Source organism: Gobio gobio (assembly GCF_949357685.1).
Source record: "Gobio gobio genome assembly, chromosome: 13".
Lineage (NCBI taxonomy): Eukaryota > Metazoa > Chordata > Actinopteri > Cypriniformes > Gobionidae > Gobio > Gobio gobio.
This window is the reverse complement of record NC_137106.1, coordinates 49426002-49552047: the sequence shown is the minus strand read 5'-3', so window position 1 is coordinate 49552047 and position 126046 is coordinate 49426002. Positions and strand designations below refer to the sequence as shown.

The window sequence follows — 126046 nt, the reverse complement described above, 5'->3', positions numbered from 1 at the left end:
ACTAGTGTTTGCAGTGAAACAATATTGCAACAGCTTAAAATATGTGACTCATGCTGGCAAAAGAAGTCTGAATGCGCATTCATGCATTATACAAATTTATAACATGTGAAAGTGAACCTTAAAGTAAAGAGAACTCTTAAAAGAACCGACCGAAAAAAATCCGTTCCCCTTCAGTCGATCACGTTTGACGATTTGGGTCTTGCGGAACAGCAGCAGTGACTCTCCTTGCGTAAGTTTCCGCCCCAACAGACAGGGGTCTGAAGGACTTACTAGATGTTATTAGGACTTTTCCATAGATTTGATATTTATTTAGTAAAAGCACATATACATTTAAGTTAGAAAATGTAATCCTTAATTTTTACACATGAACTAATATGTTAACAGTTAAATAACTAACATGATCTAGCGTGTTTATACTCACATAGGATCAGTGGTCACTAGAGGTGGGCAGATCGATACTAATATCGATAATATCGATACCAACGTTGGTATCGGTATTGATTGATACCAACGTGAAAATATCGATACTTAAGTTTCAGTTTCTCTCGTTTTGCGACCTGGCCGTGTTTGTCAAAATGCAGCTGGTGTCGTTGAGCAGAGCAAGCTCTCAAGAGTGCTGCTCGTGCTCGACGCTGCTCTCCTCCCCCTCTCCTGTGTTGTACCGTCACGTGACTCACCACTAGCGCTACCACCAGCAGTCAGCCGCGCATTTCTAACAGCAGTCAGTCAGAGGCGGAGAATGGCAGCAGAGAGAAAGAGGAGCGTTGTATGTAAAACTTTGTGACTTTGTTTATTTAAGAAACATTTTTTGTTAACATGCTACTTGAAAAGAGAATTAGTTTTTACATTTTTTATATTTGTGAAGTAATCATTTTGTAACTTTGTTTATTTAAATAAAACAGAAGTAACCAAAAGTTGTTTCTGAACAAAAGTTTTTGTAGTACTGATTAATAACCCAAAATGCAAATCACAAAAACAAATTAAAAGTCATGAAAATTCATTTAGATTTAGGTTGAAGACGCATCCACCTTAATTATTAAAAAGTATCGATATTGGTATCGGTATCGGCGATACTGGCCCTGTATTTACTTGGTATCGGATCGATACCAAATCTAGCGGTATCGCACACCTCTAGTGGTCACTGGTTTATCACTGAAGTTAACAGGAAAATTCATGGATATGTCACTCCTCATAGACACACAGCTGGATTCTGGAGATCTCTGGGACTGAGAACATCTCTCGTCTGTCTTCTTATTGAGACTCATTTTAGCAGCAACGTCACTCTTCTTTCTATCCAGAAAGCTACTAGTCCTGCCAATACATATAGTTTATAAATTAGAATAATTTACATCCTTCATCCATTCAAAGAAATATTGTTTTACTCCCTAAAAAAGTAATTAATTGCATTACTTAGTTACTTTTTATGGAAAGTAATGTTATGTTACTTTTGCATTGCTTGTCCTAATCTAAGCTGGGCTTGCTTGTTTGTTTTTTATTGACAAAAAAAGTTATCTTTTTGGCAAATGTAAAGGCCCTTTCAGCATTTTGCTAGCCTATCAGCCTGCCATCCATGTTGCCGTCTCGCAGTTCTATCGGGTTGAGGTCAGGCCAGTCAAGTTCTTACATACCAAACTTGCTCATCCATGTCTTTATGGGCCGACGCTTTGTGCACTGGTGCGCAGTCATTTTGCAACAGGAAGGGGCCGTCCCCAAACTGTTCCCACAAAGTTGGGAGCATGAAATTGTCCAAAATGTCTTGGTATGCTGAAGCATTAAGAGTTCCTTTCACTGGAACTAAGGGGCCAAGCCCAAGCCCTGAAAAACAACCCCACCCCAAAACAATCCCCCCTCCACCAAATTTTACACTTGGCACAATGCAGTCAGGCAAGTCCCGTTCTCCTGGCAACCGCCAAACCCAGACTCGTCCATAGGACTACCAGAGAGAGAAGCGTGATTGGTCACTCAAGAGAACACGTCTCCACTGCTCTAGAGTCCAGTGGCGGCTCGCTTTACCCCACTGCATCCCACACATTGCATTGCACTTGGTGATGTAAGGCTTGGATGAGCTGCTCGGCCATGGAAACCCATTCCATGTAGCTCTACACACTGTTCTTGAGCTCATCTGAAGGCCACAGAAGTTTGGAGGTCTGTAGCTCTTAACTCTGCAGAAAGTTGGCGACTTCTGTGCACTGTGACCCTCAGCATGTGCTGACCCCGCTCTGTGATTTTACGCGGCCTACCACTTTGTGGCTGAGTTGCATCCACTTAGTTTTAATCCCACTAACAATTGAGCGGGGAATATTTAGTAGTGAGGAAATTTCCAGAATGGACTTATTGCACAGGTGGCAGCCGATCACGGTACCACGCTTGAGTTCTCTGAGCTCCTGAGAGCGGCCCATTCTCTCACTAATGTGTGTAGAAGCGTCTGCATGCCTTGTGCTTGATTTTATACACCTGTGGCCATGAAGTGATTGAACACCTGAATTCAGTGATTTGGAGGGGTGTCCTATTACTTTTGGCAATAGTGTATAATTCATTTTAAGCTTTGGTGCGTTACGTAACGTTATCTACAGACTTTAGATCTAATTGTCACACACAACACCACCAAGGACACTGTTTGTTTTCGTTTCTCCTTGCCTTGTTTGTCATCATGGTCACAGATTTGATTTTGTCATTGTGTTCATGTGTGCTAGTGTCATTATCTCCCCTATTTAAGTTCAGCTCGGTTTGTGTGTCTTGGTCGGATCTCATCTATGTGTAGTATGTGTTATTGCTTCCTGTTTGCCTGTCCTGTGGAGAAATATTAGTGTTATTAAACTTGTTGGAACTTTATTCATCATCATCATCTGTTTGCCTGCAACCACCCATGACACTAATACTGTCACATGGAATAAATGTTGATGCCGTTGAAAATTTAGCAGCAGAGCGATGACATCTCAGATCATTATCTAGTTTTGTGTATACTTAATTTAGTCAAGGCTGCAAATCCGTCTCCTTGTTACAAATATAGTAGAACTATCACTCCTACCACTAAAGATTGCTTTTTAATATTCCTGATCAGTTTAATCTCCTCAGCATCCCAGATAGCTTACAAGAACTCAATGTTGCAACAAAAAACTACTGACTTTCTCTTCCCCAGCACATTAAACACAGTTAAAGAGAATACAAATCTAAAAGAAGATGAAAGTAAATAGCCCAACGCTGTGGTACAACAAGCACACTCGGACCCTTAAAAGAGTGGCCAGAAAAATGGAGCACAGCTGGAACAAAACCAGAGGCGCGGGAAGTGGTTCACAGGATTGCAAATGCAATGCACATTTTTGTTAATTTACATTTATTCTTTTTTATCATTTAGTAATTTATTTGTAATAAACACTTTAAGTGGCCCATTAAAATGTATTATTTATATGTTGAATTATGTTTTTAAAACATACATGAGGTCATATTGTGACCGTTGCAGTGTGTGTAGAAAGAGCGGTAATATTTCCTCCAGAGTGAGAGCGCCTTTCTGAAGATTTCGTTCATTTCTAAAGCTCATTTCGCTCAGCGCCGCGTGCTCAACCCAGAATACCATTTGTGACATGCTGGTTCGAATATAGGCCTATCTCAAATAAGAAGCTAGGGCTGTCCTTAACTAAAGTTTTTTTTCTAGTAGTTGTTCACTGAAGCCATTGTTCACGCAGCGCCGGCGGCTCCATGTCATTGTCTGCTATATTTGCTTATTATTTATTACATCAAGGCAATTGGTTGATAAAACATTTATTAAAATTAAGATACAATTTATATGAAATTAAATTCACTTTTAAGAAAGGCTTTCAACAAATGAAGTGGTCAAAATCATTTCTGACCCCCATGTCTTCTGACATATTTTGCATCGTATGTGTCCTGTTCACTTTTCATAATCATCAACGTAAATGAAATAAAAAAAAAAAAAACATTATAATATTTAAATGTATAAAACTAAATACGTGTTTTAATGGACAACGAGTATAGTAGGCTACGCTACAGTACAGATACATTTTGTGTCGGAGTGGGATTTGAGCGCACGTTGTTTTACCGCTTCGCTCACATGCTCTGGTATGGTAGGCAGGTTTGTTGCGTTCATTTTATTTTATACAATTTGCTCCTTTATTGTCTATGACAGTGTAAACAGCTCAATACGTCTTTTGTTTAAAGGTTTAATGTAGGCCATAGTCCATTGCATTACGATTGCAAGAGTTATCAACAATGTCAAAACTGTGATGTGCAGTCAAATGTCCCTGTGTGTATGCTGTTTAAACGAGTGTTCTCACCGATATGCTTGTTGTGCTTCGTGTTTTATAGACTCTATATTGTTTCTTATTCAAATGTGGTGACCAAAAAAACCCCCAAAAAACAGCACCCCCAACCTAAAACATCTTCCCGCGCCCCTGAACAAGGTTTTTCGCATTTCCTGGAAAGAGAGCATGACAATCCTAGGTATTTATTTGATACAGTGCCTAAATTAACACAAAATAAAGCTTCAACTTCTGACGTTTCCAAACAGCACAGCAGTAATGACTTTATGAACTTCTTAACTTACAAGATTGATAATATTAGGGAGAAAATTATAACTAAGCACTGCGACAATACAATGCACTGTCTGATACGATACTGCAGTACATGGTGTACTACAGTATCATATCAGACAGTGCATTGTAGTGTCACTGAGGAAAAATGACACTCATTCACTGCTATAGGAGAAGAAGAATTGTCTAAACTCGTTAAATCATTAAAATCAACAACATGTATGCTTGACCCTAGGCTTTTAAAAGAGATGCTACCAGAGTTCATAGATCCTCTTCTTAATGTCATTAATTAATCTTTGTGATTAGTATATGTACCGAAAACTTTTAATCTGGCTATTATTAAAAAACACAACTTGATCCTACAGAATTAGTCAATTACAGGCTGATCTCGAATCTACCTTTTCTGCCAAAGATACTAGAAAAGGCAGTGTCCTCACAACTATGTTCCTTTTTTTTGAAAGAAATGGTATCTGTGAGGATTTCCAGTCAGTATTTAGATTGTATCATAGGACTGAGACTACTCTCATCAGAGTTACAAATGATTTACTCTTATCATCTGATCGTGGTTGTAGCAGTAAATGAAGAGATATCATATTCAGTTCAGTTCAGTTAAGTATGGAGTACCACAAGGTGCTAGGACCGTTGCTTTTCACCCTGTACATGCTACCACTGGGAGATATCATTAGGAAGCATGGCGTTAGTTTTCATTGTTTTGCTGACAATACTCAGCTCTATATTTCTTCACGCCCTAACGAAACTTACCAATTCACAAGATTAACGGAATGCATAGCTGATAAAAACATTGGATGACTAGTAATTTCCTGCAATTTAATTCTGAAAAAACCCCCAGAGATTCTAATTATAGGACCAAAAACCTCTGTGCGTAGAAACCTAGAATACTGTCTAACACTTGATGGCTGCTCTATCAACTTATTTCAAGGTTCGCGTTCTCGGGCCACCGAGCATTGTTGCCTAAGGAGTTTTCTATTTTAGTTGAAAATAGGCGGCCCCAAAGTAAATAACTCATGATTTTTTACAGCGGAAATGAATCAATCAAAAACTTACTTTGGCTGGACAATAACTTTTTTTATTGTAAATGTACTGAATGCCAATGGAGGCCTATCTGAAGCCTTTCTCAGCCATCAGCTTTCAACAAAAATATCTTCATTTGTGTTCCGAATATGAACGGAGGTCTGACGGGTGTCGAACGACATGAGGGTGAGTAATTAATGACAGAATTTTCATTTTTGGGTGAACTAACCCTTTAATGCTTTCAGTTGAGGCAGACGAAGTCTGGTTTCACATTGGTTTCACGTTACTTTCACGCGCACCACTGCAGCGCACACACATAGGCTGCGTTCACACTGCAGGGCTTAATGCTCAATTCCGATTTTTTGAAAAAATGCGATTTTTTTGCAAGGCCGTTCACATTTCCAATTAAATGCGACCTTTTGTGATCTCCTGTGTGAACGTGAAATGACCCAGAAGTGACCCGCATGCGCAGAAGAGTACTCAACGGTCAACGACGTCACTTGTTGTTTACGGAAGTAGCCAAATATGGGTGTCAGCATTGGAGTTTGTTTAGCTTTATTAAAGTTATTTTCGCAACGGAGCCAGCACCATTACAACCTTCTCATGTTAAGAAGAAAATTAAAAAAGAGGAGGAGAGCAAGGTTTTTGGCCATGGCGTTTTGTGGAGCAGTGGTAGCAACGTCGGTACAGAGAAACGTGTGTGTGCGGAGTCGCAGCCAGGAGTGGTGGGATACTGATGTGAGTGGCTTTACTGATACCGAATTCGTCAGTAACTTCAGAATGACCAGATCCACCTTCAATTATGTTTGTGAGCGCCTTCAACTAACTTTGTCACGGGAAGAGACACGTCTGCGGCGGCCCATGCAGAAACGCGTTGGAGTTGGAGTGTATTGGCTAGCAACAGGTGCGTACTTCTTCTTTTATTGGCGGTTAGCAACTATTTCTTGTGCATTCAACGTACAATGATGACGTTTGTCGCGTATCAACGACGTGCGGGTCGGATACATGTGACCTGGCAGTTCAGACTGAAGACGCATTTCAAAAGATCGGATATGTATCGGATTTGGACCACATACCCAAGTGGCCTGGGTCGCATTTGAAAAGATCGGATCTGTGTCGTTCAGACTGTCATGAAAAGATCAGATACAGGTCGCATAAGGGCAAAAAAATCGGAATTGGGTCGTTTCAGCCTGCAGTGTGAACGCAGCCATAGTCTAGACCAGGGCCGTTGACTAGAGACACGAGAGCGCATCGCGGATCATATGCGCGAGTCGGCGCATACAACAAAACATATCGGACACATTTATATTCTGCACAGATGCTGTATTTCAAAGCGATATGGAGGAGATTATGATGAGAAACGGTTAGAGATTAGGAGGAAACAAAACGCTATTGGCTGTTTCAAAAAAGGGAAGGAGCTGCTAACAGCTTGAGCCGTTTCAGGGAAAATTATGTCAACACGCTGAATAATGCTGCGCGCTTCAAGGCACTTCAGTGGGCCGGTAAAGCTGCAGTCCGAAACTTTTTGCGCTTTAGCGGTTAATAAACAGAACTGTGTTCTCTCTGTTTATGTCTATGGCGAGTCACGCAGGGACTGTGCTCCCCCGCAGCGGTTCCGGTGTGAAATAGTCCCAATATAAACACTTATTATAAGTGTACCATAATGATTCAGGGTAAGACAAAAACACAGTTTGGAAAATGGATTCATGTTGTACATTCTCAGTATATAATTTTTGTAAATCTTGAACACAAGCAGCTTTAAAGCTGCACTATGTAAGTTTTCCGTCCGCTAGAGGTCGCCTGTTCAAAACAAAGGCGTAGTTTGATGACGGCACGTTTGAGCGCAGACTCTTGGATCATGTGGTCTTCAGCTCACAGCCGGTGGGAAAGAATCGGGATAGGACTCGGGCAGAAATCATGTTGATGTGATTATTAACGTTACTGTAGTGAAGCAGAGCAGGACGAGTGTTGTGGAGCTGAGGAACCGCTGGAGCGATTGTTCATAAGAGGAACGCAACACACGCCTCGCGAGCAGCGGGACTTTTATTATGCCACAGTCGCCACTTCCGCTCCTCCGCTCGTGTGTGTGAGGTAACGCAGCTCTGCTGATCATATTACACACATCTGAGTGTGTTGATGATGTGATGACGTTACTCTGTGCGTTCTCTCAGCGGCTGCTATGACACTTGTTCACACTGCAGTGAGAGGAAAGCGTTTCTGCAGAATAAAACCAGAAACCGAGGGGAACGCAGATATGATGTCATCGACAGGCCACGCCCACACACGTCCCGGTTCATTGGTTAAAATAGCAATTTCTCGCGATTTACAAATAGTTGGAAACATTTGGGATATTGTAAGTACTCAACTGAACAAAATATATAACACTGGCCTAGTGGTGTTTGGATATTTTACTGAATTTTTTTTACATTTAAGTTTTTTACATTTACTTTAAGTATCGTTATCGATGGAAACCTAGAAAATATGATTTTTATTTTGTCAATATATCGCACACCCCTAATCAAAATGTATCAAAGTAGAATTGTGCAAGGTTGAAAGTTGAAAGAAGAGACATCCCACATAAAAGGCTGGTCTACAGGGGACAGATTTGGCATTCTGCAGGCATTTTGATCATTCACATGTACTTCTTATTTCACTTAGTTTGTATTGTAATAATAATCCATATTAATGATCAGGAAAATTTAAAATATGATGGTCTGACAGGGAGCATAAAGTGATCGTCCGATATCTGGAAATATGATCTTACTATCTGGGGTTTTGCTTACAGTTTGGTCCTCCCACTTTGAAAATGTCTCCTGCGAATTATCCCACCCATTATAGATAGACGTCACAAATAACCTGATATGTCTCAGCTGCTCTGTGTACCCAAACAAATGAAATAGAAGAAATAACTGACAGTATGGGCACCATCGCTGCTGTTCACGCGAGCACATGACGCACGGCCCGAGAACATTTAGATTTCTCTCATCTACACATGTGCATTTTAAGATGTTTGAAGGCCAAAAAAATGAATAAATAGCTTTCATGTTTGTGGGCAGATGATCATGTCACACCTGCTCTCTCCTCATTTCATCACTCTCTTAACTTGAACCTCATGAAGTTAATTCACTGAAGGCTATGAACACTAGGTGAATAAGTTTATTAAATTAATTCACAATGTGTAACATAACACGTTAATTCTCTTATGCCTAATCTGATGAAATCGGTTTCGCTATTATGTGAGGTGACAGAGGGGGTACGCGAACAAAATTGTGATGGCTAGATGACGGGGTCAGATCTCCAAAACTGCAGCTCTGGAAGCAATGGAAGAAGGTGGCCTGGTCTGATGATCACGTGTTCTTCTACATCAGTGGATGGCCGGGTGTGTGTGTGTGGCTTACCTGGGGAACACATGGCACCAGGTGCACTATGGGAAGAAGGCGTGGCGGCGGAGGCAGTGATGCTTTGGGCAATGTTCTGCTGGGAAACCTTGGGTCCTCCATCATGTGGATGTGGACTTTGACACGTCCCACCTACCTAAGCATTGCTGAGCCCATGTCCAGCCTCTCATGGAGACGATATTCCCTGTGGCTGTGGCTCTTTCAGCAGATAATGCGCCGCCACAAAGCACAAATGCTTCAGGAATGGTTTAAGGAGCACGAGTTTGAGGCGTTGATTTGGCCTCCAAATTCCCCAGATCTCAATCCAGTCGAGCATCTGTGGGATGTGCTGAACAAACAAGTCCGATCCATGGAGGCCCGGCCTCGCAACTTACAGGACTTAAAGGATCTGCTGCTAACATCTTGGTGCCAGATACCACAGCACACCTTCAGGGGTCTAGTGGAGTCCATGCCTCGATGGGTCAGGGCTGTTTTGGCAGCAAAAGCGGGACCAACACAATATTAGGAGAAAAGACAGTCAAAAATTAAGAACAAAAAGTCCTGCACACTATCAGTACTTGCAAAAGTATCAAAATAGCTTTATTCGCCAAAACATATCGGCATACAAACAAAGTATTCAAGCAACTTTCACATTTAAAATCAACTTATGAACCTGATTTTTTGTAAGTAGGCTTCTCCAGTGTGTTTTTCCAGTGTGTGTGTTTTTCCAGTGCGCCGACTTTTTGGGTCTTTATCTTATTCGCCGTATCCCCAGAGTTAGATAAGTCCATACACACCATTCTCATCTCCATGCGTGCCATAACTCTGCCTGACGCACACACCGCTAGCCTAGCTTAGCACAAAGACTGGAGGTAAATGGCTCCAGCTAGCCTACTGCTCAATAAGTGACAAAATAACGCCAACATTTTCCTGTTTACATGTTGTGATGTGTGTAGTTACATTGTGTACTAAGACCGACGGAAAATGAACAGTTGTGATTTTCTAGAACGATGTGGCAGGAACTAAACTCTCATTCCTGCGTAATAATCAAGAGCTGTGAGCTGTCCCATGAGTGCAGCGGCGCAATTATATTACAAAGCGCCTAAAAATAGTCCCAGTTCTCTCTGTGTGAGCCGGTTGTCACGTTGGTTATGTTGACAGAAGTTAACCTATTATCAGGCGCTGTGTAATATCATTGCGCCACTGCACTCAGGGGACGGCTCACAGCTCTTGATTATTACGCAGGAATGATCATATAGTTCCTCGCCATATCTGCCTAGAAAATCACGGCCTTAGTACACAATATAACTACACACTTCACAACATGTAAATAGGAAAATATTGCCGTTATTTTATCTCTTATTGAGCAGTAGGCTAGCTGGAGCCATTTACCTCCAGTCTTTGTGCTAAGCTAGGCTAGCTGGAGCCGTTTACCTCCAGTCTTTGTGCTAAGCTAGGCTAGCGGTGGGTGCTTCAGACACAGTTATGGCGGAGATGAGAATGGTGTGTATGGACTTATCTAACGATACAGTGAATAAGAAAGTCACAAAAAGTCGGCGTGTTCCTTTAAAACTATCTAAATGCCTGTAAGAATAAAATGTAGTGCTTTTAAATGCTATTTAAAGCTTTAATTTTCAAAACAACAACTAAACACATTCAGTTCCCCACGGAAACCCTGAAAAAACGGCAAATATGAACACTTTTATCATGTTTATCATGATCAAACTGGATTTTGGGTTGTGTGCTATCGTTCCAGAGAGGCGTGTCACAGTCTATAGGAATGCCAGATTTACATTTCGCTGCTTGTTGTAGCACCGGCATATAACAAATAAACATTGAACTTTGTTGAGGAGGTCAGAGGCTATTTGCCCCATTCACAGAAAGTCCTGGCCCGCACTGGCCTGACGGTGGAGAAATGTCTATTGACCCGGCCTATTCATCCAGCCAGTCCAGGTCCAGACCCAGGAAAGACTTTATTATTACTCCAGAGTAAAATTCCAACTCTGTGTCCACGCTAATGTCCTGCTTGGCTTTAAAAAGGATGACATCCTTGTGTTGTCCATTTAAATCGATTACACAATGAAAGGGCTCCAGGTTTGGCCTCTCAGAGGAACGTCTAATTCTCCGGCCAATTGTGTTGGAGCCGGGGTGGCACTCGCAGGGGAAGGTCTGAGCGTCGATGCACAGGTCTCTCTCTCCAGCTTTGAAGAAGAACAGGTACCTGGCATCGTCATGAAAGCCCTGCATCATGGCCCTCCCCTCGGCTGCTGGGACTACCTTACCGTGGAAATCACACACCACGTCTCCTTTAGAGAATGGTCGGGTTGCAACCACTCCTATAAAAATCAAGAGAACAATACATTTTAAAGGGTTAGTTCACCCAAAAACGAAAATTCTGTCATTACTGACTTCCCCTCATGTCGTTGGACACGCGTAAGACCTCCGTTCATCTTCAGACACAAATGAAGATATTTTAGTTGAAATCTGATGGCTCTGAAAGGCCTCCATTGGCACAATGCACTTTACACTCTCAAGACCCTTAAAAGACACTAAAGACGTCGTTACAAAGTCCATCTCACTACAGTGGTTCTACAATAACTTTATGAATCGGCGAGAATAGTTTTTGTGCGCAAAAAAACCCTAAATAACGACTTATATAGTGATGACGATTTCAAAACACGGCCTCATGAAGCTTCGCAGCGTTATGAATCAGTGAGTCGATTCATGATTCGGATCGCGTGTCAAACCACCAAACTGCTGAAATTTGGTGATCCAAACTGCTGAATCGACTCGCTGATTCATAACGCTTCGAAGCTTCATGATGCCTTGTTTTGAAATCGTCATCACTATGTAAGTCGTTATTTAGGGTTTTTTGCGCACAAAAACTATTCTCGCCGATTCATAAAGTTATTGTAGAGCCACTGTAGTGAGATGGACTTTGTAACGACGTCTATAGTGTCTTTTAAGGGTCTTCAGAGTGAACCGTGCATTGAGCCAATGGAGGCCTTTCAGAGCCATCAGATTTCAACTAAAATATCTTCATTTGTGTTCTGAAGATGAACGGAGGTCTTACGGGTGTCGACACCCGTAAGACTAAAAAATACTATTCAGTATTTTAGTTCTTGCTGCAGCTAACGGTTGCTAAAAATGCACATTTAAAGTGATGCACGATTCAAGATAAATTGAGAATCACGATTTTTTGGGTGTAACATGGAGATTGCGGTTCTCCCACGATTCTGATGGAAAAAAATAAACAAAATAAAGAGGTTCTGAAAAAAGTGGTCATTGCTTTAGTCTATTTTAAAAGGTATATTAAAAATAGTCACTAGCCCCTTTCACACAGCAATCCCGGGCAAATTACCGGCAAATACACAAATATGCTGTTCACACAAGCAACGGCGTTCTGGCAATTTACCGGTATTTTTGAAAAGGTCCCGTTCACACATGATCTGTTACCGGTAATTTCCCAGTAAAGACTGTATGTGTGAAAGGGGCTAATTCTCATTCAGTCGCCACTTGTTCCGTTATTGGATGAATGGCCGTTTGTGAATAAATCATAAACACTTTTTTTTAAACCACTCACTTGTCGCCACCTTCTGGCGTAACGATAAGCAATACAATACATACAAGCGTCAATAAAGTTTAACCTCTTATCCTCTGGGACCATTTTTGGGGATTTCTGCCTGGATTTGGCCGACCCAAATGTAAAAGCTTCCCATACACACAAACAGTAAATACACAATACTGGTGTCATTTTACAGGAAACCCTTTGAAGTTTCATAAACCACTGCTAAAAGTGATAAACATGTGAGTATGTGTTGTCTGAGCTGTTGTCTGAGCCAGAGCAACTATGAATCAAATTCTAAAGCTTGGATTAGCCTGGACTTTTGTAATATAACTCAGATTGTATTCGTCTGAAAGAAGAAATGTCATACACACCTAGGCAGTGTTGGGCAAGTTACTGAAAATTTGTAATTAGTAATTAGTTACAGTTACTAGTCACTTCTTTTAAAAGTAATTGAATTACTGTATATCAAAAGTAATTAGTTACTAGGGAAAGTAACTTTTAAGTTACTTTTATGTCTGCTTTTTAAATGTAAATATGAACAGTACTGACCAGTCAAACACAATAAACATAATTTTTAGACCTATTTATTGTAATCAACAGGGCAAAAGGACAGAAGCCGTTCCTTCTGCGCAGCTGGGAGAGTATAGCCTGGGAGAGTTATGGCCTTTTTACACCTGCTCACTTCATTCGTTTTCTCTGACCAGATATCCATCCAATTGTGAAAAGACCAGACTATGAAATGCCTTCCGAGATTTTTTCAAGACGGATTTAAATCCGATTACTCAAACAAACCAATTCTGAAGGTGCAACACGCGTCGCCGCAAATGAGTAAAGCAAGACAACACGCAAACTAATGCCAGTGAAACTGAAAGTAAGCGAAGTCTTAGATGCTCAAAAACACGATAATCTTCATTAAAACTAATGAGGCTAAATCATCTTAGCAGTGCATAGTTCGCCCTCTCATATTGCGGTCTTTGATCTTTTAACTGCTCATATCTTTGGCTTTCATTGACGTGAACTCCGTTAAATGTTCATATAGCACGGAAATTGAAGATGGGATTTACAGTATATTAATTTTGCGGAGAGGTCTATGGTAAGACAACCTGCATGGGTTTTTTTTAATAAATTTTTTTAGATTGTGTAGCCTGTTTCATTTGCGAGCGCATACGCCTACCTCAACTTATACAACAATGCATTTTTACTGTGGTGGTGGTGGTGATAGTAGTTTAAACTAACATTGTGATGCTTGAAGTGTTTGATATCTATGGATTTTATTATAGGCAAGACAAGTCAAGTGTTGATTTGAGAGGCTAAAGCGTTGGGTTAACTCGCTGTCAGCCGACGGGCTGGTAGTCACTTTAAAAAAATAACTAACAAAGTTATTTCATTTTAAAATTTATTTAATTCAATTTATTTTTCTAAATTAACTTAATAAAGAAACAAAATGAAATATAACTACTTTGACATTAAAAACAAAAATGAACCATTTTAATGGCTGCAACAATGTGTAATAGGGAGGATAAAAAAGCACGGGCCAGGCTAGGAACAAGATCTGAGCTTCTCGTCTGCAAGCGTTCATTTTTCACAAAAGAGAGTAACGCGCAGTAATTGTAATTGTGTTACTTGATTAAAAAAAATATTTAGTTATTTTGTAGCGCGCTACTCCCAACACTGCACCTAGGATGACTTAAGTTGAGGGTGAGTAAATTATGGGCTAATTCTCATTTTTGGGTGAACTTTCCCTTTAATATAAATAGTAATACTCTTCCCGAGACGCAAGAAGAAAGCGAATATATATATATATATATATTTATTTTTTACTAAGGAAAATGACTGAAATAGTAACTCACAGTGACTTGGATGAGTTACTTTAATCGGATTACTGGTTTAGAAATAGTAAAGCGTGAGATTACTCGTTACTGGAAAAAAGTAGTCAGATTAGAGTAACGCACATCACTGGTCATAACTAGGTCTTGTTTAAGAAAATGGTATCGGATCAGTACATGGGTTCAAGTACTCGCCGATACCGATGCCAGAATTTGTTGTGGTATCGGTGATATTTCCGATACTACCTGTAGTTTCGGAACAACTCTAGTGGACACCTGTCAATCAATGGGCAGCAACAAAATACGAGCTGTTCGCGCTCCGCTTATGTGAAACGAGCATAAAAAGACAGCAAAATCATGGTAATTTAGGAATAAGATCAAGTCTGTGTTTTGAATCGAGAGTGCAATCTTTTAACGATTAATCATGGGATGGTATTTTCCCCCTTACAAAGAAAATGAAAGCTTTTCTTACCTATCCCTTGCTCGCCACCAAAGTCCTTCATGGCAAGGCCTGTCCAGGCCTGCTCAGACACAGATTTTATTATGACCCGATCCGTCTCAATGGTGTATGTAAGAGCTGGTTTCCACAACTTCTCGATCTCTTCTGGCTTCGGATGGTTGGACTTCCACCCCTCCTTCTCTATCAGCTTCGACACCTCTGCGGCTGTAGCCTTGTGGTGTTTGAAGTGCGCTGAAAGAAAGAATTAAATAACTTTACACATGCGACTCACTTATCTCAGTGAATCAATGGCCTAGTTTGTGTCGAGTTGAGTGTGTATTGATGGATTTGGAGACTTACACAGCAGATATTCCTCTCTCTGGGTGAACTGGATGACTCGCCACTTGTCATAAAAGCTGCTGTCTTTAGGAAAGCCTGCCTCGATCCGCTGCTTTTTTGTTGGTGGCTGGCCCTCCAGCAAAACCGGGAATTTGGCCACAAAGGCAGGAAAGTCCTTTCGGGAAGCTTGTAGCTCCATGCTGGAACTCAGTTCAGCTAAGGAGATGTTGTCTGAAGAAGTGCTGTGTAAGTGAGGAATACAAGGTTAAACATAGAAGACAAATTAGGACTTGCTAAACAGCTGTACAAATTCTTTGTGATGTGTAGGGGTGACCCCAAATAGTTGAAGATTTGACGTTTCGATAGGAGGAGCCTGGTTCGACTACCAATCTCACAGTCAAATCTTCACAGAGGTGTTAAAGGATTAGTTTACTTTTAAATAAACTTTTGCTGATAATTTACTCACCCCCATGTCATCCAAGATGTCCATGTCTTTCTTTCTACAGTCGAAAAGAAATTAAGGTTTTTGATGAAAACATTCCAGGATTTTTCTCCATATAATGCCCTTCAATGGGCTCCAAACGGTTCAGTTTCAGTGCAGCTTTAAACAATACCAGACGATCAGTTTCTGCGAGAAACCGAGCAGTATTTATGCTATTATTTTACCTCTTTTCAGACGAGCGTGATCATCTCTGAGCTCCGCCATAACTTCCGCTAAGTGAGGTCAAAATACGAGCCTGGTCATAGATATATCGACCGTAGATGCCTCATTCTATTGATACGTGCAAGCGCTAATGAGGCATCTACGTATACATCTATGACCACGCTCGTATTTTGACCTCACTTAGCGGAAGTTATGTCTGAGTTTAGAGATGATCACGTTCGTCTGATAAGAGGTAAAATAGTAGCATAAATACTGCTCGGTTTCTCGCAGAAACTGATCGTTTCGCTAGATAAGACCCTTATTCATCATCTGGTGTCGTTTAAAGCCCTTTGAAGCTGCACTAAAACTGTCATTTGGACCGTGAACCGTTTGGGGCCCATTGAAGTCCATTATATGGAGAAAAATCCTGGAATGTTTTCATCAAAAACCTTAATTTCTTTTCGACTGCAGAAAGAAAGACATGGACATCTTGGATGACATGGGGGTGAGTAAATTATCAGCAAAAGTTTATTTAAAAGTGAACTAATCCTTTAAGAAACGAGGATCATGCCATTTTGCCTATATGGGGGTGTTCAATAGCCCCTTATGGAGATTACTCCACGCTGTTTACAGTAAGGTTTTTTAATAGTTTTTCCATTTAAATATGCGCTAAATAATTCTGTGACTTGATTCTGACTCATTTCGTTTTTATTCATTAGAAAGGTATATTCTGTTCTAATGTAATTCTGTAAATTCATTTGATTGTTTTTCAGTGCATTGATGTTGCGCTGTATTTAGAGCCGCTCGCACAGGCAATTTAGCCGGTTTAATTAGATTTGCCGACACGTGAAATTCAAATCCTGTCTGCAGTGTGAACTTTCTGCAGTTAGTTTTTTGATTTATTGAGCCAAAATTAGGGATGCACCGAATCCAGATTTTTGGGGTTTGGCCGAATACCGAATCCACTGGTTAAGATTCGGCCGAATCCGAAACCGAATACCAAATCCTACTCCCATCCTCAGTCCATTATCACAGTAAACACATTAATTAAGTAAACAGCAATGGAAAAGCTTACTGTGTGGGACCATTTCGACAGAAAAATACAGCAGTAGTACAAGCTCCTGACTGGTGGAAAGCAAATGAACGGCGCTTCCCGAGGCTGGCCGCTCTAGCGAGGCGTTATCTCTGTATTCTCGGGACATCAGTGCCATCTGAAGCCTTGTTTAAGGCTTTTAATAGTGTGGTTTTGGTCAAGTTTACTAAAGTAAACATTGACGCGTATGTTCTTCTCGCCGCTGTTTCCTGATGGTTTATAGAAAAATTACCCCGAGTCGTCCTCTGTCGTTTCAAAGAACAACACAACGGAGAGCGCAGGAGGTGCGCGCTCTCAGCCGAGGCTCGCGCGCTGCGGAGACAGAAGGATTGAGGTTGTTTTCTGCCGCGGGTTTAACTGTCAACAGGCTGCCCTCCAGACTAACCCACATCACTTAGACATGTTACTTAAAAAACAAACAAACAAACAAAAAACATACAAGGTGTAGATTGAGGTAGCCTAGGCCTTCTATTTTTATTTGACCAAAAAAAAAAAAAAAACGATTCCGGTTCTTCAAAGCTCACGGATTCAGTGTATTTTCGTTTTGTCATCTTAATTTGGTTATTATTTAAGTGAAAAATATTTAGTGTAGGCCTATGTATTTTATTCTTTTTATTTATATTTTATCTGATCTATATGTCTGTAGATTCCTTCACGCACAACTCGTATTATCTCGGATGTTTCATACGCAAATGTTTTAACAGCGGCTGTTGTTTAGGGTCCTTGTCATCACGAGACAAATCGGACTGAACATGTAGCTCGACTTGAATCGCCTTCTTTTGACTTAAAGTAGCTACTGCCACGTTTTCTGTTCATGAGTTCCATTTTCACTTTCAACGGCGGCATCATTACGTTCGACCCGCGGGGCGCGCATAGTGCAAGCCTAGGGTTCGGGTTCGGTGGAAATAAATTCTGAGGTTTGGCAGAAACCGAACCCGAATCCTGGATTCGGTGCATCCCAAGCCAAAATGTTTTTGTACATTTTCTTCTATATCGTTGTGTGATGTTTTGTACATCAGGGCTTTAAAATGTTGTGAGGAATCGGTTTACATCCGGGGGTCGCCAACTAGCGGACTCCGGTCCGAATCCAGACCGTGAGATGCGTCCATCCGGACGGCGAAGCCTTTTGACATAATGAAATAAATAAATGCCAAAAGAAAAAAAGAAAAAAATCACATTTATATCAGGCAGCTCAGTAGAACCGTTGCGACGACAGTTAACGTTACTATGCTCACTGTTGCTGCGTTCAGACGCGCGGTCACGCATGCAGTGAAGAAGAGACTGAGCAGAAAGCGGCACGCAAAAACAATGGCATTTTCAAAAATTTGGAAAGTTGACGCTGAAAACCGAGTTTTCCGAGATGAATGGGTGGAGAAATGTTTTATTTATTTTTTTTAAATATCGCATTTATTCTTCCTGCATCCTGTACGAGGCTTGTGTGTCTCATTTGCTCTGATTCTGTTGCGGTTGTCAAAAGTGGAAACATTAAATAAAATGTTTCTTGCACTTTTAAATTTTTCCAACACTTTATTTTTGCCTGTTTGTGTTTCTGAATGATATTGCTAACGATACTTTACCAGTGCAATTTGAAGCACAGAAGAGAGCAGTGTATCTAATTCAATATTAGATACATTTAGTTAAGTAGAGACTATACATTAGGGATCGACCGATATGGATTTTTTAGTGCCGATACCGATTTTTTTTCATCAGCCTTAGCCGATGACCGATACGGGCTGCCGATTTTCTTGAGCCGATACTGCTTTTGCTCCCTCAATTTACAACATAAAAATGACACAATGATCATGATGATAATTTAAAATTTACAATTTAAAAAAGGAACATTTATTGAACTAAAAGAAACAATATTTAACAAATAGTAAAAACAGGTGAGGTAGAACAAGAAAAAAAAGAGTTCAGTGGTGAAAATAAATTCTGAAAATAAATATTTAAGCATAAATAAAATAATTACACTATTGCACACAGTATCAACAAGCAAGCAGCATAATAAAGTGCACACTGACTGTACTATACTTCATTTTAAAACTATTTACAACCTAGTCCTTGAAAAATGCTGGGTTAAAAATAACCCAAGTTGGGTTGAATATGGACTAACCCAGCAATTGGGTTGTTTTGACCCAGCGGTTGGGTTAAATGTTTGCTTAAAACAACCCAATTGATGGGTTAGTCCATTTTCAACCCAACTTGGGTTATTTTTAACCCAGCATTTTTTAGAGTGTAGGTGCACTTCACTTAATCTCTTGTAGAGCGACACCAGCGGTAATTCAGGAAAAAATCTCCCAATGCTCCACGTGATACTTCAGTCTTTCCACCTTTTGCCATCGTGTCAATTCTCAATTGATTTTGATTAATATGCGCGAGGGAGGGAGAGCAAGACAGTTTGAAGACGGTGAGAGCTGCCCTGTGGACGCCTGTCTGTAAATAATGCAGGGAAAAAAATATTGGTGAACGCAGCAGCCTTGTATCGGCAAATATCGGCCCGATATATCGGCCTAACACTACTATACATGTGAATAAACATAAAATGATTTTTTTTTTTTTAAACCAGGGGGGTTTGCGTTCATTGATTGTTACTATTTATCTCAGTTCAGCCGGGAAAAAAGCACTTTAGTTGCTAGTAATGTTGAAATGAATGTATTTTCAGTGCAGATTTAGAGATAAAGGCATTTTTATTTCATCATATTTTTGTCAGACATGGTTACTGGTTGAATTTAGATATTTTGTACTGCTTAGAGCACCTTTAAAAGACATAACAGAACAACATCAAAATGAGATCAATTTTGTGAAGGATTACCTATGTTTGCTTTAGCAATATGAACAGACATGTGTCCATATGAGAACATTATATTTTGCTCAATTAAGAACAAAAGTTATCTACACTAATTTCTTTAGTCTGGCAATAAAGATAAATGATTGTTTTTAGGTATATAATTGTCCAGACCTCAGCCGGTGAGGAGGGACTTCATTTACTGGACCTCAAGCAATTTTAGTTGAAGACCCCTGGTTTACATGATGCAAATCCTAAGATGGGGACACCCCTAGTGATGTGTTACGTTCTTGTTGGATGAAGAAACCTACCCCGCCAAGGAGTCCAGCAGCACAGCTGCGTCCACAATATCCTGAGGCTGGGCCACATCAGAGAAATTGGTCAGGTAATAACTTATGGCGTCCCGTTGGTGCGCTGGGAGCTGTTGTGCAGCCGCCCCAATAACCCTCCGCACATCCTGACTCATTATAGGGGGCAGTTTATACCTGCAGTAAGAAAACATGACATGAAGTGTTAACCTGTGACTGACAGGATGTAATAATGTGTATCCGTTTAAATTGGAGCACATGGATCTGTGTAGGCACGTACATTTCATGGAGGCGATGCATGTCTCGTGAGACAGAGTGAAGAGCATCGCCGGTCGTCGAAACAAAGAAACTTTGGCAAAATTTTTCCAGCACAATGTTCCCAGGCCTGATGTGCTTATAGTACAGCTGAAAGCACTGTGGAAAAAGACCAGAGTTATTGGATGTAAACCACTGGTGGTAAGCAATCTACTGGGTAGAGATGCACCGATCGTCCGGCCAGGGATCGGACGATTTTCCACATGATCGCCCCGGATCCTTCACTCTAGTGATCGAACGATATATCGATTTACCAATATTTTCCCCGATATTTAAAGGGTAACTTCAGTGATTTAGCATTAGGCTTTGTATCAGTAGAAACCCGGTAGTATATTCCAGTGTTTCCCAACCGGGGTGCCGTGTGATGAGATATAATTCAAATAATTATCTCTTTATAAACTTTGTTCAATGCATGCGAGTGCTGCCGTATGTTCGAATATGACCAGTAATTTTCGCCGTCATCACCCGGGTTTAGTGCCAGAAGACGTGAATGAGAAGACTCGCGCGCTGTGAGAAAATTTGTCTCTGTGCACTCATCCGAAAGCACCACACGTCTCACAGCGCGCAAATATTGAGTTCTCTTTCAAGTCTTGCTCTTGAACGGACAAACTCACACAAAAAGTATGTCAACATGTCCATCTTGATGAGTATTCTAGCAGACATAGTCTGTATATGCCTTAAGTAAACTTTATACAGTCGAGAAAGACGACGCATATCCGAGCATTAGGTCTTAAAGGGGCAGTAGCCTTTACTGCTGTTTGTTTAATGTCAAACAACAAAAGACAAGGACATCACTCACCGCTCTTGATTAGCTTTTGTAAGTTTAATAGGATTAATCTTTAATTTATACACTCAAATATGCAATGCTATTTTACATTCGATCAATTTCTGTATCTGAAAACTAATGTTAGACAAACCTGAAAATAGTTTATTTTATTAGTATCTTTACTCAATAGTATTTATTTGTGCTGCTGCTTGTATTTAAATTATTTGTTCTTATTAGTTTTTTTATTTTTTATTTGACACTAGTCCCTTTTTTCCCTGAACATAGCAAATACTGAACCGTAACGAAACCGTGAACCTAAAACCGTGATACAAACCGAACCGTGAGCAATCTGTACCATTACACCCCTAGCGTAACGTATGATGGGGGTGCCACAAAATGGAGAACATTTTCAAAGGGTGCCATGACCGAAAAAAGGTTGGAAAACACTGGTATATTCAAATTATGGTACTTTCCCCCCATATATCCCCCTGAGATGAGATAATTATGCATTTTATTTCTGGAAAAATTCCTCCGATGACGCAAATATCGTCATTTTGCGTCATCGGAGGATTTTTTTGGCCAGAGGCTAAAACTACAGCCACTAGATGGAGCTGTTCCGCATGTTTTCAACCCGCCCATAGGGGAGAGATCTCACGCACAGAATGTAAGACACAGACGGCCGCTCGGACAATCATAATAATGGAGCGCGGTGCAGAGTAAAGAGAGTGTTTCAACTTTTCAATTAATTCCTGTGATATTTTAGCTTCCACATGCGATCTGAAAACGTGCCAGACTGGCGCTTAACGTTACCTCAGCTCTGCTCAGCTCGAATGAAATCTGACTCCTGCTGCGTCTGTGACGTGACTTTCGTTCGGCTCACTCACACTTTATTGAAAAGACACGTTCAGTTTTTAATTGAAGTGTTTATTCTCTAACTGAACGAAATGATTGTATTACTAAGAAGATCAAAACGACGGTGTACGGAGTGGCCTCGTAGGGCAGCGAAGCAAGTGCATTCTGGGAGTTGTTGTCTTTCATCCACATGAGACAAAAATACATTCTAGAAGGCACCAAATTCAAAAATAATTTCACATTTCTACGGCATAAATGACCCAGTTTAAATACAAAGCTTAATGCTAAATCACTGAAGTTACCCTTTAAGCATTTTACCATAATCGGATATCGGTTTTGTAATATCGGATTTACCGATAAACGGCGCCATCGTGTGGGCGTTTTGAGAATTGCGCGCAGGATCGCCATTGCAGCGCATCTAAGGCGAGACAACGACGTGCACAGGTAAAGTATACTCGCCTGCTTGCTGTAATTAGTCAACTTTATTTAACATAAGTCATTAATACACAAATTAGATGTTAGATAAATGCCTGAAATCTAGCTAGTTTATTCAGGATTTGACGGTTTATTTTACATGCTTCCGTGAGCTCGTCTCTCTTAGAGTGAATAATCTGTCACGTCCTGTCCAAATACAGATGCAACTTTGCATGAATTAAATAATACAGCCATGAATGAGCACATGCTGGAAATAAAGGCGCTGAGTTTAATTCTCTCTCTGTTGTCTATGCTCATCATTAGTCTCGTGAAGTCGTCTGTATTTCGGGTTGATGCACAGGAAATGCTCCACGGCCACTGCATATAACTTTAACAAGATTCACTTGTTTAAAACACCGTAATTAATTATATAAACATTAATTCACTAATAAACATCGAAGTAAACAACTCTATGGATATTAATTATTTATTATCTCGGCGAACGATCGCAGTTTGAGTAGTTCTGTGTAAATGCAGATAAACATCAGTTTGTCAGCAGATATTTCATAATCTAGAACGACAAAAACATTAATAATTCTAATACAACTTAACATCCCATTCGAGAAATGCAATAAAATACGATGTTTTGTTTGTTATATTCCAATATTCCAGAGAATATTATTCAGTTATTTAACATTATCCAGCAAATTATTCTTCACTCTTTAACCTATTAAACAGTTTATAAATCTACTAGAACTGTAGTTTAAAATTAAGCATTACATTTCTGCAAAGTTGATATGACTCTTTAAGCAAAATTAAAGAGCAAAATAAATGTAGAATGTGTAATGTTTTCAAATGGAGAAAATTGATTATTGTTAACTTTAGTGTTGCTGCTGATGCTTTTTATAAATACAATTATTTTTATTAGATTCAATAGATTCATTTTTATTTTATTTCTCATTTTTATTAGAAATTATTACATTCAAATTAACATGAAAGACTACTAATTTTTCTAAAAACACTTTTTTAAAGATTATAACGGTCTTTAAAAAAAAATGTATTCCCCCCAACATTCGTTTTATTTATTTAATTATCTATATATTTATTAATCCAGGAATATGTGGATTTATGTATTTGTTTATTTGTTTCATATTTATTTATTTAGAATTTTGTTGATTTTTTCCATTTAATTATTTATGTATATATACATATTTATTTATTTTGCAGGTTTCGTCCTCCATAGTGGTGCAGCAATTTCTTTGCCAAAAAAAAGGAAGGGTTTATTTAAATTTCATTTGATTAAAAAATAAATGAATGTTTTATGCCTTCATTTGATTACCAGAAAAACTAAAATATACAGCACAGAAGAAAAAAAAAACATTTAATTATTGTATCTATTATACATGTTTATTTCATACATCTCTTTGCACTGTTTCCACAGATTAGAAACCAATTTGTGGTGGTGGGCGGGCGGGGAATTTGGGGTTGGTGATTGGCACAAATATCGATTTATTTCGATCTTGATTCAGTATCAATTCATATGTATATAGCCTACTGTACATATAAGGAAAAATAAGTTTGCCTTTTTAGCACTATTTCAAACTATTTTAAATGATATTTGCTCACATTTATTAATATTCACTTGTGTGTGCGTGTATAAGTATCATTAAAAATATTAGGATGGAAGTTATTAATGTTTTAAAATTTCACATTTAAAGAAATCTAGTGTTTGATCACGTCTAAATGTATTTAAATGCAAAACCTTAAAATAAGTAAGCAGTTATGATCTGTAATTTTTGAGCAACTAGACTAGATACATGTATAACCATACAGACACCTATAGTGGGTAAACCATGGCATTACAAATGAAATTAATTATTTTTCCAGACACATAATGACTCTAATTTGCATTGGATTTCTCCATTTTAACATTAAATACTACAATAATTGTAATATAAATAAGAAAAAATATATTAGAAGTATTTATTTTTATTTAATTCATTAAATGGACATTAATGGACTATAATTATTGCACAAATAATAGGCCTATTTAGTACCAAAAAATATTAAATAAATATAATTAAACTAAAATATAGAACATTTATTTAATTGAAAAATAGTTAAGGAGTATGGTCACATTTGACCACCAATGAGTACAAGTGTAACCAATAAGGAGGAATACCTGAGGGCTAAATACAAGAAAAACATTAACATTAATGTTAAGATGTTGCATCTCCATCACTCTCCATAATAAAATGATACTGTAAATGTGGTTGACGTAATAAGCAATGCACACAATGCTGTACTGTTTACCAAAACTTGCCGCAAACGCCTGAATAGTGAAGCTGTCGTCTATGCATTCAAACTTATTGACCCAGCGCTAGAAGTATTGAGAGCTCCGTGAACCACGTGACCGTGAGATGAGAACATGTCGCCTCTGGCTTTAACTAGTATGCCACATTAGCGCCAAAACGCTATTTATTGTTTGAATTCCGTATTAAAACTTTTAAAAAATGTAAAAGCTTAGACTTTGCTTCATAACAAAAGCAGGTTTGGCGTTTGAGGTTTGAGAGCGAGAGACGCGCGTGAGTGACAGAGAGACGGAGGGAGAGCAGGCAAAGAAAGTGCAGCTGAACGAATACGCTGCGTGTTTTAAATAGGGTAAAACAAAGGGAAAAAAAAGAATAACAACACGCAATACGTGGCGGCCGGTGTTGATTCGGTGGCGCATCGCCACGAATTAGTCTGTGTGGGAAACACTGCTTTGTTTTATTGCATTTATTTGTGCTGTTGTTTTAAAATGTGTTCAGTTGTTATTTTATTACTTTTTACTTGTTTTTTTTTATGAAATAAAAATTTTGCATTGCAGAAAATATAACATTTTGTTTGTATATGCCGTCAATAATAGTCACACTTACAATTTTTTTGTTTATTCGGTCAAGCAAAATGCAATCGGTGCATCTCTACTAATGAGTGCATCATACTAAAACTTACAGCTTCCTCCTCTTTCATCAAGGCAATTTGCACATTAGCAGTTCTCTCACTCCTCACGCGGACCACCACCCGGCCTCCATGTGCAATCCTCTCCACCCAGTCTGCGTCCTGGAAAACATGGATACATTTCATTTACTATTGCACACGTTCAAATAAATATTATATTATATATTTGTGCTGTGAATCGATAAAAAACCCCCCCCAACTAATTAATCAAATTTTTTCTGCAATTAATCATGATTAATCACAATTAAAAAACATTGGAGTTTTTAATATTTTGATATTGTAATAATTTCAGTTACTCTCCAAATTAATGAAGAAACAATTTAAAGACCACATATTTTAAATGTGTTGTTTTGTCATGTTTTTATGAATGAAGGCCAGTATCACTGATGTCTCTATGAAACATTAATGACGTTACATTACAGTATAACTGAAAGCTACCAATTTCAACATATTAGGCTTTAAAAATAAAACGTTTAATTTAAGTGAGCTAGAAAACAATCTTTATATAAACCCAAAATAATAAATGTTATATTTACCCGTGGCCTTCCCTGTTAGACATATACAGAAATGTAATAGTTATCAAACACCTTTCTTAACTGCATAAATAATAAATTAAATATAGATGAATCATCATTAAAGCTACAATTTTCTCTGTTCCCGTTGTTCTGTGATGAACATTAATGACAGACATTATCAGTGCTCCTGTCACTTTAAGATCTACCTCAGCCGAACATGACACGAATCTCATTTCCTCAAAAGTTAATTTAAGACGTTATTTAACTCATGTAAGACTCCTATTATGAGAATACTCAACAAAACTGTCATTTTGGCAAAATTCTCTGTGTTGTTGTTATTTTTTGTTCAAGAGCGAAAGAGACCTTGATGTGTGCACGAGACTGGCGCAAATCTTTCTGTGCGTCAAGTGTGTGTGTGTGTGTGTGTGTGTCTCAATCCGCTCCCTAGTTCAGTAGTCAGGGCACTGATCAGGGAGTCGCCACATTCATGTACACGATATACTGATTCACCACCTAGGAACATAGGGAGCTCTGTCAAACACACACACACACACGTTGGGTTTTCATGTTTTATGGGGACTTTCCATAGGCGTAATGGTTTTTATACCGTATAAACTGTATATTCTATCCCCCTACACTGCCCCTGCCCCTAACCATCACACACACACACACACTGCCCCTACCCATCACAGGAGACATTCTGCATTTTTACATTTTCAAAAAACATCACTTAGTCTGATTTATAAGATGTTTTCCTCATGGGGACCTAAAAATGTCCCCAAAAGGACGAGGATTTCGGATATTGCCATCTTTGTGGGGACATTTTGTCCCCATAACGTAGGGATTACCAGTCCCCACACACACACACACACACACACACACACACACACACACACACACACACACACACACACACACACACACACACACACACACACACACACACACACACACACACACACACACACACACACACACACACACACACACACACACACACACACACTCTCTTGTGTCTTGTTGCACTGATGATTTAAAAGCATTTACATGAATATATTAGTGATTCACGATATTGGCACGGCATCGGAATCGGCCGATAAACGCTTAACCCAGGGCTGTACATGTGTGTGTGTTTGTACAGCTACAAAAAAAAATTTAAATAATAAAAATAATAATAATAATAATTCGGTCTGTGTGAGGAATAGATTTACCCCAGTAGCACGAGTGCGATACAGTTTAGCATGTGAGAGAACTCGTTTGAGTGAAGGCAGAATTTGTTTTGTGCTCGTGTGACTAATCTAGAGCTGCATGATTGACTGAAATTAAACCAAAATCGAGATTTGTCTTTGTGAAATTATGAAAATCGCTTCAATTTTTAAATAAATAAATAAATATATGTGCAGATGAAGCGCAGCACTGTTCAGGGCGGATCGATCGGTTCGCAATAAATGCTGCTCTATCTCTGCATGCACTGTGAGATGGAGTCATTGGCATTTTAGTTCGAAAAGGGGCACGGTTTGCATGAAAGATTGCTAATGTAAAAGCTGTCAATCAGACTCTGAAGGAGGTGGCGCTCGAACTGTCCCGCGATTCACGTAAATATGAAAGCAACACGGACTCGGGTGCGCATTTGTTCAGGAAGAAACGTAACCTGCATTTGTGTTTTAGCATATTACAATGTATTTAGTTCAATAAAACACATGTAAGGGATGATGTGTTGATGATTTACCTTGGATAGGAGTGTATTCGCGCATATGCGTGCAATCAGGGCAACAAATGAACTTTGTGCGACGCACATACAGTAAACCCAAGAGTTGTTTACTCAGCTGCGCATAATAGCACCAAATTCATAAAAACAATATATTTACTGCAGTGTTTTCTATTTACTGGGGTGGGTTTAAATAAGTTGACTTCTACCCACTCCTTTTCGAGCAACAGTTGGAATTGTGATGTTAAAGTATGATGAATTTAACTAGTTGTAGGCTACAGACTAATCAAAATGCTTCTTTATCGCTTTTATGTGTCTTTATATATTGCTCGAAATAAAATCAATTCATATTCATCATATTCCATCATCCGCTGTGCACATTTTTGATGACGTAAGATGAACAAGTGCACCAAGGTTTGATAGAATCAAGTTGAGTGAAGAATCAGGTTGCAACGGACATGACCACAGCAAACGTGCCCAGTGTTAAAGCCCTTAATGTGGATTAGAAAAATCAACAACCTCTTTCCAAACTTCTAATGAGAAGCGTTTACAAACCTGTTGTCCAACAAAAGAGAACATTTAATCGAGTGTTTGAAAAACCTCCTTTTGTTATCGGACAGGCTTCACATCACAGAATGAGGCAGAAATTATATTATAATATTCTGTAGTACAGTGATAGATTCGCGGTGTAGAGACGTGTACAGTACTTTTTTCTTTCTTCTTTCTTTTACATAAGATAAAATAAGACAAAAATGAAGACATTACAGTCACACATTTTATCATAATTTAATATTTTATTATAAAACCTTAGACCTTTCTAATAGTTTGTATTCTGTAAAATATAATAATAATAATAATAATAATAATAATAAGTTATTATTATTCTTAAATATTTGTATTGTATAGCACTTTTCATTAGCATTTTTCAGACATGGTAACAATTTTGTGGGCTGTGCTACAAAACTTTCAACCTCTGTAGCACCAGTGCTATGTGCAAAAAAAGTTAACGTACAGCCCTGGCTTAACCCTCTGGGGTTCTTCATTTATGGGTCACACTCAGGACCTTCGGGTCAAAAATGACCCCCATAAGAAATGAATGGGAAATTGGCAAAAAATATGTTTTTTTGTGCATACAATCTACAAATCAGCCAGGATGCAGAAAAAAGGACTCAACAGTGAAGGGGTGAATCTCTAAAACATCAAGAGTGCAAAACAGACCAAAAAAACACACACACACACACACACACACACTTATAGACACAAAAACACACGCACACACAAATGAACACGTGCCATTCCAAAAGCTAATTGTGTGTGTGTGAGTTTTTTTTGTCTGTTTTGCTCTCTTGATGTTTTAGAGATCTTCACTGTTGAGTCCTTTTTTTCTGCATCCTGGCTGATTTGTAGATTGTATGCATCCCTAATATACATCATTACAGTTTTTTACAATCGCTATGACAATTTTTTCAATACTTTTAACAATTTTCCTAAACTCTTAACGCAGTTAGCACAACATCTGTCTGTGTAGGCTATACAATTAACACATTTATTGTTGCTTTTACACAAAATGCATAGTGTTGCTGCCTTCAAAGTGAACTCATGTATTCAGCTTAATATGGTTCACAGTTAAAATATAAATATATATGAGGTTAAAAATCATATGTTTGAGGCAAATAGTATCTCATGGCCAATAAATAATAATTTCATGTTTATTTCTTTCTGTTAAAAACTTTGTGAGAGAAGGGGGGAACTTATTTTTTTGTTCCGTGTGGAAATTATAATTGTTGCTATGTGGACGCTGTATGGGTGCACTCGCTAAGATCAGTGAGATATGTGCTGCGGCTTGCGAGGCGGCTGTCTGAAAGCCACGGAAGATTGCAAGGTTATCTTTAAGTTTGACGTTGAAGTGTGAAGATGAAACACCCTTAAGTTTACCCTCTCGGGTTCATGCGGCCAATGAGGTATATTTTTCCTTCCTTTTCATTATATTTGTGTTACGTGACTGTGTGTGTGTGTGTAACAAGCTGATTACGATATTATTTTACATTGCATAAATGTATCTTTTATTTTTATATGTAATTTCATCTTGTATTGTCTGCAAGTATGTTAAGAATTTAAGGTTAATTTACGTTTTCTGTGTTTATTTATAGCAGTTCTGACGGCAATGTGGAAATGTGGCAATAAGGAAGCATGTAGAGACATGTTTGAAGACGTTGTCACTTGACTTGAGCCTTTATTAAACTTCGAGGGAGTAACACATAGTTAACACAAATTTAAAATGCTTTAACTTATTTTACGCACAAGTTTAACTAAGATCAAAACACTGGATTTTTACTGCCAAATTTACCAATGCTTTAACACTGCATGTCAGAGCAGATAACACATGTTCTAAACATAACCTTATAGGCTAAAGTCAGGGTAAATATTGGTTTATATTGTGAATTGAAACATAAATATATCCCCTGTATTTTATTCCATTGGTACTGCCAATGGTTAATTGTAGGACCAATTGTGTACCTTTAAAAAGGTACAGTTATGCGTTGTGTTCCCCAAGGAACAAAATTGCACCATTTGCTAAACCCAACAAAACAAAAATGTGGACTCTTCAAAAGACACACAATCTATGATCAATAAAATATACTGTCTATTGTATAAGGGCAGAGCTGACACATACAATAATGCAGTTTCTGTAATTCCATCTAGTGTTGGTGTTTTTATGACATTGTGCTATGATTGACTGAATGTTCCTGTTGGAAGAGAACATGTGTTAGGGTTTTGGTAGAAATAGTGTGTTAGTGTCAGGGCTTAAAAACGGAAAGAAATATCAATCGGTTCACTCTGAGCAGAATCGATATTTTAGCGTTTGCGTTCCTCATTAAACATTACTGTTCCGAAAACGGTTTGATTTGAAAAAATAACAGTTAATAACTTTATTTTAATTCAGCCTATACTTTAAACAAATATGTATAAATAAAGACTTATTTTCACTCAATAATAATATAACGCATGATAATTAAACTTGAATATTTATTTCATAACATTTTTAAAACCACAACAGAAATACATGCATTAATTACAAAGCATAAACAGCGGGACAAATATTGACCTGTTTTAATGGAGCGGAAAGTGTTGCCCTCTATATGCCTTTTCTTTTCAGAAGAGTGATAACATTCTTTGTACATAACTTTTTTTTCAACACGACTTGTTTTAAAAATTGCATGAATAAAGAATAAATAAACTGGATAATACGAAGCATCAACCTTCTATATAGAAAACATTGACCTGTATTGGCAATCTGAAAGACTTTAGGAAAAATGTTTGATAGATGCTAGTAACCTACTTGGATAGGCTTAAACGAAATCCACAAACTAGCCTAAATCAGTCTATTTGAGCTTAAAGTCCGTACTACTTATTTAAACATACGAAAATAATGTCCTCCAATACCTGCGCTTTCATTGTAGACCTCAGCAGGGAAAGAAATGTACTTGAGGCATGTAAATGCACGTTACCGGTAGATTCATAGACGACATTTCACTCGCGCTTGATCCGTCAACGTCACATGCTGTACTACTCTATTCATGATTGGTCACTGCCAAATTAAAATATTAAAGAGAATGATAAAATAACGTTATTAACCGGTTAATGGTAATTTCAAATTAACATTTCTGTTCAGAACGATTCAAATTGATTTTGATTTCGTTTTCGTTTTTGTTCCTCTTAAAATTTCATTAGTTTCCGGTTTTCGTTTTCGTTTTCGTTCCTTGAACCGGTTCAGAGCCCTGGTTAGTGTACTATTGTATTTTGCAAATTAGTGTTGCAGTTTAGTTTACAATGTTTGATTTTGAGCATGAAATTAAATGTTCTGGCAATTGTGTGATGTAGGTGTGTTAAGAGTTTGAGAAACTAAAATTGTCATGAAAATCATAAAAAACTGTAAAGTAGATTAACTCACGGTCAATGCTTCAATCACTCCTGGACGCTGCATGTGACGGTAGACCAAGAGCGCCTCGAGGTAGTAGCGGTACAACGTCTTGTCTGAGCTTGAGAGCTCTGTGCCCCTCAGCAGATCCCCGTGGATCCTGAGGAAGTACGCCTTTACCACCCGCAAAATATTCTGGCAATCTCTAATGTCTGGAGTGAAGTCGACAAACCTGTGATGGGATTAAACACAAACAAGACGGGTTATTAAAGACCCCACCCACGTGATTGTGCGAGGAAGCAACAATGAGCTAGCCTAGAAATCTAGACGCACCCTAGCGGCAGAAAATGTATTTTGCCGCGAGTGTAGTCTAGCAACTCTCGGTAGATCTGAGAGATGGAAAAACCAAACTCTGGTCAGGCCAATCACAGCGTGTGTAGAGTCGGTGGGCGGGCTGAACATAATGACGGCACGTCACGGCAGAGTTGCGGAGGTTCTGCGTGCTACTCGTAAACACAGAAGCTGGCGAACAGCGGTCTTTCGAACCGGCTTTGGCCGCGACTCTGGAAGTCTTGGAGTTCAGCTTTTCTTTGAGAAAAGAACAAAAGAACGGCACTGAAGTCATTCTTAAGAAAGGAAGATGTGTTCGAAGTTTTGCCGACCGGATACGGCGAAAGTCTATCAACTAACGTTAGCTCGGCTTCACCTTTTTCTTCGCTCTGATTGGTTGTGGCGCTCATGGCGCTGTCCAATTGCGTGCAGAGTGAATTTGAAAGACAGCCGTTTATCCCGCCCCTCGGATTGAGCCCTGTCAATGGTGAGTTTCCAGACCCAACATCTTGATGTGGGTCTGGCTTGTCAGGCTAACAATGAGCAACTATTAACCTCGAATTAGTGATGCACCGATCATGATTTTACATGGCCGATTCCGGGGTTTTTTTCAAGAAAACTGGCCGATTCCAATTCCCGATTTTTTTTTTTTACAGAATAAAAGAATTAAGGTATACATGAACAAGATGTTTATTTGGTATTTAACAGGCTAAATTGGCTTTTGGCTAATGAAAACAAGTCTGCAATCTGAAATTAACGGGAAATTGAATTGTAAATGAAAAGGCTGAAAGGTGAAATTAAAGGAAACAACTGCATATTCTGCAATCCAAACAAAGATGTTACTTAAATCAGCATTTGTTTTTAAATTCAGTGTAAAGAAAAAAAGTCTTTACCAGTGAAATTAAATAAAACCAAAGTATATAATTGTTCCAAAATGTTAAATCAAATAATTATTTGATAAAAAACTAAGATGCTACAGCAGGTGCTTTTTAAATCAAATTAAGTCAATGTCATTTTAAGGTAAAATAAAAAGGTAACACTTTAGAATAATGGTCATTAGTTAACATTAGTTAATGTATTAACTAACATGAACTAACCATGAGCAGTGCATTTGTTACTGTATTTGTTCATCTTTGTTAACGTTAGTTAATATAAATTCAGCTGTTCATGGTTTGTTCATGTTAGTTCACAGTGCATTAACTAATGTTAACAAGATTTTAATAATGCATTAGTAAATGTTGAAATTAACATTAACAAAGATTAATAAACGCTTTATAAGTGCAGTTCATTATTAGTTAATGTTAACTAATGTAGTTAACTAATATTAACTAATGACCATTATTCTAAAGTGTTACCAGATAAAAATGATCATCCTATAGGCTACAGAACTGATAGTATTTCATTTCTAAAGTGCAGCATGTTCTTCTTTAGGCTACAAAAATAAGTATTTCGGCTTTTTCACAAGTTAGTCTGTTTCGTTCTCAAACGATACAACACGTGAGAAGCTGAGCTGAACAAACGCTCACTATCTGCGCGTGTGCAGGGCGGAGAGGTGAGCTCGCGCAACTTCAGCTCGCGCAGGAAAGCGGCTCTTCATTCCCTTCAGCGTATCTCGTCTCTTCCCTCCGTTCTCCAGTTTCCGTTTGTAACACACAAGTGACATGTTCGTGTTCACGAATTATTGCAATATAGGCGTATGTGCACGCGGGCGCACTTCCGGAAAAATCGGCAGAAAAATACATAGAAAACTGGCTTTTGGCCGGTCAACCGGTGCATCCCTACCTCGAATCGCACACTTTGTCATTATAGGTCTTGGACACAGTCTTCCGCAGAGTCTTCAGCATGTCAGTGTAACCCTGGCATTTGGTCCAGAGCCGGGGTTTTTTTTTTTGCAGATCCAGTTTTACCGCCAAGCATTCCAAGAACCGTACAATGCTCTTGGTATAATGGGAAATGCTGGCAGGACACAAGCCAGTGCTCCGCAGCGCCTTCAGGAATTCCCGGGTCTCCGTGCTTTTGGACAAGAAGTCCAGAGACGGCTCTCTCGCCTTGGGCTGCACGTACCGCAGGAAACGGGACACGTTGTCCACCTTTGAAGGACGGTGAGAAAGAAGGGTCAGCTTTGAGATGATGACAGAACTGCTGAAATAGGTGTGCAAAGAGATCTTACCTCCCGTTGCCAGTTGGGGATCTTCTTCGAATGTAGGTACTTTTTAAAGTACACCAGGAGCTTGGCATGAGCGGGGAACTTGCCATCCAGACCCGCCTCTTCCATCGTTATCCTCACAGAAGAGGATGTGGATGGAGCAGGATCTGTGGAGGATGTGACGGTGGTGGCAATTTCAGCAGTGGCCGGCTCGGCTTCAGGATCCAGGACCATTTCGGACTCCTGGGGCTGGTTGATGATGAAAAAACCCCGCCGGAGAAACTCCTTCACCATGAGTATCAGAGAGCGCCTGTCGGGCAGGATCTTGCGGAGCTGCTGGTAATCCCAGGTCCTGTTTTCACGGACCCAGGCCTTGCTGGAAGTCTTGGCCCTCTGCACCTCATCCGCCCTTTCTTCAGGCGTTCTGCTTTTCATGCACGCCCGGGCCAGGTGAGCAGGGATGTTGTTCTGTGGCCTGTAGCACCTCAAACAGTGCACAATGTTGCGTGCAGGAGATCTTCTAGAAAAAGACATGATATAAAGAAATGCGATTAAAAAAAATAACTCAATAGGCAGCGGCAGAACAGGGCCTGCCCTTATGTAGGGCCCTATAATTTCCGCGATCACGGAATCGCGGACGGAATCGCGGAATTGGCATATTAATAGGGCTGGGCAAAAAAAATAGATTTTTCGATTAATCGTTTTTTTAAATGTGGTTGATTCAAAATCGATTCTCAAGGCCAAGAATCGATTTTTTTTCCCGGGGGTTTCCAGTTGATCCTGCCCGGTATCGCATATATGCTTGTTGTTAAGATAAAATCGAATGGCAATCGCATCTAAGGAAGGAACGCAAATAACAGATAGTGACGAAATATAATGCATCATCCGGGGCACGAATCAAAGCTCAGACGCCCCTGGAGGAAAAAGCCTCCATAAAAACGGACAGAGTCTGAATGACGGTCGGCTAAATCGCAAGAAATAGTTGTCCTTTACGGAAAATTGCTGAAAATCATCCAATAACCTTTTTATGTTTTAGAATAAGTGTATCAAAATATCCATAAAAACAAAATTGTATAGTATTTAACATAATTGTATGAATTTGAAATATAGAGATGGGTTCTGTTTTAATGTAGGCCTACACAAGTGTACCTAAAATTAAAAGAGTTTAATATACAGGTTTGTGGCTCTTAATTTCTTTTTAATTACCCACTTGTAAACTTGTTCACTGTTCTTTTTTATAAATATAGTAGGCTATTTGAATTAAATCTATATTCATTGAGTTGAATCGAAATCGAATCGAATAGGCACATTTGAATCGATACCCAGCCCTACATATAAACACGGAATCTAGTGTTAACGCGGAATTTCACGGAATTGTACATATTTGGAATGAAATGTGGTTTTGTGTGGGAGAAGAACGTATGTCTGGGGAAAATGCAGACCGGAGGAAGCAAATCTGGGCGACACAACCCCTCCCGTCATTTCAGCTCCCCCTTCAAAACACTGAGAGTATGGCGAAGCGGCTCCACAGCTCTGCTTTCGTCGGCGGAAAAGTTAAGAAACTCAACGCTAAGCCCTCAGTACCGAGCCGAGCAGTTCCCTCACGGGGAGTGCTTGCTGTATTTTGCCTTGTTTTTAATACACTTTAGTGTACTACATGGAAAATAATGCCTTAAATAAACTTGAGAGAAAATGAGATGCGCGGGTCAGCGCGTCTTATCCACATCATGTTCGGCTGAGGTAGATCTTAAAGTGACAGTAGCACTGATAATGTCTGTCATTAATGTTCAAAGAGCAACGGGAACAGAAGATTGTAGCTTTAATGATGATTCATCTATATTTCACTTATTATTTATGCTGTTAAGAAAGGTGTTGTTAATTTTATTCGATTTCTGTGTAGACTTTGTCTGACAGGGAAGGCCATGGGTAAATATAACATTTATTATAATGGGTTATGTAAAGATTGTTTTAAGTTCAATTAAATTAAAAGTTATTTTTTAAAGCCTAATAAATGTTGAAATTGGTAGCTTTCAGTTATACTGTAATGTAACGTCATTAATGTTTCATAGAGACCTCAGTGATACTGGCCTTCATTCATAAAAACATGCCATTACAACACATATTTAAAATATGCGGTCTTTAAATTGTTTCTTCATTAATTTGGAGAGTAACTGAAATTATTACAATATCAAAATATTAAAAACTCCAATGTTTTTAATTGCAATTAATCATGATTAATTACAGAAAAAATGCGATTAATTAGTTGTTGTTTTTTATTATCAATAAACAGCACAAATATTTTGTTGTGACTTGAAGTACTTAGAGTGCAGTGTTATGTTGCATAATGCAGTATTTGTCCTGAAAAGTTGTTACCTCAATACATTTAAGGTCATTCCTATTTTATGTTTTATGTTCTATTATATTAACATTTTGAAACACACTCTTTTTACGACTAAAATAACAGTTAAGGGTAAAAACGGCATTTGGGAAAAAATAAAACGGAATTTGGGAAAAAAATAAAACGGATTTCATAGGGCCCTACGCCGTTCACACCAGACCTGAATGAAGCGTTAAGCACAAGTGATTTACATGGTAAGTCAATGCAAAGACGCGAATAGACATTCTGCGACGCGTGATTCGCGCAAATTGAAAAATCGGAACATTGGTGGATTCGCGCCGCGTTAACCAATCAGGAGCTTGCTCTAGTAGTGACAACAATGAGGACTAAATCATCTGTGGATACCCGAAGCTGTACGACACATCTTCATACTTTATAGAAACAGGAATATAAAGGATCTTGCTTGGAAGAAAGTGAGTGAGGAGGTCGGACAGTCTGGTGAATTGTAAAAAACGCTCTTTACTCAATGTGAGCTCTACATAGCCTATTGAGACTATAAGCTAGCTAAAGCCGGCAAATGGAGTTTTTGCGATCGGACTTGTAACTTTATGGGCCAGGCGCGAGTCTGTGTTAGGGATGAAACGGTATGGAAATCACGATTATAGTGATCCAAATTATCACGGTTATCAATACTATCACGGTTTTCTTCAAATGAGATGAAAGTGTTCAAAAATAACAGATGCACACACTTAAAACATTTCAACAAGTTTTATATTTGAAAATCAACAAATAAATAAAGCAGCTCTAAGCACTTTTTAAAGCTAGATTCTGTGGGATTTCCTTCCTTATAATGGCCGTCGTCAATAGCAAGCAACGCATAAATATAATCTCTAATATTTTCTCTGTAAATATATTCTCAAGCAATATTCTCATCAGTGTTCTATCAGTCACATTTAAATCTAGCATGTTTTGTGTAAGAGCCCAAACAGTATCCTAGTGAAATAACGCATATCCATATTTCCATATGATTTGACAGTTTATTTTATTAAATATCAAAATGTGTGCATCATACCTGACACCTAAATGAACACTTTACAGTCAGTTTGATGACTGTCATTCTCTTCAAATGCCGAAGTTTGAAACGTGTAACGTTACCAATGTTGTGTGTAACTTTAGAGACGGTCCCTAAATTAGCCAGCGTTATGGCAGTCATATCAGATGCGCTGTGGTTCTGCTGTGTTTGTTTGAAACTATTTTCGCTGCTGAAATAGAACAAAAACAGTCCAGCACTGTATGATGAGTGAATCTCCTGCGTACAACCCACGTTTATCTCTGCTTTTAGTGTAGATTTCAGCGCGAGAGCGGCGAGCACACTGAACAAAACTCCGGCTAATCTGAAAGCCTCTGATTATGAGACATTGCATTCATAAACTCAATAGAAACACGTGTGAGTGGTTATAATGCGCAACGCGATTATAACAGATGGCTTTTGAGAAGACTATAATAAGTCCAACAGCCAGAGTGGCTAGTGTGCAGCCGAAATAACGTTACATCCGCAAATGGCGGTTGTTAATGTCAAGCCCTGATTATTATCCCTTAAATGTCACCCTAGTTTTATCTGAACTTGTTCGTTCACTTCACGTTATTATTTCCCAGACGTATTTTTGGTATTGAGGTCAAAGTCCACTTGCCTTGCGTTCGCAGATTTGAAGCGTTCCCCCTATTACAGCGACTTTCTTCTGGCATGTTCTGCAGACAAGGTGACCATCTTCGATTAAGTTTCCCTCAGGACTTTTGTAAAAGCCAAAATATGACCACACCTCAGATTTGGTCCTTTTAGAAGTCTGAAAAATCCCCCGAGTGCTGTCACTGCCTTCTGCCATTTCTTCTCATTCAAAAACAGCCGTGCTCTGCGCCTGAGCCAGACTGACGCTGACTGGACAGGATTTACCGCGAGTTTTCAAAATCGTGATAATCACACACGGTTTAAATGATAATTAAATTTTAAACGATATTACTAACCGTCACTAAATTTATTGTGGTTTATCGTGAAACCGGTAATCGTTTCATCCCTAGTCTGTGTGTCTGCGCAACGCGAGTGAGTGAGTGTAAAAATTTTAAACTGGCCCACTTATTAGTGTATAAATACATCTTTTAAGTGTAACAGTAGTAAACTTTGAGTACACAACTAGTTTACAATTGTACTGCAACTTTACTACAACCAGTGTGCGAAATACCCGTCAATATTCGGGGGGGTCCCCATCTCCCGATTGTTGCACAATACAGATCTAAATTTTCTCAATATGTATAGGCCTATAATAACATTACAATATTTCATGGATGCAAGCCAAAACAATCAGTCTATAGCCTACATCAGTGTTTCTCAACCTTTTTTCAGTCATGGCACCCTTTGAAAATGTTCTCCATTTTGTGGCACCCCCAGATTGTTCACGGTTCGGTTTGTATCATCACGGTTTTAGGTTCACGGTTTCGGTACGGTTCAGTATTTGCTATGTTCAGGGAAAAAGGACTACTGTCAAATAAAAATAAAGAAAATAATAAGAACAAATAATTTAAATACAAGCAGCAGCACAGATAAATACTATTGAGCAAAGATACTATTAAAATAAACTATGCTTTTCAGGTTTTTCAGGTAGGGCCTACGTCTAACATTAGTTTTCAGGTACAGAAATGTATCAAATGTAAAAAAACATTGCATATTTGACTGTATAAATTAAAGATTAATCCTATTAAACTTACAAAAGCTAATCAAGAGCGGTGAGTGATGTCCTTGTCTTTTGTTGTTTGACATTAAACAGACAGCAGTAAAGGCTACTGCCCCTTTAAGACCTAATGCACGGATATGCGTCGTCTTTCTCGACTGTATAAAGTTTACTTAAGGCATATACAGACTATGTCTGCTAGAATACTCATCAAGATGGACATGTTGACATACTTTTTGTGTGAGTTTGTCCGTTCAAGAGCAAGACTTGAAAGAGAACTCAATATTTGCGCGCTGTGAGACGTGTGCGCGCTTTCGGATGAGTGCACAGAGACAAGCGCGTGCGACTTCTCATTCGCGTTTTCTGGCACTACACCCGGGAGATGTCGGCGAAAATGACTGGTCATATTCGAACATACGGCAGCACTCGCATGTATTGAACAAAATTAACTAATTGAGAATGATTTGAAATTATTTGCACCCCGGTTGGGAAACACTGGCCTACATGACAACACGCACACACTTAACAATTTTTGATAATCCGATATGCTAGATTCGTAAAGCATACAGACCGTGGCAAGCGGCATAAATGCTTTTACACAGGAATTAAAATCGCGGGAAACAATGCTTTGAACATTACTAATTCAAAACTACAGTTTTAACAACGTTATAAACTAATTTAAAACAAATAATGAAATAATATATAAATAAATTTGTGCCTGATTGAATATAAAGCTATAAAGAAATTACATATTATAATAGAGATTTTAATAGTTTGATGCTCTTTAAATATTTTGTTGCATTGTAAAAAGTTTTGGTGAGAACGGACCTGTCCGCGATCGCTCTCCGTGGTTCTGAACAAAGAAGAGCGCTTTGGAATCTCCATTACGCACCAGGCTGTGCTTTAGCGCATCTCTCTATAAGGCCTATAGACTGTAAAAGTGGTCAGGAATCTAATATTTCCCCAAACAAAGTTTATTTCTGCTCGTAGGCCTATAACATGAGCCCGAATATTTGACAATTCTGTTTAAGTGTGTCAAGGAAACAGGAAAACGTTACACACGTCAGTCCATTCCCGACAATCTAGGTTTGCTTCTTATTTATTAAATAGGCTATATACAGACAATTATTTAATTAAATTTTTTTAATTTACACTCACAATAACAACAAATGCCGTGGATTCATGGAACAGATTATTTTGAATTCACTCCATTCCAAACGCGGTCTTCATTTAAAAAAATATATATATTTTGTTTATTGAACGCCAAGTTTTTAATTTCAAAAGCATTTCGAAATTCATATTTCCAACAAACGAAATTCCAAGCCATTATTTTAAGAAATGTAATTTATTCATTTAATAAGCCATTAATTCCATTAATTTTTGGTTTGTGTTTGACTGTACTTTTCTCCAAAACTATACAGTAAAATGACTTATAATTACATATATAATATAATTAATTATATAATGAATATAAAATACATATAAAAACATTAAAATAAAAAATTACTACACAAAAAAATTATAAATGTATAATAATTAATGTATAGCATATACTAACATTAAAATAAAAACATATATAAAAAAACATAAATAACATTAATGACGTATGCTAATTAATAGTAATAAATAATGTATACTAATTATATATATATGTATATACATACATATATATATATATATTATATTATATATACACATACACTAAAATCAAAAAGTTATAGAATTAAAATGTATAAATTATGTATAATAATTAATGTATAGTAAATGCAAACATTACAAATAAAATAACAAATAAAAAAGTAACATTAATGATGTATGATAATTAGCATGAATATTAACATTACTTAATAGTAAGAAATAATGAATAGTAATTAATACTATATATAACTATTTTAAAATCAAAAAGTAATACAATTTAAATTAATCAATTATAAATAATAATTAATGTATACCATATAAAACATTAAAATCAAAAAAATTATAAACCGCAGTCTTAAGTTAGAATAGACCAATGCCTTGGCTCGACTTCTTGTGGTTGCCGTCCTGGGGCCCGTTCTTCGTACGTCGCTAACTCAGTTAGCTGGATTTGATTGTTGACGATTTGACATGATCTTGGATTGTTTGGTTCTTCGAAGCTCATCCTGGACTTGCTGTCATAGTAACAGGTCCGTAAGATTAAACCTGCTCGCGAGCGGCTTATTTCATGTAAACAGGATTAGATTGCATCTTGAGGTGATACTTAAAATCTGTCCGAGCCACTGCTACTTTATTAAAATAGTTCATTACTGAACCAGGGGCAATAATAATAATTTTAAATAATAATAATATAAAAATGTTATATTTTATATGCATATGAGAATGTATATAATATTATAATGTTGTATATAATAATATAGACACAGCCACTTGATTGAGCGATTTATTTGTGATGGAATAATTACTTTATAATTTTATTGGAGGTTTACACACATGTTGTACAGTTACTCTGAGCCGTGCATTAATTTAAGTGATCACAGATATATGGGAGAGCGCAAGAGATGCAGATAATTTGATCTTGACCCTTGAAACTTTAATACTGTCACGTTACAAATCTGCTCCAAATTGAATTAAAAATTAAATTACAACATTGAAATACAAATGTAAAGGGTGTACAAATATTGTATAAAATCGTGAATATAAATAATTGGTAATCATGTAAAAAAAAAAAAAAAAAACATGAATCATTTATCTATTATAACTTTTATGTTGGTTTGGTCGTTTGGCTGTTTCCTTATAAAGGTTCAGAAATTCGTGGGTTTTTTTTGTGTAATTTGTCAAGTTTTTTGCCAGGGGGCTTTTTAATTATAAGATGTCATTACGTTGCTGTCTTGACGCCAGCCAATCGCTGCATTGCTGATCGTGGTTTCGAGTATCGATGCATCTGCCCTCTTCAGGAGAAAAAAGAACGCTCAGTAATCTTAGATAATTTAATCCAGATATTTTAATCCAATCCGCAAATTCGTTTGAAGAACCAAATTAGCCAGAGATCAGTTCTCACGATTAAAAGATCTTGGATCTGTCAAATCATCTTAGATGTATTAAGCGAGGTACGAAGAACGGGCCCCTGGTTTCCAGGAAGAAGAGAGGCGATGCCCGGCTTTAATCCAGCTTCTGACGAATGGAACTGGGTCGAATTTGTCCAGAGGAGGTCCGTTGAGGTCCACAAACAGGAGTGAAGACAGGCTGTCTTCGCACAACCTGTTGCGTGTCTGGCTGTCTGTATTATTAACTGCTGAAAAGCCTCGCTCGCACTCAGCTGACGTGGGGAGATACGTGCGACTTGCTATGCACAGTCTTTCCAATGTTTTCCCCGGTGCAGTGCCCTGTAGTTTCCAGTCTCGAAACTGCTCCACGGCCTCCCTGGTTGGTTCTCAAAGCGCTTTCGCAAGGCTGTGTACTTCAGGTTCGCCATGCAAAATCAGGTCCTCCTGCTCTCCTGGCCAAAAACGCTTGTCAAGAGCTTTGAGCATCAGGACCAAATTTGACTCTGGTAATCGCTTAGTTAGGGATGCAATCACTGATTCATGAAACTGAGACCTGTTTATTTTCGCCCTGCCTTTACTCAGCTCTACTTCCTTAAAAAGGCCAGATGAGACGGACTGTGCAGCCTTCTTGGTTGATTTCCCCCCACCAGTTGTCTTCATGGCCGTCAAAATATTGATAGTTTGTTGGATGGCGAGCCTTGAATCCACGAGTGACATTTCTCTTTTCTGCAGCTTGAGAGACAGGCTCTGGAGTTCACGCAGGATGTCTTTCATGACTGCCAAATCTTCCACAAATCCTGAGTTAGCAAGGTGCTTCAGGAGTCCCTTGTATTTTTGCCTCTCAAGATCATTGCGTGATGTGTCCTCACTGGCTGTTTTGAAATTAAGTGCTAGTGCGGGGAAATCTTTCCATACTGCTTTTACTGTTTTAAAGCTGCTGGCAACCCATCTGATGGTGAATATTTGACCTATTTTCAGTATTTCCACGTCGAGCTCGGACGCTGCTTCTGTAAGCAATCTGGCGTTCCTGGTTGACTGATTGTAAAGTGAGTATAACTTTGAAATAAAGAACTCAAACTGATTAGTGCCAGCCACTTCTTTAAGAGCATATTTGACAGCCAGTTCTAATCTATGGGCCAGGCAGTGAACAGACTGCACGTTCGGAAACTTTTCTTTGAGTCTAACGACAGGCCCGCTGGTTTTTCCTGTGAGCACCGCAGCTCCATCGGTGGCAATGCTTATCAGGTGCGTCTTCAAAAAGTCATCATCCATCCCAGCTTTATGTAGACTCGCCATCTTCGAGTTATAAATGGATTCAGCATCGACCCCATCTGTAAGTTCCACTAGATCCGGGAAAACATTATCTACATCCCCCTTACCGCTGACGTCACATCTTACGTAGATTATTAGATAGGGTCTGCCATGAATGGTGCTTTCATCAATTGTGATTGACACCCGTGAATCCATTTCTTTCACATTGCAGACGAATTTGCGGCGCATTTCCTTGGCAATGTGACTGATTATTTCTGCGCATGCATGGTCAGATTTGTGGATATTACCAACTTCGGCTCCATTAACTGTCACTTGCTCGTATACGGGCATTCTACATTTACTTCACTATATTACTATTAAATCCTAATCTAGTCATGACAAACTATATATCATTTGAAAGGTCTAAGGCTCAAGAATACATATTTGTTGATGATTTTGCAGAAAATATATATTTTGGAAGAGTAATGGATTAATATATGACAAGAGTGACAAGAGTGTGCATCAAAAAATCTGTATCATTACAGGAGTTTTCACCTTTGTAACAAAAAGTCAACAACCACACTTTTAATCATTCAAACTTTGATTTTCATGCTAAAAGTTCATAACATAAACATTGATTCTAGTATTTAGCCAAAAATATTCAGAAAATAATATTATATATAGAGAATATCTGCCAGATCTGGTGTGTCTAACCCCTAGTGGATTTTTGGAGGTTATGCAGCTAAAAGTCTTACAGAAAACTCATTTTGTGAGTTTTTGACCTAAAATTTTGAACACAACTTGGTTAGAATTTTGGCTTTGACTTTCTGTCTTTTTTAGGCTGAAACCTATATTAATTTATATATTTTGGAATAAAATAAATAATATTTATTTTATTATATTTTTATAACAATAAACTTATATTTCAATAACTTTTATATAATTTCATTCTATATTTTTTTTCCACTTCAGCAATAATCTGCCAAGTGTCTTCTTTTAAAAGAGACCAACCATAAGTCTTTAGTCCAAAGGGTTCATGAATTACAACCATTTAAGTTTGGGTAGTGCATTTTCACGAAATGCTCAAAAAGGGGGGTGACAGGTAAAGGGTTTTAAGCTCCTGCATTGTCATGAGTGGGTTGAGTTTTTTGTACGAAAGCCTTTCCTTTGCCACGGTGTAAGCTGTTCTGAACGAGACTGTGGTTTTCTTGAGTAAATCGGACTGTATATCAATGAAAGTGTTCGGGAGGGTGTCTTTCTCTTTCATATGGGCTATTTCCACTGACCTTGTGTGGGCCTGGCTGTCCCTGTGTTTGTTCTTTCGTAGCCTCTTTGCTTCAGAGCTAGTAACATCACCGTTGATCCATTCTTCAGCGAGGTGTAAACCCGGTCCCTTTTCTGAGAGTAGTAACGTTTTTGCTTTTCTGCACACTAAACACCCCAATTTTCCTGCCTTAATGTCAAGCCAAGGGTTACGGTCTTTCCATTCGCCCACTTGCTTCGTTGTCCAATCAACCGGCCAGTCACTTGTGCTAGCAACATTTGCAACTAAAGTTACCTCAGCAACTGCTGCTACAACGGAGCACTCGGCCTCAACTAATCGTTGCTCTTCTGGGCACTGACTGGTTGGATGAGGATCCTCTGTTCTGGTAGTGAGTAGGCCCACTGTGCCAGTTGCACCAGCATCGTCTTTCGGTGCCTCTTCATCTCTAAGTGCCACCTTTTTGGATGTAAACCCAAAGTGTGTGAGTGATACGCTCTGTTTTAGTTTTCGCTTGCTAGCCATTTTTAGTTTTGACTTCGTTCTCAACGGGTTTTTTCTGTTTGGCACGCATGGCTAATTTGCATACGTGCACAGGATTGGCTGGCTCCGCTTGGCAAAAATAGAACAATTTGTGATTGTGAATAAATGTTTTGAAATCTGTATACCTGGTGAGCTTTAAAACATTTTAGAGACCATTAGTGACAATAAAAAATATTTAAAAAAAATATATTTTTTTGACAAAATTTGAGACCCCCTTCAAATTTTGCTTTTGAGGTTTTAAGGGGGTCTCATGGGTTCATGGGCCCCCCCGTATTTCGCACACAGACTACAACTAAACTTATAAGTATACTGACAGTTTTCTAATCAAATACGTGTAGTAGCACATTTTTAGCTGATGAAAGTACACTTTGAAGTATACTCAGTTTAGTATGGGTTAAAGCTGCTGTCCGTGTTTTTGTCTTACGCCCGTTTCACACATACTCCGTCTGCGGTGCGTGTTGCGGTGTGTATGCGGTGCAGGAGCAGCACGCGCTGTTGTGCTTTCATATATGCTGCGTTTGCAGCGCGCAACTGATCCGCGGTTGTATACCACAAACACAGCATTTATTCATTATTATTTTTATTTCAAATCCAAAAGTTGTTACTGAACATGGCTTGTCAGAATTGCAATTCTCTTTGTTTACACTTTCATAGATGTCACTTTTTAACGTAGTACATTTAAACAACATTTTATTAAATTCATTACTTTATATTTATATAGCCTATATACCTTTATATAGCCTATACTTTAGCTCACACAAGTGGCAAAACATTGAAATATAACTTATAGCCTATAAACATTTTAAATTAGAAACAGCCGACTCTCGTCTTTTCTTTCGTTTTTAAAAGCAGGTCATAAAGACCTTTGTTTTTCCACCTCCAGGAACGTACGTGCTCTCAATTATTTCAATTTTTTTTAACCTAAATGCCAGGTAAGGTGTCGTTTCCTTGCTTTACCCAAGAAAAAAAAGCCATGTGTTGACTTTGAAACAGAGTATATTTTAAATTACATACATCTGTGGTAAAATTACTAGATTTTCGTGTCAGTACATGTTTATTTTAAAGCGAACAATGTGCTGTCACTTTAATTCCGCAGTGCAGCACAGCAAAAAATAGACTCGGTACGGAAACGATCGCCGGACTGCTGCAGACGCACCGCACCTGGAACGGACTGACGGACAGCATCCGCGCGCAGTGTGAAAGCTGTAATCCGTTAACATGGATACGGAAAAAAATACGCACCGCATACACACTGCAAACGGAGTATGTGTGAAACGGGTGTTACCCTGAATCATTATGGTACACTTATAATAAGTGTTTATATTGGGACTATTTCAGACTGGTCCGGTAGGAACCGCTGCGGAGGAGCACAGTTCCTGTGTGACTCGCCATAGACATAAACAGAGAGAAGTAGCTCCGGCTGCAATGTTCTTCCGCGAGACGCATGCAGTTCTGTTTATTAAAGGGGTGGTAAAACACATTCTTTTGAAGGCTTGATTGTGTTTGTGGGGTGCACTGTAACATGTGTTCATGCTTCGTTTTAAAAAAAATTGCCTTATTTTTCATATATTTGACCTTTATTCTACACTGCTCTGTCCCTCCTTGTAAAACGGTCTGATGCTTTCCGGGTTGTATGAAGCCAGTCCCTCAAAAATACGCAGTGGGCTCAGATTGGTTAGCTGGCCCAGTGTGTTGTGATTCGCTAACCGCAGTGCACGTCGGAAACGTCACGCCCCTTACCGCCCGAATCAGACCCAGAACATTTGAGTGAAGATGATCGAGCAGAACCTGTTCAGTCCTCGAGAGTAAAGACTGCGGATCTATAATGATCGCTACTGAATGGCACTTTAACTTTTGTATTTTTAGAACGATTATAGCCAAATATCTGTCGCAAGAACTAACCCAAAACAAACACTAAGCACTGGCTTTAACTAGTAAGTTAGCCAAATCACACACAGAACCATGTTTAGCATGCCTGTAGATAAACAATACATAAAAGCTCTAATCAAAGAATCATTTACACTAATGCCAGGTTCGCTGTTGAGATTTTAACGTTAGTGTTTGTAACGATAGGTGTTCGTCGGATAACGTTAAGTATGAATGAGCATTTAACAGACTGGTTTGCAGAACAGCGCTGTCATCTGTTTACTTCCTTGCTACAACCTATTACAGGAAAACACATCGATGAAAAATAAATCAGACTTACAGGTTGTGGCCCGTAAACAGCTTCTGTTTGTAAATCCAGCTTTCAGGACAAGCCGTTGTGCATATCCTGTATTGAACTCGCGAAGTTTGTGGAAGTTTGTGTTGTCCTCCGTGAAATGTGCAGCGCGCGCGTCGTGCATCCACGCACCGGCAGTGTTTTTTTCACGCAGCTGACGTTGTGCAAATCTGGTATTGAAATCGCGAAGACGGTGGATGCAGGGAGCCCTGCGCGCGCCTGATTCCCCGCTGACTCAAACACACGTGCATATAACATGCTGTATGTTAAACGCTCTGCAACGCACCCCCGTCCCAAGGAAGGCTGAACAGAGCAAGTACCCCAGACCTGCAATCCGGATGAAAATAACAGCGTTTCTTCGGCATTGCGGCAAAAACACAGCCTACTAACGCTTCCCCGCGGCGATACAAAATTGCCTCGCCCCCCTTATTTCATATTCCCCAGAGGAGGGGTTTATGTAAATATTGAGCTTGTTGATGTCACCAACCCTGGAGGAATGTGTGTAGTCGCCTACTGGCCGTTTGCTGTAGTCCTTAGAAACTGATTTCTTTAAAAGCAAATATCTCCCTTTGCTTTAAACTTTGAACGTTGTAACTTTGCAGATGTTGTTTATGCTCAAGCAGCAACATTACACGTTAGCTAAAGTTAGAATAGTGAAATCGTGGTTTACCACCCCTTTAAAAAGTTACGGCTACAGCTTAAACATCATAGTTGACCATTTATTTAAGTCTACTACTATGTTGTTGAGCTGTCAAGTTGTCATATGTTGAAATAATCAGTACATGTCTTATACTTGTAAAAGTATAAGGGGTGAAGATGGCAACTATACCTGTCCTATTAGCATTTCTATTGAGTGTGTGTGATGGTTGATAAGAGTGTGAACGTACACAGACTACGGTCAGCAAAACCCCCACTCCCTGTCTTTATCAAAATTATTAACCATTTGTTGCCGAATAAAACCAAAAACATGGTTTAAACATTGTAACCACAAATTAGCCATGTTTTTGCTGCACTCACCATATATTAACAATGATTTCTGTAGTAAAACGGTGATTACAAATGTATGCAAATTCGTCATACAATACAGAATTACATTAACTAAATAAATTCAGGGGGCTCAGTTTCGACTTCTGTAACTTTAAATACTCAATTACTTTGATTTGAAACATAGGCTTTTCATTTATTGGTCTTAAACTCTAACAGATAAAACCCTTCAGATGCAACCGCTATAAAAACACACGAATAAAATAACACACGAATAAAAGGGAAAACACAAGCTTTACCTCTTCTGGTCGTGTTCAGACATCTTCACAGCAGTCAAAGCAAAGTAAAGTGTGTGATGATGCAGGAGAAACAGAGAGGTGAGAGGAGATTCTTCCTCGTCTGGTTAATACCGCTCACTCTGATGAGTCTCACTGCCTCCTTCTGCTCGGGAGTGTGTGTCAGATCACAGGTTTAACCCTTTAACCCAGCATAGACTGTAAAAAAAAAACCTCTTGTGTTGTGAGCAGAGATCTCACCTGTTGTGCCAATGTGGGCGGGGCTCAGCTCATCTGCAGTGATGTCACTGAAGAAGAGCCAATAAGAAGGCGTGGCCAAACAAACTTTACTAAGCTTGTGCTCACCAAATATTGTATTGCATATTGTGAAGTATTCCTCCAGTGTCAAACAGCTGTTTTCTATGTGAATATAGTGTAAAGTGTAATTTATTCAGCTTTCCTATAGCTCAAACAGTAGAGCATGTCGCTATCAACACCAAGGTCATGGGTTCGATTCCCAGGGAAAGCAAGAATTGACAAATGTAAAAAATGTGTATCTTGAATGCAATGTAAGTCGCTTTGGATAAAAGCGTCTGCCAAATGCGTAAATGTAATGTAATGTAAATGTTATTCCTGTGAGCTGAATTTATCATCATTACTCCAGTCTTCAGTGTCACATGATCCTTCAGAAATCATTATAATATGAGGATTTGATGATCAAGAAACATTTATGATTATTACTGATATTGAAAGAGTTTTTGCCTCAACATTTTTTTTTTTTTAGAAATAATGCATTCAAACATATGTGGTAAGAAGATTAAAAAGAGCGAGATAATTAATAATTTGATTAATAAAGGATGCAAAAAAATGATCAAAAGTGATATAATGTAATAAAAACTGTTCCTTGAATGATCAAAGAATCCTGGAAAATAAAATGTATTACGATTTCCACAAAAATATGACTTTTCAACATTGATGATAATCATAAATGTTTCTCGAGCAGCAAATCCTCATATTAGAATGATTTGTGAAGGATCATGTGACACTGAAGACTGGAGTAATGATGATAAATTCAGCTTTGATCACAGGAATAAATTACTCTTTACTACCGGTATATATTCACAGTTTGTTTAAATCGTAATCATATTTTGCAGTATTGCCGCATTTACTGTGTTTCTGATCAAATAAATGCAGCTTTGGTGAGCAGAAGAAACTTCTTTCACAAACTTTTAACAATACTGAATGACAAATTACAACAACTTGGTAATCAATTGTAGACATTATTTTGTTATGTGCGCTAAATACTTATAGAACTATATAAACTATTGACAAAGCCTTGTGATAAAGTATTTAAAGTGCACATAACAAAATAACGTCTACAATTGATTACCAAGTTGTTGTAATTTGTCATTCAGTATTGTTAAAAGTTTTATTTATGTCTGAGTGTAAGTAGTTTTGGATTATTTGAGTCATGGTTACTGATTTTGCATTACAAAAATGTGCTAATGTTGAAAAGTCTCATTAACAGAACACAATTGAGCCATTAGCACAGGTCACAGTTGTTTACACATTAGTTTAGATTGCTGTAGATTATCACTATTCAATGGTTTATTGAGACATTGAGATGCTCTGCTGGAACAGAAGAAAGTACATTTAAGTTGATTGTTTTAAGGTATTTTTCACAATATAATTTAAAGCTTATGTTTTTACTAACTACTATGATTTTCAGCATCATTACACCAGTCTTCAGTGTCACATGATCCTTCAAAAATCATTCTAACATGATGATCAATAAACATTTTATTATCAATATTTTAAACAGATGTGCTGCTTCATATTGGTTGTGGAAATGTTGATACTTTTTCCTGGATTATTTTATGAATAGGAAGTTCAATGAACAGCCTTTATTTATATTTATTAAATGTATTAAGTATATTTTACAATGTTATTTGTTTACCTAAATATTGCAGAAAGCAATAACATGAAAATATTGTGTGCTTGTGTGATGGAGGTAGCCTACTGTAGACAAAAAAACGTGTAACGTTACCGAACGGTTTCCGGGTGCAATCTTAACTGTTCACAGTCGGCTTGTTTTAAGCGTGGAACACACTTCGATGCTAGTTCCCACACGAAGATATTAAGTATTCAGTCCATTTTATCACGAAATTCAAACGATAAATGCCCTTTTGACGCTCTATGTGACTGGTCACTGATCACAGTTCAAGCGGCCGCGCGACGCGATCATCTGTGAAGGCGATCGATCATCTCTTACTAAAGAATAAACATGAATGAACATCTGAAGGTATGCTGAGGATACATTACAACTTACTGTCACGTATATATGTGGTGTAATAGCTCGATCAGTGTTTTAACAGCGGAAAGACGTCAATAAAACTGCTGTAAACTAAACAATGCCATAGCATCACATTTACCTCAGGCAGTCATTCAGTGTCCACAGAATTTTATTCACTAGAGAAATCAACTCTTTCACTATATATTTGCTCTATATTAGCCGTTATATTCATTATATTCTACTGAACCTGTGTCTTGATTATTTCATGCATGTTAAATAAACCTGTCATGAAAAGGACAGACACTGTGAATATATTTCAACAATGAATTGGAGAAAAAAAAAACGATTTTATAATTAGATTTAGAAGTTAATGCAAAAACTGCCTCATGTGAAGCTTACATGTTTGCATACAATGTGTTATTTGAGTGTTGATTATTATACCTAAAAATAAATAGCAACTGAATTTAGGCTCATAGTTTGGGCTCTGTTGTTAACCTTTAATATTAATGTGCAACTAAGGGCTCCCTATATAGTTTACAGAAATATCTTCAATAAACTTTTCAATATAATTTAATTCATTCAAGGACAGATACTTTTCTTCTTCTTCAGTAAACCACTGTCAAATATAAAAAATAAATAAAAAGCAATTTTGTAAAACTGCTGTACCGAACTCGTACCGAACCGTGATTTTGTGTGACCCCCCCGCGCAATACTGTAACCGTTTTTTACTCTGAGGAGTTTGCAGGTCTGATTATGGCAAAATAACATTTGGAAAACACTTGTTTAATAACTGTTTGCAGTTTTCACAGCTATACAACAAATTGAATAAGTCACAGAAATAGAGGTTATGAAATTGTTTGTTGCATAAAATGTATCACGTCTAGTGATAAGTCCATGTACAGGAAGTATAAAAATCATATATATATATATATAGTAGATAACTATAATAAATTGGCAAGATGTAAACAGTTCATACATATGTGCATACATGACGCCTGCGTCAGAAAAACAAAAAAAAGGCAGCAAACGGTGAATAAACGTTGAGACAGTCCATGAAGAATCGTCCAGTTAACATGGCGTGCGATGAGCGTTTTCATGAATTCATAACAGACAACTCTTTCCTAAATGGACTAAAACAAACAAGGCACTTTATGACCGCAAAGAAAACAGTTTTACAGGAGAAAAACAATCCCATAAAAGTTTGGTAACTGCCAACACACGGCCCAGTGTATTGAGGCCATCAGTGTGTTTCTCTCATTGCTTTGTTTAGTCGCACATCTCCAACCTCGCAGGTCAGAGAACGCCGTCCTCTCTTCCTCTAAATGTCCAAGTGCTTCGAGCCAAGTGCTTCAGCCAGCTGGAGAGGAGCTAGCCAGTAAACAGTAACATGGAAATGTGTGGTTCCTTCTCATTCGGCCTCCTCTTTCTCAGGGCTCTTGATGCTGTCCGTCCTCACGATGCAGGTGGGCCGATGGCGATTGAGCATCAGGATGAGCTGCTGCCGCTCGTGCTTCAGCTCCTCGATCTGTGATTTCAGCTCCGAGTTCATCATCTCCAGACGCTCGGATTCCTTCAACGGAAGAGTTGAGGGCATGTTAAAGGGATAGTTCACCCAAAAATGAAAAATTAGCCCATGATTTACTCACCCTCAAGGCATCCTAGGCAGTATTGGGGGTAACGCATTACAAGTAACTTGAGTTACGTAATAATATTACTTTTTCCAAGTAACTAGTAAAGTAACGCATTACTTTTCACATTTACAACAAAATATCTGAGTTACTTTTTCAAAAAAGTAATGCAAGTTACTTTTTCACATTTATTTGACTGACAGCTCTCCTGCCCTCATGTTGAGAAAAATAAGTGCAGAGGTGTGTGTGTGTGAACATGAGGGTTATTGTAGTTCTAGACTAAATGTGAGCATTTATTTATCTCACTTGCACAATAAATACTCAGTACTCCAATAATTAAAAGTTAAATAAAACAACTATTTTTATGCATAATCTACCTTTTTATTTAATTTACCAATGTCTTGCTGCTGACCTTTTGAGATTTTTGTTTTTTATTGGTCAAACTTTTTTTCTCCTGCATCCTATTCTACCATTATCCAGAATGGAGCTGCGCCCTCTACTGTTCACGTGTGAATTTGCATTTTTACCTCAGCCTGGGGCTTATTATTTCAATTTTGGTATGAAGAGGTCTTTACAAAAATATAACTTTTTTGTTTTAAAAAAAACAAAAACAAGCCCAGCCCAGGTGAGAAAAAGAAAATCAAAAATAACGTAACGCATTACTTTTCTTAAAAAGTAACTTTTTAAGGAAGTAACGCAATATTGTAATGCATTACTTTTCAAAGTAACTTTCCCCAACACTGATCCTCGGTGTATATATGACTTTCTTCTTTATATAGTTATATAAAAAAATGTCCTGGCTAATCCAAGCTTTAAAAATGTCAGCCCAAAATTTGAAGCCCAAAACTGCTTTAGAAAAGTGTCTCAGGTCGAGTACCAAAACAAACGTATAGCCAATCAGCAGTAAGGGGCGTGTCTACTAATGACAGGGAGAAGAGAGCGCTCAGTGCACGACATTATTCAAAACACATGACACAGGACGGACATTAGCAGAGACGACAGAAAGAGAGAGATGGCAGATAGAAACACGTGGAAGATGAGGAACAAAAGAAGGCTCACGATCAGCTCTCCAGCGCTGGAGAACTCAAGGAGCGAGCGTTGCTTTATTTCTTCTCCAGGGCCGAGTAACACTGGTTTTGTTTAGTTTCACAGAGCTAATATATGCTGACTTTAGCTTGAATATGCTCGTGTGTCATGTTTCATCATTCACTTCAGCGATGATAAAGACCCGTTCATTTCCACACCGGATAACGCTAACCTACGTCAGCTCCCAAAGTGTGTCCGAACAGTGAGATAATAAACTCCTGATGTTTGTTCCTTTGGTTCCTGATGGATATAATCCTCTAATCTGGTCATAATTGTAATATGTTGGTTAGTTGGACTATCGTGCTTGTGCTGTCGAGTTGTTCATGAGAACTGTGTTTGTGTTTTTGGGGTGTAAGGATGACTTTTTCACTGAACATCCGACCTGGATTACCATAGTAACACACATTGCTTTCACTTATTGATGACATCATACCCTCGGCCGGCTGGCACAGTAGAAATGGGTTACGTATGTGTGGGGCGGAGCTATCAAAATAGGGGTGTGTTTGTTCTGGTGATTTGAAATCAACATCGGTTTCCAGAAAGCACTTAGCCCACCTTTAACCCCCGGAGCCATGTGGAGCACTTTTATAATGAATGGATGCACTTTTTTGGGCTTCAAATTTTGGCCTGCCCTTATAAAGCTTGGCCAGGGCATTTTTTAATATAACTCTGATTGTGTCCGTCTGAAAGAAGAAGGTCATACACACCTAGGATGACTTGAGGGTGAGTAAATCATGAGCTAATGTTCATTTTTGTGTGAACTATCCCTTTAACACTGCATGTTGACTCTCAGCACTGAGGCTTTAAACAGAGCACTTACCCTTTGGAGATACTCTGTTCTCTCTTTCTTTTTGTTTCGACATCTTGCTGCCGCCACTTTGTTTTTCTCTCGCCTTCTTTTCCTCCGCTCATCCTCTTCATCTTTCTGGCAACGCAAAAATGAAGGCTTTTTATTTCTTACCTACAATCTGCCATTAAAGCAAAGAAACCTGTTTGAAACATTCAATATTCACAGTTAAGTTCCAGGAAGCTGCATGCAATATTAAAAACATAAATAAGGGCTATAATAAGAGACACACTGCAAAACACTATACATTTACCATTATTAAGAGCTTTATCATTTTTGACCACTAGGTGACATCAATGCATAGAAAGTGTTTTGTTAAGGGACCTTGAAAACATATTAATCAGTATTTGATTGGTCGATTGATCAAGAGTGAAAAAGCCTCCTGTTTGCCATCAAATTGTGCAGGAATAATTGAAATATAAACAGGCGTTTGCTGATTGAAAGCTGTAGGATAGTAACTATAGTCAGTCAGAAATAAAAACCATTAGTCTAGGGCTGCAGCGAACAATTGTTCTGGGGAATCGATTAACTGGTTGATTTTCTTGATTAATCGAGTCAAAAATTGAAAAGTTATTATACATAAAAAATCATTTTAACAATGTTATTTCACATCCTGCCCAATTTTTTCCACCAAACAAATAATAATATAGATATACTGTGTGTGTATATATATATATATGGCGTGCAGTGGTGTTCTGAAATGAGGAGGCAAAGTACTCACAGTTTTTTTTATTTTGGTTTGTATTTATCAATCAAATGTAAATTCATGTCCCAGTTACACGTAATGTTTTACATTTTCCTGGTGAAATAAACATTACATTACATAAAAAAGTTGTAAGTGTGTATTTTTACAGTAAAAAAATATGTTTTTAATCATTTTTACAGTAACAATTTAAACAATATATTTGATTTGTGAACTGTTTGTATTAGTCATCTTATATGTCGGATCATAAGTCATCAAGGTCAGTAATCACTGGCCACAGACACAAAGATGCGATACGTTTAATTTCACCAAGAGGATGGCTCATTAAAAACCCCTCAGTCATAGTGTTTTCAGGCCATTGCAAGTTTGATTTTGACGTGACATAAAGTGGTGATTTCTAAGCGGGTGAGTTCTTTGTTTACTTTTTAATTAGTCTTCCTCTCATTTTGTTCATTCAGACTGACTCGCGAACGCACACGAAAACAAGAGGCAGGAATTATCGCACTAACCAATCATAGCGCACTGAAGGCCTCCTCTCACGTGACTTTCCCCATTCATTCTCAATTACCCCCCACAAAACTCACCGCACGCTTCAGGGGGTCTGTTAAAACTCAATAAACCGAGCATGGACGGACGGCGATTATGAAATGCTTGTCGTTTTAGAGTCAAAATAACGCGAGCCGTGTATGAGGGTATAATACAAACTTCTTTAATAAATCACATTCAGTCAGTCTGCAGTAGCAGCTGTACAGTTAACAGTACAGTATTTATAATATAATGAATATTTATGAGAACCAATTTACCACTTTTTCATGAGATTAATTCATTTACCTGTGAGTGTGTGAACATGTTTACCTCATTCATACCATTTCTGGACTAGTCTAATATCATCATTAAGGCCAATGTAGAGGGGTTTTTACCTGTCAATGTAAAAATAGCTTGATATAGTTGGACTAGATAGCATGTTTCATTTGTGCTTTGAGTTTTTCAGTCTGTTTCATTGACGCAGTGACTTTCCGTCCACTAGATGGAGTCCCTGCACTTTGATAAGTATAAGAAAACACCACCACCTTTATGTTTTAAAACGGCACAAACAGCTGAACCGAACATAATTGCTCAATTTTCCCAAACACCCAGTGCTGCTCCAAACTCACACACCTGTAATGATAGAGGTGCACCTTCAAGCTTTCTGATTGGCTGATACACTGGAGAAAAAAAATGGGTGTTGGGTTTACTATGAAACACTTTTCACTCCAGTAAAATACACAAATGATTACAAAGAAATGGCAAGTAACACTGAATTAAAATGTTACATTTTAGCCTAGTTTTTGTTTCATATACAACTTGGAAAAATCATTTTCTACAGTTCACATGATGTTTACAGCGTCTAGAGACAAATGTGATGTTAAAAAACTGGTCATCAGAGAAGAGAAGAGATGTCGCTGCAAGAGGGAGGGGAAGTTATTCTGATTAAAGATTATGAGACACATGAGCACTGATAAATCATTTCGAATAAACACTGCAATATTCCATACAAATTCCAACTGTTTGATATCACAGTGGCTTTAACCCTCTGGGGTTCTTCATTTATGGGTCACACTCAGGAACTTCGGGATTAAGAAAAAAAAGATTTGAGTAAAATCAATGAAATATATTTTTGTTCAATAATATTTTTTCTTTTTTGGTGTTTTGAGATAATTTTATGATTTATAATTAATATTTATGCAATAATTTATGCACTATATATATTACAATTTATATTAATACTTTTTTTTATTTTATTAAAGCTGTATTTCCTTTTAGAGTCAAGCCTAGGCCTCATGAAAGCAATTTTTTAAATGAGATCGGTGCCATCCGGTGGACACATTGAGCATTTTTATCACGCAATAGCACATTTTTACCACTATTATAGTGGATCTTGCGTTTTATAAAATTTGTACAAAATTGTAGCTTCATCGGAATGGTCTGAAACTTGGTGACTTTATTGGTGCTTGGTATATGAACACCCAACTAGAGCCCTGCGCGGGACTGTTTTCTTCATCCCGCTCCCGCCCGCACCCGCCGAATTTCTGACCATTACCGCCCGCTCCCGCAACGTATGTGTTACACTCCCGCCCGCTCCCGCAATATGTATGTCCACTCCCGCCCGCACCCGCAAAACTCAGAGAATTTATTCCCGCACAATAATAGAGATGCATTGATTTTGTGTCTTCTCCCGTCCCGCAGGAAAAAAAACCCCACGTATTTGTATTGATATTATTAAAGAGATTCATGGGGTTGTTTGTTTCGTTTCCCTGGCCTGCATGTAAAAAAAAAAAAAAGACAAATACATTCAAATATAATTTCGTTTTTATCAAAAACTTTGCACATAAAAATAGACTGCTTTGCAAAACAGAAAACAGAATGAGAAACAACAAACAGATCCCAATTCGTCGGTCAGTCCTGAGAAAACATAGCCTGGCGTGGCCATACTCAATTCTAGTCAGAATTTGAGTCTGGTACCGCTCCATTGAGCTTTGATTATGGGGCGTGTTTCAACCGAGCCAGGAAAGACCTCAATTGGATAGACCCACAACCAATCAGAGCAACGGAGCGACGCGTAACGTTAGTTGTCAAATGTCAACAGAACTCAACTGCACTGTGTTGCCATGTCCGCGGGTTGAAGCGACCCCAATTATGTGATTATATAAACCCAGGAATGCGAATTTTAGCAGGCAACCTTGCCAAAATAACATATTTTGCCAACCAAACGGCATTTTTTTCCGGAGAACACCCCGGAAAGTTATTGTTTTGGGCTATAGTTTTGAGTAGCAATTGTGCGCGACATTGCAAAAACACTTGGCAACCCTGTCTGCACGCACGCTGGATTAAGTAACGTTACAAGAAAAAGATGAGTGTAAACGATCTTTGCCAGTAATAAAATTATTTAAGGATACACAGAGTACTTACCAACACGATCATCGTTTCTGAGAGAAATAGTGAAGGTGAACGCATATACGAACAAGTTCTCCGTTTAGGATAAGAGCAAATTCAACCCAAGAGCCTTCGATGACGTGGATGATTACGTTACTGTTTATCATCTGTCCATCATCGTCTAAAGCCCGCCCTGACAATTTCATTGGTCCGAACAGTTTCTGTTCGGGCATAATTACTCCTCTATGGAGCGAGTCCAGACCGAATTGCCCGAGCAAAAAAAATTGTGGGCGGGGCTAAATTCGGCTGGCATCCAGGCTAGAGAAAACATGCTTCAACAGAACGTAATGTGAACAAAAAATAGCAAACGGACATTTAGAAACAATCCATTTCCACTCACTAAACTTCTATGTATTGTTTGTCAAAAACACCAAACAGTCAACTTGACCTGCAGGGAGTGCTGAGAGTTTTTGGTGAGGTATGATCAAGTATCTATGTATTTGCCAGCTGCGCAATATGTGGATAGCCTACATATAACGTTATACATACCGCATGATTTTGCCTACCAAAACAATTGAGAAACTTCTCCAAATGTCAGACTTTCCTTGCTTAGCTTTTGTGCTGTAAATACCTCGTTTGAGGTTCTTTTCTACATCATCTATTGACATCTTCTCCATCATGTCGTTAGGCAACCTCCCTATCCCGCCGATTCCCGCTGTGTTTTTTTTAGCCGCCCATTCCCGCCCGCAGCAAAATTCACACCGCCCGCTCCCGCGAGATTTGCGTTGGGTCCCGCGGGACCCGGCGGGACTCAATCCCAATGCAGCCCTCTACACCCAACCCAAAAAAATTGGGGACAGGATTTGAAAAGTCTAAGTCAGCCTTTCTCAAAGTGGGTGCCGCCAAAAAATTACGTAGGCTAAAAAAAAAAAAAAAATCTGAAATTTCATATATAAAATATATTTGAATTTACATAAATACATTCTTCTTCTTTTTAACCCTTTCGCACGTACGATCACACATTCACACATGTGATTAGAACGGTCAGTGCATCACGTTCATTCAAATGTAAATTCAAATGTGCTTCCGTGTTGGCTTGCACTGAGCCAGAGACAGGCGCGCTCAGACTTGTCATATATCACAACTTTTCAGTGTTTTCAGCCACATAATGTTTATTTTAGGTTTCATACATATACGTACTAAAAAAAATACATTTAGAGTTTGTAAAATACATAATGATGAAAAATTAAGAGGCAATAATAATCTTTTCCATTATAATTAGTTTTATTCATATCAGATACACATTGTGTAAGTAACTTTAAAGTTTACTCTATTCTTCTCCCAGTTCACCTACCATTTACTTTTATTTTGGGAGAAGTGGATGAATTCACATCTTGTAAATCCAACAGATCCGATTTTCTGAACTGCGCCTGCGGTGGCGATGGCGGCGCCCGTCGTGCATACAGCTCAACTAACGCCATCGATTTAAAGGTGTTTAAACGACAAAACACTTCCACTTGTATATATTTGACAATCGGAATATCAGATATTTCAGGCCATATCTAACAAATTTGTGAATATTTTGAATAAAAAAGGAAAAATGACATAAAAGTCTCTCATTGATTGTGGTCACACCCCCACCCCCGGCTTGTGTGAGCGCGCATGTAGATCTTTCTCCATCTCTCGTTGCGGATTATTTTTTTGTGTGTGTGTGTGTATGTGGGTGTGTGTGCATGCACATATGGCACGGATGAAAACAAGCACTATATGGAAAAACATTCCTGCTTATCTCTGGTGCATGGAACATGGATCTTTTTCTTATCGTATTGTATCTGATTTTATTTATTTTTGTTATGTCTGCCACTTTTTATTTTATTTTAACTACATCCTGCAATTCAGTTTAGTTCTCCTGGTCAGGATTTGTTGTTGGGTTCTTGTATTGTGCGGTCCACCTCTTACGGTTTTATGGCATTTGTGTCTCTGATTAATTCTTTTGTGAATTACTTTGCAAACCTGTGTTTTTAAAGGTGCTATAAAGTTGCTATTATTATTGTTATTTACAGTTCGTATTATGCTCTGTTCATTACTGTCCTGTCTAAATAAACAGGACATTTGCATTTAAATTTGGGTTATGCAGTGTTTTTAAATTATATTTTAAACTGGGGTGCCTTGAAATTTTATGCACTTTTGAAAGGTGCCCTGACTGAAAAAAGTTTGAGAAAGGCTGGTCTAAGTGGTCGCATAAAAAAATAGTCACACTCAGGACCTTCGGATCAAAAATGGAAATTCGTTTTTTTGTGCATACAATCTACAAATCAGCCAGGATGCAGAAAAAAAGACTCAACAGTGAAGGGGTGAATCTCTAAAACATCAAGAGAGCAAAACAGACCAAAAAACTCTCACACACACACACACACACTTATACACACAAAAACACACGCACACACAAATTAACGCGTGCCATTCCAAAAGCGAATGGTGTTTTTTGTGTGTTTGTGTGAGTTTTTTTGTCTGTTTTGCACTCTTGATGTTTTAGAGATCTTCACTGTTGAGTCCTTTTTTTCTGCATCCTGGCTGATTTGTAGATTGTATGCACAAAAAAACTCTGTATTTTCATATTTTTGCCAATTTCCCATTAATTTCCTATGGGGGTCATTTTTGACCCGAAGGTCCTGAGTGTGACTATTTTTTTTAGGATCACTTAGACTTTTCAAATCCTGTCCCCAGTTTTTTTGGGGTGTTCATATACCAAGTACCAATAAAGTCACCAAGTTTCGGACCATTCCGATGAAGCTACGATTTTTAAAAAATTTTATTTAAAAAAATTTGGGTATAGCGAATAGCTACTCGAATAGCCCCAGAGGGTTAAAGCAGTTTACACCTCCACTTTTTATAGTTTTCCTGTAGATTAATCATTTAGATCCACATACTGATGGAAATCAAATTTCTCCATCAATCTAAAAGGATGAAGATGCTCACCTCAGCTTTAATAGGGAGCGGCCGCTTTCCCAGTTTCCCCAGTAGATGTAACGGGGACAGCATGGCCCCGAGGTTGCAGAGGTCGGCGTATTTCAGGTGTTGGGTTAGTGTGGTGGCAGAAATGCCCACGAGGGGACCCAGACTGGGCAGCGAGCCCGCCGTCACAGAGGGGTCCGGGATCTGTCCGGGCATCACGTCACACACGCCCGTGACCACAGCTAGAGGAAAGACAAGACGGCTGTAAGACAAATAAGTTGGCTATTGTTTTGCAATAAAATGAGTTATCGGTCAAATACAAATTAATATTGTGAATTAAAGAAAAATTCTGATTGAAGCTAGAGTTTGATTACACATCACTACGGCTTTTTTAAAGTCCCTCTATTGTGCTATTTTAATGTTTCCTAATTTTGTTCTGAAGTCTCCTACAATAGATTTACATGCATTCAAGTTAGGTAAAAAGTCACCAGTCATCTGACCAATCAGAGCAGAGTAGACCAATCCCAACAGACTGGGCAATCTGACCAATCAGAGCTGAGTAGACCAATCCCAACAGACTGGGCCATCTGACCAATCAGAGCTGAGTAGACCAATCCCAACAGACTGGGCCATCTGACCAATCAGAGCAGAGTAGACCAATCCCAACAGACTGGGCCATCTGACCAATCAGAGCTGAGTAGACCAATCCCAACAGACTGGGCCATCTGACCAATCAGAGCTGAGTAGACCAATCCCAACAGACTGGGCCATCTGACCAATCAGAGCAGAGTAGACCAATCACAACATACTGGGCCATCTGACCAATCAGAGCAGAGTAGACCAATCCCAACAGACTGGGCCATCTGACCAATCAGAGCAGGGAAGACCAATCACAACAGACTGGGCCATCTGACCAATCAGAGCAGAGTAGACCAATCACAACATACTGGACCATCTGACCAATCAGAGCTGAGTAGACCAATCCCAACAGACTGGGCCATCTGACCAATCAGAGCAGGGAAGACCAATCACAACAGACTGGGCCATCTGACCAATCAGAGCTGAGTAGACCAATCCCAACAGACTGGGCCATCTGACCAATCAGAGCTGAGTAGACCAATCCCAACAGACTGGGCCATCTGACCAATCAGAGCTGAGTAGACCAATCCCAACAGACTGGGCCGTCTGACCAATCAGAGCAGGGAAGACCAATCACAACAGACTGGGCCATCTGACCAATCAGAGCTGAGTAGACCAATCCCAACAGACTGGGCCATCTGACCAATCAGAGCTGAGTAGACCAATCCCAACAGACTGGGCCATCTGACCAATCAGAGCAGGGAAGACCAATCACAACAGACTGGGCCATCTGACCAATCAGAGCTGAGTAGACCAATCACAACAGACTGGGCAATCTGACCAATCAGAGCTGAGTAGACCAATCCCAACAGACTGGGCAATCTGACCAATCAGAGCTGAGTAGACCAATCCCAACAGACTGGGCCATCTGACCAATCAGAGCTGAGTAGACCAATCCCAACAGACTGGGCCATCTGACCAATCAGAGCAGAGTAGACCAATCACAACAGACTGGGCCATCTGACCAATCAGAGCTGAGTAGACCAATCACAACAGACTGGGCCATCTGACCAATCAGAGCTGAGTAGACCAATCCCAACAGACTGGGCAATCTGACCAATCAGAGCTGAGTAGACCAATCCCAACAGACTGGGCAATCTGACCAATCAGAGCTGAGTAGACCAATCCCAACAGACTGGGCAATCTGACCAATCAGAGCTGAGTAGACCAATCCCAACAGACTGGGCAATCTGACCAATCAGAGCTGAGTAGACCAATCCCAACAGACTGGGCAATCTGACCAATCAGAGCTGAGTAGACCAATCACAACAGACTGGGCCATCTGACCAATCAGAGCTGAGTAGACCAATCCCAACAGACTGGGCCATCTGACCAATCAGAGCAGAGTAGACCAATCACAACAGACTGGGCCATCTGACCAATCAGAGCTGAGTAGACCAATCACAACAGACTGGGCCATCTGACCAATCAGAGCTGAGTAGACCAATCCCAACAGACTGGGCAATCTGACCAATCAGAGCTGAGTAGACCAATCCCAACAGACTGGGCAATCTGACCAATCAGAGCTGAGTAGACCAATCCCAACAGACTGGGCCATCTGACCAATCAAAGCAGGGAAGACCAATCACAACAGACTGGGCCATCTGACAAATCAGAGCAGAGTAGACGAATCCCAACAGACTGGGCCATCTGACCAATCAGAGCAGAGTAGACCAATCACAACATACCGGGCCGTCTGACCAATCAGAGCAGAGAAGACCAATCACAACAGACTGGGCCATCTGACCAATCAGAGCAGAGTAGACCAATCCCAACAGACTGGGCAATCTGACCAATCAGAGCTGAGTAGACCAATCACAACAGACTTGGCAATCTGACCAATCAGAGCTGAGTAGACCAATCCCAACAGACTGGGCCATCTGACCAATCAGAGCAGAGTAGACCAATCACAACAGACTGGGCCATCTGACCAATCAGAGCTGAGTAGACCAATCACAACAGACTGGGCCATCTGACCAATCAGAGCAGAGTAGACCAATCACAACAGACTGGGCCATCTGACCAATCAGAGCAGAGTTGACCAATCCCAACAGACTGGGCCATCTGACCAATCAGAGCAGAGTAGACCAATCACAACAGACTGGGCAATCTGACCAATCAGAGCAGAGTAGACCAATCCCAACCGACTGGGCCATCTGACCAATCAGAGCAGAGTAGACCAATCACAACAGACTGGGCTATCTGACCAATCAGAGCAGAGTAGACCAATCCCAACCGACTGGGCCATCTGACCAATCAGAGCTGAGTAGACCAATCCCAACAGACTGGGCCATCTGACCAATCAGAGCAGAGTAGACCAATCACAACAGACTGGGCCATCTGACCAATCAGAGCAGAGTAGACCAATCACAACAGACTGGGCCATCTGACCAATCAGAGCTGAGTAGACCAATCCCAACAGACTGGGCCATCTGACCAATCAGAGCAGAGTAGACCAATCACAACAGACTGGGCCATCTGACCAATCAGAGCAGAGTAGACCAATCACAACAGACTGGGCAATCTGACCAATCAGAGCTGAGTAGACCAATCCCAACCGACTGGGCCATCTGACCAATCAGAGCTGAGTAGACCAATCCCAACCGACTGGGCCATCTGACCAATCAGAGTAGAGTAGACCAATCACAACAGACTGGGCCATCTGACCAATCAGAGCAGAGTAGACCAATCACAACAGACTGGGCCATCTGACCAATCAGAGCAGGGAAGACCAATCACAAACGACTGGGCCATCTGACCAATCAGAACAGGGAAGACCAATCACAACAGACTGGGCCATCTGACCAATCAGAGCAGGGAAGACGAATCACAAAAGACTGGGCCATCTGACCAATCAGAACAGGGAAGACCAATCACAACAGACTGGGCCATCTGACCAATCAGAACAGGGAAGACCAATCACAACAGACTGGGCCATCTGACCAATCCCTGAAGAGTAGACCAATCACAACAGACTGGGCCATCTGACCAATCAGAGCTGAGTAGACCAATCACAACAGACTGGGCAATCTGACCAATCAGAGCTGAGTAGACCAATCACAACAGACTGGACCATCTGACCAATCAGAGCAGAGTAGACCAATCACAACAGACTGGGCCATCTGACCAATCAGAGCAGAGTAGACCAATCACAACAGACTGAGCCGTCTGACCAATCAGAGCAGAGTAGACCAATCACAACAGACTGGGCCATCTGACCAATCAGAGCAGAGTAGACCAATCACAACAGACTGGACCATCTGACCAATCAGAGCAGAGTAGACCAATCACAACAGACTGGGCCATCTGACCAATCACTGAAGAGTAGACCAATCCCAACAGACTGGGCCATCTGACCAATCACTGAAGAGTAGACCAATCACAACAGACTGGACCATTTGACCAATAAGAGCAGAGTAGACCAATAAGAGCAGAGTAGACCAATCACAACAGACTGGACCATCTGACCAATAAGAGCAGAGTAGACCAATAAGAGCAGAGTAGACCAATCCCAACAGACTGGGCCATCTGACCCATAAGAGCAGAGTAGACCAATCACAACAGACTGGACCATCTGACCAATCAGAGCAGAGTAGACCAATCACAACAGACTGGGCCGTCTGACCAATCAGAGCAGAGAAGACCAATCACAACAGACTGGGCCATCTGACCAATCAGAGCAGAGTAGACCAATCACAACATACTGGGCCATCTGACCAATCAGAGCAGAGTAGACAAATCACAACAGACTGGACCATCTGACCAATCAGAGCAGAGTGGACCAATCACAACAGACTGGACCATCTGACCAATCACTGAAGAGTAGACCAATCCCAACAGACTGGGCCATCTGACCAATCAGAGCAGAGTAGACCAATCACAACAGACTGGACCATCTGACCAATCAGAGCAGAGTGGACCAATCACAACAGACTGGACCATCTGACCAATCAGAGCAGAGTAGACCAATCACAACAGACTGGGCCATCTGACCAATCAGAGCAGAGTAGACCAATCACAACAGACTGGACCATCTGACCAATCAGAGCAGAGTGGACCAATCACAACAGACTGGACCATCTGACCAATCAGAGCAGAGTAGACCAATCACAACAGACTGGACCATCTGACCAATCAGAGCAGAGTAGACCAATCACAACAGACTGGACCATCTGACCAATCAGAGCAGAGTAGACCAATCACAACAGACAGGACCATCTGACCAATCAGAGCTGAGTAGACCAATCCCAACAGACTGGGCCATCTGACCAATCAGAGCAGGGAAGACCAATCACAACAGACTGGGCCATCTGACCAATCAGAGCTGAGTAGACCAATCACAACAGACTGGGCAATCTGACCAATCAGAGCAGAGTAGACCAATCACAACAGACTGGACCATCTGACCAATCAGAGCAGAGTAGACCAATCCCAACAGACTGGGCCATCTGACCAATCACTGAAGAGTAGACCAATCCCAACAGACTGGGCCATCTGACCAATCACTGAAGAGTAGACCAATCCCAACAGACTGGGCCATCTGACCAATCACTGAAGAGTAGACCAATCACAACAGACTGGACCATCTGACCAATAAGAGCAGAGTACACCAATCACAACAGACTGGGCCATCTGACCAATCACTGAAGAGTAGACCAATCACAACAGACTGGACCATCTGACCAATCAGAGCAGAGTAGACCAATCCCAACAGACTGGGCCATCTGACCAATAAGAGCAGAGTAGACCAATCACAACAGACTGGACCATCTGATCAATCAGAGCAGAGTAGACCAATCACAACAGACTGGGCCGTCTGACCAATCAGAGCAGAGAAGACCAATCACAACAGACTGGGCCATCTGACCAATCACTGAAGAGTAGACCAATCACAACAGACTGGGCCATCTGACCAATCACTGAAGAGTAGACCAATCCCAACAGACTGGGCCATCTGACCAATCAGAGCAGAGTAGACCAATCACAACATACTGGACCATCTGACCAATCAGAGCAGAGTAGACCAATCACAACAGACTGGACCATCTAACCAATCAGAGCAGAGTAGACCAATCACAACAGACTGGGTCATCTGACCAATCAGAGCTGAGTAGACCAATCACAACAGACTGGACCATCTGACCAATCAGAGCAGAGTAGACCAATCACAACAGACTGGGTCATCTGACCAATCAGAGCAGAGTAGACCAATCACAACAGACTGGACCATCTGACCAATCAGAGCAGAGTGGACCAATCACAACAGACTGGACCATCTGACCAATCAGAGCAGAGTAGACCAATCACAACAGACTGGACCATCTGACCAATCAGAGCAGAGTAGACCAATCACAACAGACTGGGCCATCTGACCAATCAGAGCAGAGTAGACCAATCACAACAGACTGGGCCATCTGACCAATCAGAGCAGAGTAGACCAATCACAACAGACTGGACCATCTGACCAATCAGAGCAGAGTAGACCAATCACAACAGACTGGGCCATCTGACCAATCAGAGCAGAGTAGACCAATCACAACAGACTGGACCATCTGACCAATCAGAGCAGAGTGGACCAATCACAACAGACTGGACCATCTGACCAATCAGAGCAGAGTGGACCAATCACAACAGACTGGACCATCTGACCAATCAGAGCAGAGTAGACCAATCACAACAGACTGGACCATCTGACCAATCAGAGCAGAGTGGACCAATCACAACAGACTGGGCAATCTGACCAATCAGAGCAGAGTAGACCAATCACAACAGACTGGGCCATCTGACCAATCAGAGCAGAGTAGACCAATCACAACAGACTGGGCCATCTGACCAATCAGAGCAGAGTGGACCAATCCCAACAGACTGGGTCATCTGACCAATCAGAGCAGAGTAGACCAATCACAACAGACTGGGCCATCTGACCAATCAGAGCAGAGTAGACCAATCACAACAGACTGGACCATCTGACCAATCAGAGCAGAGTGGACCAATCACAACAGACTGGACCATCTGACCAATCAGAGCAGAGTAGACCAATCACAACAGACTGGACCATCTGACCAATCAGAGCAGAGTGGACCAATCACAACAGACTGGACCATCTGACCAATCAGAGCAGAGTAGACCAATCACAACAGACTGGACCATCTGACCAATCAGAGCAGAGTAGACCAATCACAACAGACTGGGCAATCTGACCAATCAGAGCAGAGTAGACCAATCACAACAGACTGGGCCATCTGACCAATCAGAGCAGAGTGGACCAATCCCAACAGACTGGGTCATCTGACCAATCAGAGCAGAGTAGACCAATCACAACAGACTGGGCCATCTGACCAATCAGAGCAGAGTAGACCAATCACAACAGACTGGACCATCTGACCAATCAGAGCAGAGTAAACCAATCACAACAGACTGGACCATCTGACCAATCAGAGCAGAGTGGACCAATCACAACAGACTGGACCATCTGACCAATCAGAGCAGAGTAGACCAATCACAACAGACTGGACCATCTGACCAATCAGAGCAGAGTAGACCAATCACAACAGACTGGGCCATCTGACCAATCAGAGCAGAGTAGACCAATCACAACAGACTGGGCCATCTGACCAATCAGAGCAGAGTGGACCAATCCCAACAGACTGGGTCATCTGACCAATCAGAGCAGAGTGGACCAATCACAACAGACTGGACCATCTGACCAATCAGAGCAGAGTAAACCAATCACAACAGACTGGACCATCTGACCAATCAGAGCAGAGTGGACCAATCACAACAGACTGGGTCATCTGACCAATCAGAGCAGAGTAGACCAATCACAACAGACTGGACCATCTGACCAATCAGAGCAGAGTAGACCAATCACAACAGACTGGGTCATCTGACCAATCAGAGCAGAGTAGACCAATCACAACAGACTGGACCATCTGACCAATCAGAGCAGAGTGGACCAATCACAACAGACTGGACCATCTGACCAATCAGAGCAGAGTAGACCAATCACAACAGACTGGACCATCTGACCAATCAGAGCAGAGTAGACCAATCACAACAGACTGGGCCATCTGACCAATCAGAGCAGAGTAGACCAATCACAACAGACTGGACCATCTGACCAATCAGAGCAGAGTAGACCAATCACAACAGACTGGGCCATCTGACCAATCAGAGCAGAGTAGACCAATCACAACAGACTGGGCCATCTGACCAATCAGAGCTGAGTAGACCAATCACAACAGACTGGGCCATCTGACCAATCAGAGCAGGGAAGACCAATCACAACAGACTGAACCATCTGACCAATCACTGAAGAGTAGACCAACCACAACAGACTGGGCCATCTGACCAATCAGAGCAGAGTAGACCAATCACAACAGACTGAACCATCTGACCAATCACTGAAGAGTAGACCAATCACAACAGACTGGGCCATCTGACCAATCAGAGCAGAGTAGACCAATCACAACAGACTGAACCATCTGACCAATCACTGAAGAGTAGACCAACCACAACAGACTGGGCCATCTGACCAATCAGAGCAGAGTAGACCAATCACAACAGACTGGGTCATCTGACCAATCAGAGCAGAGTAGACCAATCACAACAGACTGGGTCATCTGACCAATCAGAGCAGAGTAGACCAATCACAACAGACTGGGTCATCTGACCAATCAGAGCAGAGTAGACCAATCACAACAGACTGGGTCATCTGACCAATCAGAGCAGAGTAGACCAATCACAACAGACTGGGTCATCTGACCAATCAGAGCAGAGTAGACCAATCCCAACAGACTGGGTCATCTGACCAATCACTGAAGAGTAGACCAACCACAACAGACTGGGCCATCTGACCAATCAGAGCAGAGTAGACCAATCACAACAGACTGGGTCATCTGACCAATCACTGAAGAGTAGACCAATCACAACAGACTGGGCCATCTGACCAATCAGAGCAGAGTTGGCTCTCGGAAAGGAAATGTTTAAAGATAAAATCCTTTATTGAATTGTTTCAGACACTGTCAGAGAAGTGGTGATGCTGCAGTGTATATTATGAGTAAATAAAACAATTTTTACCTTGAAATTAGCCACCTTTAAAATAGTTTGGGCACTTTAACTAACCAACAGAAATGCTGCATACACATCAGTCTCCAATGATTGTTTTGAACACATGTCCATTGTGCCCGTGCACTGTCTATATTAGATGCCCCATCTCTCTCCACATCTGACACATGTATAGATTACATCCACTTACAGACCCTTGGCAAGAGAAGCTGCTCTTTTCCCCTTTTTTACGAGAGGCACAGAACCAGACCCAGACACATTCTCCTTAAAGCCGTGGAGAGAAGAACTGATCACGCCAGCCAAGATCCGCCCGCTGCCCGAGTTTCCCCCGTCCAAATCTGAGGAGCGTTCTCCATGTCAGCCGAGAGGAATGTGGCCGCAGAGGAACAGGACAATGTCATCGGCCTACACAAGTCCTCCTCCAACACAAAGACCTTTCAGATGTGCATTCTGGAGCTTAAGACACACTGTTTTTAAGGAAACATTCTCACAGCCTGTTCTTCCATCCTCACCGAGAGATGAACTGCAGAAAGTGACCAACAGGAATGAGCTTCTTGAGGAAACATCCTCACTATGACACAAGAAGTCACTGCCACATGTGAACCACTGAATGGCACACACACACACACACACGACTGGGACTCAGAGGAAGGTCATTAGTCTTTGCTCAGGCTAGATATCATTGCTCATACTGAACATTAGTCATTTAAAGGAACACGCCTACTTTCTGTGACTTTATCTTATTCACCCTATTCCCCAGAGTAAGAGAAGTCCATACACACCATTCTCATCTCCGCCAGCCTAGCTTAGCACAAAGACTGGAGGTAAACGGCTCCAGCTAACCTAGCTTAGCACAAAGACTGGAGGTAAATGGCTCCAGCTAGCCTAGCTTAGCACAAAGACTGGAGGTAAACTGCTCCAGCTAGCCTAGCTTAGCACAAAGACTGGAGGTAAATGGCTCCAGCTAGCCTACTGCTCAATAAGTGACAAAATAACGCCAACATTTTCCTATTTACATGTTGTGATGTGTGTAGTTACATTGTGTGCTAAGACCGACGGAAAATTAAAAGTTGTGATTTTCTAGGAACTATTCTCTCATTCCTGCGTAATAATTAAGGAACTTTGAGCCGTCCCATGAGTGCAGCGGCGCAATGATATTACACAGCACCTGAAAATAGTCCCAGCGCTCTCTGTGTGAGCCGGTTGTCACGTTGGTTATGTTGACGGAAGTTAACCTATTATCAGGCGCTGTGTAATATCATTGTGCCGCTGCACCGATGGGACAGCTCAAAGTTCCTTAATTATTACGCAGGAATGAGAGAATAGTTCCTAGAAAATCACAACTTTTGATTTTCTGTCAGTCTTAGTACACGATGTAACTACACACATCACAACACGTAAATATGAAAATGTTGGCGTTATTTTGTCACTTATTGAGCAGTAGGCTAGCTGGAGCCATTTACCTCCAGTCTTTGTGCTAAGCTAGGCTAGCTGGAGCCGTTTACCTCCAGTCTTTGTGCTAAGCTAGGCTAGCTGGAGCCATTTACCTCCAGTCTTTGTGCTAAGCTAGGCTAGCTGGAGCCATTTACCTCCAGTCTTTGTGCTAAGCTAGGCTAGCTGGAGCCGTTTACCTCCAGTATTTGTGCTAAGCTAGGCTAGCTGTGGGTGCGTCAGACAGAGTTATGGTATGGAGATGAGAATGGTGTGTATGGACTTATCTAACTCTGGGGGATACGGTGAATAAGATAAAGACCCCAAAAAGCCCAAAACCCCAAGTAGGCTACTAACTTAAAGGGGTACTTCACTGCTGGAAAGATGAATGTGTATTTAAATTGGGTCATTTATGTAGTAGAAATGTGAAATAATTTTAGAAGTTTTGATAGTAATAAAATCATTTTGTTCAGTTAGAGAACCGACACTACAGTTAAAACATGTCTGCTCACTATTCACAGGTTACTTTTGATATGAAACAAAGTCTTTCAAACTTTGAAATGGTCATTTTTTAAAGAAATGTAAACCACAAATAGCGTTTTGTGGCTCTTTAATGTCTCAGTGCCTCAGTTAAAGCTGCTTGTGAACCGATCATCTCTTCCTTCTAGTTCATTGATAAGCATGAAATAAACATGAATGAACACTAAAAGAAATGTTGTTTCAACCACGGAAAGACGTCAGCACACACCGTTTTTCCAAGTTCAAGTCCACCAATGTTAATCTACTATCTCCTGACTGCTTTGTCAGACAAAACGGTAGATTCGGCGATGTGATTGGTCAGATCGCCTGTCAATCAAACTTGTGGTCGAAGGGTGAATTCATTGAGAACACTCGCGTTGCTCCGACCGCCCCGTTATGAATGTTCATGCGGCCGTCTGTGTCTTACATTGAGGTGGACAAAGTACACAACTCTATTACTTGAGTACAAGTAAAAGTACTACTGGTCAAATATTACTCCGTTACAAGTGAAAGTTCTAAAAACTTAAGTATCAAAAGTAATTTTATGTCAATGCATTATTGTATTATCGTTGCTTTGTTGTATAAATGCACTCTGTGCCATCATGGTGGCTTAAGCCAGTCAGTGATGCTCCATCCGACATGCTAGCATACGACTATCTTAAAGGGGTCATGAACTGGCTTTTTAAATTTTTTTATGCTGTTGTCTGAGGTCAACTTATGACGTTTGCGTGGTTTTTACATTCAGAAACATCATAATGAATAAGTAATAGGCTATTTTCTGCCCTGGTTTTGAGGCTCTCTGAAGAAACGCTCGGTTTTGATGGGCGTGCCGCACTGAAGACTTGGAAGTAAACACCCACGGCTAGGATTGGATAATATTAGCATATTTAATGAGCTTCAGCTCCTCTCAGTACATGTGGGGATTGTTTTGAAAGCTTGTGGGGAAACGCTCACAGGACTCGCAAAATATCTTTATCAAACAAAGACAATGATTTATCTCTCATCCACCAGCGATTGATTGGAATGTTATTTTTTTATTACTTGGCCGGCCTGATCGGGCCAAAATAACCACGACCCGTACACACACACACACACGCGCGCAAGAAAGGAATGTTATTTCACTTTTTAAGATAGCCCGTTGGCAGGCCGGCGATACGTTTTTGTAGCCCGTATGAAAAACACACCTTTGCGAGCTGGCTTTACAAGTTCAAGTCTGATCACGTATGAACCAATAACAGCTTCTCCAGCTTGTGACAGCGTGCTAAGGTATGTAATCATTAGATATCAAACGATCTGTAACAATGCAATACTAACACATATAAAAACATGTTTTACTCACATTAGTGTGTTGCACCGTTCCTGTCGGATCCAGAAGGCACAGCATTGGTTTTAATCTCAAAATGTCTGCAAATCCAGTCTCAACCTGTGTCTTGTTTACAATCAATTGATTCCGCTGTGAAATGAAGCGAACAAACGCAATGTCTTACGCATGTGAGCTGGAACCGGGATGATTATTGCTCGCGATCTGTTTAGCCCCACGAGAAGTATGATAATTAAAATATACAACCGGGTTTCTACTGATACAAAGCTTAATGCTAAATCGCTGAAGTTACCCTTTAAGCACTCTGCTCAGAGATCATCCAAATGATGTGGTTTGCTTTTACTTTTTTAAGAGACTTTTGCCAGGCGGACAATATAAATTGAGAAAATATATCCCTTTGTAGGAGGAACCCGATTTTATGATAAACACAAATGTCGCCATTTTGTGAACATCGTGGATAAACTAGAACGGGTAAACATGAGGAAGCCAGACGATACGATTTTCTCGTTTTTAATCGATCTTCACTTTGATGAAGCGAGTTCTTTTAGTTCATGCTGTTTTCATTTGTGAACAAAACTTAACTTTGTAGCGCCTCTCATCCAAGCTTTGTGCTTTGTTACTTTTGATAAGAAACAAAGTTTCAGCTTTCAAGTACTGTCACAAAAATATGGCTTTGGCGCTCTTTAGGCTGTGTGTCCACATTTATAGCCAGCTGAAAACTTCTGAAAATCTTGTTATTGCTATCTGATTTCACATGACCACTGCAGACCGGGAACACCCACAAGAGCTGCAGTTTTGGAGATGCTCTGACCCAGTCGTCTAGCCGTCACAATCTGGCCCTTGTCAAACTCGCTCAAATCCTTACGCCTGCCCATTTTTCCTGCTTCTAACACATCAACTCTGAGGACAAAATGTTCACTTGCTGCCTAATATATCCCACCCACTAACAGGTGATGAAGAGATCATCAGTGTTATTCACTTCACCTGTCAGAGTAATAATGTTATGCCTGATCTGTGTATGCTCTACCTGTATTACATATCCATAATTTAACCTGTTGTCTTCATCATTCAATGTATATGTTTGAATAAATCTGACAACAAGGAACTCACATCATAATCAAACGTGCCGTCCTCAAACTACGCATTTGTTTTGAACAGGCGACCTCTAGTGGACGGAAAAGTTACATAGTGCACCTTTAAAGTTAAAAACTGGACATTGTGAACATTTATGTGTTTATCCTTTTATCACTACAAAATATCAGACAGACATGGAGGTGGGATATTTAGTTTTTGCCAGAAAGTAACCATCAAACAAAGAACACACCTTTGCAACTGCCCAGAAAACCCCTGATACATAACTAAATCCGTCTGCAATAATCAGGGACATTTTCAAATGTGATCAAGCGTTCATACTCCGCAGGCTCTCAGGAGGTGTGTGAGGTGTGCCGTCTTTCTGTCTACACAACCACAGACTCAATCAACACAAGCCATCGCACTAAAAGCCCCAATGGAAAAATGGAAAAAAATCTCTGAAACTTCTAGCTCACTTCCAAATAAAACTTCATACCAACCAGTCAAGACAAGTATGTATTGAGGGAATGACAGCATGAAGGATTTGGAAAAATAAACAGAATACAACACTGTTCTCTTTGTTTAGATTTTGACTGGAAAGTTGTATAGAGCGCAGTAATTCAGAGCTGAGAGCGCCGTGCACACTCCCGCTCTCTCCGCGGTGACCGTTACCACATGTTATATTAACATTCAGCTCCATTATCACAGATAATGTTTCATCTAATTGATCGATTGGCCAGTTCTTCAGTAAATATCCAAGTAATGCTGTCTAACACTGCAGAAAAGGATGTAAAATGCCACAGATGTGACTTGTTGATTATGTTGTTTGCTCGAGTATAATATGGACAACAAGCTAAATAAATACAGTAATCCATCTATGTGTTAAATTCAGCCCAACCAAGCTGACACAACACAACTACGTCTATTAAAACCATGAATGAAAGTGACTTTAGGAGTTCATTTTTAATATGAGAAGGGGGAATTGAGAAATCACATTTTTTTGTTATGATTCTGAACAAACAACTACAAATAACATAATTTACTTGAGGTCTATTCAAAAATGTTCCATTGAAAATGTATTTATAATGAATGGTTCAATGACTCACTCATTCTAGGTGTGTTCGTGCTACTTTGATGTCACACACCGTTCAGTCTGCGCAGCGCTGCATCAAGTCAAACACACCTAAACACTTCTCTGTTTCATCACTGGATGAATCTGCATTTTTGAATGAATCTCTTGAGTGAATGATTCAGTGACTCACTCTTAAAAACTTAACTTGTTTCATCACTAGATGAATCTGCGTTTTTGAACGAATCTCTTGAGTAAATGATTCAGTGACTCACTCATAAAAACTTCTCTGTTTCATCACTGGATGAATCAGTGTTTTTGAACCAATCTCTTGAGTGAATGATTCAATGACTCACTCATAAAGATTCTCTGTTCCATTACTAGATGAATCAGTGGTTTTGAATGAATCAGTGACTCACTCATAAAAACTTCTCTGTTTCATCACTGGATGAATCAGTGTTTTTGAACCAATCTCTTGAGTGAATGATTCAATGACTCACTCATAAAGATTCTCTGTTCCATTACTAGATGAATCAGTGGTTTTGAATGAATCAGTGACTCACTCATAAAAACTTCTCTGTTTCATTACTGGATGAATCAGCATTTTTGAACAAATCTCTTGAGTGAATGATTCAATGACTCATTTATAAAGACTTCACTTGTTTCATTACTGGATTGATCAGCATTTTTGAAAAAATCTCTTGAGTGAATGATTCAATGACTCACTCATAAAGACTTCACTTGTTTCATTACAGGATGAATCAGCATTTTTGAATGAATCTCTTGGGTGAATGATTCATTGACTCACTTATAAAAACGTATTTGTTTCATTACTGGATGGAACAGTGTTTTTAAACAAATCTCTTTAGTGAATGATTCAATGACTCACTCGTAAAAACTTATCTGTGCCTGCATCTCAATGTACATATTATTCATCCTAAATAGTATGTGACATTAGTAATATTCAGTACTTTTTTAGGGCGGATTGGGTGGATAGTATGCACATTGGGATGCAGGGTTAGGGTGTGTTTCTGTATTTGGTTGTGTTGTGAGTATTTGCAGTGTGTTTCTGTATTTGGTTGTGTTGTGAGTATTTGCAGTGTATTTCTGTATTTGGTTGTGTTGTGATTATTTGCAGTGTGTTTCTGTATTCGGTTGAGTTGTGAGTATTTACAGTGTGTTTCTGTATTTGGTTGTGTTGTGAGCATTTGCAGTGTGTTTCTGTTTTTGATTGGGTTGTGAGTATTTACAGTGTGTTTCTGTATTTGGTTGTGTTGTGAGTATTTACTGCGTGTTTCTGTATTTGGTTGAGTTGTGAGTATTTGCAGTGTGTTTCTGTATTTGGTTGTGTTGTGAGTATTTACAGCGTGTTTCTGTATTTGGTTGTGTTGTGATTATTTGCAGTGTGTTTCTGTATTTGGTTGCGTTGTGATTATTTGCAGTGTGTTTCTGTATTTGGTTGCGTTGTGAGTATTTGCAGTGTGTTTCTGTATTTGGTTGTGTTGTGATTATTTGCAGTGTGTTTCTGTATTTGGTTGCGTTGTGAGTATTTGCAGTGTGTTTCTGTATTTGGTTGTGTTGTGAGTATTTACAGCGTGTTTCTGTATTTGGTTGTGTTGTGATTATTTGCAGTGTGTTTCTGTATTTGGTTGCGTTGTGATTATTTGCAGTGTGTTTCTGTATTTGGTTGCGTTGTGAGTATTTGCAGTGTGTTTCTGTATTTGGTTGTGTTGTGAGTATTTGCAGTGTGTTTCTGTATTTGGTTGTGTTGTGAGTATTTACAGCGTGTTTCTGTATTTGGTTGTGTTGTGATTATTTGCAGTGTGTTTCTGTATTTGGTTGCGTTGTGAGTATTTGCAGTGTGTTTATGTATTTGGTTGTGTTGTGAGTATTTGCATTGTGTTTCTGTATTTGGTTGCGTTGTGAGTATTTGCAGTGTGTTTCTGTATTTGGTTGTGTTGTGATTATTTGCAGTGTGTTTCTGTATTTGGTTGCGTTGTGATTATTTGCAGTGTGTTTCTGTATTTGGTTGCGTTGTGAGTATTTGCAGTGTGTTTCTGTATTTGGTTGCGTTGTGAGTATATGCAGTGTGTTTATGTATTTGGTTGTGTTGTGAGTATTTACAGCGTGTTTCTGTATTTGGTTGTGATTATTTGCAGTGTGTTTCTGTATTTGGTTGCGTTGTGAGTATTTGCAGTGTTTCTGTATTTGGTTGCGTTGTGAGTATTTACAGCGTGTTTCTGTATTTGGTTGCGTTGTGAGTATTTACAGCGTGTTTCTGTATTTGGTTGTGTTGTGATTATTTGCAGTGTGTTTCTGTATTCGGTTGAGTTGTGAGTATTTACAGTGTGTTTCTGTATTTGGTTGTGTTGTGAGCATTTGCAGTGTGTTTCTGTTTTTGATTGGGTTGTGAGTATTTACAGTGTGTTTCTGTATTTGGTTGTGTTGTGAGTATTTACTGCGTGTTTCTGTATTTGGTTGAGTTGTGAGTATTTGCAGTGTGTTTCTGTATTTGGTTGTGTTGTGAGTATTTACAGCGTGTTTCTGTATTTGGTTGTGTTGTGATTATTTGCAGTGTGTTTCTGTATTTGGTTGCGTTGTGATTATTTGCAGTGTGTTTCTGTATTTGGTTGCGTTGTGAGTATTTGCAGTGTGTTTCTGTATTTGGTTGTGTTGTGAGTATTTGCAGTGTGTTTCTGTATTTGGTTGTGTTGTGAGTATTTACAGCGTGTTTCTGTATTTGGTTGCGTTGTGAGTATTTGCAGTGTGTTTATGTATTTGGTTGTGTTGTGAGTATTTGCAGTGTGTTTCTGTATTTGGTTGCGTTGTGAGTATTTGCAGTGTGTTTCTGTATTTGGTTGTGTTGTGATTATTTGCAGTGTGTTTCTGTATTTGGTTGCGTTGTGATTATTTGCAGTGTGTTTCTGTATTTGGTTGCGTTGTGAGTATTTGCAGTGTGTTTCTGTATTTGGTTGCGTTGTGAGTATATGCAGTGTGTTTATGTATTTGGTTGTGTTGTGAGTATTTACAGCGTGTTTCTGTATTTGGTTGTGATTATTTGCAGTGTGTTTCTGTATTTGGTTGCGTTGTGAGTATTTGCAGTGTTTCTGTATTTGGTTGCGTTGTGAGTATTTACAGCGTGTTTCTGTATTTGGTTGCGTTGTGAGTATTTGCAGTGTGTTTCTGTATTTGGTTGCGTTGTGAGTATTTACAGCGTGTTTCTGTATTTGGTTGTGTTGTGATTATTTGCATTGTGTTTCTGTATTTGGTTGTGTTGTGAGTATTTGCATTGTGTTTCTGTATTTGGTTGTGTTGTGAGTATTTGCAGTGTGTGTCTGTATTTGGTTGTGTTGTGAGAATGTGCAGTGTGTTTCTGTATTTGGTTGTGTTGTGATTATTTGCAGTGTGTTTCTGTATTTGGTTGCGTTGTGAACTTTTGCAGTGTGTTTCTGTATTTGGTTGTGTTGTGATTATTTGCAGTGTGTTTCTGTATTTGGTTGCGTTGTGATTATTTGCAGTGTGTTTCTGTATTTGGTTGCGTTGTGAGTATTTGCAGTGTTTCTGTATTTGCTTGCGTTGTGAGTATTTACAGTGTTTCTGTATTTGCTTGCGTTGTGAGTATTTGCAGTGTGTTTCTGTGTTTGGTTGCGTTGTGAGTATTTGCAGTGTGTTTCTGTATTTGGTTGTGTTGTGATTATTTGCAGTGTGTTTCTGTATTTGGTTGCGTTGTGATTATTTGCAGTGTGTTTCTGTATTTGGTTGCGTTGTGATTATTTGCAGTGTGTTTCTGTATTTGGTTGTGTTGTGAGTATATGCAGTGTGTTTCTGTATTTGGTTGAGTTGTGAGTATTTACAGCGTGTTTCTGTATTTGGTTGTGATTATTTACAGCGTGTTTCTGTATTTGGTTGCGTTGTGAGTATTTGCAGTGTTTCTGTATTTGCTTGCGTTGTGAGTATTTGCAGTGTGTTTCTGTGTTTGGTTGCGTTGTGAGTATTTGCAGTGTGTTTCTGTATTTGGTTGTGTTGTGAGTATTTGCAGTGTGTTTCTGTATTTGGTTGCGTTGTGAGTATTTGCAGTGTGTTTCTGTATTTGGTTGTGTTGTGATTATTTGCAGTGTGTTTCTGTATTTGGTTGCGTTGTGAGTATTTGCAGTGTGTTTCTGTATTTGGTTGTGTTCTGATTATTTGCAGTGTGTTTCTGTATTTGGTTGCGTTGTGAGTATTTGCAGTGTGTTTCTGTATTTGGTTGTGTTGTGAGTATTTACAGCGTGTTTCTGTATTTGGTTGTGATTATTTGCAGTGTGTTTCTGTATTTGGTTGCGTTGTGAGTATTTGCAGTGTTTCTGTATTTGGTTGCGTTGTGAGTATTTACAGTGTTTCTGTATTTGGTTGCGTTGTGATTATTTACAGTGTGTTTCTGTATTTGGTTGTGTTGTGATTATTTGCATTGTGTTTCTGTATTTGGTTGTGTTGTGAGTATTTGCATTGTGTTTCTGTATTTGGTTGTGTTGTGAGTATTTGCAGTGTGTGTCTGTATTTGGTTGTGTTGTGATTATTTACAGTGTGTTTCTGTATTTGGTTGTGTTGTGATTATTTGCATTGTGTTTCTGTATTTGGTTGTGTTGTGATTATTTGCATTGTGTTTCTGTATTTGGTTGTGTTGTGAGTATTTGCATTGTGTTTCTGTATTTGGTTGTGTTGTGAGTATTTGCATTGTGTTTCTGTATTTGGTTGTGTTGTGAGTATTTGCAGTGTGTTTCTGTATTTGGTTGTGTTGTGATTATTTGCAGTGTGTTTCTGTATTTGGTTGCGTTGTGAACTTTTGCAGTGTGTTTCTGTATTTGGTTGTGTTGTGATTATTTGCAGTGTGTTTCTGTATTTGGTTGTGTTGTGAGTATTTGCATTGTGTTTCTGTATTTGGTTGTGTTGTGAGTATTTGCATTGTGTTTCTGTATTTGGTTGTGTTGTGAGTATTTGCAGTGTGTTTCTGTATTTGGTTGTGTTGTGATTATTTGCAGTGTGTTTCTGTATTTGGTTGCGTTGTGAACTTTTGCAGTGTGTTTCTGTATTTGGTTGTGTTGTGATTATTTGCAGTGTGTTTCTGTATTTGGTTGCGTTGTGATTATTTGCAGTGTGTTTCTGTATTTGGTTGCGTTGTGAGTATTTGCAGTGTGTTTCTGTATTTGGTTGCGTTGTGAACTTTTGCAGTGTGTTTCTGTATTTGGTTGTGTTGTGATTATTTGCAGTGTGTTTCTGTATTTGGTTGCGTTGTGATTATTTGCAGTGTGTTTCTGTATTTGGTTGCGTTGTGATTATTTGCAGTGTGTTTCTGTATTTGGTTGCGTTGTGAGTATTTGCAGTGTTTCTGTATTTGCTTGCGTTGTGAGTATTTGCAGTGTGTTTCTGTATTTGGTTGTGTTGTGAGTATTTGCAGTGTGTTTCTGTATTTGGTTGCGTTGTGAGTATTTGCAGTGTGTTTCTGTATTTGGTTGTGTTGTGATTATTTGTAATGTGTTTCTGTATTTGGTTGCGTTGTGAGTATTTGCAGTGTGTTTCTGTATTTGGTTGTGTTGTGATTATTTGCAGTGTGTTTCTGTATTTGGTTGCGTTGTGAGTATTTGCAGTGTGTTTCTGTATTTGGTTGCGTTGTGAGTATTTGCAGTGTGTTTCTGTATTTGGTTGTGTTGTGATTATTTGTAATGTGTTTCTGTATTTGGTTGCGTTGCGAGTATTTGCAGTGTGTTTCTGTATTTGGTTGTGTTGTGATTATTTGTAATGTGTTTCTGTATTTGGTTGCGTTGTGAGTATTTGCAGTGTGTGTTGTCCAACTGATGAAGATGTTTTTTCTATTTGCATATGTTTTCTTCAGTTGCAGAGCGTTGAGCTCTCTCAGCCACCGTACTTCTGCCTATAACAGTGTTCAAATTTACCATTTATGAGGTTCCATTTAGTCCAGTGCGGTAAAGCTTAAAGGAACACGCCACTTTTTTTGAAAATAGGCTCATTTTCCGTCTCCCCTAGAGTTAAACAGTTGAGTTTTACCGTTTTTGAATCCATTCAGTCGATCTCCGGGTCTGGCGGTAGCACTTTTAGCATAGCTTAGCATAGACCATTGAATCTGATTAGACCGTTAGCATCTCGCTCAAAAATTACCAAAGAGTTTCGATATTTTTCCTGTTTAAAACTTGACTCTTCTGTAGTTACATCATGTGCTAAGACCGACGGAAAATGAAACGTTTTCTAGGCCGATATGGCTAGGAACTATACTCTCATTCCTGCGTAATAATGATATAACACAGCGCCTGAAAATAGGCTAACTTCCACATGACAACCTGCTTACACAGAGAGCACTGGGGACTATTTTCAGGCGCAGTGTAATATCGAAAAATATCGAAACTCTTTGGTCATTTTTGAGCGAGATGCTAGCGGTCTAATCAGATTCAATGAATGGATTAAAAAAATGGTAAAACTCAACTGTTTAACTCTAGGGGAGACGGAAAATGAGCCTATTTTTAAAAATAGTGGTGTGTTCCTTTAAGAGAAAAAAAATCTGAGTGATTTTTCCCTGTTTCTAACTATAAAGTGACGGAAATTTAATCCTAACCCAACACTTCAAAACACTAAGTACCTTTTTCAATCATACATTTTTAAAGTGTAAATAGTTTTTTTAACGTGTGTTAAACTGTGTTTTAAATAAACCCTGAAATACTAACCACATTTCTGCATGGAAAGAAGAGTGTGTTTTCAGAGACAGCAGATTTCAGATATACCACTCTCCTGAATCTTCACATTTGATTATGTAAATTGTAGTATGGGTACATTTAGATCGTTTTACAGGGCTCATGCATCATAATGCACATATATATTTGCATGGAGTTACTGTTGATCCTCGCAGAGCTGTGTGTCATAATCAACGCTCCTGGATCCGCACAGGTCAGTGTCATTTCGTTGCATTATGCATTATGCATGCAGTTATAATAGCACTGTTATGCAATGAGAAACAGTTTCACACATTGCTTCCAGATTTGATCGCCCACTTCTTTTGGAGTGGAAGTGAAACCCTCTCCCGAACAGCTGAAAATGCTTGCTGGGCACCGATGATCTAAGAGTTCATTTAACTTCACTGTGATGTAACGTGCAAATGTTTGCGGTACTTAAGTTTCAGATCATGTTTTAAATAAACCGAGGCTTGTTTGATGGACATCCAGCTGACACATGAGAACTGCACACCCAAAGATGAACCAAGCTTGCATTTGAAAAAGTTAGCACACACGTTTCACTGAATACGAGCTTAATGCCTTGTGTGTGACACCGGACAATACAGATAAATAATAAGGCACAGATGATCAAAATATGAATGTGCATTTGCACCACGCCCTACAGTGACTCAATGATCTCAAAACGGAAGTTTCTCTTGTGTAACATACTTCAGCTTACAGCGGTCTGTCCCATCATCGCGATTTATTGGGAACGTTCCCTAAATAGGCTACAACTAGAGATGGACATGGCTGGGAGAAATGCATTCAAATCTGGAAATAATGAGAGTTGCATTTAACGCATGCATCCACAGCAACAGCATCCATTGCTGTTATTCGAATACATATGCACGGTGCTGATTTTTTATTTTTTTTTGCAATGCACTGCATTTCTGTGCTTGCATGCACTCGGGCTGTGTGTCAAACCCGAGCGCGTTCCCTACATAGGCATCGCTTTTGCGCATCACAGGCGATGCCCGAGAATCCTGCTGCGCGCGCGCCTCCGATGCGCAAAAAAAAACGCGCTCGGTCTAGGCGGCTCTGCGCGCTTTGAGACACAGCCACGGGGAAAAATGGACTCGAAGCCCGTGCAAAAGTTGTCAAAGTTGGCCTCTTACCTGACTTTGGTCTCGAGGTGAGCGAGTGGAGTCCCTTGGTGACGTCAGCCGGAGGTCGCGAGTAGATCTTGAAGAGCGGGAATCGTTGCATCAGCTCGAGTCTCGAGCGCTGATCCCTGATCGGGAAGAGCGAGGAATGCGGAAGTCAGACGTCAGCAGGGAGGATGAGAAATGAACTGCAGGGAAAACACACATGGAGAAGAGCGGAGAAGTGAGGAGCAGACTCGCTCCACCCCTTGGAAACCAGAAAACAAACATTCCGTTCACCGTCAGCGCTTTGCATGCCCTCAGGAGCGCTTTTGATCAGTGGAAACCCCATCCAGAAGGGTCCCCGTATTTTTTTAATGGATATATGAATATGAATGGTCTTAACCAGAACAGAACAGAGTGCATACACACACACACACACACAGTAGATTAGCATAACCCTGCAATCCCGGAGGCTGCAGTTTCAGGACTGCATAGTTTTTTTTTTATTTATGTACTGGCACCTTGTACTTCTCCTAACAAACCCATATAACCCTAATAATAACACAATAACCTAATTTGTTTAAAGATATTGTCCATGTTTGGTTTTTAAATTCATTTTTCTGGAAATGTTATGGGGAACATTCTCCAAACTAACAGAGAACGTTAGGATGTTTGTTCTGGGAACGTTCTGGCAACCAAAAACGAATGTTCCCAGAACGTTCTGAAACAAAAAATGGTTAATTCTGCGCATTGGTAGCCTAATCCTCTTGAAAATGTTCAGTCATTTGAGTATGAGTTCAGGTTCTGAATCTGTTGTGTGACCAGCTTAGCAATAAACTTATGTGTGTTTATCATTCATAATAATTATTTGCCAAGTGCAAAGAAGAAGACAAGACATGCCAAAATGGCTGGGAGTGTCAGATCAACTGCAGCAATGAGTAATTAAACACATTTTAAGATGATTTTAGGCAAAAAGGCTGAAAAATGCATTGTAGTCTATGGGAATTTCATTATAGCGCCACCAAGAGGCACAATCCCACCATTTTTTATGTGTCCTCGGAGTGAGCCCATACATGTGTGTGTCAATTTTGGTGAAAATACAGAACAGAAGTATGAAGTAAAATGATGTAAAAAATGACTGACACCTGACTTTGATTGGATTTTACTCCCCCTTACTATCAATATTTTGACATTTGGGTATTAGCGAATAGCTATCGACCTATGTTTCCGAACTTTTGACGCTGATTTCGTCTCGATTAGACTAGCGGTTTCAAAGATATCAGCTAATGTTTTTTAAACGCTAAATTACAACGCTGCACAAACCATACGCCGAAACCTGGCAAGTTTGGTATCGTTAGTCTAAGGAGATGAGTCTCGTGAAAATAAGTCAACCACACCCAAAGTTATAAGCGTATGATAAAATAATTATCCACTAGGTGGCGCTGTTTAGAAACTTCTCAGGCTCCTTCAGGGCATCGTGTTGATGACCCATACCGAGTTTCGTAACAATCCCTTCATGTGTTCATAAAATACAGCATTTTAAAATGGCCAATATGGTAAAATTGGATTTTACCCTGGATATGAGACGACTCGGCATGCCGTCCCGAATCTAACGAGACCACTTTTATTATTTTTGGACAAACCCATCAGAAGTTATAAGCAAAAATAGCCATTTTTCGTATCTCCGGACCAGTAGGTGGCGCTGTACCGAAACGCTGCAGGTTGCCTCAGGTCATGCTTGTGATGACATGTCCCAAGTTTGGTTTGAATACGATAAAGCGTTGCGGAGATACAGCCTTAAGTGTATTTCCGCAACCGCTACGTAAAATTTGTTTGCGCGTTGTTTGCAAACGGTCGTACAGATCAACTTGAATTCCATAACTTTTTGTCGGCATGGTCTGAAGATGATCTGGTTAAATTTTCGTGAAAATCTGAGCAGCGGCCTTGGAGGAGTTCGAAAAAGTAGGAATCGAAATCAGATCGCTTGATCCAAGGAATCGTTTCTATTTGTTTCTGGCCCTTAGGGTTAAAAAGTTATTAGCATAAACATTAGTGAAAATTTAGACAGGTGGTGGCGCTAGAGGGATAGACCCTTTTCACATATCCGGGTTTCTCAGAGCGGAAGTCGTAATAGTTGGGTTAAATGTTATAAATGTGAATGAGAGAATAAATTAAATGTTTTTCTGTGTCCTCACATAGCAAAAGAAAAACGCCACAGTAGTGATTTCACAACTTTCAAAAAGAGGGAAAAAATAGAGTGAGATTGATAACGGCAGTGAAAAGAGAGAAATCTGTTCATTTTTACCATCACTCCCATAGACGCTATTACTAAACACCCTCACAGCAGCGGTCACTTTTTTATTGTAATTTGATGCAAAAGTAATAAAATACAAAGTATTAGTGTTATAAATGTTCATATATATTTTTTAAAATGAAAATACAAAAAACGCTGCAGGATTTACGATATTGATGACCGTTAAAACGCGTCATCACAGTCTGTGAAAAGGGTCTATTGAGTTGGAGACTTGGAGACCAAATTTGCTATGGTGACAGCTCAGACTGTCCTCTATGAGTGTGCCAAATTTCACAACTTTTTACAATACGCTTCTATGCCATAGACTCCCATGGCGGAAGAATAATAATAATAATAGGAACGCTAACGGTTTCAATAGGTGCCTACGCAACTTCAGTGCTTGGCCCCTAATAACACATTTAAATAAAATGACAACCAGGGCTTGACCTTAACACCCACCAAATGTGTGTGTATTTCAGCAGTCACTCCTACTAGCCACTTCATGGTTGAATTTAATATTTAATATATACATTTTTTCAATTGTAGTCTTTTAACCCTGTGGTCCTCTTCGTTCACACTCGGCTTCTTCACGGTCAAAAGTGACTGTAAAATATAATTTTTTCCCCCCCAGGAAATCCAATGTAATTTATTTTTGTTCAATAAAATCTTTTTATTATTATTTAAAATTTTGAGGGGATTTTATTGCTATGCAATATTTATATAATTTTATTAGCTTTTTCCCCCATTGAAAATAATTCACAGTTTTTTTCTAATATATTTCTTTTGTTATTTTTCAATTAAAGCAGTATTCCATGTTAAAATAGAGTCAAGGCATTTCAAATCCAAAGTTTTGAAGGTAGATTAGTGCCGTCTGGTGGGAGTACGAAAATAAAAACATACGGTGTAAACACTGTATGCCTGTATAGTTCAATATAACGTGGCTTATAAATTCTCTGGTGGTTTTTAGAAATAAATACTTATTTTTATTAAGTTATGGAATTGGACATACTTATGCTGCGTTCACACCTAACGTGAATAGAGCGTCAGGAGCGAGTGATTTCAATGTTGACGCGCATCTGGAGGTTCTGCGGCGATTCCCCCTCGTTCGCGCGAATGACGCAAATTGAGTGTTCATTCAAGCACCCGAGTTGAAAAATCTGAACTTTGGCGTCCATTCGCGCCACGTTAACCAATCAGGAGCCTGCTCGCTGCTGTCACGTGGTGAAGTGACGTGATGAGAAACCCTGCATAATTAAAAAATTCTACTATTGTGTCACAAAATGTAGTCTTAAGACTTTTTCAGGTGAGAATGTAGTTGTTTAAAGCTTAAATATGTGGTTTATTTATAAAGGGAGCTCCTCTCTGAACATGTGATCTGGTGTGTGTGGAGTTGAACATGTGATCTGGTGTGTGTGGAGTGGAACATGTGATCTGGTGTGTGTGGAGTTGAACATGTGATCTGGTGTGTGTAGAGTTGAACATGTGATCTGCTGTGTGTGGAGTTGAACATGTGATCTGGTGTGTGTAGAGTTGAACATGTGATCTGCTGTGTGTGGAGTTGAACATGTGATCTGGTGTGTGTGGAGTTGAACATGTGATCTGGTGTGTGTGGAGTTGATCATGTGATCTGGTGTGTGTGGAGTGGAACATGTGATCTGGTGTGTGTAGAGTTGAACATGTGATCTGGTGTGTGTGGAGTTGAACATGTGATCTGGTGTGTGTGGAGTGGAACATGTGATCTGGTGTGTGTAGAGTTGAACATGTGATCTGGTGTGTGTGGAGCTGAACATGTGATCTGGTGTGTGTGGAGCTGAACATGTGATCTGGTGCGTGTGGAGCTGAACATGTGATCTGGTGTGTGTGGAGTTGAACATGTGATCTGGTGCGTGTGGAGCTGAACATGTGATCTGGTGTGTGTGGAGTTGAACATGTGATCTGATGTTTGTGGAGTTGAACATGTGATCTGGTGTGTGTGTAGTTGAACATGTGATCTGCTGTGTGTGGAGTTGAACATGTGATCTGCTGTGTGTGGAGTTGAACATGTGATCTGGTGCGTGTGGAGTTGAACATGTGATCTGGTGTGTGTGGAGTTGAACATGTGATCTGCTGTGTGTGGAGTTGAACATGTGATCTGGAGTGTGTGGAGCTGAACATGTGATCTGGTGTGTGTGGAGTTGAACATGTGATCTGGTGTGTGTGGAGTTGAACATGTGATCTGGTGTGTGAGGAGTTGAACATGTGATCTGGTGTGTGTGGAGTTGAACATGTGATCTGGTGTGTGTGGAGTTGAACATGTGATCTGGTGTGTGTGGAGTTGAACATGTGATCTGGAGTGTGTGGAGCTGAACATGTGATCTGGTGTGTGTGGAGTTGAACATGTGATCTGGAGTGTGTGGAGCTGAACATGTGATCTGGTGTGTGTGGAGTTGAACATGTGATCTGATGTTTGTGGAGTTGAACATGTGATCTGGTGTGTGTGGAGTTGAACATGTGATCTGGTGTGTGTGGAGTTGAACATGTGATCTGGTGTGTGTGGAGTTGAACATGTGATCTGGTGTGTGTGGAGTGGAACATGTGATCTGGTGTGTGTGTGGAGTTGAACATGTGATCTGGTGTGTGTGGAGTGGATTATGTGATCTGGTGTGTGTGGAGTTGAACATGTGATCTGGTGTGTGTGGAGTGGAACATGTGATCTGGTTTGTGTGGAGTGGAACATGTGATCTGGTGTGTGTGGAGTGGAACATGTGATCTGGTGTGTGTGGAGTGGAACATGTGATCTGGTGTGTGTGGAGTGGAACATGTGATCTGGTGTGTGTGGAGTGGAACATGTGATCTGGTGTGTGTAGAGTTGAACATGTGATCTAGTGTGTGTGGAGTTGAACATGTGATCTGGTGCGTGTGGAGTTGAACATGTGATCTGGTGCGTGTGGAGTTGAACATGTGATCTGGTGCGTGTGGAGTTGAACATGTGATCTGGTGCGTGTGGAGTTGAACATGTGATCTGGAGTGTGTGGAGCTGAACATGTGATCTGGTGTGTGTGGAGTTGAACATGTGATCTGATGTTTGTGGAGTTGAACATGTGATCTGGTGTGTGTGGAGTTGAACATGTGATCTGGTGTGTGTGGAGTTGAACATGTGATCTGGTGTGTGTGGAGTGGAACATGTGATCTGGAGTGTGTGGAGTTGAACATGTGATCTGGTGTGTGTGGAGTGGAACATGTGATCTGGTGTGTGTGGAGTGGAACATGTGATCTGGTGTGTGTGGAGTTGATCATGTGATCTGGTGTGTGTGTGTGTGAGCTCCAGTGGATCAGCGGTACTCAGCGCTCATTAACCCCGGTGAGAGCAGCCTTTCCTCGGCCAGTCCTTCTGACGTCTGCCGCTGCTCTGATGTCTCTGTAGTGGTTAAACATCAGATATAATTCATCTTGTGTAGATCTAACGGGCGATCTTTGGTCTCATGAATCTATAATTTGTTGTCTGCCAAATGGTTTTGACTGAGGGCAAAGAGAAGTTTCATAACTTTATTTTTTAGGATATTTAAATATACATGCAGTGAAGATAATGTAGGAGTTGCCTGGACCATATGTGTGTGGCTATTAATGTTTAATATATATTTTTAATGAAAATGAAAAGAGGCAGAGTGGTGTTTTATGACATATTTCTCCTAGAGCGCCTTGAACACGCGTCTATTTTGCTTCAAACGCTCGATTTATACACGCGTCTAATTCGCTGTGGACGTGCGAATGGATTCAAAATGTTCAAGCGTCCAACTAGACGTGGTAGACGCGATTTTGACGCTCTATTCACGTTTGGTGTGAACGCAGCATTAGACATTCTCAAAGATTTTTTAGTTTGAAATGTTTATTTGAAGTGTCAGTTTTTGCTTTCATTTAACTACAGTCAAACCTGAACACTGAGGACATTTTGTTACACACACAAAATTCATTAAAAAATCTAACAAAAGTAAAGAGTCATGCTTTATCAGAGCTTAATAAATCTGGGTCTGATTTGATTTTAACCTCTTATTTGAGCCACACCAGTTCAGTTTTGTGTGTATAATAGTGTGTTGTGTGTGTGTCTCTGCAGTGTGTGTTTGTTTTGTATTCTTGTGTAACCTCTTCCTTGATGTTCTTTTTTTTACTGCATTGTGGCTGAATTATTGATTTCATTTCACAAATTTGCAAAAACTTGCTCTGTGTTATAGTCACACTAGTTCATATACTGTATGTGTGTGTGTGTGTGTGTGTGTGTGTGTGTGTGTGTGTGTGTGTGTGTGTGTGTGTGTGTGTGTGTGTGTGTGTGTCGGGTGTGTGTGTGTGTGTGTCTATTTTGCTATTTTGCACTCTTGATATTTTAGAGTGTCACCCTTTCATTGCTGTGCACTTTTTCTGCACAGTGGCTGATTTGTAGTTTGTACCACCAAAAGATTCTCAGACGTGTGTGGGCGTGGCCTGTCGATGACATCATATCTGTGTTCCCCTCGGTTTCTGGTTTTATTCTGCAGAAACGCTTTCCTCTCACTGCAGTGTGAACAAGTGTCACACTCAGAAGTGTCTAATATGATCAGCAGAGCTGCGTTACCTCACACTCATGAGCGGAAGTGGCGCCGGCGACTGTGTCATAATAAAAGTCCCGCTGCTCGCGAGGCGTGTGTTGCGTTCATCTTATGAACAATCGCTCCAGCGGTTCCTCAGCTCCACAACACTCGTCCTGCTCTGCTTCACTACAGTAACGTTAATAATCACATCAACATGATTTCTGCCCGAGTCCTGTCCCGATTCTTTCCCACCGGCTGTGAGCTGAAGACCACATGATCCAAGAGTCTGCGCTCAAAAGGGCCATCATCAAACTACGCCTTTGTTTTGAACAGGCGACCTCTAGCGGACGGAAAAGTTACATAGTGCAGCTTTAACCGAATCATGCCCATGATTTTTTTGTGGGTTCACATAGATCATGCGACAAAAGTCACCAAGTGTCATCCCATTCCTGTCACAAGCCGCGTTCCAAAACCCTTCAAATTGTGCAAATTGAAATTGCGAATCAAAAAAAAATACGCCAATTGGAAACGTTTCAATTTCGCAAAAACTCTTGCAAAAAAGTTTCCGCTCACATGAGGTGGTTTTTCAGACAATTTGAAAAAGAAAATTTCCAAGTGCAATGGACAGTTTTTTCATTTTTTGAATAACTTATCGCGAGAGGAAAAAAAAACAAGTTCTAGTCGCATAACATCGGTTAATGGAAACGCTGTCATTTCGCAATAGCCTTTAATCGACTTTTAAAAAATATTGCAAATGTTTTGCGCAAATCTGTATTGGAAACGCGGCTACAGTCACCCGCTCTGTCACTTCTGCACTACACTTCCCAGCATCCTCGCTGGCTGTTTCTCATCACCCTCATCAACTCACCCTTTATGGCCCTGTCCCAAATGGCACACTTCATGTGCACTTTCGGTCTTGTGGACTTACAATGGCCGTCCGTTAAGTCCACGAGACCGTAGGGAGTCCCATTTGTCATTTTAGGTCTCTGAAGGGTGCTCGCGAGCGCCCCCTTTGAGGTCGATATGTGCCCTCGATGCGCACTTCAGCTGAGCCCGCACTGGTGCAGGTTACACAGCGGACTTCTTCCCGACAGTCAAAGCGGCGTTACGTCGTGAAAGTGCGGACTCAGAGGAAGACCGTGAGGGTTAAGGGTGCCATTTGCCTCCTTTCCCTGCACTTCAGGGTCTGGTCTTGTGGTCATAAACTACATGTACAGACTCTCGCTGTCATCTCCGGATACTTCCCTCCCTCAGTGGATCCCTGTCTTCAGTCTTCCGCCCTCTGTCTGTCGTCTGCCCGTGTGTTGTTCCTCACCAGTCTCCTCTCCTGCAATAGACATCCCAGTACCAGCTAAGTCTTCTGTCATGTGTATTCTGCCATCCGTTCTCCCGCTTCTGCCCTGCATCATCCGTCATCCCGTTCACCAGTCACCGTATCCTGATCTGCTCCTGCAAACAGAAGCAAGCATTATCAAGTCTCGGCTTGTTCAGACTCACCTGTGCTGCCTTCCCATTCAGCTCCATTCTCTGCTCAATGAAACCTGTTGAAACACACTCACCTGTGTGTCCTCTTCTGTGTATGTGACAAAAGTTTAAACACCAAACTTTTCGGACCGAAGGGGCCCTGAGGGGTCAAAAATATAGATTTTCCGATACTGAAATATCTAAACCGCTTCTAATACTAATTTTCCTCAGAATAGACACAGATACCAGTGGCTCATCTCTCCGACAGCGAGTGACACAAAAACCCGCCTCCCCTCACTCGCTCGCTTTATTCTCTCCGGATGAATATTGTTGGCATTCCAGAGTATGAATTTCGCAGTGAGATTGTGTATAATTTTACTCATTCCCACAGATTTTGTGCTCAAACCCAAAATGCGGCACATAAAGCCGTCTCTCTGCACTAAATTGAGCTCTTTTTCGCTGCTTACTTAAACTGTCAAATACACACAAAATAATGTCAAAATGTGGCTCTTGGCGAGTATTCACATTTACACAGTCAGTTATGTTATAGGTGAATGTAAACAGTTGAGAAAGAAAATGAATGTGTAACAGCGTAATGGATCTGTGCGTCAGGTCTTAAAGTGACAGCAGCCTAATATTAGCCTGATAAGCCAGAGCCACATCAAGATGTTGGGTGTGGGAACACACCATTGGCTGGGCTCAATCCGAGGGGCGGGATAAATGGTTGTCTTTCAAATCCTCTCTGCATGCAATAGGATAGCGCTACAACCAACCAGAGCAACGAAGAAGGTGAAGCGGAGCTAGTTAGATTAAACTTTCGTCGTATCGGGTCGGCAAAACTCTGAACACATCTTCCTTTCTTAAGAATGACTTCAGTGCCGTTCTTTGTTCTTTCCTCAAAGAAAAGCTCAACTCCAAGTCTTTTAGAGTCGCGGCCAAAGCCGATTGGAAAGACCGCTGTTCGCCAGCTTCTTTGTTTATAAGTAGAAAGCGGAACGGCCGCAACTCTGCCGTCATTTTGTTAAGCCCGCCCACTGACTCTATACACGATGTGATTGGCCTGACCAGAGTTTGGTTTTTCCAGCTCGCTCGCCAACGGAGAGTTACTAGACTACCCTGGCGACAAATTATATCTGCTGCCGCTAGGGTGCATCTAGATTTCTAGGCTAGCCTAATATACCTGCTGCCAAATTATGAGAGAATATAAAAAATATCTATGTGGCAGTTCTTCCCCATTGTATCGATGTCAAAATTGTGGCCAGTGAAAATGCTGAGTGGCTAGTAGCTAAACAGCTAGCCACAGTGGCCTTTTTTTTTGCAAAAAAAAGTTAATTTCAAGACTTGCCTAGCCCCAAATGCGAGTACAAATCTGTTGTTATATGAATTATATGAGACTGTGTCAATCGCCAGTTGGTAGTAATATTTTTATGAATTTTAGCAATGCAATGTAGCGAGAACATGAACGTAAATAAACATAAACGGGGCTTGGGACAGTTGACGGATTAGTACTGCATCGTCACGAGTTTAAGCCTCGCAAATTGAAATATTCAAGCGCAAGAAGACGCAAAACGAAACTCAATTTGTTACACGCTGTGTGGGATGTTTTCTGTGCGCAAACAGTGTGTGTCCAGAAATCTCAGACAGCACGCAATCACTGAATTGAACTTTCTTTTTACGTCTTCTACCTCTTGAAAATGTTTGTATTGGTGAGTATCCTCGTAATTATTGAGTTAAACTTATGTTCCTGGTGATCTTGAGTCGGAATAACTTCATCTCTTCACTGATAATGAAGGTGGGGCAACCTGTCACTCACATGAGATCAGCCAGTGGCAAACCACAACCATCCAACTGCATGGTTCAAGTGACCCAATTCCCTGACATGTGAATGTGTAAGCAGGAAAAAAAACGCATGAACTCGGATATCCTTCGATTGGATTCAGGCCTCACTCATATGTGGTAATAAATCCGATATGATTCGGATACGTGTATTTGCGTCTGCCATGTAAGCGGTCAAATCGGATATTCCCCAGTAAATGCGAGATGTACGTTATTGAAAAAGGGACGGAGACGAATGACGTCAACTCAGGTGGACACGAATTGTGATCAATGGCTCTCCTCTTTTTTCTCCGCCTTATGAGAGCAATGTTTTACTGACCTTTAAAGATTTGCCGAAAGCAAAACATTGAATAATCATCTCGTCTGCATCCATTACGTCCATTGCATATCGCACCATTTTACTTCCTTTTCTGGGTCAGAAAGTCTTGGGCTGTTTTGCCAGTGTATAGTACACACACACCTTTTACACATCTTATGATCACATATTTAATGAAGTCATTTGTCTCTTTGGACACCAGTGTTGATTTCTTCTGGAACCCTAACTATCAGTTAAGATTTAAGACCACATTATATTGAAAAGATTCACTTTGATCGTAATCGTCCACATGAGCCGTTGTTCCCGGTGGTTTGTGGTAGAGCCCTGCACGGGACTGTTTTCTTCATCCCGTTCCCGCCCGCACCCGCCGAATTTCTGACCATTACCGCCCGCTCCCGCAACGTATGTGTTACACTCCCGCCCGCTCCCGCAATATGTATGTCCACTCCCGCCCGCACCCGCAAAACTCTGAGAATTTATTCCCGCACAATAATAGAGATGCATTGATTTTGTGTCTTCTCCCGTCCCGCAGGGGAAAAAAAAACACGTATTTGTATTGATATTATTAAAGAGATTCATGGGGTTGTTTGTTTCGTTTCCCTGGCCTGCATGTAAAAAAAAAAAAAAAGACAAATACATTCAAATATAATTTCGTTTTTATCAAAAACTTTGCACATAAAAATAGACTGCTTTGCAAAACAGAAAACAGAATGAGAAACAACAAACAGATCCCAATTCGTCGGTCAGTCCTGAGAAAACATGCTTCAACAGAACGTAATGTGAACACAAAATAGCAAACGAACATTTAGAAACAATCCATTTCCACTCACTAAACTTCTATGTATTGTTTGTCAAAAACACCAAACAGTCAACTTGACCTGCAGGGAGTGCTGAGCGTTTTTGGTGAGGTATGATCAAGTAGCTATGTATTTGCCAGCTGCGCTATATGTGGATAGCCTACATATAACGTTATACATACCGCATGATTTTGCCTACCAAAACAATTGAGAAACTTCTCCAAATGTCAGACTTTCCTTGCTTAGCTTTTGTGCTGTAAATACCTCGTTTGAGGTTCTTTTCTACATCATCTATTGACATCTCCATCATGTCGTTAGGCAACCTCCCTATCCCGCCGATTCCCGCGGTGTTTTTTTTAGCCGCCCATTCCCGCCCGCAGCAAAATTCACACCGCCCGCTCCCGCGAGATTTGCGTTGGGTCCCGCGGGACCCGGCGGGACTCAATCCCAATGCAGCCCTCTAGTTTGTGGCTATATTTGTCAGATAATACTGTCAATCATACCAAATAAAAGCGCACAGTCTGTGACTGAACATGTCGGTGTAACGGAGACTGATTTAGCTGTGTGAACATCCATGTCAATTTATTTAGAAACAAAGGACACAAGAACACCAGCGCATGATTGTATATCGTGAATATTTATTCAGCAATCAATGCTCATTTTGATCTTTTCATTTGACAAAGAAGTCAAATTTAAAATGTAGAAAAATAAATTATCATAAAATACATCTCCATCGATATAGCACTGGATGTTTTCATGGAAAACTCTAAACATTTAAGAACAATGTGAAAACACAGCCGATGATGACACTGAGGTATGCGATAACTCTGATGACTGTATATTAAAGCACAACACGAGTCCATAATCTATTGCCATAGAAAACAAACACAAAACTGCAGTCAATTCCACAGAACTTAGCACCAGATCAAACAAATATGGAACTGATACATATATACTATATATGTTATATATATTTTTATATATATACTATATATTCATGATATCTTGTGCATGCTTTTCAAACCAGAACATAGTTCATATCTGCTCGAATAAGATAATTGTCCATGCTCTTGTATTTGGGCTACATCAAATGTATCTGGAAGAAAGTAATACCCCGACCCTCACACATTACATGGGTGCATCCACAGAACAGCTGGCTTCTATGGAAGATTGTTTCCGCCACAGGATAAAAAAATGGAAATTGCGACTTTTTTATCTCGCGATTCTGACTTTTCTTCTCAGAATTGAGATACAAACTCACAGTTGCGAGTAATAACGTCTGAAATTGCAAGTTGCAATTCTGAGAAATAAAGTCAGAAATGCGAGATATAAACAATAACGCACAATTTTGATGTTTTATTCAGAATTGTGAGATATAAATCTGCAATTGTGAGGTGATTTTTTTCTTTATATCTTTCAATTCTGACTTTATAACTCGCAATGTACTTTTTTTCTCAGAATTGTGAGATATAAAGTCGCAGTTGTAAGAAAATGTCAGAATTGTGAGGTGATATTTATTTTTCTTTCTTGCCAGTTTATATCACGCTATTCAGACTTTATAATTCACAATTGTGACTATATGTAACGGAGGCCAGCTAGTAGTTACTGTGCGAGTAAACCTCACTCCTCTGATCTCAAGTGGCGCTCTAGCGACTGATGCTAGAGGTTGCAGCCTTTAGCCTCCTTGTTAGAGCATTAGACTCTCATGCCGGCGGACCCGGGTTCGAGCCCCGCTTGGAGCGGGCGGTACGAACAAAAGGGGTGACATTGGTGCCGTGACCCGGATGGGAGTGAGGTTTAGGGGGGTGAGTGTTACGGAGGCCAGCTAGTTAGTTGTTGTGCGAGTAAACCTCACTCCTCTGATCTCAAGAGATGCTCTAGCGACTGACACTAGAGGTTGAAGCCTTTAGCTTCCTTGTTAGAGCATTAGACTCTCATGCCGGCGGACCCGGGTTCAAGCCCCGCTTGGAGCGGGCGGTTCTAACAGGAGGGGCTACATATATCTCACAATTCTGAGAAAAAAGTTAATTTGCGATTTATAAAGTCAGAATTTCTAAGATATAAACTCACAATTATGAAAAGGAAATTCTGATATTTTCTCGCAATTGCAGGTTTATATCTCACAATTCTGACATTATAACTCGGGTTTATATCTTGCAATTTTGACCTTGTAACTCACAATTGCGATTTTATATGCAAACTGCCAATTGCGAGTAAAAAAAGAGTGATTTGTGGGCTACTTTTACACTGTTGCCGCGGGTAGTTTTTGTAGTCTATGGGTTGAAGCGACATGAAAACCAGTTTAGGTGGGGATAAGAAGTCGCAATTTCCTTTTTCACTTTTTTATTCTGTGGCGGAAACAAACTTCCATAGGCTTTACACCAACATCACACATCTGGACATCAGAACACTGCGATATCCAATAGATATTAAGAACAATATCGTGACATTACATCATCTACACTTGCATTTATAAGGCAAGAAGGGTTGGAGAGTTGAGAATATCGACGCTAGATTCTGCTTTGGTCACACCACCTTTGCAACCGTCCAGTCCCTCGGCCAGGGAGTCCAGCTCGGGGCAGGCGAAGGTAAATACAGACAGATAGTTGCTGCAGGTAGGTGTGGAAGTGCTCACCACCGGGGTGGTCAAAGGTTCGAGATCATTGGCCACAGACTTGTACAGGGTTTCCCAGTCCGTGATCCCCAGCGAGCCGCTCAGGTCAATGTCGGGGACAGAGCGAGCCGTTTCCGCCGAGACACGGTCCTCATCGCCGGTGGCGAGGAGCTCGTCCCTGACATCCAGAGAGGGCTCGAGGTCGCACAAACTGACTTCTGCACTGGAGCACAACAGGATGTTGGAGTTCCCAGAAATAGCGGTGGATGGTACCATAGGGATCTCCATGTCCTGCAGGGAAGAGGTATCTTGCGGACTATCCTCTGGGAGTTTGCTGGCCGTTTCAGGAGTTGGAAGTGGCTGAGGAGACTCTGGAAACAGGCAGTCCAGCTCTTCAGGCAGCTGGCAAAGAGGTTTATGAGTGGCGAGAACGAACTCAAGCCTCTCCTTTTCCTTCAGGAGATTCTCGATTTCAGCCTGGAGGGCGGCTTTGTCCTCTTCCAGCTTTTCTGTTTCCTGGAGAAACCAAAAACTGGGTTATTCCATGAACAGACAGATTTAACCCCTTACCCAACACCCCCCATTTTGGCAAGTGGGGCATAAATGACAAACCCAAAATAAAAAGGTTAATGCTCATAAGTCATTCTGAAGAAAGTGGGTGAGGAGGTCGGACAGTCTGGTAAGTTGTAAAAAGTGCTCTTTACTCAATTTGAGCTAAACATATATACATATTGAGACTACAGCTAGCTAAAGCCGGCAAATTGACCTCATTCACCGTATTTTAAAACAATCCATGTCAGCCATTTCACAACGAGACAAGCCGCCGGCAGAAGCCCCTCCCATGACACGAATTCACGTCTGTTGTGAAGTGAATGTCAAGCACGAATGAAGCGAGTAAACTGAAAATGTCCAAGCGTCCAACTACGCGCGAATAGCGCGATTTAAGGCCGCTACATACTCCTCAAGAACAGAGAAAAAAGTTCTCGCTCCCAGGGCTGCGAGAACAAAATGACGTAATTTTGTTCTCTGAGACCTGGTTTGGGAGTTCTCGCAGCTCGTTCTCGACACATTGTCTGAGCAGAACTTTTTTCTTGTGGGTGTCCGAGAACTATTGTGTGATTGGTCAGAATTTTAAAGTGGGCGGGGTTAATGCAGAGAAACGGAGATGTTCGGCACCTGCTTTTCTCGTGAAGTATGGAATGTACTGGCCAGACGAACTTTGCTCTTGTTCTTGCCACCTCGAGAAAACGAACACATTTCTTTGTTCTTGCAGAGTATGTACCAAGCTTTATTTGCGCAAGTCACGTCTGGTGTGAACGCAGTAAGACCTAATCTTCATTTTTAGGTCATCATGTGAGAATAAATTTATATTTATTTGTTTGCTCTTTTGGACCTAACAGATGCTGTCTAGAGCAGCTATGTGAACACAAATAAACCAGAGCAGACAAAATATGAATGCGTGTTGATATTCTATACAAAATACTGTATTAAAAATTACAGATTGATTATTTTCACTCCATAAATAAATATTTTTTTTTATATCACTGCAACTTAGTTTTATCATAAACAGTGGTTAAATATCAATCTTTAATCATTCTAATGATCCAGTTTATCTCAATCAAGTAAGATTCCTATGGAAATAACTGGATTTCACCTGTGAAAGACTCCTTTTTTGAGGAGTTTCAACATGTTTTTCCTTATAGTTACATGAGGAACAGACCCACTGAAGAGCCGTGACTCTCAAATTAAATATAGTGCCCACTGATGTTTAGTGTTGACGCACCATTTTGGCAGTTCATTCAACTCTTGGAGTGTATTTCAGAGCTTCAGTGGAATGGAAGACGATCAGTGAATAAAATACTTTCTTCTATCCCTTAGTTCAATAAGTGTAAAATAACAAAGTGCAGTAAACGCTATAGGTGTAAATATTGCTCTGTTTGTTTGGACATCCCATCCAGCCCACACAACAACAGTGACTCAAGCAGTGACATGAGTTTGGGTGGCGGGTCTAAAATCTGTTTGTCTGAGCGAATGTCTGAAAACAGTCATTCTTTTGAATTTCATACTTCACATTTAAATCTGAGTCTGTTCTTTGTATGAGCATGACTTCAGAAGCCTTGGACAATCCCATCAAACAGGGACCATTCTAAGAACAATGGCTAATGTTCTGGCAAGGTTCTCTCAAACTTATGAACAAACGCTCTTCCAGAAACATTAATAGAATGTTCGTTCAACGTTTTCAGGGTCTTCTCAAAACATTTGCACAAAAACACACTATATGTGACCCTGGAGCACAAAACCACCCTGCAGGCACAGGATATAAACTCCGTCAGTCAGGCGTTGGATTTTGGTTGAAAATGAAAATTGGTTTGACGTCTAAATCCAACGTTTGTTTGATGTCAAGCTCCAACGTTGTGCAGATGTTGAATTTGGTTCAACATCTGCACAACACCACCCCCCTACTTATTGCCAGCTTCACCCATTACTAACCAGATTGACTTTATTTCTGTCAGACGTCTACAGAAGTTCTTACTGAGAATTAACAGAGGTTTAGCTGTTAATGTTTTGTTTGCCATTATGGTGATCAGTGTTTGCTTTAGATGGGCAGATTGACTTGACCTTTTAACATTAGATTTTCTATTGCTATTGTAACTGTGTTTGTTATGGCAAGAGAAATTGTGTTCAGATGATGTCAGCTATTTGATGCCGATAAAGATATGATCATCATGTAGTGTTTGATTCACTGATCATATTCAAAGTCTACTATTTGTTTAGATGTTGATTGTAATAGTCCTGTGATTGTCCTGTGTTCTAATCTGAGGGATTGTGCACCAAAAAGTTTAAACATACATCCAGACATTAAAGAATCAGCGTATGAATCTCAATAACGGTGACATGCTTCATGCCGCAATGCATTCTGGGTGCATCATACAAAACTAATCTATGGCTCCCAGAATGCATTGTGGCATTAAGCACGTCACCATTGTTTGGATTCATACGCTGATTATTGATGTCTGAGTGAGTCTAATAGATGCTGGAGATGCAGAATTACAGGCTTGCTATAATTAATAATACAAAATGATCACATATAAAAAATTTGATTCTGGATGACATTAGCGAAATTGACCACTATGTGATGATCACATCTTTATCATCAAGTAAGACAATACCATCTAATCACACGTTCTCTTGCTTTTCTTGCCATAACAAACACAGTGACAGCAGACAGAGAACAACTAATGTTAAAAAGACAAGTCAAAGTACCCAACTAAAGTGAATACTGATCACCATAATGGTGACTTTATTTTCACATCAACAACAAAATCTCTGTTAATTCTCAATAAGAGCTTATGTTGTCGTCTGGTCAGTAATGTGTGAAGCTGGTGATGCTGTTTGTGGAGTTGTTTAATCCTCTGATGAGGTCTTACATGCTGCCATACATTTCAACCTTTGTTTACGAATTATTACTTATTTAATTTTTTTTACAGTGCGCTGTTTATTCCAACCAAAATTCACCGTCTGTCTGACGTTGGAGCTTGACGTCAAACAAACGTTGGGTTTAGACGTCAACTCGACTTTCATTTTCAACCAAAATATGACGTCTGACTGACATTGGTTTAGTTGGAGAGTCCAACGTCTTCCTGACGGCACATTGACGTACTGTGCCTGCTGGCCAGTCCTGCGTCTCATGGGTATATTTGTGGCAATAGCCAACAATACATTTTATGGCTCAATTGTCGATTTTTCTTTTATGCCAAAAATCATTATATCAAGAACAGATCATGTTCCATTTAGATATTTTGTAAATTAAATGTATATCAAACATTTATTATTAGTAGTAATATGCATGGCTAAGGAATTCATTTGAACAGCTTTAAAGGCGATTTTCTCACCCTCAGATTTTCAAATAGTTGTATCTCGGCCAAATATTGTCCTATCCTAACAAACCATACATCAGTGGAACGCTTATTGATTCATCTTTATATGATGTATAAATCTCAATTTCAAAATATTGACCCTTAGGACTGGTTGTATGGTCCAGGGTCAAATAGGGTTGGGTACCGAACTCTGTACTTTTAAGGGCACTGACCGAATTACATCGGTACTACCGATTACCGATTCACATTAAATCAATCGGTACCAAATTTTGGTACGTGAGAACACATCTGGTTATAGACTAGTGTGTGTGAATATTAAACCGCAAAAAAGACTATTTAAATACGAATCCTGCGTGTCTTTGTGCGAATGAATGCCGTAGACGTGCGGTTTACCTCACACACACACACTTAGAATCACGTGTGACGGTTGCATGTTTCCGTCTCATATGAGGACATGAACGCACAAACGTCATCTCCAGAGCCACTGAGAGTTACTTTATGAGCATTTTACCATTTATTTTGTGAAAAACTACAGTCATGTCATAAACACATAGAAACTCAAAGCTCTTCACGGCAACCCGTCAAAATAAACGTTTGGCTAACTTGACAAACACATTACTGTTGTACAGCAGAATTTAGATACGTCTCAGTGTAATAATAATACTAACACAAATGTAATAATACCAAATGATCAAAACTTTATTTTTTAAGTAATAAATTAAAATTGTTCATGTTTTCATGTTAACCGTATAAAGCTCAGTTGTGCAGCTTTGTTTGACAAAAAAGTTGAAAAAAGATAAATTAAATCAATGTCTTTTGTCTTCATTTGATTACCAGAAAATACGCAACACATAATTTGTGGGAAATCTTTTCATAGAAATTAAATTAAAAAGAAAAATATAATAATATGGTTGTTTTTATGAATTAAATTAAGTAGCTAGTAGGCAACTATTCACTAGTAAATATTACAGTAATCAAACATTACAGACAATGGCAGACAGAGACCAGGGCATAATGTCAATAACACTTCTATAAACGACTTACAGTTTCTTTACAGTTATTGATGTAAACATCCCTAAAGTACCGAAAAAAGGTACCGTTGGGTACCAATACCGAATTTCAGGCGGTACCGATATCGGTTAAAATGTGAACCCCAGTTAATGGAATTTATTCATGTAACATTTAGTTATCTGTGATATGGCGCAAAACAGCGTCACATCATGCATTACTTCAGTAAACAGATGTTTTTTTTTTGAATGAACCGTGTCTGGTAAAGGTACGTCGGTGTCTGTACTCACTGCCTGCAGGGTGTCGGTGAGTTCTCTCCGTCTATTGCGACACTTCGCTGCAGCCATTTTATTCCTCTCTCTCCTGATCCTCTTCTTCTCCTCTTCCTCCGGAGAGAGCTAGTCAAAGCAAGATGAATTGCACTTGTCATCTCGAAGAATCAGCGCATGCCTCGACTTCTACCGCCACTCATTCACGCGTGTTTCTCTGCAATGCGTCTAAAAATAGTCTATTGTTGCAGACTCGCCGTGACCTGAATATAAAGTGGATGCTGCTGGTCTAGGCAACACGCCAAAGCTAGAGCTGCATCCCCATCAATCCCATGCAGGCTCGCGCTGCTCCACAGATCATGCAGTAATGCAGAAATGTACCTGCTCGCTCTTGCTCTTTCTGGTGGCGCTTTTCCCCTTGTTCCCCGCCGTGATCTTGCTCTTCGCCGGCTCGCTGCTCTCGGACGTGATGATGGTCGGCTGGACCATCCACTGCAGGTCCGGCGTGCTGGAGATCGCCGTGACCGTCGGAACGAACGAGCCCGGAGACTCTGCATCCGCGCACGAGCCCTGCGAATATAGAATGATGATTCTAGCCACACAAACACAACACCGATTTACGCGCACCTGGAAAGTTCTTAATAATGCACGAGTTGTTTTAGTTTGCACTTATGGCTCTTTCTTTAAATACACTCTCGAGCATCTAAAAATAGCCTCCTGATCAATATTTAACTTTTGCATTGTCTCTGACGTCAATGCTTACGCAGAGCTGCTGTGGGCTCTCCTCACTGGGTTTATTTTTCTCAATGAACAGCTGTATTTTTACAATGCTTTTCCATGTTTCACTGCATTCGCATTCAACATCTGAGCACCAGCCTTACGACAGTGTGCTAGACCATTGCAAATCTGTATAAATGTTCACTTCAGAATAATAAATGTTTGGATAGGGAACACTATAGCCTCCTAAATGCATGTCTATTAGGCTCCATTAAACAACATGTGTGTTGTGTTGATGAAAGTGAAAGCATCATACCTGTTCGCTGCTGCTGTCCATCAGGGCATCCGCGCGAGGTTTGCCCGGAGAGGATGAGGAGGAGTCCGGATCGCTATTCGCTTGGCTCGGGAACATTTCTCCAGCGCACTATCGACTGGATTCCAGCTCTTCTGGTCCCAATCCCTCGCTTCGTGATGTTGTCTCTCTCCAGGTTTATAAACCTGGTCAGTGACTCTCAGCTCCGCGAGCTCCTATTTATAGTGCGCCGGAATTTTATGAATGAAACGGGGCGTACCATTACGCGCGCGGGGAGCTCCTCTGAACGACATGCGAGGAAAACCGAGCTTTCTGGGCCAATTCGTGCGTATTATCGTTTAATTCATATCCAGCTATAATGTCGATAGGAATAGGGGTTATTCTGTCGTAGAGCTGCGCGCGCTGAAGCCATGGCGAACCCCCGCGAGGAGGAAACGTGGTGCGCGCCACATATTCATTCATAAAATTCTGATGAACCCTGATATGCATAAAGTCCTTATGAATGATGCATAATGCACGACTTATTTTAATTGCATGCAAACTGCTCATATTTGACACTACAATATTTGATGTGTGTTCTGTTGTCATGTCAATTCGACCACAGAAACTCGAGATTATGTGAAAATGAGTGAAAGAAAGAAGCTTTTTTTTGTTTGTTGTAGAAATCGTTTTATTGATGCTTATTGTGTTAATCCGTTCTGCGATCGCACATACAATCAAATGTAAATTTAATGTGACGTCTCCTCCAGTCTCAGCATCTGCACCTGCTCACGCGTCACGCAGTGACGTCACGCTGCCAAACAGGAAAATGGCCATATAAGGATAACTACGTGTTGGGATTCCAGTGCCGAGCATGTGTCTGGGGCTGAAGCTGAAGCTGTGCATGCGCTTTTCTCTGCAAGACGTGTTTAGAAGCCTGTCAGAAATACAAATGGGCATATTGCGCAGATAGCAAAACATTGAAAATATTCTATAGCCTGTAATAGTCAGACATGTTCTCCATAGAACAGAACACGTGCAGAAGTGATGCATTTTGAGGGTGGGTAACCTGCAGTCTACCTGTATAATCCCTATAATGTGAACTGTTGGCCAAATCACACCAGCAGACAAAACACTCTAGAGATTTACTACGGTAGACCGAGTAGGCTACAGTTGGTACACTTTTTGCTTTTTCAGTTACCACACCAAAACTGAGGACTGAAAAGAAGTGATTTTTTCATATGACATGTCCTTTACTTGTCTACTAAAATATGAATAATTATTAACATCCATAAATTGGTCATATTTGCCACAATTATGCTCATAAACACAAGAAGCTTTTTTGTTCCAACTGTACCCATGTTGAGACACCCATCCGTAATGCTGTGAAGCTGCCTAACCAATTCTGTGAATTTGTAAAATACCTTTAAAATGGGAATTCAACCGTTTTTATTTCCAGTCAGTATTTTATTTGATTATTTGTTTAGTTAAAAGTAGTTAATTATGAACAGTAACGGTAAACAGAGATACAATATTTAATTTCAGCTTATCATTTTAATAGTAGGCTAGGCTAACAGTTCGGTTGAGTGACAGTAAAACATATTGAGCAATTGCAATCAAATGCAAAAAAAATAAAAATAACATATTAAACAAAATAACGGTAAACATCGTGCATCTAAACTGCATGTGCCGCAATAGGATTCTAGTGCGGGTACAATACACTGCATGAAAACACTGAAATCCGGCAATATCCGGGCATGGTATACTCATGTGTAATTTGATGTTTACCGGATGTATGTGGGGAAAAGCAAAAAGTGTCACTCCAAGATTCTTAACTTTAACAAGATGCAAAAAAAGGGGCGTTTTGAGGTTTGAAATCCACCACTCACAATAGATGAGGTGACGCAATGGAGGTGCAACCAATAAGGTTACACTGTAAAAAAAATCCAAATTTTACAGAAAAAACTTTTTTACAGTATTTTCTTGTAATTTTGAATTATGTTTAAAACGATGTACATTATAATTGATACACTGCGTCTCAACTGTACCCCCCCCCCCCCCCCCCCCGACCACCGCACATTTCTCCAGATTTTACGATCGTCTTGCATGACACAAAGTCATAGGCCTACAATATGCCAGTTTTCAGAGCACAGATTAAGTTAACTTTAACAGTCATGTAAGGATGAGAAGCTATTCAATGTGGAAGGGAGGTGGTGAAATGAAAAACTTACCGTAGAAAAAAAAACTTTCACCGATGTCTTCGGACTGGAGAAGCGCACGCACTTCAACTTTCCCACGATCGAAGAGGGCGCTAATACGCATGTGCGAAGCAAATATCACAGATCAGACTTGTTGAGCTTGCAAGTTATTTGAGGTGTCTCAAATGTACCCCTGTACCAACTGTACTCGGTCTACCCTACTCTTAAAATCAAATATAGATGAATTGTCCTGGAATGACACCTGTATGAAGCCCCACTGTGACTGTACACTACGACCCATACATTTCCTTCAGTACTACGTCTGGGACTGCGGTGTATGCTTATCCGTTTCACACATAGGGCCTACTCCGTCTGCAGTGCGTATGCGGTGCGTGTTGCGGTGTGTATGCGGTGCAGGAGCAGCACGCGCTGTTGTGCTTTCATATATGCTGCGTTTGCAGCGCGCAACTGATCCGCGGTTGTATACCACAAACACCGCATTTATTCATTATTATTTTTATTTCAAATCCAAAAGTTGTTACTGAACATGGCTTGTCAGAATTGCAATTCTCTTTATTTACACTTTCATAGATGTCACGTTTTAACGTAGTACATTTAAACAACGTTTTATTCAATTCATTACTTTATATTTATATAGCCTATATTTTAGATTTAGCTCACACAAGTGGCAAAACATTTAAATATAACGTATAGCCTATAAACATTTTAAATTAGAAACTTACAATAGGCTATATACAAAAACAGCCGACTCTCGTCTTTTCTTTCGTTTTTAAATCCTTTTAAAAGCAGGTCATAAAGACCTTTGTTTTTCCACCTCCAGGAACGTACGTGCTCTCCATTATTTCATTTTTTTTAACCTAAATGCCAGTTAAGGTGTCGTTTCCTTGCTTTACCCGAGAAAAAAAAGCCATGTGTTGACTTTGAAACAGAGTATATTTTAAATTATATGCATATGTGGTAAAATTACTAGATTTTCGTGTCAGTACATGTTTATTTTAAAGCGAACAATGTGCTGTCGCTTTAATTCCGCAGTGCAGCACAGCAAAAAATAGACTCGGTACAGAAACGATCGCCCGGACTGCTGCAGACGCACCGCACCTGGAACGGACTGACGGACAGCATCCGCGCGCAGTGTGAAAGCTGTAATCCGTTAACATGGGTACGGAAAAAAATACGCACCGCATACGCACCGCAAACGGAGTATGTGTGAAACGGGCGTTAGGTTTTCCCCGAACAATTTTTTACCGGTCCAATCAGCGAACAGAGGGAGTGGCTGAGAGCGATGACGTTGATGTTGTGCGCTAGTTTGAGTTGTAGTTCAGTAATGGCGGCGGTGAAAGATGCGAGTGTGTGGCAGCGCTGACGAATGTCCAGAAGTTAAAACCGGAGTGTGGACGAGCGAGCGACACCGGTCTCGAGTCCTCTCATGAGGGAGCACGGAGGCATATAAGGACGAGCGACACCGGTGAAGGACGAGAGAGGACCAGGCCTGGATTTTAAGTTATATTTTGTTATGTTTGTGCGCGGCAGTCGTCCGTGAGGGCAGGGCCGGCGTTTGCTATAGGCGAGCTAGGCGGTTGCCTAGGGCGACAAATGTGTTGGGGGCGCCCTCTAGTGGCGCCCTTAAACTTACTTCCCATTAAGGATAGAATTAAAACAAGCGAAATAAAACATACTGTTTATTAAACATGATCATCCTTGGGCGCCCCCTCAGCCGCACGTTTAATTACTTAACCTGATTATTAGATTGAATTGAAAGTGAATATTGTCTAGCACAGGCGTTAGGTCAGGCAAGTGTTTAGCACTGGCGCGTTCTTCAAAAATGAAGCGGTCTAAACCCTCGAGTGCACAGGGACGGAAAAAGAGAAAGGCAGACGATCAAAAGAAAGCCCAGTATAGAGGTAAGTCTTCTCATCTCAGCCATAAAGGTGTCAAACTAAATAAATTTACTTCGTATTATCGATATTATCAACTAATATTGGACGGCATTGGACGTTTCATTGCTGTCACTAAGCTATCACTAGCTAGCTAGTTATCTACATATTACTACGCATTTCACGGACAATAAGGAAATCCAGACGAGCCAAATTTTAATGCTGCTTCAATTTTGAAGGTGAATAGAAATGCCAGAAACAACTGTTCATCTTTTATTATTTAAGATAGGGATAGAGCTACAAGAACTTATATATTTTAATTTTGTAGTGGTAAGTACAGTGTATCCATAATAGCACTTTTGTTTGTAGAGGGTAGGCTATAGTTAATGTTTATATAGTTTATGGAGTTAATATTTGGTAAATATCCTTGAACATTCTTTCTAGCATTTGTGTATGACAAATTTATTGCAGTTGATCCTTCAAGTCTTAACTTTCTTGATTAAGTGTTGGAGTGACTATAAAAGCATTTTTGTTTGTTCATCCATAGTTTGAGTCATAATTTGTAAAATATCCTCCAACATTCTTTGTAGCATTTTTGTATGTGCAATTTATTAGAGTGTATCATTTAAGTCATAATTAGCTTTTTAAGTCTTGGAGTAACAATAGGAGCATTTTTGTTTATATAGTTTTTATAAATACTTAACCCATTTGTGCCCAATTTTTTCTGAATGGCATGTTCTGCATTTATTTTCCCCAGGTTTTTGTATTTTTTCTTGAAAATCGTATTTGAATCTGTGGCAACTATAGTTGCCGGTGGGCAAATATGTTGTATGCACCCCTTCAATGTCAAATATGAATAAGAGGAGAACATTTAGCATCTAACTCAAAATAACTGCTTTCAACAGATCAATCTTTATTCATAATCAAATTTATTATGTTTGACTAAGTATACTAAAAACTATAGATTTGTTGTAAGATGTGTTTTGTTTGGATGATTCTAGAGACCTTCATGATTATGTTGATATATATATGTCAACAAAAAATACTTATTAGTAACATGAAAATGACCTTTCTTTGGGAGGGTTTGCCTTCGTTGTGCTCCCTGGAAGTAGGGGTAGGAAGTTGGCAGTCTCATGTGACAGGAAGGAAGTTAATATATATTTTTTTTCTTGCAATCCTTTATTTGGTTGTCTGCTTGTGTGTCATTAAGATATAAAACATGGATAATATCTAGAAAAATACTTACAGAAGGAAAATGACAACTATACACTGGCAACTATAGTTGCCAGTGGGCTTAACAATTAGGGGGGGGGGGGGCGCAAAACTCAATCTCGCCTAGGGCAACCAAAGAGCTAGAGCCGGCCCTGCGTGAGGGGCTGCAGCTTTTACTTTCATTTTGTGTTTATTATTTGATTAAAAGTTGTTAAACGTTCGCCGGTTCCCGCCTCCTTCTTCCCTGAACAAACGAACTCCCGTTACACGGAGCAAGGACAATCACTGCTGTACTGCTGATGTTGTGGTCCGGGAAAAGTCTTTTCCAGCTCGCTCCGTTAGTGGTGAAGGAGTTGGCTGAAGCCGTCCGTCTCCCACCACCCGCGAGAAAAACCCAGGCTGAATTATCGACTTTTGACAAACACCAAGGTCGTGTGGTAATGTAATTGCTGTCCGAATCCACATCTCTGAGTTTTCAAGAATATAACACTTCAAAATTCACTGTTTATATCCTTTAGACCCCTTCAGAGCACTGTGCGTTTGCGTGAGCTGTAATTTGCATTTCTAGACTTGTATTTCTTTAAATACTGGCAAGTGTTTACAAGAGCAAAATATTTCATCACCGCTCAAAAATAAAAGAAGAAAAGCACGTAAACATTTCAATTGTGCTGTTATACACGGCAGCATTTATTCTTATCATACCAAGCATATGACATTTTATTGACAGCATACAATCATGTTATGATTGCACGAGATATGCACCACGAGAGCAGCGCGTTCCAATCACAAAACTCTCCTCTCCACCGTGAATAAATCACAATCTGAATGCACAAAGTTTTATCACTGACACTGAGGTGGTGTGCACAGTTAATGTGAGAATCAAAGGCGAACGGCGCGTGACATACGTCACGACCAAACGTTAGTGATTGGTTAGGCAGATCCAGAGCGGCTCTTGGCAGATCCAATAGTTTTAAACTTCAACAGAGTTCCCGCCTTCAAGGAAGTAAACGCTTGTCAATGGAGAGTGGCTAGACTATGTACAAATGAAATGTACGAGAGTCTGATAAAACCAGGCTAACTTTTGGCCATCATAAAATGTAAAAAATCTAACTTTGTTTTTAAAATACATTTTCGGTGTAATCACCATAGGGTGATGTAAAACATTTGACATCTAGTCAAGCTTGGGTAAATGAATTCAACCATTTATCAAACAAAATAAATGATATGGAAGATCAAAAATGTCCACCCTCTCAGGTTTTTTTTGTTTACTTTTAAAAAAAAAGTACTACATTATTGATACTCCAGTACATTTTCATTGCCAACAAATTATTAGTATTAGTATGTCTTTTCCACTTGTTTTATGAAATGATTGTAAAAAAAAACTGTATTGTAAAACATTGCTAATGAACTTTAATTGCACTACTTCTTCAACTTTAAACATACGTTACTTTCACTATCACTATGTTCACTCTCAGTGTCAAAATAGAACAGGTGGACATTCTGATCTAAAATCAGCCACTGCACCGTGTCTGAGCAAAAACTAACATAGAAGGTTTATCAAATAAAGAACTGCATGGTCTTTAAAACTGTAATTTAAATTATTTTTTATACACTATATTGTCAAAAGTTTTGGGACGCCTGCCTTTACATGCACATGAACTTTAATGCCATCCCATTCTTAATCCGTGGGGTTTAATATGGAGATGGCCCACCATTTGCAGCTCTAACAGCTTCAGCTCTTTCCTCAAGGTTTAGGAGTGTGTTTATGGGGAATCTTCGTTGGACGAGAAGGCCTGGCTCTCAGTCTCCGCTCTAATTCATCCCAAAGCTGTTCAATCGGGTTGAGGTCAGGACTCAAGTTCCTCCACACCAAACTCCTCATCCATGTCTTTATGGAGACGCTTTGTGCACTGGTCAGTCATTATGGGACAGGAAGAGGCCGTCCACAAACTGGTCCCACAAAGTTGGGAGCATGAAATTGTCCAAAATGTCTTGGTGAAGCATTAAGAGTTCCTTTCACTGGAACTAAGGGGTCAAGCCCAACCCCTGAAAAACAACCCTGAAAAAGAGAAGTGTGATTGGTCACTCAGAGAACACGTCTCCACTGCTCTAGAGTTCAGTGGTGGCGCACCTTACCCCACTGCATCCGACGCTTTGCATTGGACTTGGTGACGTAAGGCTTGGATGAGCTGCTCGGCCATGGAAACCCATTCCATGAAGCTCTACACACGGTTCGCGATTATATTCACTGATCGGGCTAAATGATACAGAAATATTATTCGAATCAATGGCGGGTGGATGAGAGATGAATCATGTGTTTGTTTGATAAAGATATTTTGCGAGTCGTGTGAGCGTTTCCCCAGACGCTTTCAAAACAATCCCCACATGTACTGAGAGGAGCTGAAGCTCATTAAAAATGCAAATCTTATCCAATCATAGCTGTGGGCGTTTACTTCCAAGTCTTCAGTGCAGCCGCCCATAGAAACCGAACGTTTTTCAGAGAGCCTCAAAACCAAGGCAGAAAATACCCTTTTACTTATTCATTATGATGTTTCTGAATGCAAAAACCACGCAAACGTCATAAGTTTACCTCAGACAACAGTATAAAATGTTTTTAAAAAAAGCAGTTCATGACCCCTTTAATTGACACAAAAAACACTCAAAAAGCGCTCATTGTGCCATGGCGACATCACGTGGTCAACATGTGAATGACTGGAACTCACCAGTGGTGGACAGTAATGAAGTATTTTTACTTTTGATTTGTATTTTTGGATATTCCCGCTTCCAACCTCGTCCCGAATGCAGCATGAAACGGTTGCGATAGTCTTTTCTTCCATTATTGTGATGTATATCAAGTGAAACGGCTTCTGAAATGAGAAATAACATATGGTGGGATTTGAATCGTCCTTCGGGAATTGATTAGATCGTTGGAAGTTGGACGTTCCCAAATAACCCTCTGGTGCTCTTCAGTCATTTCTGTTTTGAAATGTTAAAAAGCACAGCTTCATCAGAATGATATGAAACTTGGTGACTTTTCTAGCATTAGGTTTGTAAACACACAAAAACATTGGGGTCATGATTCGAGCATGATAATAGGTTGTAAAAAAAAAGTAGCGTTCATTGTCTTCGTTCATAAATGACTGACCATAGGAAATGAATGAGAAATCGGCAAAAACACAAAAATTCTCTGATTATTTGTGTGTACAATCTACAAATCGGCCACGATGCTGAAAAAAAGTACACAGCAGTGACACTCTAAAACATCAAGAGTGTGATATTGACACATCCACTCACACACACACACGCACACACACACGCACACTTATACACACACACACACACACACACACACACACACACACACACACACACACACACACACACACACACACACACACACACACACACACACACACACACACACACACACACACACACACACACACACACACACACACACTTATACACACACCTATGAAAAACTGAACCTATGAACCACCTTTTGAATTTTTAAAAAGCACAGCTTCATCAGAATGATATGAAATTTGGTGACTTTTCTAGCATTAGGTATGTGAACACACAGAAATATTGAGGGCATGATTTGAGCATGCTAAGTGGTCATAAAAAAATACTCCCACTTGTGCTCTTCGGTCAAAAATGACCACCAAAGGTAATGAATGGGAAACCTGCAAAAAAACTAATTCACAGAAAAAAAAATCTATATTTCTAACAACAACAACAACAAAAATCTAAAACTTTATAATAAATAGTCTTTGAGATTTTTTAAATATATATTCAAATCCATCAAAAAAAAAAAAATCATTAAATGTGTTCAAAACAGACCTAGTGAATTCTCAAGCCTCTCCATAGAGACTCTAGTGGCTACACACATGGTTGCATGATTTCTTAAATAATTCCAAAAGAGGGGCTAATCTGCCTTCAGAAGAAATTGTTTTGAAGGCCTAGTCTCTATTTTAACCTGAAATACTGCAATAATTACAACAAAAAAAAAATTACAAAAAAAACTTTTTGTATAATTTTCAATGGCAAAAATAGACCATAATTATTGCATAAATATTAAAAAATACCTTTAAATCATCTCAAAATACAAAATATATATAAATTGCATTGGTTTTACTGGGGTGGAGGAAGTTTAATTTTTAGGTGTCCGGTCACTTATGACCGGGAAGACGACCAATGCAACCCCTAAATTAAGAGCACCAGAGGGTTAAGGCTCAGTTTACACCTGGTATTAAGATGCATTTTAATAGATCGGATCACAAGTGGACAAAGCTAAATACAGGTGTAAACTGGTCTTGAGCTTGTCGATTTTCAACCACTGCCATAGGGAGTCGAAAAACGCATTTGACCGGATTGAACGAATGCGTTGGAACAGCCTCTAAAAGGCCACCTACTGACCTAATACATAAACATTATGGGAAGCACACTAGCCAGACGGGATTTAAACTCTGTCGGTTGGAGACCCAAGTTTGGTTTGAAGATGAAAAATGTCCCAATCACAATGTTCTCTCACCATCCCTGATTTCTAACACCGACCCTGCGGCTGTCAGAGTAGAAACGAACGCTGATGCTCTCCATGTTTTTCCGCTGTCTACAGTATAAATGTCTTTGTTCTGCTGTATACAAATTAAGACATTTGGAAGAATGTTTGTAACCAAGCAGATCTCATCCCCCATTGACTATCATAGTAGGAAAAAAAATACTATGGTAGTCGATGGTGGACGGTCGTTAGTTACAAAATTTTTTCCCAATATCTTCCTTTGTGTACAGCCGAACAAGGACATTTATACAGGTTTGGAACAACATGAACATTTTGGGGTGAACTATCCCTTTAATGGCAGGTCAGACACCATTAATACTAGGGATGCCGCAGTTCTCAATATAATATTGAACCGTTCGGTACGGCCTTCACGGTTCAATACGCGCTTGTGAATTGCGGTTTTCCGGTTTTGCATTTAATTATTTACAAATTCTATAATTTGACTCCATCCCAATATTCTGAACCACGCGACATACACTCACATCACACGTTAGTGGTGGAGTTATACTCACGGAACACTATAGTAATTCACACAATCACGAAAGTTCATTATTTGCATGCGTTTTACAGCCTTGCCGGTTAAACATGCGCTTTTCCAAGCGCGCGCGCACTAAACGCCTGTCAAACACACGATTACTGGACTTAGTAGTCTTACTTCGCTAATACTGTCAAATACACACAAGGTTTACATAAACACAGTCGGTTATGTCTAAAGTGAAAGTAAAATCGGCGTGTCTGTAGATTAGATGTGTAGACGTCTTAAATTGACAAAAGCGCAGCTATCCTTAAAGGGACAGTTGAACACGTGAACACGCTGTCCTTAAAGGGACAGTTCACCTATAAAATTATGTCATTATTTACTCACTCTAATATTGTTCCAAACCTGTATTCATTTCTTGATGACAGAATTTTCATTTTTGAGTGAACTATCCCTTTAATGTTAATACAACAACAAAAGACAAAGAGAAAATCACTCACTGCTCTAGACTGAAAAACTTTAATACAGTAGCTTTAATAAGAATCAATGTATATTTTATAGTGAAGTCTATGTAGTGTTTTAATTTGACATTTATTCATTCAATTTCATACTTAAATGCTGCTGTACTGCTCTGAGCTGCCAGTGTAAATCTTTATATATATTTATTTTATATTTTACAATACACTAGGAATGTGTACAAGGGTTTTTTTAAGTAAAGTTTTAAGTTTAAGTAAGGTTTTTCAATTATTTTAAGTAAAATAAAGAAATAAAAAAATAGTCTTTTTTCTCCTTAATCTCTTGCTGTTCCTGTCGCTTAAAATAGAATAGCAAAAAACTGATGTGATAAGCCATCCGAACCGAACTGAACCGAAAACCGTGGTTAAAAACCGAGGTATGGATTGAACCGTGGACTAACTGTATTGTTGCATCCCTAATTAATACCATCACCTACCAATACAAATATCAGATACCAATATTGTACAACAAAATAGCATGTCCCACCATTTTACTAACTTCAAAAAAGAAATAAATGACAGATTCTCTTACAAAGATCCGATTGCTCGTCCTACAGATCAGATGTGATGTGCATCCAGCCCTTACTAAGCACAGCGTTAGCCATTCGCTAGTAGTGGCGTACGTCATCAGAAGGATTGGGTCTCACAGTTGGTGCAGGGCTCCATACGGGTGGTTGGGCCTTAAAAAAGCTGCAGTAGAAAACAAGCGGCCGGTCTCTGCTTTGGAAGGAGACTAGAGGGTGGGGAACACTCATTTCCTGGAATGTTTGGCTCTTTCACAATACAGCCATTCATTTTGGAGTCTCGGTTCTGGGAGAATACCAGACACGCAGGTCAACGTACACATGAAGTGTGTTTTATGGATGGTGCCACATCATGGTGAACCTTCAGCCGATCTAAATTTAATTTCCTAGAAAGAGAGAGAGAGAGAGAGAGAGAGAGAGCAAACGTCTAGACCTCAAATGACAAACTTACTTTTTTCTATTGAGAGAATTTAGGTTACTCATTTCTAAACAATACAATACTTCTGAAATATGTACACAACTTATACATGAACACATGGTTCTCCTGCGGCTGCCAATATGGAGCCCCGTTCCAACTCAAAGATCAGATTTCAATGTTTTTTGCCATTTTGCCTATTACTATTATAAATAAAACCCATTCCTCATCATGTGCATCAATGCATCAGCTGCATATGTGGAATATGATGATTAGATTAGTAGCCTATTAAAATCATTCAGATATTGCGTGCCGTTGCGATATGCATATCGCAATATTTCGACATATTGTGCAGCCCTAATAAAACCCATTCCTCATTATATGCATCATGTGGAATATGATGATTAGAATCATTTTCTTTATGCAATTACTTGTTTTGTCAATGAAAATAAATTTGTAAACATAATTTAAACATATCGCTGTGGATAAAAGCATCTCATGATAGTCTGGTCAGCATCAGTTAGAATCTACTGTAAGTGATAAGAGAGAAGTGTCTCTAATTTATAGCCTTATAATTAGGGGCCAAGCACCGAAGGTGTGGAGGCTCCTATTGAAATCGTTAGATTTCTTATTATTATTCCGCCATTGAAGTCTATGGCAGCCCATAGAACCGTTTGCGGGAAAGTTATGAAATTTGGCACACAGATAGAGGACTGGCCCAACATTAACCACACCAATTTTGGAGTCTCTAAAACTGTCCCTCTGGCGCCACCACCTGTTCAAAGGTTCACTCATGTTTATGCGAATAACTTTTGAACCCTAAGGGATAGAAACACAATTCGTCATGAAAATGTTCCCGCCATTTTGAATTTTCCAAAAAAACTACTTTTGTGAAATCCTCCTAGGCCGTTACTCTGATTTTCACAAAAATTTAAACAGATCATCTTCAGACTATGTTGACAAAAAGTTATGGAATTCAAGTTGATTCGTCAAATAGTTTTTGATAAATGCTGAAACAAATTTTATGTAGTGGTTGCAAAAATACACTTAATGCTATATCTCCACAACGCTTTATCGTATTCAAACCAAACTTGGTACATGTCATCACAAGCATGACCTGCGGCAACATCCAGAGATACGAAAAATGGCTATTTTTGCTTATAACTTCTTAACCATTCGTCCGGATTGTTACGAAACTCGGTTTGGGTCATCAGCACGATGCCCTGTAGGAGCCTGAGAAGTTTTGAAACAGCGCCACCTAGTGGATACATTTTTTCCAAAACGCTTATAACTTTGGGTGTGATTGACTTATTTTCATGGGAGGAACTTTTTTTGTCTCCTGAATCCTTGCCGAGTCCAAAGATACAAGACTTGCCATGTTTCGGCGTGTGGTTTGTGCATCGTGGTAATTTAGCGCTTTAAAAACATTAGCTGATATCTTTGAAACCGCTAGTATGATCGAGACTAAACCAGCGTCAGAAGTTCGGAAACATAGGTCGATAGCTGAACTCACATGCCCAAATGTCAAAATATTGATAGTAAAGGGGAGTAAAATCCAATCATAGTCAGGTGTCAGTAATTTTTTTTACATGTTTTTCATATAAATGTCTATAACTCCAAAACAAAATGAGATATTTACACATGTATGGGCTCACTCCGAGGACACATAAAAAAATGGTAGGATTGTGCCTCTTGGTGGCGCTATAATAGAACAAAATATGAAATTCCCATAGACTACAATGCGTTTTTCAGCCTTTTTGCCTACAATCATCTTAAAAGGTGTTTTGATCTGACACTCCCAGCCATTTTGTCTTCTTATTTGCGCTTGGCCCCGGTAATGGCTGCTTGCAGCTATATTTTTAGACTATTATTGCATGCCTTTTATTATTTAGCAAAAATCATGTTTAAAGGTGAACTATGTAGGATTTTTGCGGTAAAATATCCAGAAACCACTAGGCCAGTGTTATATATTTTGTTCAGTTGAGTACTTACAATATCCCAAATGTTTCCAACTCTTTGTAAATCGTGAGAAAATTGCTATTTTAACCAAGGAACCGGGACGTGTGAGCTATGCGTGTGAGGGAGTCGCCTGTCGATTGCGTCATATCTGCGTCACCCTCGGTCTCCGGTTTTATTCAGTGAAACACTTTACTCTCACTGCAGTGTGAACAAGTGTCATAGCAGCCGCCGAGCGAACGTCATAACTTCCTTTTCAACACACTCAGATATATCTAATATGATAAACAGAGTTGCGTTACCTCATATTCATGACTGGAAAAGAGGAAGTGGCGCCGGCAACCGTGTCATAATAAAAGTCCCGCCGGCGACTATGCCATAATAACAGTCCCGCTCTTCAATCGCTCCTGCGGCCTTGCTCAGCTCCACAACACTCGCTCCTGCTCTGCTTCAGACTACAGTAATGTTAATAATCGCATCCATGAACATGATTTCTGCCCGAGTCCTATCCTGACTGTTTCCCACCGGCTGTGAGGTGAAGACCACATGTCCCAAGATTATGCGCTCAAACGTGGCATCATCAAACTACGCCTTTGTTTTGAACAGGCGACCTCTAGTGGACGGAAAAGTTACATAGTGTAGCTTTAATAAAAATGCATTACTTCCTGAAATTATAATTCAAATGTTTAAGTCAAGTCACCTTTATTTATGTAGCGCTTTTTACAATGCCGATTGTTTCAAAGCAGCGTCACAGTGTTAAACAGGAAAATAATGCAACAGAATTTGATTCGGCTGTACAGCCGCTCTGGAGAAAACAGTGATGTCATCCGCTCAGTTTAGTTATTATATAGTGTCAATGTGGGCATATCAGTGATATAGTTTAATATTTAGTGTCCCCAACTGAGCAAGCCAAAATCCGAAGGCGACGGTAGCAAGGAACTAAATCTCCATCAGGGGACAGAAAAAGAAAAAAAAAACCTTGGGAGAAACCAGGCTCAGTTGGGGTGCCAGTTCTCCTCTGGCCAACGAACAGTATATGCTTATGATTCTGGCAACATTACAGGTCAGAAGTCATATTAGATCGGAATATTAAGGATCAGAGTCAATACGCCGGAGACGGGTTTATTGAGGATGCCGTGTCGATGAGGCAATTTGAGGGGGCGTCTAATTTACACGGTCTCTGCAGACACTTCAGGGTCATGCGTTGGTCTTCTCTGGGCGCAGGTCCACTATCTGATCTGGATACGGGCCGGATCCGGCTGACTCCAGTAAACCTCAGGTTAAAACAGAGAGACTATCATTAGCGTAGATGCCATTCTTCTGATGATGTAACGAGTACATCAGGTGTTATGGGAAGTGTTCCCGGTTCCGGCTGACCTAGTTAATGCAGCGTAACAATCATTTCATTGAAAAAGTGTTTTAAGTGTATGCCACAGTAAAGAGATGTGTTTTTAGTCTAGATTTAAACGGACAGAGTGTGTCTGCTTCCCGAACAATGTTAGGAAGACTATTCCAGAGTTTCGGAGCTAAATAGGAAAAGGATCGACCGCCTGCAGTTGATTTAGATATTCTCGGTATTATCAACTGGCCAGAATTTTGAGACCGCAGTAGACGTGATGGAGTATAATGTGTTAAGAGCTCGCTCAAGTACTGGAGCTGAACCATTTAGTGCTTTGTAAGTAATAAGCAAGATTTTAAAATGTATGCGAGGTTTAATAGGCAGCCAGTGGTGTTGACGGAACCGGCTAATATGGTCATACTTCCTGGTTCTAGTAAGAACTCGAGCTGCTGCGTTTTAGACCAGCTGGAGTTTGTTTATTAAGCGAGCAGGGCAACCACCCAGTAGAGCATTACAATAATCTAGCCTTGAGGTCATGAATGCATGAACTAACTGTTCAGCATTTTGCATTGAGAGCATGTGCCGTAATTTCGATATATCTAGAAACGTGGCTTTCAAATGAAAGATTGGTATCAAAGAGCACATCCAGGTTCCTCACTGCCATCAAGTGTTAGACAGTATTCTAGGTTTCTACTTGTGGAGCTTTTTTGACCAATAATAAAAAATTAAGTTGCAGGAAATTACTAGTCATCCAATGTTTTATATCAGCTATGCATTCCGTTAATCTTGTGAAGAAATATAGAGCTGAGTATCGTCAGCATAACAATGAAAACTAACGCCATTGTTCCTAATGATATCTCCCAGTGGTAGCATGTACAGGGTGAAAAGCAACGGTCCTAGCACTGAGCCCTGCGGTACTCCATACTTGTGATTGGTGTGACATCTCTTCATTTACTGCTACAAACTGATAACGGTCACATAGGTATGATTTAAACCATGCCAATGCAGTTCCACTAATACCTACATCATTTTCGAGTCTATTCAAAAGAATGTTGTGGTCGATAGTATCAAATGCAGCGCTAAGATCGAGTAACACTAATAGAGAGATACAGCCACGATCAGATGATAAGAGCAAATCATTTGTAACTCTGATGAGAGCAGTCTCAGTGCTATGATACGGTCTAAATCCTGACTGGAAATCCTCACAGATACCCCAGAAAGTCAGAATTGCGAGATATAAAGTCAGAATTGCGAAGCATTTAAAATGCATAAATCTCCTCAAACAGTTCTGGGAACATATAGGAATCTGGCTTAAAGCGGACATATTATGCTGAATTGATTTGTGTTTGAACACAGATGTGTGTAAACAACCAGCCTATAATTGTAAAAATCCACCCAATACTTTTTTATAATCCCCATCAATCATTATCAATCTCTACGTAAGAGTAGGGAAACCCCGCCCATGACTGTTGATGATCTGCCATCTTAATGTTTATAAAATGTTATATATTTACACAAATAATTTTACGCATGATTGCTTCATCAACGAGGGCCAGTACAATGCCGGATTTGTGAAAAAGTTGTTTCAGAAGGAATACCAACGCTTAGTGCAACCTCCTGCAGTTTCTCTTGAAGCCGATACTGAAGTGAGTTAAACTGCAGTTCATGGACTGGCCACTAGAGACAGACTCCAGAAGGAGCAGAATCTCATTGAGCTCATGTTAAAATGCCCAACTTTACAGCAGAAGAACACATGTTTACAGTCTGGGACACATTGTGGTTTTGGTCTCTACGGCTAATTTTGCCCTTCATGACGACTTTGAGGGGGGGGGGGGGGTTATTTTATTACTCATTCGTTTACATTATATAAAGCCTTAAAGTTCTGCATAATTAAGGGCGTGGCCACTTTAAGTGACAGGTGGATAGCCGTTTGTCTGCTGTCTGTTAGTCATCACGTCACCTCAGCTCCGCCCACGTCCCGCCTCTTTGCCCATTTTCTGTTATCCGGGAGTGACGCGCTGACAAGATGGCGACGGCCAGCTCAACCCGACTTTACACTTCAAAACTGCTCTTCAGAATCCTACGAGTGACATAATGGACACTACGCCCATATTTTTTTACAGCCTATGGCTCGAACATATCCAGAACAAGTAAGAATGGAACTTCATATTTTGTGAATGTTTGCAAATTTCCTTTCTGAATGAGCTTTCTAGAACGCTGTACGGCTAATATGGCTAAAGTATCTGAATGTATTCACAAAGACTAGAGCTATGTCGTTAGTTTTATCCCGAAAACATTCACCATCTGCGTAATTCATAAACGCACATTTATTATACATTGTATAGTCAGGTGACAGACATATTACGTTCCCACACGAGCACCTATACAACAATTTATAGATTAACATGACGGTACATGCTAGTCGACGAGTTGAATCAACGTAACTATACAACAATTAACGTTACTCGTCGACTAGCATGTACCGTCATGTTAATCTATAAATGTATCCACTAACCATTCAGAAACGTCCAGGTGCTGTCTGAAAGTGTCAACCTCTTCCAAACATGTAAGGCTGTCCTCCACAACACATTATTTCTGACATTTTAGCTGAGTGAGATTTGTTTTGTTGTTGTCAGAGGATCTGAAGTGTAAAGGATCCGCCCTCATCTGGAAGGGGGGCGGGGAGCAGCAGCTCATTTGCATTTAAAGGAACACACACAAAAACTGCAAGTTTTGCTCACACCCAAATAGGGGCAAATTTAACAAGCTATAATAAATGATCTGGGGGGTATTTTGAGCTCAAGCTTCACAGACACATTTTGGGGACATCTTGTGAAAAGGGGCATCATTTTCTGTCCCCTTAAAAACAACTACCACTAATGTATAGACCTTAGTAAAAACCAAAGTGAAATTACGTGTGTGTGGATGATACAAGCCAAGCCATTATAAAAGAAACACACCGGAGAAACAGGAGTGTATTATATTAGCTGTGGCATCAGGAAGACATTTTACCCTAATATTTATACCAGTAAGAAGATTTTTAAACACTAAAATAAATAGCATATATCTATGTTAATAAATATTGAGTTGTTCTGTCATTAACGGACAACTTTGAAGTCCTTAAAGTCCAGTTTGTCGACGGTTTGCTCGTTCTTGAACTCGGCTTTGGCGATCCGTGACTGTGGGCTGCCGGTGGTCCGGAGCCAGCGCTGCATCTGCTGGACTCTGGAGGCGGGACCCTGCATCTGCCCCTGGACCGTCCCAGCCTCAGTGTTCTGCACCCAGCCCACCAGACCCAGCTTCTTCCCTTCTGACTGGAGACACACACACACCAGCAGGACTCGTGAGCACATCGCATCTTTATTTGTTTTTCCATTTCAATTTTTGGTTAAACCAATTTAAAATTAGATATTCTAGCAACTAGCTGAAATCATATATATATATATATATATATATATATATATGGGTCTGTCAAAAGATTAATCGCATCCAAAATAAAAGTTTGTGCTTACACAATATATGTGTCTGTATTTGTTAATTATTATTTATATATAAATACACACACATTCATGTATATATTTAAGAAATATGTGCATGTATATACTGTATATACATTTATATAATCTATAATATATATAAATATAAATGTTTTATGTATAAAAATAATATTTTTTTCTTAAATATATACATGCTTGTGTGTGTATTTATATATAAATAATAATTAACAGAGTACAGACACATATATTATGCAAACACAAACTTTTATTTTGGATGCGATTAATCTTTTGACAGCCCCATATATATATGATTTCAGCTAGTTGCTAGAATATCTAATTTTAAGTTGGTTTAACCAAAAATTTAAATGGAAAAACATATATACATTTTATTCATATAATATATAGAATATTGAGTTAAATTACAAAAACACAACAAAGTTACTAAGAAAAATAAGAGGGTTTTAGTGGCTAAATTGAAGTCGTTTTAGGGGCATTTACGAGATTAAATTTTCAACTAAAAACTGAAGACACCAGTAGGGTTGGGTACCGAACTCGGTACTTTTATGCTGCGTTCACACCAGGGTTTCCGTTGTCCGGTAATTACCGGACATTGGCCGGGAAAAAAATTAAATGTCCGAAAAAATTTAATCTTTTCGGTCAAATTGTCAGATTAAAATTTCAGATTAAAATCTGACAAATAGCTCTCCAAATCTGACAAATAGCTCTCCAAGAATATGCAGAACCAGCGATCAGAAGGATTGTTTGCCATTTTACAAGCCTTGAGTCTGCGGACACCGCTCCTCTTATCGATACCGTAAGCCTGCGACGTGATGCCCTCGCTGTCATGACAGCGCTCCGTGGCTATGGAGGATTGCATTTCTCCACAGCCTGCGAAGTCCTCATATGTGATTTCAGCGAAATGTATCCAGAGTGGACCAAGCTTGCCAAGATAGCCTGTGTAATCCCTGTCTCGAGTGTTCCTGCAGAGAGGGGGTTCTCACTGCAGAATCGGATCAAGACGAAGCAGCGAAGTCGCCTTGCGGAGAACAAGGTTACGCGGCTTATGCGCATTGCAAGTTGTGGAGAGACACTGGGAACTTTTGATTTTAAGTCGGCAGCTGCACAATTCAGCACTGCAAAAAAGCGTAAAAAGTAGCCAAAAATGACGCGAGACAATGTTATAGGCCTAGTCATTTGTTTGTTCAAGTTCATTTGACAAGGAGTCATTTACACGGTGGCCAATTTAAATGTTACCAACTAAATGAGACATACTGAGTTTATAATTAAATTTGCTTGAGTAAAAACAATGCTATATTCGGATATTTTATGTGGGGAAGGGGGGTTGGTTTGTTAAACTATGAAATGTGAAACCATAGTAAAAAAAATTGGTTGATTGACGCCAATCGGACGTTCATGTTTTTTTTCCCGTCTATTTGAAAGTTAGGCTAATAAACATGTTGCATATACGGCCTGATTATGTCATTTTTTTAAGTTACATAAACTGCTTTCAGTTTTCCTCAACTTGAATAATTAAGAGGCGATATTTGACCGGCATATCATCAAAATGTCCGGAAGACGAAACCTCTGCCGGTCACTTTGACCGACACCATTTTTTTCTAGCGGAAACTCTGGTTCACACCGAACATGAATAAAGCGTCAGGAGCGAGTGATTTCAATGTTAAGTCAATGGAAAGGTGCGTTGACGCGCGTCTGGAGGTCCTGCGGCGCGATGGACGTGCGAATGATGCAAATTTTACGCAAATTGAGCATCTTGCGCGAGTGGTGCTTTTTGTTCATGTTTCATAACTTGTAATGTAGGAGTTGCCTGGACCACATTTGTGTGGCTATTAATGTTTAATATATATTTTTAATGAAAAGAGGCAGAGTGGTGTTTTATGACATATTTCTCCTGGAGCGCCTTGAACGCGCGTCTATTTCGCTTCAAACGCTCGATTTATACACACGTCCAATTCGCTGTGGATGCGCGAATGGATTCAAAATGTTCAAGCGTCCAACTAGACGTGATTTTGACACTCTATTTGCGGTTGGTGTGAACGCAGCATTAAGGGCACTGACCGAATTTCGTCGGTACTACCGAGTATCAATTCACATGAAATCAATTGGTACCAAATTTCAGTATCAGAGAACGGGTTTTCTACTACATATTTCAGTAAGAGACATAATTTATGTTATATTAAGCCATACAAGTCTTAACACCATGGGATCCCTTTAAGGCTACACTTTGTAACATTTTAATAACAAAAATAACTTGAAAGAGTGCAAAATGTAAAAAAAAAAACATGGGTTCCTTTACCCAAATAAGGATGAAAGTCTTTACAGTCTTTACAGTGACATCACCAACTACTTGTCTGGCATGCAAAATACAGCGTTATTATTCGTGTTCATGGATCCGTGCAAACAGGGACCGTTTTGATAACGTCGTAATTTCGTTGTAAATTGACATTCTTCTTTCAGACTAATAAAATCTGAGTTAAATTAAAAATGTTCTGGCTAACCCAAGCATTAGAATGGCAGTAATAGTTGCTCTGTTTTTGAAGTCCATCAAAAGTGCATCTGTCCATCATATAACTGCTCCACGCGGCTCTGGGGTGTTAATAAAGGCCTTCTGAAGCGAATCGACGCGTTTGTGTAAGAAAAATATCCATATTTATAACTTTATTTCATTTTTTTTCTATGGCTCTGCATCAGCCGTCCCCGCGCCATCACTTCCGACGAGGAAGGTCAAAATACCGGCGCGATCATAGATATATACATAGATGCCTCATAAGTGCCTGCACGGATCGGTCGAATGAGGCATCTACGTATATATATCTTTGATCGCGCCGGTATTTTGACCTTATTCACCGGAAGTTATGGCACTGGGAATACTAGATGACATTCGTCTGATAAGAGGTAAAAAAATAACAAATACTGTTGTGTTTCTGGCAGAAACTGATGGGTTTGTGTCTTAAGACATCAATGTGTCGCCACGAGCCGCAGGGTTTAATAAGGATTCATATGTCTTTGTGTTTTTACTCTCATTGCTCTCATACTCTAAAATATCCCCATTGACATCATTATACGACTATCACACTGCAACTTCATTTGTGTTCTACTGAAGAAACAAAGACACCTACATCTACATCTTGGATGCCCTGGGGTAAGCAGATAAACATAAACATTTAGTTTTTGGGTGAACTATCCCTTTAAGTCTACACTTTGTAACTTTTTCTGATAACAAAAATAACTTGAAAGAGTGCAAAATTAAAAAATCCATCTTCCATGGCTTTCCTTTACCCAAATGATCCGTGCGAACAGGGATCGTTTTGATAACGTTGTCATTTTCTTCCCCGTTTTTAGCACATCATTGTTGTGTAAACATACCCTGAGAAAGTACATCTTGAAGATTATGAAGAAACTGAAGACATTTTTCTTTGAAATGACATGCATCAATAAATCATTCACCATACCTGGGAAGTGTTTTAAGACCCTTTTGATATCATGTCGACTTTTACATTATGAAGGTAGATTTTAACCAAATGTTCAACTGTGTTCACATGACATGATTATTTTCAAATGTCTGGTCAGGACAGTTTGAGGTTTGTGTTGAAATAACTTATTAACCACAACAACAGTTTTTGTGACCTTTTATATTTTTTTGCAGTTTAAACTAGCCAAATAATAATAATAATAATAACAGTGTGTGTTCAATGCATAGTCAAGACCTTAATGTTGTTGTCTATACATAAATGTTAATAATTAATAAGAAATATTAATTTGCATTCATGCATTTCCACAGTAACATTTGTATCTGATTCTGCTGATAGCACATGCTGATGTGACAACTAGCCCCAGTACACATGCGTGTGTGTGTGTGTGTGTGTGTGTGTGTGTGTGTGTGTGTGTGTGTGTGTGTGTGTGTGTGTGTGTGTGTGTGTGTGTGTGTGTGTGTGTGTGTGTGTGTGTGTGTGTGTGTGCATTACCTGTGTGTGTTTCCTAAAGAACACGCCCTGCACTCTCCCAAACACCTCATAATCCACAGACAGCAGCTCTTCTTCAGAGGACATGATGCTCACCTGCACACAACACATTCATCTCGAGCAATCATTACAATATCACACAACATCACAGGCTTCCCCAAACATGCGGCCAGTTCAACTCTGCATGACGTACCCGGGGATGGACGATAATAAACGGCTTTCTGGTTTCCGAAATCCGCAGAGAAAGCGACTTTATTAGCGTGTCAACATATGAAGTCGTGTGAGAGGTGGCGCATGCGCACCATCATCACAGCGCGTCGTTCATCCGGGTTACGGCAGGACGTCTCACGCAACTGGCCAATGCCAAAAGTGAAGGAAGTTTGCGTTGTCTTGTTCCTAAGCAACTAGTGTAAGCACAACTGGAAACATTTTGAACCAGCATTTTACATTCAGAGACAACACAAGCCGGTGAGTTTACAGCTAAACACACATCAAATATTATATAATGTGAATGAGAAACTACAG

General features: G+C 39.9%; 4 protein-coding genes across 4 annotated transcripts; all 4 read right to left on the bottom strand.

The window, feature by feature from the left end:
* Positions 1-10570: 10570 nt before the first annotated feature.
* LOC307136441 (uncharacterized protein) lies at positions 10571-48661 on the bottom strand. The gene is made up of 10 exons (XM_079833464.1): positions 48566-48661; positions 33947-34442; positions 33559-33866; positions 31480-31678; positions 25299-25406; positions 20238-20371; positions 19961-20134; positions 15150-15370; positions 14823-15041; positions 10571-11292 (listed from the first exon to the last, which is right to left on the bottom strand). Exons 1-10 carry the CDS (start codon positions 48586-48588, stop codon positions 10889-10891), a joined length of 2286 nt encoding a protein of 761 aa, XP_079689590.1. The 5' UTR covers positions 48589-48661; the 3' UTR covers positions 10571-10888.
* A 2943-nt stretch (positions 48662-51604) lies between these two features.
* Positions 51605-83091, bottom strand: jdp2a (Jun dimerization protein 2a). The gene is made up of 4 exons (XM_079833929.1): positions 82957-83091; positions 60991-61208; positions 54369-54473; positions 51605-52404 (listed from the first exon to the last, which is right to left on the bottom strand). The coding sequence occupies exons 1-4, from the start codon at positions 83045-83047 to the stop codon at positions 52243-52245; spliced, it is 576 nt and encodes a 191-aa protein (XP_079690055.1). The 5' UTR covers positions 83048-83091; the 3' UTR covers positions 51605-52242.
* Positions 83092-95702: 12611 nt separating this feature from the next.
* fosaa (v-fos FBJ murine osteosarcoma viral oncogene homolog Aa) lies at positions 95703-103071 on the bottom strand (the record flags this gene model as incomplete). The annotated part of the gene is made up of 4 exons (XM_079833950.1): positions 95703-97303; positions 101964-102071; positions 102324-102512; positions 102976-103071. 4 exons carry the CDS (start codon positions 103069-103071, stop codon positions 96644-96646), a joined length of 1053 nt encoding a protein of 350 aa, XP_079690076.1. The 3' UTR covers positions 95703-96643.
* Positions 103072-120729: 17658 nt separating this feature from the next.
* On the bottom strand, positions 120730-125822 carry acyp1 (acylphosphatase 1, erythrocyte (common) type). The gene is made up of 3 exons (XM_079833369.1): positions 125715-125822; positions 125525-125617; positions 120730-121358 (listed from the first exon to the last, which is right to left on the bottom strand). The coding sequence occupies exons 2-3, from the start codon at positions 125606-125608 to the stop codon at positions 121143-121145; spliced, it is 300 nt and encodes a 99-aa protein (XP_079689495.1). The 5' UTR covers positions 125609-125617; positions 125715-125822; the 3' UTR covers positions 120730-121142.
* Positions 125823-126046: the final 224 nt, after the last annotated feature.

Coding starts and splice junctions, on each gene's coding strand:
- LOC307136441 (XM_079833464.1), bottom strand. CDS start 48,588: ATGTCTGAACACGACCAGAAGAG. Junction 33,867..33,946: donor TCCCCAACTGGCAACGGGAG/GTAAGATCTCTT, acceptor CGTCCTTCAAAG/GTGGACAACGTGTCCCGTTT. Junction 15,371..19,960: donor CTGCTGGACTCCTTGGCGGG/GTAGGTTTCTTC, acceptor TCACTTACACAG/CACTTCTTCAGACAACATCT.
- jdp2a (XM_079833929.1), bottom strand. CDS start 83,047: ATGCAACGATTCCCGCTCTTCAAGATCTACTCGCGACCTCCGGCTGAC. Junction 54,474..60,990: donor CGCTCCCTATTAAAGCTGAG/GTGAGCATCTTC, acceptor TTGCGTTGCCAG/AAAGATGAAGAGGATGAGCG. Junction 52,405..54,368: donor GAACAGAGTATCTCCAAAGG/GTAAGTGCTCTG, acceptor CTTCCGTTGAAG/GAATCCGAGCGTCTGGAGAT.
- acyp1 (XM_079833369.1), bottom strand. CDS start 125,608: ATGTCCTCTGAAGAAGAGCTGCTGTCTGTGGATTATGAGGTGTTTGGG. Junction 121,359..125,524: donor TCTTTAGGAAACACACACAG/GTAATGCACACA, acceptor GTGTGTCTCCAG/TCAGAAGGGAAGAAGCTGGG.